The 109,242-nt window shown below is 45.3% G+C and overlaps 1 protein-coding gene across 1 annotated transcript; it reads right to left on the bottom strand.

Moving 5' to 3' along the window:
- Window positions 1–15,510: 15,510 nt before the first annotated feature.
- Window positions 15,511–108,618, bottom strand: LOC140719059 (GRB2-related adaptor protein 2-like). The gene is made up of 6 exons (XM_073033434.1): window positions 107,928–108,618; window positions 41,078–41,169; window positions 39,354–39,473; window positions 33,093–33,261; window positions 20,947–21,570; window positions 15,511–15,771 (listed from the first exon to the last, which is right to left on the bottom strand). The coding sequence occupies exons 1-6, from the start codon at window positions 108,003–108,005 to the stop codon at window positions 15,592–15,594; spliced, it is 1,263 nt and encodes a 420-aa protein (XP_072889535.1). The 5' UTR covers window positions 108,006–108,618; the 3' UTR covers window positions 15,511–15,591.
- Window positions 108,619–109,242: the final 624 nt, after the last annotated feature.

Below are 109,242 nucleotides of genomic sequence, written 5' to 3' on the forward strand. Positions count from 1 at the left end.
CCAACACACCACTACAAAGAAGAGGGCGCTCTCCACAACTGACCTATAGAACATCTTCAGCATCTCACTACAGACAATGAAAGACGCCAACCTTCTAAGGAAGTACAGTCGACTCTGTGCCTTCCTGCACAAGGCATCTGTGTTGGCAGTCCAGTCTAGCTTCTCATCTAACTGTACTCCCAGATACTTGTAGGTCTTAACCTGCTCCACACATTCTCCATTAATGATCACTGGCTCCATATGAGGCCTAGATCTCCTAAAGTCCACCACCATCTCCTTGGTCTTGGTGATATTGAGACGCAGGTAGTTTGAGTTGCACCATATCACAAAGTCCTGTATCAGTTTCCTATACTCCTCCTCCTGTCCATTCCTGACACACCCCACTATGGCCGTGTCATTTGCGAACTTCTGCACATGGCAGGACTCCGAGTTATATTGGAAGTCTGATGTGTACAGGGTGAACAGGACCGGAGAGAGTACGGTTCCCTGCGTATCATGAACGTTTAGCAGGTTGTCAGCATCAGGTCGTATCTACTGTACGTTCAGTGGCTATAAAATTAGTTACCTTCTGTACCCAATAAAGTGGCCACTGAGTGCATGTTCATGCTGCTGTAGCCCATCCAATTCAAGGTTCGATGTGTTGTGTGTTCAGAGATGCTCACTGGATGTTTTTTCTTTCTCGCCCAACTCTCTGTAAGCTCTAGAAACCACTGTGTGTGGAAATCCCAGAAGATCAGCAGTTTCTGAAATACTCAGACCACCCCATCTGGCACCAACAATCATTTTACGACCAATGTCACTCAGATCCCTTTTAGTGTGAACAACAACTGAACCTGTTGACCATGTCTGTGTGCTTTTATGCATTGAGTTGCTGCCACATGATTGGCTGAAAAGATAATGGCATTAACGAGCAGGTGTACCCAATAAAATGGACATTGTGTCTATACATTTATAATGGCGATGAGAAAGGCAAATATTGCATTCCATTCCACTACTCTGTACTTCCCTGCGTCTCAGCATCTAATTCTCGCTCACACATCCCTGTCATCACCCTTTTCAATTCTTTCTGTCATTAACCTATGCAGTGGCCAGTTAACCATCAGAAGCCTGAAGGGACACACTCAGTGATTCAGAAACAGCTTCTTCCCCTCTGCTATCCAATTCCTAAATGGACATTGAAGCTTTGGACACGACCTCACTTTTTTTAATATACAGTATTTCTGCTTTTGCACATTTTAAAAAATCTATTCAATATATGTAATTGATTTACTTGTTTGCTTATTATTATTATGTTTTATTTTATTTATTATTTTTTCCTCTCTCTTTCTGATAGATTATGTATTGCATTGATCTGCTGCTGCTAAGTTAACAAATTTCACGCCACATGCCAGTGATATTGTGGACCTCCGTTAGTCTTGATAGACCATGGATTTGTGCCTTGGAAAGTTTCCAGGGTGCAAGCCTGGGCAAGGTTTTTTTTAAATGTAAGACCGGCAGCTGCCCAGGCTGCGTCTCCCCTCTCCACGCCACCGATGTTGTCCAAGGGAAGGGCACTAGGACCCATACAGCTTGGCACCGGTGTCGTCGCAGAGCAATGTGTTGTTGAGTGCCTTGCTCAAGGACACACACGCGGCCTCAGCCAAGGCTCGAGCTAGCGACCTTCAGATCACTAGACGAACGCCTTAACCACTTGGCCACGTACCAACACACCGGTGATAATAAACCTGATTCTGAATCTGATTCTAACCTTCCAGCACATCCTTGTGATATGGAAGAAGAGCCGAGCACCCACATGATGACAGGAAGTGTGTACATGCTCTGCACAGAGGTATAGACTCACAAGGGGTGCAGGTAAGATGAATGCATGTCGTTTTTTTAATCAAAATAAACTTAATATATAATTAAAAAAAAACATTTACAAGAGTAAGCCTTGCAATGCTTTTTCATTGACAGTATTTTTCCCAGGGAAAAGGAATCAAAAACTAGAGGGCATACATTTAAGAATACAATTTAGAAGGGACACGATCGGCAACTTCGTCACACAGAGGGTGGTGCGTAGATGGAATGAGCTGCCAGAGGTAGTGAGTGAGGCTGGTACAAGACAATAACAACATTCAAAGGACACCTGAAGAGGTAGATAGATGGAAAAGATTTTCAAGATTAAAATTGCTTTATCACAAGTACATCAGAACATACTGTTTAATGCATCGTTTGCGCTAACAACCAACACACCCAAGTGTGTGCTGGATGCAGGGCATGAGAGTCGCCACGTATTCCAGCACCAACACAGCGTGCCCAAAATCCTCGGCGGAACAACACAGGAACAGAACAACAACAGCAAAGCAAGCACTCGTTCCTCCCTCCAATCCGTTCACGTACACAGTCCTCTGACCCCAAACGAACAAGCATCAATCAAAGAATATAACACACAAGATTACTCAGATATTACTAAAATATCAAATTACACAACAGCATCAGCTTTCGGACTTCTGATTTGACATTCGGACCTCAATCCACAACATTGACCTCAGGACCCACCGATACTGAACACTAGGCCTCAATTTCCGAACTCTCAATTGGCAGGGCTCTGTACTCTAGGCCTCGAACTCCGGCCTCTCCGATTTGTGAACCCAGGAGTCATGAGACCTCGTTCCTCCTGCCCGCTTGGAAAAAAGGTTCAGAGGGATATGCACCAAACGTGGGCAAGTAGGTCTAGCTTAGATGGGCACCTACGTCAGCCTGAATGTGTTAGGCCAAAGAGCCTGTTTTCATGTTCTGTATCTCTATGGCTCAGGATTGAATCCGGATCCCTGGAGGTTTAAACAGCCATTTTCAGTTAATGGCTGGCTTGAGTTGTTCTCTGATCTTGGCAATTTACTTATAATTTACCATACGAGGAGACATCATCAATGTGCTGTTAATTGTGGTGTGTCCTATATGTACTTATTAATCGTCGGTACGGAAGCTCGATTGTGAAGTGGGGAGGAAATCTCGTCACTGATTCTACTTAAGAGCCAATGCAGACATCCCACCTCTCCCGGAAGTTCCGGGAGTCTCCCGCATATTGATAGCAGCTCCCTGACACCTGCAAATTATATACAATATCCCAGAAATTGATTTTTTTGAGAGGGAGAGGGAGAGGAATAGCAAGAGGGAGCATTCTGATTGGTCTCTCTTCGTGCTAAGTAGACCTATCAGTTTTCTCTGTGGGCGGGCTTTACAGTTGACCTCAAAACTAATGACAGTGTTGCTCACTGCACTGTTTGCAACAGTGACTTTTCTATCACCCATGGTGGGTTAAATGACTGTAAAAGACATGTTGAGGTGAGTTTAACAGATGTCATTCAATCATTAGCATAGCTAACATTATTTAAACTAGCTGGCTAGCTGCTAAGGAGCTACTCTATTGATGTCCTACGTGATGAGGCCAAACTCCCTGTAGACTTGCTTAAAGTTGTAATAGAATAAAAAATGACTCAATTATAATATAATATAAGTACATATTTTAATGTCACATTTTCTGCGTATACCCAACTTGGTTTACAGAGTAGACAAAATCACTAAACAAAGTATTACATACACCCTTGGAGGTCGACTGGGGGGTGGGGGGGGGTGGGGGTACTACCTCCCTGAAATGAATTTTTGCAGGGTGGGACGTCTGCCAATGTGGGCAAAATTCCAGAACACATCACATGAAGTTCGCCGGGCAACCAATCAGTGATGAGATCTCCTCTCTGCATCACTGACAACCAATCAGCCGATCGATAAGTATAAAAAGCCCATGCATTTGGAGGTCACACCACAATCAACAGCGCACTGCCACATCCTCTCATGGTGATGAAACGTCTGCAAACAAATTGCCAAGATCGAAGAACAACTCAAGCCAACCAATCAGACACATGAACTACACATTTCTGGCGAGAGCAGCGCCCTCTCCTTAACCACCAGAAACAGTCACTGTCCAAAGCAAATAGGAGCTGTATATCAGAGACACGAGAGACTGCAGATGCTGGAATCTGAAGCAACAGGCAAGAAGCTGGAGGAATTCAGTAGCGTCTGTGGGGGAAGAGCAATTGTTCAAACCCTGCAAACATACACTCAGTGATCGATCACTTTATTAGGTACACCTCTACACCAGCTTGTTAATGCAAATCCTTAAAAGCAAGCAGACAAGGTCAAGAGGTTCTGTTGTTCAGACCAAATATCAGTGAGACAAAAGAAATGCAACCTAAGTTGCTTTGACTGTGGAATGATTGTTGGTGCCAGATGGGGTGGTTTGAGTATTTCAGAAACTGCTGATCACACACAACAGTCTCTAGAGTTTACAGAGAATGGTGTGAATAACACATCCACTGTCTGGCAATTCTATGGGCAAAAATGCCTTGTTAATGGGAGAGGTCAGAGGAGAATGGCCAGACTGGTTCAAGCTGACCGGAAGGTGACAGTAAATCAAATAACCACATGTTACAACAGTAGTGTGCAGAAGAACATCTCTGAACGCACAACAAATCAAACCTTGAAAGGGGCCAGCTCCAGCAGCATTGGACCGCTCCCCTGTGGCCATTTTATTAGGTTCACTCCTGCACCTAGTAAGTGGTTACTGAGTGTAGGATTTCAACCTGAACCGTTGACCATTGCTTTCCCTCACCTGCTGAGTAACTGCAGCTAACTGCTGCTTCGTCTGCAGAGTATTATTGATTTCCTTTTGACCAGAGCTTGATGTGGATCAGTGGGAAGGCTGTGGGACACTGCGCTTGATGTCTTCGTCGGATAGTCACGGCCGTTTATAATGGTGCAGATGTTACTGTGAGTCACTGTAGAGTCACAGTTTTCACCAGAGGCTTTGTGTGCAGAATCGCATTCAGGGAAATGCGTTAATCATCCATAATCTCAGGGGAATTTTTAATTCATGTCAACAATAGCACAAAAATTTACACTGGGAAGTCCTGCGGCTGGAATGATGAAACACTTGCTAAAGTATTAATCCACAGTACAATGTAAGTGGGTCGGAATGGATAACGTGGGCCAAAGGGCCTGTTTCTATACCACACAAGAGTGTAGAGCAGGTGATCAAAAGGTTTTTGGAATGCCTTAAAGGAGCAAAGAGAGAGACGGTGAGAAGTTGGAAGGGAATTGTAGGGTCAAGTGTCTCTAGATTCTGCTTTCCTCCCACATTCCGAAAGATGTATGGGTTGGGGTTAGTAAGTTACGGGCATGATATGTTGGTGCCTGAAACATGGTGACACTGCTGGCTGCCCCTAGCACATCCTTAGGTTCTGCTGGTTGCTGACGCAAACGGTTCAGTTCGCTATATCTTTCAATGTTTCCAAGTACACATGGCTAAGAATTTTTTTCTTTATGCAACACACACAAAATGCTGGTGGAACACAGCAGGCCAGGCAGCATCTGCAGGGAGAAGCGCTGTCGACGTTTCGGGCCGAAACCCTTCGTCAGGACTAACTGAAAGGAAAGGTAGTAAGAGATTAGAAAGTAGGAGGGGGAGGGGGAAATGCAAAATGATAGGAGGAGACAGGAGGGGGAGAGGTGAAGCTGAGAGCCAGAAAGGTGATTGGCAAAAGGGATACACAGCTGGAGAAGGGAAAGGATCATAGGATGGGAGGCCTAGGGAGAAAGAAAGGGGGAGGGGAGCACCAGAGGGAGATGGAGAACAGGCAAGGAGTGATGGGCAGAAAGAGAGAAAAAAAAGGAGGGGGGAAAAATACTAAATATATCAGGGATGGGATAAGAAGTGTGGCTTCATCTTGACAGTAGAGGCACTCAGGTTGGAGGAACAACACGTTATATACCGGCTGGGTAGCCTCCAACCTGATGGTATGAGCATTGACTTCTCCAACTTCCGTTAATGCCCCTCCTCCCCTTCTTACCCCATTCCTGATATATTTAGTTTTTCTCCCCCCTCCTTTTTTTTCTCTTTCTGCCTATCACTCCGCCTGTTCTCCATCTCCCTCTGGTGCTCCCCTCCCCCTTTCTTTCTCCCTAGGCCTCCCGTCCCATGATGCTTTCCCTTCTCCAGCTCTGTATCCCTTTGCCAATCACCTTTCCGGCTCTCAGCTTCACCCCACCCCCTCTGGTCTTCTCCTATCATTTTGCATTTTCCTCTCCCCCACTACTTTCAAATCTCTTACTATCTTTCCTTTCAGTTAGTCCTGACGAAGGGTCTCGGCCCGAAACGTCGACAGTGCTTCTCCCTGTAGATGCTGCCTGGCCTGCTGCGTTCCACCAGCATTTTGTGTGTGTTGCTTGAATTTCCAGCATCTGCAGATTTCCTCATGTTTGATTTTTTTCTTTATATTAGGTTTGAGCTTGGTTCAGATCAGTCATGTTTGGATCAAACTAATTTGTCCACAATGAGTCAATCGGGTTGGCATATTGGGTCTGTTTTGGATTCACTGCATTGGATTCATGCTTGGATTGGCATATTGGTTAGGGTTGGATTGGCATATTGGTTAGATTTGGATTGGCACATTGGTTAGATTTGGATTGGCATATTGGTTAGATTTGGATTGGCACATTGGTTAGGGTTGGATTGGCACATTGGTTAGATTTGGATTGGCACATTGGTTAGGGTTGGATTGGCATATTGGTTAGATTTGGATTGGCACATTGGTTAGATTTGGATTGGCACATTGGTTAGGGTTGGATTGGCATATTGGTTTGATTTGGATTGGCATATTGGTTAGATTTGGATTGGCACATTGGTTAGGGTTGGATTGGCATATTGGTTAGATTTGGATTGGCACATTGGTTAGATTTGGATTGGCATATTGGTTAGATTTGGATTGGCACATTGGTTAGATTTGGATTGGCACATTGGTTAGATTTGGATTGGCACGTTGGTTAGATTTGGATTGGCACGTTGGTTAGATTTGGATCGTCCACATCGGGTCAGGGTTGGACTGTCCACATCGGGTCAGAGTTGGACAGTCCACATCGGGTCAGGTTTGGATTGTCCACATCGGGTCAGGGTTGGATCATCCACATCGGGTCAGGGTTGGATTGTCCACATTGGGTCAGGTTTGGATTGTCCACATTGGGTCAGGTTTGGATTGTCCACATCGGGTCAGGTTTGGACTGTCCACATCGGGTCAGGTTTGGATTGTCCACATCGGGTCAGGTTTGGATTGTCCACATCGGGTCAGGTTTGGACTGTCCACATCGGGTCAGGTTTGGACTGTCCACATCGGGTCAGGTTTGGACTGTCCACATCGGGTCAGGTTTGGACTGTCCACATCGGGTCAGGTTTGGATTGTCCACATCGGGTCAGGTTTGGATCGTCCACATCGGGTCAGGGTTGGATTGTCCACATCGGGTCAGGGTTGGACAGTCCACATCGGGTCAGGTTTGGATTGTCCACATCGGGTCAGGTTTGGATCGTCCACATCGGGTCAGGTTTGGACTGTCCACATCGGGTCAGGTTTGGATTGTCCACATCGGGTCAGGGTTGGACAGTCCACATCGGGTCAGGTTTGGATTGTCCACATCGGGTCAGGTTTGGACAGTCCACATCGGGTCAGGGATGGACAGTCCACATCGGGTCAGGTTTGGATTGTCCACATCGGGTCAGGTTTGGACAGTCCACATCGGGTCAGGGATGGACTGTCCACATCGGGTCAGGTTTGGATTGTCCACATCGGGTCAGGTTTGGACAGTCCACATCGGGTCAGGGATGGACTGTCCACATCGGGTCAGGGATGGACTGTCCACATCGGGTCAGGTTTGGACAGTCCACATCGGGTCAGGGATGGACTGTCCACATTGGGTCAGGGATGGACTGTCCACATCGGGTCAGGTTTGGACTGTCCACATTGGGTCAGGGTTGGACCGTCCACATCGGGTCAGGGTTGGATCGTCCACATCGGGTCGGGTTGGATCGTCCACATCGGGTCAGGGTTGGATCGTCCACATCGGGTCAGGTTTGGACCGTCCACATCGGGTCAGGTTTGGACCGTCCACATCGGGTCAGGTTTGGATCGTCCACATCGGGTCAGGGATGGACTGTCCACATCGGGTCAGGTTTGGATTGTCCACATCGGGTCAGGTTTGGATTGTCCACATCGGGTCAGGGTTGGATCATCCACATCGGGTCAGGTTTGGATCGTCCACATCGGGTCAGGGTTGGATCGTCCACATCGGGTCAGGGTTGGATTGTCCACATCGGGTCAGGTTTGGACTGTCCACATCGGGTCAGGTTTGGATTGTCCACATCGGGTCAGGGTTGGATCATCCACATCGGGTCAGGGTTGGACAGTCCACATCGAGTCAGGTTTGGATTAACCATCTGTTGCCGATGAGAGAAGATTACATAAGTTTGTAACCCAATGAGCCTTTGAGCCAAGTTAAAAGAATGTTTAAACTTCAAACACGTTGCTGATTCAGTAGTTATGCAGAGACCGGAATGGGGAATGTGTGAATTTCCCCTTAACAGGAAAACTGATTATCTTCTAGAAACCCGTTTTTTAATTTTTAGACTTTTTGTAAACAATTCAGATTCTCTGACTGTTGCGCTGTGGTCATGAACTCTCATTTTCCTTGAGTCATAGAACACTACAGCATGTAAACAAGCCCTTTGGCCCATCTAGTCCATACCAAAATATTATTTCAATCAACCTGCTCCTGGACCATAGCTCCAGTACCCCCGCCCTTCATGTTTCTATCCAAATTCCTCTTAAAAGTTGAAATCAATGCTGACATCTACCCATGACCTATTGTTCACTTGCAGATTGCAGTCAGTTCAGATTGACAACATCTCCCCCACAATCTCCATTAGCACAGCTACTCCACAAGGCTGTGTGCTTAGCCCCCCCTGCTCTACTCACTTGACACAGCCCCAAAGCCATGTTCAAGTTTGCTGATGACACCATTGTTATTGGCCAAATACAAGGTGGCCTCGAATCAGCGTATATGAGGGAGATCGAAAATCTGGCTGAGTGGTGCCACAACAACAAACTCTCACTCGATGCTAGCAAAACCAAGGAGCTGAGTATTGAATTCAGAATGAGGAAACTGTGGATTCGTGAGACAATCCTCATCAGGGGATCAAAGGAGGAGAAGATCAGCAACTTTAAATTCCTTTGGTGTTATCATTTCAGAGGAGCTGTGCTGGGACCACCACTTCAGTGCCTCTACTTTCTTAGAAGTTTGCGAAGATTCGGCATGATATTGAATACTTTGATAAACTTCTATGGATGTGTGGTGGAGAATATACTAACTGGTTGCATCATGGCCTGGCACGAAAACACCAATACCCTTGAATGGAAAAGCCTACAAGAAGTAATGGATACAGCCCAGCCCTTCACAGGTAAAGCCCCTGCTTCCATGGAGCACATCTACATGGTGCGCTGTCACAGTGAAGTAGCATCCATCATCAGGCATCCCTACTACACAAGTCATTCTCTCTTCTCACTGCAGCGGAGCCTTAGGAATCACACCACCAGATTCAGGAACAGTTACTACCGCTCAGCTATTAGGCTCTTGAATCAAAGGAGATAATTTTATTCAACATCACTGAAGTGTTCCCACAACCTATGGAGTCACTTTCGAGGACTTGCTATTTGTTGTTTATTTATTTGTTTTTTTCCTTTGCGTTTACGCGGTTTGTTTGTTTTTTCTTGTGCGTTTGTTGTTTGTGTGTCCTGCTGGGCATGGTCTTCCATTGATTCTGTTACGGTTCTTGAACACTGTGTATGCCCGCAAGGAAATCAGGGTGGTAGATGGTGACATACAGTGTAGGTACTTTGATAATAAATTTATTTTGAACTTTGAAGTCTCACCCAAACCTGCTGTTAATCTATGCAGTCAACATCACGGAGGGGCTCCTTGGGAGAGACACAGTTAACTCACAAGCCAAAGCTTGATTATCCAATTCCTAAGGTTGCATTGGGGATAAATGTATGGAAAATGGAGCTTATACTAGATATTGAACTGGTGGACCATTCGGTTCGATGGACAGTTTCTGTGATCTATCACTGCAGTAAACACATCAGTAACAGTAACCGTGAAACCCACTCTGGTTCGCTGACGTCTTGAGGACAGGAAGTCCCTACTTGGTCTGACCCAAAAGCACACCAGAGGTTCCCAACCTGGGGTCCACAAACCCCTCAGTTAGTGGTAGGGGGTCCACGGCTGAAAGGTTGGGAACCCCTGCACTAGAACGTGGCTGACTCAGAAAATGACCCAGTAACACACTCAGCTCAGAGGCAACTGAGGATTGGAGACCTCGTGAACCCTCTTGAAGACAAAAAGAGAACACAGAATCCGGAAGCTGGAACAAAATGAACTGCGGGTAGAACACTATGCATTCGGCCAAAGGAGTAGGTTGACATTTTGGGTCGAGATCAAGTCTAAGAGGGAAGAGGAAAGTTTGCTAGTACTCGCTGTTCTGCCCACCAAGTTCTCCCCATGTTCTGTTTTATTTTGGATCGTATTCATAGGCTCACGTAGCTGTATCCATCATCAAGAATCCCCACAATCTGGGTTTTCCCCTCTCCTCACTGCTACCAGGACGGAGGAGGTACAGCAGCCTGAAATCCCCACCACCACCACCACCAGATCCACAAGCAGCGACTTCCTTACAACCATCCGGTTCTCAAACTGAACTGCACAACTTTAACCCCATCTTGGCTACAGAACACAATAGGCCGCCTTTTGGCCTGTCATGGACTTGTCCTAGATAGTGCCTTAGTTCTGGTTTGCACCCAGGTCTTGCTTTCGCACAGTTTATTTCTCACTGTGTGGTATAATCTTGTGTATGATTTATACCGCGTTCTGTCTATATCTGTGTTCGAAGTTCAAAAAGTTCTAAGTAAGTTTGTTATGAAAATCAGCATATACTACCATAAGATCATAGACCATAAGACATAGGAGCAGAATTAGGCCATTCAGTCCATCGAGTCTGCTCTACCATTCCATCATGGATGATTTATTATCCCTCTAAACCCCATTCTCCTGTCTTCTCCCCTTAATCTTTTATTCCCCTACTAATCAAGAATCTATCAGCCTCCATTTTAAATATATCTAGTAATGTGCCCTTAGGCATCTGTTGCCATGAATTCCACAGATTCACCACCTTCTGACTAAAGAAATTCCTCTTCACCTCTGTTCTAAGGGAACATCCTTCTATTCTGAGGCTGAGCCTTCTGGCCTTAGACTTCCCCACTAGAGGAAACATCCTCTCCACATCCACTCTATCTAGGCCTTTCAATATTCAATAGGTTTCAATGAGATCTCCCCTCAGTCTTCTAAACTCCAGTGAGTACAGGCCCAGTGCCTCCTAATGCTTCTCATGCATTAACCCTTTTGTTCCCAGGATTATTCTGGTGACCTTGTCCAATGCCAGCACATCCTTTCTTAGATAAGTGTCCAACACTGCTTACAATACTTCAAGTGCAGTCTGACCAATGCCTCAGTATTATATCCTTGCTTTTGTATTCTAATCCTCTTGAAATAAATGCTAACATTGCATTTGCCTTCCTTACCAAAGGTTCAAAGGTCAAATTTAATGTCAAAGGAATGTATACAATAGACATCTCGAAATGCTTTTCCTTCGCAAACATCCACGAAAACAGAGAAGTGCCCCAAAGAATGAACGATAGTTAAACGTGAGAACCCCAAAGTCCCCCCCCAGCTCCCCCCTCCCGGGCGTAAGTGGCAGCGAGCAGCAATCCCCCCCCTCGGCCCACCAGCAAAAACAATGTGCATCAGTACCATCACCGAGCCCAAACATGTGCTAAGCAATAGCAAAGACACAGACCAAGGTTACCCATCCGAAATTCGACAACCCACAGGTTCTCTCTCTCCCTGGCAAGGGAGAGGGAGGCATCCGCCATTTTCACTGCGAGCAGGAGACTTAGCAACAACCCGCTGGTTTACGATGTTAAAAATCGTCGCTTTTATCGAGCTCTGTGTCCAAAGATCGCAAAGACCTTGGGTCTTCAGACCCACAGCGAAAGATTTTTCCGGCCTCCCTGATGACACACAAGTCTCCTGCCGTGACACTGACCCTCGATCCACCCGTGTCCTACCACTGAATCAATCTGCAAGTTAACCTTTAGGGAATCCTGCACTACCTTGAGATTCAACAGTAGAACAGAGAAATACAATAGAATCAATGAAAAACTGCACATAAACAAATCTGATGACCAATATGCAAAAGAAGACAAACTACAAATAAAAATAAATGATTAATATTAAGAACATGAATGTAAAGCCTTGAAAGCCCCTTATGGTTATGTAATCCATTCAGAGTTGAGATGAATGAAGTTATCCATGTCCGTTCAGGAGCCTGATGGTTGTAGGTTAATAACTGTTCTGGTGGTGTGGGATCTAAGGCTCAGGTACCTCCTTCTCGATGGCAGCAGTAAGAAGAGATGGGAGTCCTTGATGGTGGATGCTGCTTTCTCGCGATATTGCTCCTTGCAGATGTGCTAAATGGTGTGGGTAGCTTTGACTGTGTCTGACTGGGCTGTGTTGACCACCGAACGTGCCTTTGATGCTGCAGATAGGGAGGGTTTCATTGTACCTATCATCTCACCATACTCACTCACATGACAATAACCTCAACTTGACTTGGCCTGAGGCTTGTTAGCAAATCCAGCCTTTATCTCCCATCCCATTGCCTGAAGTCCCAGGCAACTTTGTATACCAACATCTTTGGAATCAACCCTCTTCACCACCGTTTCCACGCAGTATCGTTTTTAGAATATCGAGCCATTTGCATTATTGAGAAATCTATCTTCGATATTAATCAGCTGGCATTATAGCGTGTTTCACTTGAGATAAGCCTTTTAGATTACTTCTGGCAGATAAGAGCTCAAACCGCCATCTGAGATCTCAGAATAATTCAAAGGTAATTCGCGGTTCTCTCAGCAAGGGGAGAGGTTGCAGAAGTGAAAGTGCCAAAGGCTACAGTTCACTGGGATACCAGTGAGAAGGATGCAGGAAGGAGAGGGAAGAGAATCCATTGTTCTCCTTGGGAGAACAGTGTGTCGACATAGATAGATAGATAGATAGATAGATAGATAGATAGATAGATAGATAGATAGATACTTTATTCATCCCCATGGGGAAATTCAACTTTTTTCCAATGTCCCATACACTTGTTGTAGCAAAACTAATTACATACAATACTTAACTCAGTAAAAAAAAAAATATGATATGCATCTAAATCACTATCTCAAAAAGCATTAATAATAGCTTTTAAAAAGTTCTTAAGTCCTGGCGGTTGAATTGTAAAGCCTAATGGCATTGGGGAGTATTGACCTCTTCATCCTGTCTGAGGAGCATTGCATCGATAGTAACCTGTCGCTGAAACTGCTTCTCTGTCTCTGGATGGTGCTATGTAGAGGATGTTCAGAGTTTTCCATAATTGACCGATGCAAGATGGAGAGCGATCGGACTGGCTGATCGCAGCCTGGTACGGCGCGAATGCGCAGGATTGGATGGCCCTGCAGAGGGTTGTAGATTCCGCCGTCTCCATCCTGCCCACCATCGAGGAGTGCCCAAGAGGACGGCATCCATCACTAAAAACCCTAACCATTTAGGGCATGCCCTCTTCGCGTTATGACCACCACAGAGGAAGTAAGGAGTCTTAAAACTGGCACGCAATTAATCAGAAACAGTTCTTTCCTCTCTTCCATCATCACTCTCAACGGTCCATGAACACCGCCTCGTTATTCCTCCTTTCTGCGTTCGTTTTTTTTTTTGCAGACATTGTACTTTCATGTTCTTGCACTGTACTTCTGCTGCAAAGCAACATATTTGTCCCACTATACGTTTGAGAGCACATGGACTATTTCCTTCCAAACCCTCCCCATTTAGCTTTTGAATTACTTGGGTAGTGGGAACACTTGTGGTCAGGTTCCTTGGGCCTCCCCGGAATGGAGATGAATGCGGGACGTTTGTCAAAAGCGAACAGCTTGTTCCTGCATGTGAGGTGGAGTAACTCATTTGTAAAGGCCTACTTTACAGAAATAACTGCAGCACAGTTGGTAGAGCTGCTGCCTCTCAGCTCCAGTGAACTGGGTTCAATCCTGAGCTCCGGTGCTATCTGTGTGGAGTTTTCACGTTCTCTCTGCTTGGGCCTCCTCTGGGTGCTTCAGTTTCCTTCCATATGTTGATTTATTTAGAGATCCCTCCCACATAGTCCTCCATTATCCTACATCCATGTGCCTATCAGAGAGTTCCTTAAATGCCTCTAACATATCTGCGTCTACCACTACCCCAGGCGGTGCATTCCATGTAATCAACACTCTCTGTGTAAAAACCTTACCTCAGACATCCCCCCATACTTTCCTTCACTTGTCTTAATGATATGACCCCTCATAGTAGGCAGTTCTACTCTGGGAAGATGTCTCTGGCTATGCATCTTATCATCTTGTACATCTCTATTGAATCACCTCTCGTCCTCCCTCGCTCCAAAGAGAAAAACCCTAGCTCACTCAACCTATCCTCATAAAATAGGTTCTCTAATCTGGACAGCATTCTGGTAAATCCCCTCTGCACCCTCTCTAAAGCTTCCACATCCTTCCTATAATGAGGTGACCTGAACTGAACACAATATTCCAAGTGTGGTTTCACCAGGGTTTTAATTGAGCTACATTACCTTGTGCCTCTTGGAACTCAATCCCTTGAGTAGTGATGGCCAACACACCATACACCTTCTTAACAACTCTAATAACCTGTGAAGCAATTTTGAGGGATATTCCTGAAATAATCCCATTTTTATTCTGCCCCGATTCCCATCAAATCCCCCCTCAGGTTATACCACTCACTTACACGCTACAGTGGCCAATTAACCCACATATCACCAGGAGGTGGGGGCAAACCAGAGTGCCCGAATGAAACCCAGATGATCTCACAAGGAGAACGTGCTAACTCCACACTGACAGCACCCAAAAGTCAAGCTTGATGTTGGGTGACCCAGCTTGGGTCTCTGGCATTCTAGAGTTCAAGTCTCTGGAGTGAGTCTCTCAAAGTCTAGCCCTACACCCCGGTTGTGAGAGGGTGGCAACGGGCAAGGCCAGCCAGCAGGGCTCTTGTGAAGTTGTACAGGCCAACTCCCTGTGCCGTGGATACAATGGATTACAGAAACATTGATGAACTTTAACCATACCATTAACTTCAGAGGGTGATGGAGGTGGGAGGTCATTGATGACCTATGCTCCACTGGAAGCTAAGGGCCCAAGTAAAGCAAGTAATTCACTGGAGTGGGTCTTGAACCCAAGATGTCCTAACTCAGAGGCAATCAACTTGATCCACCAGTAGTTCGCTCTATACTTTTGGAGGTCAAAAACTCTTAGCAAAGTTTCCTCAAAATATCTGGCTGAATCCATCATAATCTTTTTCAAAGAGTGATAGAATAAACCCACATGTGTGGGATTGATCTGCCTTAGTTAAGGATTCCCAACTTTTAAAAATTGGGAATTAGGGAAATTGCCAACACCAACACGTTATATCACTCAAAGACATCATACACCATAACACCGTACAAAGTTCATTAAAGCGTAAATATTTTATTGACTGCTGTCTAGATGGAGGGAGAAGGAAAGGATAATTTTCCAGAGTAGTGGGATGTCACCGGTTGATTGACGACACATAATTACTCGGGAACAAGCCAATCTGCCCCCATAAACTCCCCTTCCACCATGAGGGGTCTGAGGTGTCCAGAACCTCGATGATGTCACCGCACTTGAACTCCAGCTCATCATCAGCCTCAGCTGTGAAATCGAACATGGCTCGAACACGCCTGGTTTTCTGCAGAGAAGAAGCATAGAGTGAGAGTCTGTCTCAAGGGCCCATCATACAGCATCTCCTCCTCCCATATGCACTTATTAATCCATAGCTGTGCTCTATTCTCCAATGTCTTGATATTAGTAATTGATTTTTAAATTTAGATTTAATATTCTTCTCTTCATGGTTTAGCCATCTTCTCATCTCCCCACACCTCTGTCACCTTCCCTAGCCTATAAAATTCCTCAGATTTCCAATTCCAGCCTCTTGGACTTTCCCAGTCTTAATCACTCCACCTTTGGAAGTTATGCTTTCAGTTCCCTCCTTAAATCTTTCCCTCACCCCCTCTCTATCTCACTTCTTTTTGAATGCTCTTTAAACTAGCGCTACTATGGACTTAACTTTGATTATATCTTTGTTTTTGTTTTGCATGTATGCTTTTTTCACGTTTTGGCACAATTTGCAGTATAATGTATGTAAAATTTAGAGTGTTGTCTGAACCTACCTGCTTGTAATGCTGCTGAAAGCAAGTTTATCATTCAAGTTTAATTATCATTCAACCATACATGAATGCCCATGAATAGAGCCAAATGAAACAGCGTTACTCGAGAACCAAGGTACAAAACACAGTAGTAACAGACGATCACAGCACAAGACACATATAAGATATCAGTAAAATACATTCACACATGAAATAAAATGATAGTCCAAGGCCCTGAGTCCATGAATGTTGCAGCAGTCTGCACTCAAACGCAATATGGCTTGTCTTCTGCCGAGCAAACACTGGGGGGCAGCACCGACTCCAGCTTGGACGCTGTGTCATACCGCCTCTGGTAGAGCACGCCAATGTCCGACAGGGTCTTGTGACCAGCAGCAGCACAATCCGCACCAAGTCCAGCTCTTTCAGTTTCTCTGCCAACGAGCAACTCGCTGATGGAGTAGACCTGCAGTACTTTAAGTTCTTAATGTCCAGCAGGGTCTTGCGATTATAAAAAGCACGTTTATAAAAGACAATAACACCTCTGGTTGACCCTATAGAAGCCACTGCGATCGAACACACTGCAATCTTACTGGAAATGTCGTGTACTTCAATGTAACTGTGCACACGACAATGAATTTGACCAGACTTGATATCTTTATCAACGTAACCTTCACTAAAGCTTCGCTCTTTGGCTTTATTGTAAAACATTTGTGTTAAATGGATTGCAAAGTCTTACTGTATTGAAGTTGCTTGTTTTTGTAAATGGGATGAGGTGTACTTAATTCGTAATGCGATCGGAGAATGGAACAAGAATGACTTCTTCCTTTAGTCACCAAAAACTCTCGCAAGTTTCCATAGCTGTTCCGTGGAGAGCGTTCTGACCAGTTACATCATCGTCCGCTATGAAGGCTCCAGTGCACAGGATCGCAAGAGGCCGCAGAGGGCCATGGACTCAACCAGTTCCATCACAGACACACCCCTCCACACTACTGAAGACAGCTTCAAGAGGTGGTCCCTCAAGAAGTCAGCATCTGTTATTAAGGATCCTTACCAAATTCTCTTCTCATTACTGCCATCAGGGAGGAGGTACAGGAGCCTGAAGGCCCACACTCTATTTTTCAGAAACAGCTTCTTCCCCTCCATAATCAGATTTCTGAACAGTTCATGAATCCATAAACACAACCTCATTATTTCCTTTCTTTTGCACTATCTATTCATTTAGTAATTTTAATGTACTTGCGTTGTATTGCTGCCGTCAAACAACAAATGTCACGTCATATAAGTCAGTGATAATTATTCCGATTCCTGTCTGTTTGTTGGTGGACTACTTTGACCACCCATGAACCTCCTTGACTTGTCGCTCGCCCTAAAGCTTATGTCATTGGACTTTACTGAAGAAGGAGGCCACTCGGCCCATAGTGCTTGCACTGACTCTTTGAAAGATCTCAATGGTTGTCTCACCGACCCGCCACATATCAACTTCCGCCAATATCTCTTCAGATCTCTTTTGGAAGTTCATAGTCTTTCCCCTCATATCCTCTCCACAGATCTCTGCGTGAGAGGAAGTTCCCCCATATCATCATTAGTTCTTGACGCATCTAAATCACGTACTTGGGGCTTCTTTACTGGCGGGAAGGATGTGTGTAGGTGCACTGTACTGGTTACAGTATCTAGTCAATTCTAGAAAAATTAGCAGATGTGTTTGAGTATGAATGAACTGTCATTACATCTGTTGTGGACCCATCATTACAATCTATTATATTGCACCACCATCCCCAGTGGGATAATGGGAGAGGCAGAGTGTGGAAGGATGCAAGATCTGAGGGAGAAGATATATTGGTGTTGCCGTGTTATCATAATATGTCTAGAGAAACGGTGAAAATCTTTTCTTTGCATGCTAAAAATGGCACCAGAGCTCTTTGTGAACCTGGCCGACTTCCTCCGGTTCGTCCATGAAGCAGTTTAATCTCTTCTCTTTTAATGTATTCTTTTCTTTTTCCGGGTGGTTGGGGTCCTGTCGGAGTCCATGATCTCCAGCTGCACTCAAGCTGTGTTTTTTCACAGAGGTGGGTTCCCGCACTTGGAGCTTGCCAAGCGGCCGAGCGTTTTCAACGTCTCCAGGCGCGGCCTGGAAGACGCGCACCTTCACGGTGCAGCCCTGTGGGCGACCCGATTCCTCGCCAGGGTCGCTGATTGAAGTGTCGCGGGAGATGGAAACACTGAGATGCTGCCGTCGAAAGGAGGCGCTCGAATAAGTGATGCTGCTGATTGTGACATCGAAACAGTGAGCCCTCATCTATCTCTGCCTTGCTAGTGAGAGAGAGCCCGTCTGAAATGTCGAAGTGTTGGGTGGACTGTAGCTTTAGATGGACTCTAGATCATAGTGCTGGGGGTGGGGGGCTTTGCATGCATGGTGGTTGGGGGGGAGAGGCCTTTGCTGCTGCTTGTGAGTGGGAGAGGGAGGGCGTCTTTGGAGTTATAACATTTTCCTGTCACTCATTCATTGGGGTTTTTATTCTGTTTCATGGATGTCTGCAAAGAGTAAGAATTGTATATTCAGGTCTCTGATACGAAATTGAACCATTGAGCCATTGAGCACAGACAAATCATGCCCTCCATGAGAACACTGCGATTGTAAATAAGAAAACAGATACCGAATAAAGTGTTACATTTACAGGGAAACTATAACGGGGGTTAGGGTGTGGGTGGCACGATAGCATAGTGGTTAGCGCAACGCTTTACAGTACCAGCGACCAGGGTTAATTTCCCGCTGCTGCCTGTAAGGAGTTTGTATGTTCTCCCTGTGACTGCGTGGGTTTCCTCCGGGTGCTCTGGTTTCCTCCCACAGTCCAAAGACGTACCGTTTGGTAGGTTATTGTAACTTGTTATTGTGATTAGGAAATCAGGGGAATACAGGGCGGCATGGCTCAAAGGGACAGGAGGGCCTATTCCGCGATGTATCTCAATATAAATATAGACAAATAAATAAACAAACAAACAAACAAACAAATGGATGAATCAATCAATAAATAGATGGTTGGATGGATGGACAGATAGAAAAAGACTTTCAGGATGTATATTGTATACATTTCTCTGACATTAAATGTACCTATTGACCTATTGATAAATTAAATAAATAAATAGATAAACCATTTCTGTTCTCTAAAGCCCTGATATTTAGGTGGCAGTTTTAGCTTGATGGTCATCGAATTATCGGCACCCAGTTGCCCACCATTGAGAACAGCTACCGTAAATGCTGCCTGGGCAGGGTGAAAAGCATTATCAAGGATGCATCTCTCCCTAACCGTGGACTTTTCACTCTCCTCCCATCCGGTAGGCACTACAGGAGCCTCCGCTCCCGCACCAGCAGGCTCAGGAAGAGCTTCTTCCCTGAGGCTGTGACCCTGCTGAACCTCACATCACAAGCGCTAAGCAGTATTGCACCCATATTGGACTGTCTCAGTACTTCTATATTTGTGTGCTCTAGCACTTACTTTTTATTCGCAGTCATTTTGTAATTAACACTATTCTTTTGCACTTCTGGTTAGATGCTAATTACATTTCATTGGCTTTGTATCTGTACTCGGCACAATGACAATAAAGTTGAATCTAATCTAATCTCTCTCAAGAAGATGGAGAGTTCAAATGCTTTCCTGAGTAAACAGTCTTTGCTGATTCTCCAGTGTGGTACTGAGGGAGCGCTGCACTATTCCTTTCATATCAGAGTTACACCTGACCTGATGTGTGCTCATTAATGTACCAGATCATTGAAGATCAGAAGGATTGGTGCTGTTGCACTGGACAATATGTTGCCCCTCTGTCCACATTTCTCAAGAAAATCATCCAGCTACCATCAAAATTGCATTTTGTGAGAGGTTGCTGTGCTTAAGAAGCAGAGGCAGAAGTCTGCCCTTTAGTCCCTCGCGTTTGCCCCTTTTACCTCAGCGGCCCTTTCCTGCACCAACCCCAAATGTCTAAATTTTCTACCATGTTTACTCTGTCACAACAGTGACCAAATTCCAAAAAGTTGACAGTGTGGTGAAGAAGGTATATGATGTATTGGCCCTTGTTATTCAAGGGATTAAGTTCAAGAGCCGCCAGGTAATGTTGCAGCTCAGTGAAACCCTGATTAGCCTCTGGAGTATTGTCTTCATTTCTGGTCGTCTCATTATAGGAGGATGGGATGTGGATGCTTTAGAGAGGGTGCAGAGGAGACTTACTGGGATGATGCATGTCTTAGAAGGAAAGGTTGAGCGAATTAGGGTCTTCTTCTTTGGAGCAAAGGAGGATGAGAGACGATTTGATGGAGGCTTATAAAATGATAGCTGATAGAGTGGACTGCCACCCCCTTTCCAAGAGCGTAACTGGTTATTATGAGGGGGCATAATTTTAAGGTGATTGGTGGATAGCATAGAGGGTGGATGCCAGAGATGTTTGTTTTTTAACACAGAGATAGGGGCATGGAACACACTGCCAGGGGTGGTAGCAGAAGCAGATACATTAAGGAGATTTAAGACGCTCGTAGAGTGGCACGAGGATGATGGAACAATGGAGTGCCAAAGGTTAAAAGGCCAATGCGGAGGGGCCTGTACTGAGCTGAGCTTCTCTACATACTATGTTCAAAGTCCTAAGTCAGACCTGAGGCACCCTGGCCAAACATAAATACAATCTATCTCTTTGCTCCTCTACTGCTCAATGTGTTTTTGACTCGGACTTACCGGCAAGGGAGGGCAGTCACTGGGCTTCCTGGTTACCACTGGGCTCTCTTGGAAGGGAGGCTGTGGGCTACAGGACTGCCTGAACCGTGGAACTCCTTCACTCAACGACGGCTGCGGGTTGCAGCCTCTGCGGATGGAGGGCTCGCTAAAGTGCGCTCCGCGGCCCAGGGAGGTCGCCGGCCGGGGCTCCGGCACGCGGGAGCTAGGCATGCGGGAATTTGGTATTCGGGAATCGTGCCGGGGTTCCGGCAGCCGGGGTGCCGACATTCGTGATTCCATCATTGGGAAATCTGGCATTCCGGAATCCATCATTCGGGAGCTCATCATTCGGGAGCCTGGCATTCGGTGCTCTGGCATCCGGGGCTCTGGCATCCGGGGCTCTGGCATCCGCGGCTCTGGCATTCGATGCTCTGGCATTCGGGGCTCTGGCATCCGGGGCTCGGGCATCCGGTGCTCAGGCATCCGCGGCTCTAGCATCCGGGGCTCGGGCATCCGGTGCTCGGGCATCCGCGGCTCTGGCATCCGGGGCTCGGGCATCCGCGGCTCTGGCATCCGGGGCTCGGGCATCCGCGGCTCTGACATGCGCGCTCCCATCATCCGTGCATCAGGGTAGCTGCCAAAACCCTGGCAAATAAAAAAAAGTCTTAAAATCCATTCCGCTTTATATTATCTAAACGTACGTCAGAAATGATGGAAAATCTTATGCACAATTCCAGCCTCTCATCCTTCCCTGAGTACCAATTCCCTCAGTACTCACTCTCCCCTGACAGTGAGGCACTCCCTCAGTACTGTCTCTCTGACAGTGTGGCATTCTTTCAGTACTGTCCCTCTGACAGTGTGACACTCCCTCAGTACTGTCCCTCTGACAATGCATCACTCCCTCAGTACTGTCCCTCTGACAATGCATCACTCCCTCAGTACTGTCCCTCTGACAGTGTGACACTCCCTCAGTACCGTCCCTCTGACAGTGAGACACTCCCTCAGTACTGTCCCTCTGACGGTGAGACACTCACTCAGTACTGTCCCTCTGACAGTGTGATACTCCCTCAGTACTGTCCCTCCGACAGTGAGACACTCACTCAGTACTGTCCCTCTGACTGTGAGACACTCTCTCAGTACTGTCTCTCCGACAGTGAGGCACTCCCTCAGTACTGTCCCTCTGACGGTGTGACACTCCCTCAGTACTGTCCCTCTGACAGTGAGACACTCCCTCAGTACTGTCCCTCTGACAGTGAGGCACTCCCTCAGTACTGTCCCTCTGACAGTGACACTCCCTCAGTACTGTCTCTCCGACAGTGAGGCACTCCCTCAGTACTGTCCCTCTGACAGTGTGACACTCCCTCAGTACTGTCCCTCTGACAGTGAGACACTCCCTCAGTACTGTCCCTCTGACGGTGTGACACTCCCTCAGTACTGTCCCTCTGACGGTGTGGCACTCCCTCAGTACTGTCCCTCTGACAGTGAGACACTCCCTCAGTACTGTCTCTCCGACAGTGTGGCATTCCTTCAGTTGTGTCCCTCTGACAGTGAGACACTCTCTCAGTGAGACGGCATTCCAGAGTCTCCACCCAGGATTTGCATGACTAACGGTAGTGAAAACCAAGAGCAGGGTGCTGGCACAATGAAGGAAGCCTAATTGAGAAGATGGCCAAGGACAGACAGAGATGGATGATCTTCATTGTTGCCCTAAACGCCAGCTGGCGTAACAGGCAGTAACTAACTAACTAACTTCACCAAAGAGGAGCAGAGCTGAAGGAGCATTGTTCCTTGCTTCGCTGTGGAAGGGACTAATCTATTATACAGAAAGCACTATAAAGCTATTGGAGATTTGGTACCATTAAACCAAATACCTTGCTTCCTTTTCAGGTCGATGTAAAATCTTCCACGGCACTCTTTCAGCTTGGAAGAACTCCCCACCCACTCTCTGTCCACCTGGGGGAGGTGTTGAGGAGGGAGATGGGTTTCCTGTTCCTGCTCTTCACCATTACTACAAGGCAGCACACCAAGCGGCATGGTTTGAAGTGAGAGCAATGTACTGTTTTCATCCCAAGTGCCTACTGATCTACATTGGTTCCCATTCAGAGTCATAGAGCCACTACAGCACAGAAACAGGTCCTTATATTGGTTCCCATTCAGAGTCATAGAGCCACTACAGCACAGAAACAGGTCCTTTGGCCCATCTAGTCCATGCTGGACTATCATCTGACTAGTCCCACCAACCTGCATCTGGACCACAGCCTGCCATACCACTCCCATTCATGTACTCAACCAAACTTCTCCTAAACGTTGAAATCCAGTCTGCATCCTCCACTTCCACTGACAGCTCGTTTGACTCTCTCACCACCCTCTGAGTGAAGAACGCCCCTCTCATGTCCCTCTTAAACATTTCACCTTTCACCCTTAATGGAAGGAGGTACAGAAGCCTGAAGGCACACACTCAGCAATTCAGCCACGGGTCTGCCTGTCTACCACCCGATTCCTAAATAGAAATTGAACCCATGGACACTACCTCACTACTTTTTTATTATTTCTGTGTTTGCACTATTTTTAATTCAACTATTTGATATATGTATATGTATATATTGACCATAGTTCATCTTATTTTTTCTATATTTATCATGTATTGCAATGTACCACTGTTACCAAATTTCACAACATATGGCGATGATATTAAACCTAGTCCTGACCTATAACTTTTAATTCCAGTCTCATCCAACCTCGGTGCAAATAGCCTGCTTTCATTTGCCCTATCTACACCCCTCATGGGTTTGCATACTTTTATCAAGTCTCCCCTCATTCTCCTACGCTCCAGGGAATAAAGTCCTAACCTTTTCAAACTTTCCCTGTAACTCAGGTCCTCAAGTCACAGAGTCACAGAATCCCGGCAACATCCTTGTAACTGTTCTCTGTACTCTTTCAATCTTATTAGCATCTTTCCAGTAGGTAACCATATAACCATATAACAATTACAGCACGGAAACAGGCCATCTCAGCTCTTCTAGTCCGTGCCAAACGCTTACTCTCACCTAGTCCCACCAACCTGCACTCAGCCCATAACCCTCCATTCCTTTCCTGTCCATATACCTATCCAATTTTACTTTAAATGACAATACCGCACCTGCCTCTACCACTTCTACTGGAAGCTCGTTCCACACAGCTACCACTCTCTGAGTAAAGAAATTCCCCCTCGTGTTACCCCTAAACTTTTGCCCCCTAACTCTCAACTCATGTCCTCTTGTTTGAATCTCCCCTACTCTCAATGGACTAAGCCTATCCACGTCAACTCTATCTATCCCCCTCATAATTTTAAATACCTCTATCAAGTCCCCCCTCAACCTTCTATGCTCCAAAGAATAAAGACCTAACTTGTTCAACCTTTCTCTGTAACTTAGGTGCTGAAATCCAGGTAACATTCTAGTAAATCTTCTCTGTACTCTCTCTATTTTGTTGACATCTTTCCTGTAATTGGGTGACCAGAACTGGACACAATACTCCAAATTCGGCCTTACCCAATGCCTTGTACAATTTTAACATACATCCCAACTCCTGTACTCAATGCTCTGATTTATAAAGGCCAGTATACCAAAAGCTTTCTTCACCACCCTATCTACATGAGATTCCACCTTCAGGGAACTATCCACCATTATTCCTAGATCACTGTGTTCTACTGCATTCTTCAATGCCCTACCATTTACCATGTATGTCCTATTTTGATTATTCCTACCAAAATGTAGCACCTCACACTTATCAGCATTCAACTCCATCTACCATCTTTCAGCCCACTCTTCTAACTGGCCTAAATCTCTCTGCAAGCTTTGAAAACCTACTTCATTATCCACAACGCCACCTATCTTAGTATCATCTGCATACTTACTAATCCAATTTACCACCCCATCATCCAGATCTTTAATGTATATGACTAACAACATTGGACCCAGTACAGATCCCTGAGGCACACCACTAGTCACCGGCCTCCAACCTGACAAACAGTTATCCACCACTACTCTCTGGCATCTCTCATCCAGCCACTGTTGAATCCATTTTACTACTTCAATATTAATACCTAGGTAGGTATTAATATTGAAGGTAGGTGACCAAAACTGTACACAATACTCCAAACTGGGCCTCAATAATGTCTTACACAACTTCAATATAACATCTCAAATCCTGTACTCAATATTTTGATTTATGAAGACCAATGTGCCATAAGCTCTCTTTATGATGATACCACTTTCAAAGGATCATAAATTCCCAGATCTCTCTATTCTACCATGGTCCTCAGTGGCCTACCGTTCACCATGTAAATCCTACCCTGGTTTGTCCTCCCAAGGAGCAACACGTCACACTTGTGTGCATTGAAATCAGTCCAACACATGTTGGAGGAACTCAGCAGACCAGGCAGCATCTATTGAAAAGGGTATAGTCAACATTTCGGGCTGAGATCCTTTATCAGGATGGGGCTTTTCCAAAGATGCTGCCTGGCCTGCTGAGTTCCTCCAGCATTTTGTGTGTGTTGCTTGGATTTCCAGCATCTTCAGATTTTCTCTTGTTTTAAATTGCATCTGCCATTTTTTTCAGCCCATTTTTCCTGCTGGTTCAGATCCTACTGCAAGCTTTGATAGTCTTCCTTGCTGCCCACTACACCTCAATCTTGGAATCGTCGAAAAATTTTCTGTTCCAGTTGACTACGTTATCATCCAGATCATTGATATAGTTGACAAGCAATGTTGGACCCAGCACCATTTCCTGTGGCAAACCACTAGTTACAGGCCTCCAGTCAGAGAAGCAACCATCAACTGCCACTCCCCAGCTTCACCCATGAAGCCAGTGTCTAATCCAATTTATTACCTCATCTTGAATGCCAAGTGACTGAACCTTCTTGACCAAGCTCCCATGCAGGACTTTGTCAAAGGCCTTGCTAAAATCCATGTAGACAACATCCACTGCCTTGCCTGGTAACTCCTTGAATGATGATGATATCCAAGTTGCATGCCATCTTGGACAATGTCTCCTATCCACTCCATAATGTACTGGTTAGGCACAGGAGTATGTTCAGCCAGAGACTCATTCCACCGAGATGCAACACTGAGCGTCATAGGAAGTCATTCCTGCCTGTGGCCATCAAACTTTACAAATCCTCCCTCGGAGTGTCAGACACCCTGAGCCAATAGGCTGGTCCTGGACTTATTTCCACTTGGCATGATTAACTTATTATTTAATTATTTATGGTTTTATATTGCTATATTTCTACACTATTCTTGGTTGGCGCGGCTGGAACAAATCCCAATTTCCCTCGGGATCAATAAAGTATGTCTATCTGTCTATCTGTTTCCTTGAAAAACTCTATAAAACTGGGTAGACATGACTTGCCATACACAACACTATGTTGACTATCCCAAATCAGTCCATGTCTATCCAAATATTTCTATATCTAGTCCCTTGGAATATCTTCCAATAGCACCCACTGCTAGTGTTAGGCTCACTGACCTATAGTTTCCCAGCTATTTCTTAGAGCCTTTTTTTTAAACAAGGGAACCACATTAACTATCCCCCAATCCTCCAGCATCTCACCTGCTGCTAAGGCCATTGCAATTTCTATACTAGCCTCCCACAATATCCGAAGTTACACCTTGTCAGGCCCTGGAGATTTATCCACCCTAATTTGGCTCAAGACAGCAAACACCTCCTACTCTGTAAACGGTAAATGGTCCATGACTTTGCTGCTGTTTGCCTCACTTCTGTAGACTCTGTGTCCATCTCCTGAGTGAATACAGATGCAAAAAAATCCATTTAAGATCGCCAACACCTCTTTTGGTTCCCTGCATAGACAATCTTCAAGAGGACCAATTCTGTACCTTGCTATCCTTTTGCTCTTAATATCTCCTTCACTTTCTCTGCTACAGCAACCTCATGCCTTCTTTTAGCCCTCTGATGCACTATCAATAACTCCAAAAGACTGGAAGTAGAGTAAATACTGAAAGGCTTTTACTAGCAGCAAAACGGACCATGTCCATGCTGGATGACTGTGGGAGGAGCAGTGCCACAATCGCCTTTATCCAGGGGTCTGTGGGAGAAGCCACAGGAGCAGTCAGCAGAGGGGCGTGTCCAGACAGATATACATGGTTTACCACATCCTCCAGGTTTTCTTGTTAGGAATTCATAGAACAGTACTGCATAGTACAAGGTCTTCAGCCCGCAATGTTGTGCCAGCCCTTTAATCTACTCTTAGATTAATCTAACTCTTCCCTCCCATTTAGTCCTCCATTTTTCTTGCATCCGTGTGCCTATCTGAGAGTCTCTTAGATGTCCCTAATGTATCTGCCTCCATCGCTATCTCTGGCAGAGTGTTCCACACACCTACACCCTGTTTAAAAAACTTACCTCTTACACCTGCCCTATACTTTTCTCTGAACACTTTAAAGTTAAATCCTCCTTGTGCAGTACTTTGCAGAAGTCTTATGTACACATATATAGCCAGGGTGCCTAAGATGTTTGCACAGGACTGTAGTAATTATATGTAAGCTCTGTACTGCTGCCACAAAAAAAACCCAACAAATTTCATGACATATGTGAGTGATGATAAACCTGACTCTGATATGGGTCTTTGTTGTGGACTGAGAGTAGGAAAGGGGCAGGGAGAGGGGAAGCATGGTTGGGAGAAGGGAAAGAGAGTGACAAGCACCAGGGAGACACTCTGTAATAATCAATAAACCAATTGTTTGAAATCAAATGACCTTGCCTGGTGTCTCAGGGCTGGGTGTGTCTACACCCTTGCCACCCCCTGCCCCTGGTACTCCTCTGCCACCTGTCCCACGCCCTTCCCACGGCACCATTCCCAACATCCTCTGCTTCCACCAGATTTACAAACTCACTCTCCGCTCCATGTTGACAAATACAGTACAGGCACCCTAGCTATAGATATGTGCCTAAGACTTTTGCACAGGACTGTATTTTCACCTTGGGAAAAAGTCTCTGGCTATTCATTCAGTCTATGTCTCTTATCATCTTATACACCTTTACTGAGTCACCTCTCATCCTCCCTCTCTCCAAAGAGAGAAGCCCTAGCTTGTTCAATCAATCCATCCCTTTTCTAAAAGATTTGGCTCACACGACTGTTTATTTTCCTCCATAGATGCTGCCTTACCTGCTGAGTTCCTTCAGCATTTTGTGTAAGTTGCTAAGTTAACTGGCTGCCGGTATTTGCCTCTACCGTGTGGTTGAGTGGTAGAGTCTAGGGGGCGGTGACAGGAACATAGGGTGATGATGGCTCTTGGGTCACCATGGTAACGAATCAGTTAGCACAACCCCACTTCTACACCAGAAACCCGTGTTCAATTCTGCTATTGTCTGTAAGTTTCCGCAGGGTGCTCCAATTTCCTCCCACATTCCAAAGACGTGCCGGTCAGTAGGTTAATTGGTCAGATGGGAGCAGGGGCTCGTTGGGCCGGGAAGTAAAACATAGAACAGTAAAACACAGAAACAGGCCTTTTGGCCCACAGTGTTGCACTGAACAAATTAAATTAGCAAAATAATATAATAAAATTAACTAAGATAGGGTGGGATTTGCTGTTTTGTAACACCAAAGAGGGCGGCATGGTAGCGTAGAGGTTAGCACGACGCTTTACCAGCGACCCACGTTCAATTCCCGCTGCTGCCTCTAAGGAATTTGTACTGTGACCACATGGGTTTCCTCCCACAATCCAAAGAGGTACCGGATGGTTGGCTAAATGTTCATTGTAAATTGTCCTGCGATTCGGTTAGGATTAAATTGGGGATGTGCTGGGTGGCATAGCTCGAAGGGCCGGAAAAGCCTACTTACTGTGCTCTGAATCTCGACAAATGAATAAAGTTAATTGAAAGGGAAACAAGAGAACTGAAAATGTAGGTCTAACTCTGTTAAGAGAGGCGCACACGTATTCTACAGGGGTTGTATTGAGAGCATCCTGAGCAGCTGCATCTCTGCCTGGTTCGGAAATTGCACCATCTGGGATCGCAAGACCCTGCAGCGGATAGTGAGGTCAGCTGGGAAGATCATTGGGGTCTCTCTTCCCGCCATCACGGACATTTACACTACACGCTGCACCCGCAAAGGAAACAACATTATGAAGGACCCCATGCAACCCTCATACAATCTCTTCTCCCTCCTGCCGTCTGGGAAAAGGCTCCGAAGCATTCGGACTCTCATGGCCAGACTATGTAACAGTTTCTTCCCCCAAGCTATCAGACTCCTCAATACCCGAAGCCTGGACTGACACCTTACTGCCCTATTGTCCTGTTATTATTTATTGTAATGCCTGCACTGTTTTTGTGCACTTTATGTAGTCCTGTGTAGGTCTGTAGTCTAGTGAAGCTTTCTCTGTGTTGTTTTTTTTACATAGTTCAGTCTAGTTTTTGTACTGTGTCATGTAACACCATGGTCCTGAAAAACCTGACTTGACTTGATGTGATAGCGTCATGATGTATGTAATTCATAATGGATGATTGAAACAATCAAGAAAGCTTAATTAAACTATGTATTTACAATATTACTCATCATCATCATCATCTTGATGTGGGAGATCATGTTCTCATGATCATGATTGTTCTTGGCAAATTTTTCCACAGCAGTGGTTTGCCATCGCCTTCTTCAGGGCAGTGTATTTACAAGATGGGTGACCCCAGCCGTCATCAATACTCTTCAGAGATTGTCTGCCTGGTGTCGGTGGTCGCATATCCAGGACTTGTGATATGCACCGGCTGCTCATACGACCGTCCACCACCTGCTCCCATGGCTTCACATGACCCTGAATAGGAGGGGGGGAGGCTAAGCAGGTGTCAATTCTTGCCTAAAGGTGACCTGTAGGCTAGAGGAAGGAAGGAGCACCATTGGTAGAAACGCATCTCCACCCCACCACCCACAGTATAACTCATATACGACTCAAGTATCAAACACACAGCAGGATTAGAGTAATGATGGTCAGTGAGAACCCAGTCCACAAAGGAGATGTTCTGTATCTCTCTGTGACTCTAATGTCCACCCGCTTTCTGCCTCACACTGGACCTTCCCAGCCCACTGCCTCCCCTCGCCTCCCTCTTCCCCCCCCCCCCCCACCTGCACCCAGACTCAGAGGTTCAAGATTCATTCCTTGGCTTCATCTGTGGTCTTGCCCAACCCTGATAGCCCGGAGACAGGGCATGCAAATTGTTCCCAGAAACCAACAAAGGCTTTTACTTTGAACTAGTTTGAATGTGTCAGAGTGAAATTACACCAGTTCCATGTCTTCATGACCGGATTTGCATGTAGTCCAAAACAGAACCTCCTTCTTTACAAACCAGTTTCCCAAACACCTCTCTTCCTGACAAGATTTACTCTTTTGGGTACAGGATTTAGAACAGTGTAGACTCTCCAGCCCGCCATGTTGCACCGAACTTTTAGCCTTCTCTAGGATCAATCTCTCACCCGGACGAAAAATGTTCACGAAGGAGATCTCTCTGCATGACCCTTGTGTGATTTGAGGGGTACTGTGCAGGGGAGATTCTCCAATGTGCAATAGTGTCAGCAAATTTTTAATGTCAACCACAGTGGGAACAAGGATATTTGGTTTAACACCACAAAGGGAACTCGTCCAACACTGCAGCATCCGCTCTGCAGTACAGCACTTCTGACCCTGTGACACTTCCTCAGCACTGTCCCTCTGACAGTGAGACACTCCCTCAGTACTGTCCCTCTGACAGTGTGACACTCCCTCAGTACTGTCCCTCTGACAGTGAGACACTCCCTCAGTACTGTCCCTCTGACGGTGAGACACTTCCTCAGCACTGTCCCTCTGACAGTGAGACACTCCCTCAGTACTGTCCCTCTGACGGTGAGACACTCCCTCAGTACTGTCCCTCTGATGGTGTGACACTCCCTCAGTACCGTCCCTCTGACAGTGAGACACTCCCTCAGTACCGTCCCTCTGACAGTGAGACACTCCCTCAGTACTGTCCCTCTGACAGTGTGACACTCGTTCAGTACTGTCCCTCTGACAGTGAGACACTCCCTCAGTACTGTCCCTCTGATGGTACAGCACTCCCTCAGAACTGTCCCTCTGACAGTGAGACACTCCCTCAGTACTGTCCCTCTGACAGTGAGACACTCCCTCAGTACTGTCCCTCTGATGGTGTGACACTCCCTCAGTACCGTCCCTCTGACAGTGAGACACTCCCTCAGTACTGTCCATCTGACAGTGTGACACTCGTTCAGTACTGTCCCTCTGACAGTGAGACACTCCCTCAGTACTGTCCCTCTGACGGTGAGACACTCCCTCAGTACTGTCCCTCTGATGGTGTGACACTCCCTCAGTACCGTCCCTCTGACAGTGAGACACTCCCTCAGTACCGTCCCTCTGACAGTGAGACACTCCCTCAGTACTGTCCCTCTGACAGTGTGACACTCGTTCAGTACTGTCCCTCTGACAGTGAGACACTCCCTCAGTACTGTCCCTCTGATGGTACAGCACTCCCTCAGAACTGTCCCTCTGACAGTGAGACACTCCCTCAGTACTGTCCCTCTGACAGTGAGACACTCCCTCAGTACTGTCCCTCTGATGGTGTGACACTCCCTCAGTACCGTCCCTCTGACAGTGAGACACTCCCTCAGTACTGTCCATCTGACAGTGTGACACTCGTTCAGTACTGTCCCTCTGACAGTGAGACACTCCCTCAGTACTGTCCCTCTGACAGTGTGACACTCGTTCAGTACTGTCCCTCTGACAGTGAGACACTCCCTCAGTACTGTCCCTCTGACAGTGTGACACTCGTTCAGTACTGTCCCTCTGACAGTGAGACACTCCCTCAGTACTGTCCCTCTGATGGTACAGCACTCCCTCAGAACTGTCCCTCTGACAGTGAGACACTCCCTCAGTACTGTCCCTCTGACGGTACAGCACTCCCTCAGTACCGTCCCTCTGACAGTGAGGCACTCCCTCAGTACTGTCCCTCTAATAATGGCACTCCCTCAGTACTGTCCCTCTGACAATGAGACACTCTCTCAGTACTGTCCCTCTGACAATGAGACACTCCCTCAGTACTGTCCCTCTGACGGTACAGCACTCCCTCAGAACTGTCCCTCTGACAATGAGACACTCTCTCAGTACTGTCCCTCTGACAATGAGACACTCCCTCAGTACTGTCCCTCTGACAGTGTGACACTCCCTCAGTACTGTCCCTCTGACAGTGTAGCACTCCCTCGGTACTGTCCCTCTGACAGTGTGACACTCCCTCGGTACTGTCCCTCTGACAGTGAGACACTCCCTCGGTACTGTCCGTCTGACCGTGGGGCACTTCCTCAGTACTGTCCCTCTGACGGTACAGCACTCCCTCAGTACTGTCCCTCTGACGATACAGCACTCCCTCAGAACTGTCCCTCTGACAGTGAGACACTCCCTCAGTACTGTCCCTCTGACAGTGTGACACTCTCTCAGTACTGTCCCTCTGACAGTGAGACACTCCCTCAGTACTGTCCCTCTGACAGTGTGATACTCCCTCAGTACTGTCCCTCTGACAGTGTAGCACTCCCTCAGTACTGTCCCTCTGACAGTGTGACACTCTCTCAGTACTGTCCCTCTGACAGTGAGACACTCCCTCGGTACTGTCCCTCTGACAGTGTGACACTCTCTCAGTACTGTCCCTCTGACAGTGTGACACTCCCTCGGTACTGTCCGTCTAACCGTGGGGCACTCTCTCAGTACTGTCCCTCTGACAGTGTGACACTCTCTCAGTACTGTCCCTCTGACAGTGTAACACTCCCTCAGTACTGTCCCTCTGACAGTGAGACACTCCCTCAGTACTGTCCCTCTGACAGAGTGGCACTCCTTCAGTACTGTCCCCCTGACAGTGAGACACTCCCTCAGTACTGTCCCTCTGACAGTGAGACACTCCCTCAGTACTGTCCCTCTGACAGTGTGGCACTCCCTCAGTACTGTCCCTCTGACAGTGAGACACTACCTCAGTACTGTCCCTCTGACAGTGAGACACTCCCTCAGTACTGTCCCTCTGACAGAGTGGCATTCCCTCAGTACTGGACAGAAATGGCAGGTGAATTTATCCATCCAAGACAGGGAAGTGCATCTTGAACCTTACAGCCTCAGAAATGTGAACTTGGACTGCCGCATTCCGAGTCTTACCTTCATTTCCTTTTTATCATCCTTCAGGCAGATTTGTGTTGTTTTGGAGATTGAACTGACTTTATAATATTCCACCAGCTTATTCAGGGACTCGAATTTCTCTGACCACAGGTAATAGTGACCTTTGCCGTCACGCAGGACCTTAAAATGTTGGACGTCATCGTGGTGCCTGTAAAAAGCATCCATTTTATAACTGAGGATCTGTTAGCAATGTAATTATAATTCCAGAACCCTGAAGCAACCCAAGTTAGAGCAGCAATGTCTGGTAAAGGCACAAGATAAGGTTTAGATATGTTCTGAAGGAATTTGGGATTATTTTTGAGTAAAATACTCAATGGTACAATCTTTTGCAATGGTGTAAAAACTCCGTCTCTTTTTTTGCCATGGATTCTGGTTTGGTTACTGATGTCCAAGCTCTAGGCCTCAAGCCGCCAGGAGTGAAGCGTCAGAGCTAGTGTGCCCCGCCAGGGCAATGTGGCACGGCCTCCAGGCTGGGGTCGGTGTTGGCCCCCACCCCCCAACTGTTCGCTCGGCAGAAAGACAAGATCTAGATTTCTGCGGCATTGACGGACTTTTTATTGTACGGCTGTCTGTATCTTTCTGATACCTTTATGTGCTTTGTGCTGTGTGTGACTGTTGGTACTGTGTTTTGCACCTTGACCCCGGAGTAATGCTGTCTCGTTTAACTGCATTCATGAGTATTCATGTATGGTTGAATGACAATTAAACTTTAATTGAATTGAATTGATTCCATTTAAGTACGCCTGAGTGCGACACCCCCACGTTACTAAGAGATCCAAGCACCATGTGTCAACCAACACACACAAAATGCTGGTGGAACGCAGCAGGCCAGGCAGCATCTATAGGAAGAAGCACTGTCGACGTTTCGGGCCGAGACCCTTCCACAGGACTAACTGAAAGGAAAGATAGTAAGAGATTTGAAAGTGGGACGGGGGTGGGGGTGGAATCCGAAATGATAGGAGAAGACGGGAGGGGGAGGGGTGAAGCTAAGAGCTGGAAAGGTGATTGGCAAAAGGGATACAGAGCTGGAGAAGGGAGAGGATCATGGGACAGGAGGCCTCAGGAGAAAGAAAGGGGGAGGGGAGCACCACAGGGAGATGGAGAACAGGCAAAGAGTGATTGTGAGAGGGACAGAGGGAGAAAAATAAGGAGGGGGAAATAAATAAATAAGGGATGGGGTAAGAAGGGGAGGAGGGGCATTAACTGAAGTTAGAGAAATCAATATTCATGCCACGAACATTTCATGTTCCTGCTGAAGGGTCTCGGCCCGAAACGTCGACAGTGCTTCTCCCTATAGATGCTGCCTGGCCTGCTGCATTCCACCAGCATTTTTTGTCTGTTGCTTGAATTTCCAGCATCTGTAGATTTCCTCGTGTGACCACGTGTCAAGGCTGTCAAAGGACAAAGGGAACCCATTCATCTTATAGTATTTGTTCAATTATTCAACAAGGTCATGGAATCCACAGTTAATTCCACTTGCCCACCTTGATTCCATAATGCTTCCTTGCATGAAGTGTCTATCTCTCGTGCAAATACCAAGCACAGAGATGATTAGGTTGCGAGAAATGGCCAGGACGCAAGGAATTCCCAAATTCCCAAATCATTGCGTCTTGCATATTTATCTCAACCAAGTCATCTCCTCACTTGGCAAGTCGACCTGGCTCATGTTCCAATGCTCAGATTTATTGTGGGAAACTATTACATCATGATACATTGCCTTTTACTTTATTCAATTATTTTTTTGAGATACAGCGTGGAATAGGCCCTTCTGGCAATCCCCCAATTTAACCCTCGCCTAATCACGGGACAATTTACAATGACCAATTCACCTACCAACCGGCACGTCTTTGGAGGAAATCCACTTGGAGAACGTACAAACTTCTTACAGGCAGTGGCGGGAATTGAACTCGGGTTGCGTGTATGGTAAAGCTTTGTGCTAACCACTACATTACTGTGCCACTTTAGAATGAAGTGTTTAGCTTTCCAAATCTGTTCAATTTTACAACAATAGTGCAGACGGAGGCCAATCAACTCTCAGGAGTACAATCGCATTAGTCCAATTTCACTTCCTATTTTCCTGGCTCATGGCCATCAACTCCCCTTCCCCTCTTTTGCCGGTTGTTTACAGGATCCTGTTAACCCTGTCAGCTCGTGCTTAGAAAGTGGGAGGAAACCAGATCACCCAGGAGAAACTCACACGGTCACGGAGAGGACACACTAATTCCCCACAGAGAGCAAGCTCAGGGCTGGTTTTCTGGGGGTGTGAGGCAACGGCAGTATCTCCTGCACCACCGTCCAATTCCAGTGTTTAATCTCATTCCCATTTTCCTGAGACTCTCAAACAACATTGTCTTCATCATGCTGGTGAAAATCTCAGTTTTTGCGCTCCTCACTCGCATCTTGGTTATTCTGCAAATTTGTTTTAGGTGTTGCTGTTGTTGTGTTCGATATTGAGGGATAGTACAGAGCACACCATGATTCCCGCATGCAGGATATTCTACTTAACTTTTATTGATAACGTTGCACAATGAACTCTACCCATGTGGGAGCAGCTAACTGAATGGTATAGTAATAACACTGTTAACTACCACAACAGTCAATGCAATGCCATTGCTGAATCTAATTGATTACATTCTTGCTTAGAGTCCATTGATCCAACCAACAATCTATCCATTTATCTATCTGTTGAGCTATCAATCAATTAGTTATCACCCACTGATGCATTCAGTCAATCCTTCTCTCTGTCCATTCATCAAACAACCAATTGGTTAATTGGTCTGATCACCAATTTCATTGCATCTTATAATAAACCCTGCATGCAGCACAAATCAGACCCCAATTCTAATATTAATACCCAACGCAGATTGGGGAACTGCCTTGATCAGCACCTTTGCCCTATCTGCCTCAAAAGCTGGGTTCCCCTGGTGACCATCCATTTCAATTTGACTTCCCATTCCCATTCCAACATGTCTTCCACTACTGCCATGGTTGATAAAGGGCACACTCAGGTTGGAAGAGCAACATCACGGTAGCCTCCAATTTGATGGCATTAACATTGATTTCTTTAACTTATGATAATTTCTTTACATTCCTCCCTTCTCCCTGTTTCCATTCCCCATTCTGGTTGCCCTCTCACCCCTTCTCGTCTCCTCAACTGCCCATTGCCTTCCTCAGGTTCTCCACCTCCTTAACTTTCTCTTACCTCTAAACTTTCGCTGCCCTCTCCTGTTAGATTCCTTCATCTTCAGCCCTTCCGCCTCCCAGATTCTTACTTCATGCCCTCCCTTCTTCCCCCACTCACCATCTTCACCTTCAACTGTCATCTGCCATCTTGTACTCCTCCCCCTCTCACCACCTTTTTATTCTGGTTTTTGCCCCTTTCTCACCAGTCCCAATGAAGTGTCCCAGCTGAAAACGACCATGTTTATTCCCCTCCAGCATTTTGACAGCTTCTAAGAAGCGGCAAAGAGGCCTCACTGGTTCTTAGAAGCTGCCTGACCTGCTGAATTCTTCCAGCGTTTTGTGTTGTTCAAGATTTCCAGCAACTGTAGAAACTCTTGTGTCTAATCTTAGTTCTGATCTTTGTCTCTGAGTGATTCATCTGAGTTCCTGATTACCATGTGAAGAAGTGGGATGAGTTCAGAATCTTTGCCAACATAATTTAGACCTGTTTACTTGACTTGCATTCCTTATGAGTGCAGATGTCAGGCTGGGATAGAACACGTGCTGTGGGACGAATGGCTTGTTTTCTGTTCTATATTATTCTACAACAGCCCATCGGTAAGATACAGGAGCTGAATTTGGCCATCATGGCCGATTTAATATCCCTCTCAGCCTCATTCTCCCCTTCGATGCCGTTACTAATCAAGAACCTATCAACCGGGGACATCACGTGATGACGTAGGATCGAGACGCAGGGACCCAGCTCTCCCGTAAAAAGTTAATAAATTAATGTTTAAATGAAGAAAAGTTAGTCAATACTCTCTAAAAGTTGCTTATAAACGACTCCGGACTGTGTCAAGCTATGCCTCAAGGAAAGAAGATGAAGAAAACTAATACCGGGAAGACTACGCAAGTTGGAACAAGAGCGAGGCCCACGTCTACCGAGGAGCCGCGATCTCAGGTACATTGTATCGCCGGTGATACTGAACAGGAGATGGTGGCAACGCTTGCCACTTCCAAAGGAAAAAACCATCGTGAACTGCGCAAACGCGAAGGATGGAGCATGCGCAAACAGGAACAAAAAGAACTACAAAGCCCAGCTACCACTGCAACTGAAAGTGATAGTGAATCGGAGGGAGAATCAAATCTCTCGGAAGGATCAGCTGAAGGAGGTAAAAGTCCTTCTAGAAATATAGAAAAGACTTTGAGGCAAATAATGCGTAAATTAGACACATTAAAAGTAATTAAAAATAACCAAAAAAAACTCGAAAAAAAAATGACCAATATGGAGACTATGCTTGATAAAATGACAAAGAGACAGGAAAAAATGGAAAAAAGAATTACGAACTTGGAAACTACAACGGAAGACATGTTTGAAAGAATGGACAAAATGGAAAAGGGAAATACTGCTTGGACATCAGAAAGAAAACAATTTATGGAAAAAATTGATAAGCTTGAAAATCTCAGTAGACGAAATAATATTAAAATTGTTGGACTTAAAGAAGATATAGAAGGAGAAGATCCAATAAATTTTTTTCAAAAATGGATCCCTAAAAAATTGAAAATGGAAAGAGAAACTCCAATTGAGATTGAATGGGCGCATAGATCTTTAAGGTCAAGACCTCGAGCTGACCAAAACCCACGATCAATTTTGATAAAATGCTTACGATACCAAGACAAAGAAAAGATCCTGAAGGCCGCTGCCCAAAGTGCCAAAAATAGAAACGGGCCACTGATGATAGCAGGGAAACCAATTCTTTTTTATCCTGATATAAGTTACAACCTGTTGAAGAGAAGGAAGGAATTTAACCCAGCGAAAAAAGCCTTATGGGAAAAGGGTTATAAATTTACAATGCGTCATTCAGCAACACTGATAATTTTTTTGGAGGACAGAAAATTTTTTTTTTCCGACTATCGAAAAGCGGAGGAGTTTGTACAAGAACTTCCATCTATTCGCTAACTACACATAGAGGCTTCCAAACGTAATGGATTAAAGATGTAGATAGACCCAAGGAACAGAAGTGATGGACATTTATGGATATTACAGAAGAGAAAAGCAAAATTTTAGAAATACTAAATGAGAATAGTATTTTTTTTTCTCTTCTTATACATATACTTTTTTATGTTGCGGGGGAGCTGGGAGGCTGTGGATCGGTTACTGCGGGATTCACGTGTGTAATCATGGCGGTTGCCATGACCCGTACAGCAGAGGGGGGTAATGTTGTGTCTTTTTTCCACAACATTAGTAGGGGGGTATTTTTTTTTTTTCCTTTATATTTTAATTTTTTTCTATCTTTTTGCCTGGATGAATGGTGGGGACACACATAGCAACATGGAGACTTTTATAAAGATTTCCCAGGATACCACGAAAGTGGAAAGATTAGGTATTATTATAGATTGAAAAGAAAAAGAACTTTAACATATATTTTAAAAAAAATGAGAACTCCGTGGAGCATGTGGGGATCTTCCAACATCCAGGCATTTCCTTTTTTTTCTCTTTCTTATTTTCTTAATAGGGATGTTAGGGGGGAGGGGTTAAGGGGAGGGGGCTGGGTAACACTTTTTTTTTCATGCACATTTATTCTGTAACAATTTGAAAACAATAAAAAAAGTTTATAAAAAAAAAAAAAAAAAAAAAAAAAAAAAAAAAAAAAAAAAAAAAAAAAAAAAAAAAGAACCTATCAACCTCCACTTTAAATATGCCCAGTGACTCGGCCCCCACAGCTGTCTGTAGCAATGAATTTTACAGCTTCATCACCCTCTAGCTAAAGAAATTCCTCCTTATCTCTGTTCTAAAGGGAACGTCCTTCAATTCTGAGGCTGTGCCCACTGGTCCTAAATTCCTCCATGGCAGGAAACATCCTCTCCACATCCACTCTATCTAGGCCTTTCAATGTTTAATAGTTTTCAATAAGATCGCCTCTCTTTCTTCTAAACTCCAGTGAGTACAGGCCCAAAGGCATTGAATGCTCTCAATATGTTATCTGTTTAATTCCCAGGATCATTCTCATGAAAGCTGAGAGCAAGTAGACAATGCCCTTCACTAGGGAGAGTTTGTACTCCAAGTGTGCTACATACCTGACTGAGATCGAGAAATCTTTCTTGGAACTCTGGCTGGCTCTGATGAGGAAGGCTCCCAAATCTTGTTCCAAAAGAATGTTCTCAGCTTCGCTTCGGCCAATCCCAGCATGGAACCAGCTGTTAGAGAAAATAAATTAATATTAAGATGGCTTAATGAGTTAAGGTGAAAGAAGTCCTCATCTGGGGTGACTGGGGTTCCTTTCAGCCACTGTTATCCAACAGTTTTGTCAACCAGTGACTCTGAAGTCTCAGCTGACCATTATCATCATCATTATGTACCGTGTTGTATGACATCATCATTACATGCCGTGTCATATGACCTGGGCGATCATGGTCTACCCATGACCATGATTGTTCTTGGCAAATTTTTCTACAGAAGCAGTTTGCCATTGCCTCCTTCTCGGTGGTGTCTTTACAAGTTGGGTGACCCTAGCCATTATCAACACTTTTCAGAGATTGTCTGCCTGTGGCGGTGGTCACATAACCAGGACTTGTGATATGCACCAGCTGCTCATACGACCATCCACCACCTGCTCCCATGGCTTCACATGACCATGATAGGCGGTCGGGTGGGGGTGGTAAGCAGGGGTGACCAAAGGTGACCTGCAGGCTAGCAGAGGGAAGGAGCTCCTTGCACCTCCTATGGTAGAGACGTATCTCCACCCCACAACTCAGATGGTAGATGAAAATTACTGGATTGTACTACACCAAAGGGGGCTCTTTGGCATTTTATAACTGTTGGTTCTTTGAATATCTTCCATTTGTGATAATCCTTTACTCATTCCTTACAGTCACATAATTTTAACTATTTTCATGTATGCCATCAAACAAGACAATATTTCTCCAAACCAGGGTGTAAAGTACAGCAGTACACATAACACGCACAATAACTTATCAAAGCAAGGAAAAATTCTACAGATGAGTTACGCATAAATAAACAAAGTAAATCGCATAAATTAAATATTGTCAGGTACAGAACAGATTAATCAGTGACACTTCAAATGCAATTCACCAGGGAGTTCAGAAGCCTAATGGCCTGAGGGAAGAAACTGTTTCCCACCCTGACCGTTCTTGTTTTTATGTATCAGAGTCTCCTGCCTGATGGTAGAAAATCAAAGAGGATGCTGGATGGATGGGTGGGATCCTTAATAATACGAAGGGCCCTGCATTTGCAACGGTCCTGATAAATGTCCTTGATGGATGGTGGGGAGACTCCTATGATCCTCTCGCCCATTCTCACAGTCCGGTCTGATGCTTGACTGTTCCCGTACTAGATGGAAATGCAACTTGTCAGGACGTTCTCATGCAGTTAACATGGGAGGGGGGGAAGCCTCACTTGCTTCAATCCCCTGAGGACGTGGAAGCACTGCTGTGCCTTCTTGTCCAGGGGGGTGATATTGAGGGACCAGGTGTGAGGTTTTCCGTGATGAGAACTCCCAGGAGCTTGACTCATTTAACTCTCTCTATGGTGGTACCATGTATTTGCCAAGTATTTGCCATGTATCTGCACCTCCCTGAAGTCCACAATGATCTCCTCGGTCTTCTCCACGTTCAGGCTTAGGTTGCTGTTCTCACACCAGTCCACCAGCTGCTTCACTTCCTCTCTGTACGCTGACTTACCATTGTCCATTTAAGCCCATTTGGTGAAGAAGAGTGTTGACTTGGAGCTGGGGCGTGCAACCTGCTCTGCAAAGGAGATATGCTGTACCGCCAACACTCACCTGGGTAAATCGATTTCAATGTAGTTCTTCGGCACAAAACCCTCACGTCCATGAAGTTCAGCCTTATACCAGTCATCCTCGGTGCTCAGGACCTAGAGGACAAAGTGTACAAATTAAGATGGAAAGGCCCTAGGGAGGACAGTAGACTCCCACTGGAGTAAGACGAGGATGAATCAGGAATAGTTTGACACCCCCCCCCCCCCAGACCTAGTTTTCCATTCATTAAGACTGTGGCTGCCCAGACTGCAACCTCACCTCCCCCTCCGTAACCTTTCCTCTTCCTGTTGGAAACACTTAAAGGTTCTGCTTCCACCACGCAGAGAGGTCCAGTGACTCATGACCGTCTGGGGGCCGGGACGGCATTCTGGTGAGGAAGTGGTCACCAACACAACTGTACTGATAAAAACATAGAATATTATGGGCTCTTTGGCCCACAGTGTTTTGCTGATGTTTTAAACTACTCTGGTAACTTCCCTCTTACATAATCCTCCATTTTTCTATCCTCCATGTGCCTATCTAAGAGTCTCTTAAATGCCCCTAGTTCATTTGCTTCTACCACCATCCCCCCCACCCCCATATCAGCCATTTGTGCCCTGGGGAAAATTCTCTGGCTGTCCACTCGATTTATGCCTCTTATCATCCTGAACACCTCTATCAAGTCAACTCACATCTTCCAAAGAGAAAAGTCCTAGTTTGCTCAGCTATCTTCCAAAGACCTACCCCCTAATCCAGGCAGCATGCTAGTAAATCTCCTCTACACCCTCTCTAGAACTTCCACCTCCTTATTCCAATGAGGCAACCAGAACTGAACACGATATTCCAACAGTGGTGTCTAAATATCCACAAGATATTTTCCTCCCTTTGTGCGTGGGTCCTGTAATTCTTCTTACAGAGGGTGGCACATCTCTACCCAGAGGGCAATGGAGCCTGGAAAAATTGAGGGCATTTAAAGAGGAACCAGACAGATTTTCTGTTTGGAAGGTCAAGAGATTCATAAGGAAGTAACACAGAGGAGATGGGACCTGGAGCAGATCAGCCATGATCATATTGAATGGTGGGATAGGATTGAGGGGCCAAATAGCCTTCTTCTGCTCCTTTCTAATCTACTATATTCATATGAATTAGCAGTAGGTTCCGGCCATTCAGCCGCTCAAACCAGTCCTGCTATTGAGTAAGATCATGGGCGATCTGATTTTTACCTTTGCTCTGCTTTCTCTTTCCTTGCTAGTTGAGAATCGGTCTACCGTTGACCCAGCTTCACTATCTTTGGCAGAAGAGAGTTTTATCAAACCTCAGATAAAATTCTGTCTCTTAAAAATGGCAGGTCCTTTATTTTTAAACAGTGACATGCCCTGGCTGTAGATTCTTCCACAAGAGGAAACCTCCTCCACACTCAACACTCGTGCTGTCCAGGGCTCCCAGAATCAATGCCCTAACCAGGGGCCACCAGTCGTTTAGAAGACGACGTGGTTAAGCATCCCAAGATATTTCTCAGGGGCAGATTCAGAATTGACAGGCAATATTGGAATTGGTTAAATATTGTCACATATACCGAGATACAGTGAAAAGCTTTTGTTGACAAGATACCAGCCAGATCTTCCCATAATTTGCTTATTTACTTATCTAGCTATTTATCAATTGATCGACCTACCTATCTATCTATACATTTATTTGTTTATTGAGATATAGTACAGAATAGATTCTTCTGGCCTTTTGAGCCATGCTCCCCCAATTTAATCCAAATTTAAACCATAATCATGGGACAATTTACAATGACCATTTAAACTACCAACTGGTACGTCCTTGGACTGTGGAGAAAACTGGAGCACTGGGAGGAAACCCATACGGTCACAGGAAGAACGTACAAACTCCTTATGGGACAGCGGCGGGAATTGAACGCCGGTCCGCTGTACCATGAAGTGTTGTGCTAACCGCTACACTAGCATGGTACATTGAGATAGTCAAAAGAAAAGCAGAATACAGATTATAGTTTAGCAGTTGCAAAGAGAGTTCTGAGCAGGTAAACGAACAAAGTGCAAGGTCCATGACGAGGTAGATCGGGAGATTAAGAGTTCATCTGCAGTTTATTTACTGGTCTTATAACAGCTTCATAGAAATTATCTGGTGGTATGTCTACACAAGCTTTTGCATCCTCTGCCTGATGGGAGTGTCAGGATCACTCGCAAACTCAAATGCAGAGATCCCGGGGACTTTGGCGTTTCAAACAAAACAGAATAGTTATTGCAGAGATTACCTGGAAAACTAACAAGAACTCAGGCAAACTACAACAAATCTTGAAGCAATGAAATCACTCATGATACCATGTTTCACCAGGCAAGGATCCATAACGCCTGAGCAAAGGGAGGTAGGCAAGCCCACCTGAAATACACCTGGGGCACGTAGGAATTCAGTGCCAATCAGACGGCCTCGGTGTCCAGACAAGGAAAAAACCCTCAATGACAACAACTACAATTCAAGACATTGAAAAATCCCATGCTAAATTAATTACTCTGCATTGAATAAAGGTGATAAACAGAAATCCCCATGATCTCAAACGAGACACCTGCAACGCAAAGTGAAAACCCCGAGCGAGCCCAAAAGCAAACTATTAGACATAAAAGGTAAGCAATCCAAGGATTCTGCACACCCATGAGGTTACACCAAGAAAATACAGTCCACATACTCACTGAAAAAATATTTTTTTAAACGACCCCTGTTTGTGTCAGGGAGAGGGAAGAAGAGAGAAGGTCCAGGGTAGGGAGGGTCCTTGGCTGCTGAGCCGATGCATTGGGAAGTGTCGTAGTCAAGAGAGGGAAGGCCGGTTTGCCAGATTGGATAGTGTGCTCACAACTCTCTGCATCTTTTTTGCTGACTTGAGCAGAGCAGTTGCTACCTCAGACTGTGATGCACGCGCAGAGGATGTCCTCTATGATGCATTAATAAAAATAGGTTAGAGTCGTTGGAGTAATGCTAAGTTTCCTTAGGTTTCTGAGGAAGGACAGGCTCTGCTGAGTTCTTTAGCTGTGGTGTCTATGTGTTGGACCAGGACAAATTGTGAGTGATAGAATCAGAACCACGATTTATCATCACTGACAAATGTTATGAATGAAAGTTTTGGGCACACACACACACACACATATATATATATTTGTTGTTCAGTCGAGTCTGACTCTTTGTGACTCCATGGACCATAGGGTCCGTAGGGTTTTCATGGCAAGTTACGGGAGTAGATTGCCAGGCCTTTCCTCCGCACAGATACTGCTGCTGCCCAGGTTGGGACCCGCCTGGGTTTGAACTCAGGACCTTCTGCCTCGAAGTCCAGTGCTGATGCTACTACACCACCAGCCGGCCCAATAGGTAGGATGCCTAAGACTTTTTCGCAGTATTATATTTGTCAACGTGGAGTGGAGAGCGAGTTTGTAAACCTGGCGGGAGCAAAGAACGTTGAGATTGGCGAGGATGGAGCACCACAGTAGAGGTGTGGGACCTGTGGCAGAGAAGGATGCCAGGGGCAGGGGGTGACACGGACACAGCCCTGTGACTCCAGGCAAGATCATTTGATTCCAAACAATTGGTTTATTGATCATTACAGAATGTCTCTCTGATGTTTCCGCTCCCTCCCCTCCCCTCCCCTCTCCCTGCCCCCTTCCCACTCTCAGTCCACAATAGAGACCCATAGTGGAGTCAGGTTTATCGTCACTCACATAGGTAATGAAATTTGTTTTTCCTTCGTGGCAGCAGTACAGTGCAATAAATAAAATTACTTCAGTACTGTTCACAAGTAAGTGTGTGTGTGTGTGTGTGTGTGTGTGTGTGTGTGTGTGTGTGTGTGTGTGTGTGTGTGTGTGTGTGTGTGTGTGTGTGTGTGTGTGTGTGTGTGTGTGTGTGTGAGAGAGAGACTGTGAGTAGAGCTAAAGGACAGCAAAGCTAATGAGGTACTGCTTATGGGTTCAATGTCCATTCAGAAATCAGATGCTAGGGTGAAGAAGCTGTTCCCAAATCACTGAGTGAGTGCCTTCAGGCTTCTGTACCTCCTTCCTGATGGTAGCAATGAGAAGAGGGTATGACATTTATCCAAGTGATCCGAAAATCTGGTGAAGCTTAAGGGGCAAAGAATTGTGTGGTGGTACAAGACAAGTTGAAGAGCTCAAACTAAGAGCTTTGGAAACCACTGTCTTTAGATACTTTTTATATGGTGAATTAATGTAAGACTAAAGTTGTATTTTAATCATTTGTATTTTCTAACAAACTCGTACTTTCCACCATATGTGGAGGTTCATCCCCATTCACAGGCAGAAAACTAACAGTTTATCTCCTGATGAAGGGTTTCGGCCCAAAACATCGTCACTACCTCCTCCCATAGATGCTGTCTCCGGCCTCCTGAGTTCTGCCAGCGTTTTGTGTTTTTATTTTTTGGCTTATCACCTTCCTCATTTTTCATTGGCTAAGTATTAGCACATTACCCACATGATGTAATTGTGCAACAGTTGATTGGTTTAGTTTATCTACAGAATTTTTCTTATCTCAACTATAAAAGTGATGGATTTTTCAGAGGCGCCAATTTTGGTCTGCTGTTCTTCCACCTCTTAGCTTCATTTCTCAGCTCGTTACTTAGTTTACCTAGTTCTTGTATTTTAAAATAAATGATCATTAGGAATTTAAGACTGTTCGTCATTCCTGGCTCCCAGTAAACCTTAAGGATCAGAAAATAAAAAGAAATTAAACAGAGCCAACTGTGGCCTGAATGGCCTTTTATGCCATCCCAGAAAGATTCTATAAATTCCCAAGGCGTGTTTGCCTTGTGCTTGGCTCTTGAACACGCCACCATGAGAAAATTCGTCTACTGCAGCTTCAGACTGCAGAGCCTTGCTTGGTTTCCTCACAGTGCACCTGTGTTAGCTCAAAGAGCAAGGCCAACGTCAGCTCTGCACATCAAAACCCTTTGATTTCTTTCTCTACTTCCTGACACCATCTGATAGCAAAGCAACTGACAGAACACTCCTTTTTATCACATCTCTCATCTCTGACAACCAGTGCACAACTGATAGTACCGCGTTTTAAACGATTCTCCCCCCGGCAACACTTATTCCACAACTGCGATCAACGCGTTTCTTTTCAGTTATCCTAAGGCAGAAGCGATGATGGCACTGACAGGATCTGAACAGAAATTTTCCTTACAAGCAGTTAGAGACAGCGTCTAAGCAAAGGCCTTGCCCACGTCCAAAAAATAAACGAAAAAAAGAAATTTCCACAGCCCTCGTAGTAAAGGACCGGAGTTCAGTTCTGATGAAGATGTAATGTTGAGGTTATATAGGACCCTGGTCAGACCTCACTTGGAGTACTATGCTCAATTCTGGTTGCCTCACTACAGGAAGGACGTGGAAACCATAGAAAAGGTGCAGAGGAGATTTACAAAGATGTTGCCTGAATGGGGAGCATGCCTTATGAGAATAGGTTGAGTGAACTCGGCCTTTTCTCCCTGGAGCGACGGAGGATAAGAGGTGACCTGATAGAGGGTGTATAAGATGATGAGAGGCATTGATCGTGTGGATAGTCAGAGGCTTTTCCCCAGGGCTGAAATGGCTAAGACGAGAGGGCATAGTTTTAAGGTGCTTGGAAGTAGGTACAGAGGAGATGTCAGGGGTAAGTTTTTTACACAGAGAATGGTGAGTACGTGGAATGGGCTGCTGGCGGCGGTGATGGAGTCAGAAAGGATAGGGTCTTTCAAGAGATTCCTGGATGGATACATGGAGCTTAGAAAAATAGAGGACTATGGGTAAGCCTAGGTAGTTCTAAGGACATGTTCGGCACAGCTTTGTGGGCTGAAGGGCCTGTATTGTGCTGCAGGTTTTCTATGTTTCTTGTGAATCAAAATCAGGTTTTATATCACCGGCATTTGTCATGAAATTTGTTGACTTTGCAGCAGCAGTATATATAATATATATATATAAATTAAATAGTTAAATCAAATAAGGTGCAAAAATGGAGATAAGAAAGTAGAGAGGCAGTGTTCATGGGTTCGATGTCCATTCAGAAATCAGCTGGCAGAGGGGAAGAAGCTGTTCCTGAATTGTTGAGTGTGTGCCTCCAGGTTCCGGTACCTCCTTCCTGATGGTGGCAATGAGAAGAGGACATGGCCTGGGAGATGGAGGTCCTTAATGAAGGATGCCTCCTTTTTGAGGCATAGCTCCTTGAAGATGTCCTGGATGTTGGGGAGGCTAGGGCCCATGGTGGAGCAGTTTACAATTTTCTGCAACTTATTTTGATTCTATGCAGTCACCTCACACCCTCACCCAACCCCACAGCAGCCAGTTAGAATGCTCTCCATTCAAGCATTGACTCTTGTGTGTAACAAGTGGGTCACTATAACAGCATTGTCAGGAATTATTTTGCCCGGACTGGAATTATAGTCATGGTGTCAGCGAGCATAGAAACAAATACTTCAGTTCATATTAACTATCAATCGCCCATTTACACATGATGAAGGACGTCGACTGTCCATTTCCCTCCATAGATGCTGCCTCACCAGAGTCTCTCCAGCATTTTGAATGCTGTTGTCTTTATCTGTAGCGCCTTCAGAGTTTCTTGTAACTCCCGTTTTGTCCTCCCCACATTCCATAGTTCATACCACAGACCTATTGAGCACCAACTGCATTTACAATGGCCATCCTGGGCCCGACTTATCAATGCAGCTGCAGAGAAGACATGACAGCAGCTATATTTCATCAGGCGTTTGAAGAGATCTGGCATGTCACCAAAGACCCTGGCAAATTTCTACGGATGGACTGTGCGGAGCATTCTAACGGGCTGCATCACCATTCGGTACGGGGGGGGGGGGGGGGCGGTCTCTGCACTGAATCTAAGCAAGCTGCAGAGAGTTGTAAACTCAGTCGGCTCCATCATGAGTACCAGCCTCCGTAGTATCCAGGACATCTTCAAGGAGCGGTGCCTCAGGAAGGCAGCGTCCATCATTAAGGCCCCCTATCACTCAGGACGTGCCCTGTTCTCATTGTTACCATCAGGAAGGAGGTACAGAAGCCCAAAAGCACACACTCAACGATTCAGGAACAACTTCTTCCCCTCTGCCATCCGATTTCTGAATGGACTTTCAACTCATGAACACTACCTCACTACTTCCTCATCTTTATTTTGCACTACTTATTTAATTTAACTATTACCGGTATATATATTTACTGTAATTCACAGTTTTCTCTATTATTATTGTATTGCATTGTACTGCTGCCTCAAAGACAACAAATTTCACGACATATACCAGTGAAATTAAACCCGATTCTGATTTGGAATAGTGTCTTCTACTTTGGTCCAAAAACTGAATGAGAAATTTCTCTTGAACACACCAGGAGTTCTATCCCATTTTGCCCCTTGTCATGTCTGTAATGAATAGCTGAAGTTCATTAATACTCTGACTTTTTTTGCACTTCTTATTTTTATATATATATAATTCTGTGTATTCACAATTTTTATTATTATGTATCGCAATGTACTGCTGCTGCAAAACAACAAATTTCAAGACAGATACTGATGATATTAAATATGATTCTGATTCTGATTAAAAAAAACTAAAGATGTGCTGAGGGTTCCCTTCAAGTATCGCCACACATTCCAGCACCAACACAGCATGCCCACAATGCTCAGTTTAGCCATTCCCCTCTCCACAGATGCTGCCTAACCTGTTGAGTGTTTCTGCCATTTTATGTTCTTGTGCCTGGATGGAATGCTTGCCTCAACTGAATAATTTCCTGCTGCCTGGATGAGTGCTACAGCAGCGGCTGCTCCAGAGGCTCGGTTGCAGCGCAATACATGCGCCCGCCTGGCATCCAATACACTCCCATAGAGGTTCATTCCAGCTCCACGTGTGGTGTGTACCATTCATAAAATCTTACCTGCAGAGATCTACTCCCACAGACCCCTCCCAAATCCTCAACCTGTATCACCTAGACCCCCAAGAGGACCACAACCTTGTCGTAAGGTTTGGAGGCTTGTGTGCCTCAATGACCCAGAGAGCTATGCTGGCTGGAGTCAGAACTTTATGCTGAAGATCTTGGTAAGGTCACTCACAGAGAGGACAGACTAAGGGTGGTCCACCAGTCCACCAGGATCAGGGCTTCAGCTCAGGGCTAACAACCCTGTCTGGTAAAACAAAATTGTTACGGAAACAGCAGTGAAGGATCCCTCTACATCTGAGTGTGACGGTATTCCTGAGCCTCCTCCTGGAATTTGCTTGACTGACAATGATGACCGAGAGGAAGCTACTGACACGATGAAGGAAGCCCTGAACCGCGCCAGAGATGGAGGACCTTCATTGCTGCCCTAAATGCCAGCGGCGTTACGGGCTGTAAGTAAATATCACCTAGAACAGGGGTTTCCAGCCTTTTTTATGTAATGAACCAACTCCATTAAGCAAGGGGTCCGTGGACCCCAGGTTGAGAATCCCTGCTCTGGAAGAACACAGTAGAGGCACCATCTATACGCCCTCCTCCAAATCACACAGCCCCTTGACTGGGATATTAATCTCCATTCCTTCATTGCTCTGTCGCTTGGATCTTGCCATTTTTGCCAAGGAAACACTTTCACCCACGGGCTTTGGCGGAACATGGAGTTGGCACAATACCGCCTCCATGTGGGCAGTTGTGGGGGGGGGTGGTGAACTACATATACCTGTCTGGACACGCCCCCCCCCTGCTGACTGTTCCTGTGGCTCCTCCCACAGACCCCTGTATAAAGGTGATTGGAAGCACTGCTCCTCCCTCAGTCTCCAGGATGTTGTGTGATGGTCTCTTGCTGCTGACAGTGCTTTCTTCCAGATAATAAAAGCCTATCTCACCTCACATCTCCGAGAGTTATTGATGGTGCATCAGGGTGCTATTAAATGCAGGCTCGCTCACATCCAGTAGATGAACAAAACTTTAGGGACCGCCTTAATAAGGAGCTGGTGTCTGATGCTGCGACGATGAGGCTACGATCAAGGGCTGACTGGTAAACACAGGCAGAGGTGTGATTATATTTCTGACTAAACACAAGGTTAAGAGGGTGCAGTTGGTAGAGCTGCTGCCTCACCGTGGCAGGAAACTGGTTTCAATTCTAACCTCAGATGTCTGCACCTCCTCCATGAATTTATAAGTCATTACAAGACCATAAGATATAGGAGCAGAATTAGGCCATTTTGGCCCATCGAGTCTGCTCCACCATTTCATCAAGGCTGATCTGTTTTTCCCTCTCAGCCCCAGTCTCCTGCTTTCTGCCCGTATCCCTTCATGCCCTGACCAATCAAGAATCTATCAAGAAGAAGAGAAATATATCCAGTGACTTGGCCTCCACAGCCGCCTGTGGCAACAAATTCCACAGATTCACCACTTTCTGGCTAAAGAAATTCCTCCTCATCTCAGTTCTAAAAGGACACCCTCCTACTCTGAGGCTGTGCTCTCTGATCTTCGAAACCCACCCCCCCAACACAGAAAATATCCTCCCCACATCCACTCTATCGAGGCCTTTCAACATTTGATAGGTTTCAACGAGGTCACACTCCATTCTTCTGAATTCCAGCGAGTACAGGCCCAGAGCCATCAAATGCTCCTCATATGACAAGCCTTTCAATCCCAGAATAATTTCTGTGAACCCTCTCCAATGTCAATACATCCTTTCTTAGATAAGGGGCCAAAACTGCTCACGATACTCCGAGTGAGGCCTCACCCGGGCTTTATAAAACCTCAACATTACATCCTTGCTTTTATGTTCTATAAATGGGTTTCCTTTGGAAGCTTGAGTTTCCTCCCACATCCCAAGGATGTGCCGCTTGAAATTTTAATTGATCAATGTAAATTGCCCCCAGTGTGTGGATGAGGGGCAGAATTGTGGGGAGGGATGGATCTGATGAGACCTTGGGGAATAATAAAAATGTGATTAATGTTGGATTAGTGTAATGGGTATTTGCTATTGGGTATGGACTCGATGGGCTGAAGGGCCTCTTTCCTTTTTGCACTTCTCCAGGCTTTTTGGCACAGTAGTGCTGTGGTTGTCATAGCACCAGCAAACTGGTTCAATTCTGCCCCTGTTTGTAAGGAGTTTGTATGTTCTCCCCCTGACCATGTAGGTTTCCTCTGGGTGCTCTGGTTTCCTCCCACAGTCCAAAGATGTATAGGTTATGGCTAGGAGGTTGTGGGTGAGATCTGTTGGCACTGGAGGCTGGGCAATGCTTGTGGGCTACCACCAGCACATCCTTGACCGGGTTGGTCATTGAAGCAAACTGTATGTTTTGCTCTCCGTGTGACAAAATGAAGCTCGTCTTTAAAATCTTTATTTGCCCTGGGTAATGGATGTGGAGGGGCTTAGCTTACAACCAAGGAAAAGCTGAAGGATTAAAAAAACAGTAGGTTGCCGGAAATACTCAGCAGGTCAGTCAGCATCTGGAGAGAGAGAGAGAGAGAGAGAGAGAGAGGGAATGATTCAAAAACCCTTGTCAGAACTAAGAGAAAGAGGGAAAAGACAAGCCTTAGTTGTCGGGAGCAGAAAAGGCTGAGGAGGAGGCAGAGAGCAAAAGAAGAGCCTCCATTGGAAGATGTAGAGAGAAGGTGGGTGGGGCTGGAAATTACAGGGTATAACTTGAACTAGGAATTCAGGGCAAGAAAGACAACCATGTGATGGCCAGAGGCCATGTGATCTGAGAGCAGGAAGTTCTCAAATCTGCTTCTGCCGGGTATAAGCGTTTCCACGAGAAGTATCTGAGCCAGTTTGAGGGCCAACTGCCCTTTTGCCATCAGCTTAAACTGGGCGCTGTTGTCAATCGTCCTGTGGTTAGTTTAGGGTTAAATCAGAGGTTGTCAAGGGTTGCTAGGCGGGACAGCTCGCAGGGCCGGAAGGGCCTGCTCAGCACTGTACCACTAAATTAATTAATTAATTAATTCTCCCTGAACTCAATCTATCAGCATTCACGCGGTGACAGATTTTTGGAAACCATCCCAACCTCAGTTCAGGATGTCCTGTATCATCGTGCAAGCTGTTTTCTCACATTCTCACAGAAACTGTTTTAAAATAGAAAACCATTCTCATTCGTTCTTTGTATTAAATTAAGCTAATCTGCAGGATTCTTCCTATAGCTTTATAAACTGGCCAACTACAGCCGATTTATTCCCCTTCTGATATACTTCCACTGTTGGCCGTGAGTTTACTGAATGAAATTCCCTCCAAACTTGGGCTTCCCCTCCCCTTCTCTTCCACTCACTCGTTCTTTCAAACACACCCAGAGCAGGAACTAAAACAAGCGAGATGCAGAGATAATTTCATTCTACACTGTGCTGTCAGACATTCCTAGTTAAGGTTGGATATAGAGTAAATCTCCCTTCTCACTGTCCCAACAAACACTCGCAGGACAGGGCCAGTACGGGTTAGACACAGAGTAAATCTCCCTTCTCACTGTCCCAACAAACACTCCCAGGACAGGGCCAGTATGGGTTAGATACAGAGTAAATCTCCCTTCTCAATGAACCAACAAACACTCACAGGACAGGGCCAGTATAGGTTAGACACGGAGTAAATCTCCCTTCTCACCTTCCCAACAAACACTCCCAGGACAGGGCCAGTACAGGTTAGACACAGAGTAAAGCTCCCTTCTCACTGTCCCAACAAGCACTCGCAGGACAGGGCCAGTACAGGTTAGATATAGGGTAAAGCTCCCTTCTCACTGTCCCAACAAGCACTCGCAGGACAGGGCCAGTACAGGTTAGATATAGCGTAAAGCTCCCACTATATTCTCCCAGCTAGTGGCATGCAGGACTGGTTATGTAGATGGACCTTTCCTCACTCAGTTACAAACATTTCTATGGTCTGATCACACCAGACAGCAGTAAATGATTCTTTTATAGTTCCATTAAGCCACATGGTTTTAGAATATTAGATACCGAAACAAGAAGATAACATTTGAACTTTTAGCTCAACAAAATGTTCCCAACCTCATCCCCAAAACCATTCTTTTTCTGATTTTTCTATATTTGGCTACTTCTAAGTTACTTTTTTTTTGGTGAGGAAACTCAAGCTCTTAAGAGTGGCACAGTGGGGTAGCAGTTAATGCGATGCTTTACAGTGCCAGAGATTGGAAGATTGGGGTTCAATTCCCACCCCTGCCTGTAAGGAGTTTTGTACGTTCTCCCCGTGACCGTGTGGGTTTCCTCCAGGTGCTCCGGGTTCCTCCCACAGTCCAAAGACGGGTTAGTAAAGGTCAGGAAGTCATGGGCATGCTGCGTTGGCACTAGAAGCACAGTAACACTTGTGGGCTTCTCGGATTGTGTTGGCCGTAGATACATCTCACTGTATGTTTCAGTGTACATGTGACGAATAAAGTTAATTTTTGACTCTTTAAATACTGAAAGCTGCTAAACGCAATGCTAAAATAGAGTTTTGGAAGTGGATATTCTACAAGGATATCAATGCATTCATTCTTTAAGAATGTTATAGCTTGGGGTGGTAAAGGGGGCAAGCTCTCACTATCTATTAAATGCTCCCAATGGTGTGAGTCTCAAATAGCCTCTGACAACCAAGTCCAGCTCCTAGCCCTGGCCTTAATAATAACCTTACAATGGGTTAAAGTTCAAACATGAAAATAAAAGATAAAAGTATGTCGGTAAAAACCAAGGTTAAATAAACAGGTTTTGAGCAGCCGTATAAAAGTGTCACTGAGTCTGCAGCCCTGAAAGTTTTAGGTATTGAATTCCACAGTTTAGGAGCAAAGTTCAAAAAAGTTGACCTGCCAATTATCTTTTGAAGGAGGTAGTTTAATTTAAGAGACCAGTAGAAGAGGACCAGTCTGTGTTTGTGAGAGACTCTGTATGTGAACGTGTGTGTGTATCCTTCCTCCTTTAAAAATAATGTGTCATTTTTAAATGTCTGGTGAATTAATTTATCAATGTTATAATTGAGAAGACGTGCACACGCACACACACAGAAAAAGGTGTGATGACCATGGGTAGGTGTTAGGTGTTGGGGAACGTGGTGGAGACAGAAAGTAGGATGGATCAGGTAGGCTTGGCTAAAAGGATTTCATCTCCTCTTTTTGACATTTTTTTCTTAACAACATTGTCAGAATGAAACATCGACTGTTTACTCTTTTCCATAGACGCTGTCTGGCCTGCTAAGTTTTTCCAGCAGTTTGCGTTTACTGCAAAGGAAAGAAACAGGTCTGATCACGAGATGTGAAATTATTTTTTGAATGCTGTGCCAAACCAAAGGACATAAGTTCAGGATAAGGCTTACGAGGGGACCTGCAGAAGAATTTTATCACTTAGAGGGTTGTTGGATTCTGGAGCGCACTACCTGAGGTAGAATCAGGCACTTTCCCGATACTTAAGAGGAAACTGGACCAACACTTCATTTGCCAACGCACAGAAGGCAACATGGTTTCCAGGGGATAGAATGGACTCAACAGGGCTGAAGGGCATCATTCCGTTACTCTGTGGTGCTGTGCACGTGGCAGAGCCTCTTGCAGCTCTGTCAATAAAAGACCGTGTGCACTCTTCAGGAACTGAGGAAGATGGCAAAAGGGAACGACGCCACTGAAAGCAACGCCCTGCGGACAGTTCGCGAAACTACTTCTTCTCCTTTCAAATAGGATTCTGCTTCTGTAGGAACCTGTGATTTACGTTTTGATGGCGTGTTTTCGGGCTGAAGGAGTGATCCGGCGCTTTGCGGCCTCTGAGGGAGCTCACTAAGGTTTCGAGAGGACCGTGCAGCCTGGCAGCCTGGAGACGGTGGGCAAGCCCATGATCGAACTCCCTTTCTCGCTGATTAAAGCATCGAACGAGATTGAAGTCGGCCAGCGGGTGTTCAGCACCATCTGCCAGTCTCTTACTCTCAGTTGCTGCTGCCTGAGGAAGGTGCCTGCGTATGACTGGTCTTTCTCTCTCTCCCTTTTGCTTCGTGCTGCTGGAGTGTTGGGTCTTTGGCATGGTTTAATTGGCAATGGTTTGTGGATTAAACTTCGTAGTTCACGTTATGATGTACTTTTTATTCCTAGTTACTCCTTTTTTATTGCTGTTTTGTGCGATTTTGATCGGAGCTGCCTGCAATCAACAAACAACACAGCGCTAAATTAAACTGAACATCCCTGGACTGTTTCAATGACTCTGCGGCTGGATGTTCTATATTCTGGGGGTTTTTTTGCTCAGTTTTCGCTTTTCCACATTTTGTTCAATGTTTTCCTTGAATGGGTTCCATGTGTTTTTTTTGTTTTCGTGGCTGTCTGCGGAAAGACGAATCTCAGGGTTGTACTCTGCATGCATACTTTGAATCATTAAATCCTCAAGTCTTTGAATTCCTGCCTTTCTCACCCTCCCCTTAACTCTCTTAGCTCACCAAACCAGACGTTGCTTCCTTCCGCATCTTCTCTGTTCCCTTCAGACTCTGGTCACACTACACGCTGTAACTCTTTTCCTGCCGGCCCCATCACCAAAGTTCAGTTTAAAGTAAATTCACTATCAGAGTACACATATTTTGCCGCAAGATTTGTAGGCATTTCATAGAATTTATGAAAATCTATAAATAACAGAGATTGATAAACAACCAAGAAGCAAAAGAAGACATGAAGAGGAAACTTCAACCTTAACTCTTCTCTCTCTGTGAGAAAGAGAGAGTATGAGAGAATGTGTGTGTGTGTGTGAGAGAGAGAGAGAGAGAGAGAGAGGATGGAGAGAGGGAGAAGGAGAGAGAGAGTGGGAGGGAGAGAGAGGGAGAGGGAGAGAGAGGGAGGGAAAGAGAGAGAGATGGAGAGAGGGAGAGAGAGAGGGAGATGGAGAGAGAGAGAGAGAGGGAGAGGAAGAGAGAGAGTGGGAGGGAGAGAGAGGGAGATGGAGAGAGGGAGAGAGAGAGAAAATGTGTGTTTGAGTTTGTGTGTTTCTGTGTGTATCTTTGTGTGTGTGAGTGAGTAATTGTGAATGTGTGTGTGTGAAAGAGAGTGTATGTGTATGTTTGTGAGTCAGTGTGTGTGTGTGTGTGTGTGAGAGAGAGAGAGAGAGAGAGGAAAGATGGCAAAGAGAAAATGACAGAGTAAGAGAGTGAGTGAGAGAAATAGATAGAGGGTGAGAGAGAGAGGGGGGAGAGCAAGGGGGCAGGGTGGGGTTAAGTACTTTCTGTCCTGTTCAAAGAAGAGGTAATACACACACACACACACACACACACACACACACACACACACACACACACACACACACACACACACACACACACACACACACACACACACACACACACACACACACACACACACACACACACACACACACACACACACACACACCTTGGTATCTTGGAGAAGATCTAAAACCAGACACGCATAGCTCTAGAGCGAGCATAAGCACAAGGAAGTCTGCAGATGCCGGGAATCCAGAGTAACACACACAAAATGCCGGAGGAACCCAGCAGTCCAGGCAGTGAATAAACAGTTAATGTTTCAGGCCGAGACCCTTCTTCAGGCTGTCTGGTGCAGCTCTCCCCTGCACTGCAGAACCAGGTCAGTCTGCCCTTTGTATTTGTAAGGAAGCTGTACCACTCACAGTAGTGAACCCACTGTTCAAAGCGGCCGTGCCAAGGTTACTATGTTGTCAGGAATCACCTGCAATGAGTAGAGTGGGTGACTTGTTAGTTGATAGCTAATTCCCAAACTCGAATTAGTAATGCATGTGATAGTTCAGATTTCTTTTAGGGAAAAAACTTTGATCATGGGCACTAACTCCGTAGTATCCGGAACCTCAGAAAGGCAGTGTCCATCATTACGGGCCCCCATCACCCCCTACATGCCTTCTTCCCCTTGCTACCATCAGGAAGGAGGTACACACTGAAAGCACACACTCAGCAATTCAGGAGCAGCTTCTTCCGCTCCGCCACCCGATTCCTGAATGGACAATGACCCCATGAACACTGCCTCACCACTTCTTTATTTCTGTTTTTGCACTATTTATTTTTGTTAACTATTTTATACATTCAGTATATACTTAATGTAATTTACAGATTTCTTCTCTCTATTATCCTGTATTGCACTGTACTGCTGACGCTAAGTTAACAAATTTCACAACACCTGCCAGTGATATCAAACCTGATTCTGATTCTGATTCTGACATACAACAGAAGGAAGAGGAGTCCAGCTCAGGGCTAACAACCCCGACTGGTCAAACAAAATTGTTACGGGGACAGCAATGGAGAGTCCTTCTACATCTGAGTGTGACGGTATTCCTGAGTCTCCACCTGGGACTTGCATGACTGACAGTAGTGAAAACCGAGAGGAAGCTACTGACACGATGAAGGAAGCCCTGAACACCGCCAGAGATGGAGGACTTTCATTGCTGCCCACGAGCAGCGTTAACGGGAAGTATGTAATCATTGGAAGGATTGTGCCAAAAATCCTCATGTTGACTAATGGTTGCTAGGGAAGGAAATTTACGATGTTAATCTGTCTGATTTATTTTAATTTTAGTTTTATCGTAGAGATACAGCAATAATGGATTTTCTGGTCCTTTTGACTGCATGACTCAGTAACCCATTGATTTAACCCTGGCCTAATCATGGGAGAGTTAACAATGACAAATTAACCTATGAACTGGTACGTCTTTGGGAGGAAACCAGAGCGCCTGGAGGAAACCCACGCGCTCACAGGAAGGAACATATGAGCTTGATCACGGAGAATGCTGGAACTGAACTCCGAACTCCAACAACCCAAGCTGTAATAGTGTTGCTCTAACTGTTACACCACTGTGGCACTTGAGGTACCAATAATGTGGTCTTCTGTGTCAATCACAGTCTGACCGAACTTGTGAACGTTTACATACACAAACATCACCGGGAACAGTGAACTGGGAACCAAGGTGCTCTGCTTCAGAGGAACTGTGCACCCCTTAAGGTCCTAATGAAGGGTCTCAGCCCGAAACGTCGACTGTTTACTCTTTTCCATAGATGCCGCCCGGCCCGCTGAGTTCCTCCAGCATTTTGTGGGTGTTGCTCGGATTTCCAGCATCTGCAGATTTTCTCTTGCTTGAGATTGGAGCTCTTCTGGTGTTGTTCGTGACTCTGTATGGGGCAGCGGTGCGTTCAAACCCCACTCCACAGTTCGGATCTCACTTTGCGGGTTGTACTGTGGGTGCGCTGGAGTGCCAAGTGCACAGTCTTTCAGACGAGGCCTTTCGGTCTCTCTCAGGTAGATCTGAACGGTGTAATTTCAAACTAAGAACTGGGAAGTGCCCCTTGGCTTCCTGGGTACTGTTTATTCCCTAATCAACAAAACTGAGTACAAGTTAATGGATCCTTATCATGTTGCAGTTTCTGGGAGCTTGCTGCATACAACCTGTCTCCTGAGTTGCTGCATTTTAGAGTACGTTGAGTGGCCACTTTATTAGGTGCCTCTGTACATCGGCTTGTTAATGTAAATGTCTAATCAGCCAATGATGTGGCAGCAACTCAATGCATAAAAGCATGCAGACATGGTCAAGAGGCTCAGCTGCTGTTCAGACCAAACATCGGAATGGGGCGAGAAATGTGAGCCAAGTGACCTTAACCATGGTGCCAGACGGCGCGGGTTGAGTATCTCGGAAATTGCTGATCTCCTGGGATTTTCACGCACAGAGTTTACGGACAATGACGCAATAAACAAAAACAATCCAGTGAGCAGCAGTTCTGTGACTGAAAGTGCCTCGTTAATGAGAGACATCGGTGGAGAATGGCCAGACTGGTTCAAGCTGACAGGAAGGCGACAGCAACTCAAATAACCACACGTTACAACAGTGGTGTACAGAAGAGCATCTCTGAATGCACAACGCATCAAACCTTGAAGTGGATGGGCTACAACAGCAGAAGACCATGAACATACACTCAGTGGCCACTTTATTAGGTACAGGAGGTAACTAATAAAATGGTTACTTGAGTGTAAACAGTTGATTGATATAAAGCACAGACTAGCAGATCACGGAACCAGCCTCTTGGGTCTTACGATGTTGTGCTGAACTATTCACATTAGTCATCAGAGGCCCAACTAAATTAATGCAGAATGCAGGATTCCTTCCATTCCTTGTACCTGCATGTGTCTACCTAAAATCCACTCGATTGTTTTCTGCTTCCACCATCACCATTCCAGACAATGCAGCCCACGTTCCCCACCACGCACTACGTAAGAAACCTGCCTGGCACATCTCCTTTGAATTTACCCTGCTCTCACCTTAAATGCTGTTACGTTTTGCAACTTCAAAACGTCTAACTAGTTCAAAGTAACTCACAGGAGTCCAAAAACACGGGTCTCGTTTATTCTTTACTTTTTGCGAGGCATGCACATATCGTGTGGTAGCATGATGACGTAGGCATTTAAAGTGTTTTTACATATAACCTGTAATTAATTATCTAAACAAACAAGAATGCTTGATTAAACAATATATTTCAAATAGCATTGAAATATTAAGAGCACAATAAATGCATGCCCTCTGCTGTTAGACCTTTCAACTCTAAAACTAGAGGGCATGCAATTATAAGCACAAGAGATTCTGCAGACGCTGGAAATCCAGAGTAACACACGCAAAGTTCTGGAGGAACTCAGCAGGTCAGGCAGCATCTATGGAGAGTATTAAAGAGCTGACGTTTCAAGCCAAGACCCTTCATCAGTTGAGTGGCTCGCGCCCGAAAATTCGACTGTTAATTCCTCTCCATACATGCTGCCAGGCAGTAGTTACCTCTTCATTCAGTCATAATGTTATGGACTGATTTGCTTTCCCACTGACTTGGCTGAGTAGCCAGCTTTCCTGTGTCCAATGGACCTTACAGGTCAGCCAGTTCGGTGCAGGCCAGGTCAAGGGTAGCAACATAGACTTTGGGAGTGAAGTGTCCTGACCGAAGAGGCCTTGGCGTGCCAAGATGGGAGCCCGAGGGTCCCTCAGTTGCAGTGGTCTGCGGTTAAACACCAGCAAAAGGAAGGGGGAGGAGCTCACGAAAGGTGGAGCGGGAAGTTAGCTTGCAAGTTTGAGGTTTGCTGGGTTTAGCAGAAGCTGCAAAAATTTGCAAGGCTTTGCAGTTCAGACTGTGGCAACTGCCTCCCATACCCTCCCCCCGAAGCAAAACTCGCCGACTACGTTCTGACTTTTCTCCAGCACTTTGTGTGCGTTGCTCTAGATTTCCTGCAGAATCTCTCATCTTGGTGACTTCGTACAGCTGTAAGTCTTGTCTGTAATATGGCAAGTTCGGTTTTGCTCAGACCTCTGATCTCAGTCTCAGGGGACGTCCTCTCCCACCGAATGTGAAAATGAAATTCCAAACAGGAATTTGTCATGCACACTGTTGACATAGCAATCCAGTGGTGAAAATAACTGCAACGCCAAAACGTCATTATTGACCGTAAATGCTGCCAGCCGCATAGTGGTTAGCACAACACTTTACAGTTCCAACAACCCAGGTTCAATTCCTGCCGCTGCCTGTAAGGAGTTTGTACGTTCTCCCCGTGACCGCGTGGGTTTCCTCCAGATGCTCCGGTTTCCTCCCATAGTCCAAAGAATATTGGTTGGTAGGTTAATTGTGTAAATTGCCCTGAGATTAAGCTAGGATTAAGTCGGGGGTTTTTGGGCAATGAGGCTCAAAGGGCTGGAAGGGCCCATTCCACGCTGTATCTCAATAAATAATTAATATGATGAAAGGCGCTACTGAAATAAATAATGAAATGAAACAGAGGGAGTAAAGAATAAAGAAAATACTACCAATACTCAGCACGTCAGGCAGCTCTGTGGAAGGGAAAGAGAGCCTGTTTTTCTCTCTCCACAGATGGTGCCATTTACTCACAGTGCTCTCTGCTTTATTTCAGATTTCCAGCATCTGCAGGTTTACTATATATATATATCAGTACGGGTTCAAGAGGACCACAACCTTGTTGCTTGGAGGATTGCGTGCCTCAATGACCTGGAGAGCTACGTTGGCTGGAGTCAGGACTTTATGCTTTGGCTCTTGGTGGGGTCACCCATGCCAAACAGGTCAAAGGGTAAAGGCCAGACTAACAGTGGTTCTGGTATTCAGCTCAGGCCTAACAACCCTGACTGGTAAAACAAAATTGTTATGGAAACAGCAACGAAGAATCCTTCTACATCTGAGTGTGGCTTCATTCCTGAGTCTCCACCCAGGTCTTGCATGACTGACAGTCATGAAAACTGAGAGGAAGCTGCTGACGCGATGAAGGAAGCCCCGAACACAGCCAGAGATGGAGGACCTTCATTGCTGCCCTAAACACCAGTGGCGTATAGGCAGGAAATAATTAACTCCAGGTCCTGGTGATAAGAGGCTTTTCAGCCCACTCTTCTTGCTAGCATCTGTTGATCTGCACCCAAACAACATCCCATCTTCCTTCCACAACCCTTTACCACTTCAGGCTGGAGCACTGGTAGCAGCTTTCTCCAACTCCAAGCACCTTACAGCCAGTTGAGTACCTTTCAGTCACAAACAAGAGAAAATCTGCAGATGCTGGAAATGCGAGCAACACACACAAAACGCTGGAGGAACTCAGCAGGCCGGGCAGCAAAGTACAGTTGACTTCTTGAGCCAAGGACTCAGGAGCCCTGATGAAGTATATTGGCCCGAAACGTCGACTGTACTCTTACCGATCGATGCTGCCAGGCCTGCTGAGTTCCGCCAGCATTTTGGGCGTGTTGAGTACATTTCACAGTGTGACCTCAGCCTCAATGTCAGGAAGTACAGTTCCCACAACATGCAGATGAGGAGAATGTGCTCATAGTGCTGTTGAAGTCGCAAAAGTGACATTGGTGGGTTTGTGCAGCACATGGTTAACTGTAGAGATGGGGTTAGATCTTCACAGTTAGGTGACAGCGAATGAACCAAACACAGTTTTTAATTTTTATAAACACAGTCTTTCTCTTGCGTTTACAGTTTTTCAATATTCGGCCTCTGTCGGGACCCTGCAGAAAGCAAGACTACCTGCTTCAGAGGAAGGGTGTGGTGGGGAGTAACTCACTGGAGAAACCGTATCTGAGGCTGGTTCATATTTGGTACCGCACACAAGATGCTGGGAGGTGATACGTTATTCACCCTGTGAAAAACATTATAAAGTGTGGCCAAGAACACGTAAATGTGTGTGCTGTACTCACACACTGCATCCTTGAGGGAGTGCCGCACTGTCAGAGGGTCAGTACTGAGGGAGTGCCTCACTGTCAGAGGGACGGTACTGAGGGAGTGCCTCACTGTCAGAGGGTCAGTACTGAGCGAGTGCCTCACCGTCAGAGGGACAGTACTGAGGGAATGTCTCACTGTCAGAGGAACAGTACTGAGGGAGTGCCTCACTGTCAGAGGGTCAGTACTGAGGGACTGCTTCACTGTCAGAGGGACAGTACTGAGGGAGTGTCACTCTGTCAGAGGGACAGTACTGAGGGAGTGGCTCACTGTCAGAGGGACAGTACTGAGGGAGTGTCTCACCGTCAGAGGGACAGTACTGAGTGAGTGCCTCACTGTCAGAGGGACAGTACTGAGGGAGTGCCTCACTGTCAGAGGGACAGTACTGAGGGAGTGCTACACTGTCAGAGGGACAGTACTGAGGGAGTGTCTCACTGTCAGAGGGACAGTACTGAGGGAGTGCCTCACCGTCAGATGGACAGTACTGAGTGAGTGTCACACTGTCAGAGGGACAGTACTGAGGGAGTGTCTCACCGTCAGATGGACAGTACTGAGGGAGTGTCTCACCATCAGAGGGACAGTACTGAGGGAGTGTCTCACTGTCAGAGGGACAGTACTGAGGGAGTGCTACACTGTCAGAGGGACAGTACTGAGGGAGTGTCACACTGTCAAAGGGACAGTACTGAGGGAGTGTCACACCCTCAGAGGGACAGTACTGAGGGAGTGTCTCACCATCAGAGGGACAGTACTGAGGGAGTGTCTCACTGTCAGAGGGACAGTACTGAGGGAGTGCTACACTGTCAGAGGGACAGTACTGAGGGAGTGTCTCACCATCAGAGGGACAGTACTGAGGGAGTGTCTCACTGTCAGAGGGACAGTACTGAGGGAGTGTCACACTGTCAGAATACACTGTCTGAGCTTATTCAACAAAATGTTACATGGATGCATATAAGCTTGTAAGGAGACGGATCAAATGCCTGATTCAAAGGATGAGGGTGTGGTGGAGAGGTCTTTGGGATGTCCTTCCAGAGTCTGCAGGATGAAGCACTGAGATCTCTGGGTGTGACAGAGATGGAGGATATAACAGAAACAGGGATGAGCAGAACAAGCGATGGAGCCACAAGAGAGAGCAGATACCGGAATCTGGAACAACAAGCATCCTGCAGGAGGAACTCAGTGGAGCAAGCAGCATCTGCAGGAGGAAAGGGATTGCCAAGGTTTAGCGTCGAAACCCTGCATCACTGCGCTAAAATAGGTGTTTTTTTTAGTTCCTATTCTGTTCTCCCTTGCGTTAGATCTTCGTTTATTTTCTAAACCGTAGTATTCTTCTGGGAGTCAAAACTGGCGAGCAGCCTTATTTCCAAGATTCCAGTTTATTTTAGAGTACAAATGTACAAATACTGAGCAAAGTAAATAAAGAGCTGAGAAACGATGCTAAGAGGGGAACTAATGCTAAGGGGTGTAAGAAAAAGAATAACGATGGTTCCTCTGAAAAATCCCTCACTTTGTGTAGATAAGAGAAATTCCTCAGATAGGAATGGGCTACAAAATTGATCAAATTACGTCATGTGGGTAATGCGCTAATACTTAGTCAATGAAGAATGAGAAAGGCGATTAACCGTTAGTTTAGCTGCTATAACGCTTTCTGCCAGTGTGTGAAAAATACATGAACATGTTAAAAAGTACAAATCTCATAAAAGGTATTAATAAAAAAATCGGTGGTTTCCCACACATGTGTGTAATTTACATTTTTCTTGTGATTGCTTTGTACCCGTGACGCTGCTACAATGGTCTTGTGCAAATGACAATAAACTCAGTTTTGACTCTGAGAAGGCAAGAAATGGATTTGACAAGAAGAGAACAAAATTATTCAGAATCTGGCCACTGTAGTGGACGCAAGGGTGAATGGACATCGGTGACACAGGGCAGCGCAGTAGTGTAGTGGTTAGCACAACGCTATACAGTGCCAGCGACCCGGGGTTCAATTCCCACTTCTGCCTGTAAGGAGATTGTCTGTTCTACCCCCCCCCCTCCCCCAGCACCCTTGGGGTTCCTCAAGTTCTCCAGTCAAAGATGCACAGGTTATTGTAAATTGCTCTGCGATTAAATTGGGGAAATTCTGGGTGGCATGGCTCAAAGGGCCAGAAGGCCTACCCCAAATAAACAGTGTGTGGACAGGAGATTGTGAGCTTAAACATTCCTTGCATGTACCATAAGAACTCTCATATCCCTCAAACAGCCTGTGTGTCGCAGTCTGCGTGTGCACAGATTCAACTTCCCGCCACTGTGCAGATTACACCCATTGCAGAGTACGTTTCCTGGTGAGAAACCTTCACCTATATCAGCTCTGCACTTTGCAATGGCTCTGCAATGCTAAAATGACCTGAAACATTAACTGTTTCTTTTTCCCACAAACTGGTAAATTGGTTTATCAGGTCGAGTTTATGTGTCAGATACAGAAGTATATAAGGTGCGATGGAAAACGTACTTGTAGCAGCATGACAGACACTTAGCATCTTGTAACAAAAATTCACAAGGAAAACATAAAATATATATAGATAAGACACAATTTTTACAAAAAGCTCATTTAGAATAAAGAAATGAAGTCCATTTTTGAGCAAGGTGATCAAGATGAATTTTAGTGTTGCTATAGTGGGTGGTATATTAGCAGCATGATGGTTTATTCCCCTCCATAGATGCTGCCTGACTTGTTGAGTTCCTCTAGCATTTCGTGTAAGTTGATACATTAATAATGAACGACACAGCACTAGATTAAACTGAACTGAGCTGAACTACATATGCCTGGCCTCTTTCGATTTTGTGTTTTACATTCTGTGCTTTCCACTCGGTTTCTTTTTCGCCTTTTGCGTGATTTGTTGTTTTTTTTTGCATGTGGAGGTTGATGATTTTTTTTTGAACGGGTTCCATGGTTTTATTTGTTTCCGTGGTTGTCTGTGGGGAAGGCGATTCTCAGGGTTGTAAATTGCATACGCTCTTTGGTAATAAATGTACTTCGAATCTTTAATACAAGTGAGTGGATTTCATGTTGTACATGTGTTTCACAACACTCAATTGTGTTTCTTTGTACCTACTGTGAATGCCCACAAGAAAGCAAATCTTAGGGTAATATATGGTGACATATATTCATAAATTATTATACATAAATAAAAATAAATAGATATATAGATGGATGGATAGATAAATAGATAGATGAATAGATAGATGGATAGATGGATGGATAGATATATGTATATAAATAAATGATAAAAAGATTCATTATGAATAAATAATAAATAAGTATTATTTCATAATAAATTTACTTTGAACTTTGAACATGTGTTCTATGCGGAAGCCATTAACTCCAAACATTGTGGGTAAGAGACACAGCCAGCTTTTTTACCACTTAGAGCAAATGGGTAAAGCATTATTGCCTTTGGCACAGCAAATGGGAAACAATGGCTATCGAACAACAGAATTGGTTGGACAACTGGGCAATGGGGAGACACGTTGGAAATAGTCATGGACCGAATCAGGCTCTGGGGGTGAGAGTGGGGCAATGGGAAACAGTACTACAGGAAAAAAGTGGGATGGTGGGATTAGTTTGGGGTTGGAGAGGGAATATGGTTAACTTGGGTTTAACATGCAACATGGAGAAGATTTTGGAGCAGTGGATCAGTATAAGATCCATAAGGGACAATGAAAAGCTATTAAGATAATGGAATTAATTCAAGATCAGCATGGGCCGACCAGGAGAGAGTGAGGCAGAGGAGACTTGCTTGGAAATGGTAGAACGTGCCGAGAAAGTGAGTGGGTGGGCTTCATCTGGGGCTGCTCCTTCAGAGTGGTTACAGACGCAGAGAGCTGAGCAGCCTCTCCTTGGTTTGCAAGATGTGATGTTTCGTTGCAAGAGGTGAAACAGTGAATGAAACACAGTTAGTTTCTACGGGAGTTTGCAGAACTTGTTAAATAGGCCAAGCTTAGCAGGTCACTGGCATAAGGCAGTGTGAATGGGAACATTCTCACCGCCACCCCACAGTGCTGTTCTCTGTAACTATGTTACAGCAGTATAAAATATTTATCATTTTTTAATCACTAGAAGAAAATATTTTGAATAAATAAGTCCTAAATAATTGGACGACCTTTACAAACACAGATATATGGCACAGTGAGCCTGTAATTAGCGTTAGTACAGCACTCTCACTACAAAGAGCAGAGATTTCTAGGATCAAAGGAAGTTACACAGGTCAGAAGAAGTGAGACCAGAGAGGGGTTTCAAAATCGCACTGCCTAACTGAGGCCCACTTTGGGTCAGTGAGGGAAGGGGCGATGGGTGAATGGTATCAGGACATGAGGAGAGTCACCCAACAAGATATGTCAGAGCAACAAAAGGGGGTGGAATAAAAAACACACCAACGAAGAATGATGAACTACATGTCAGAGAAATAAGTGAATTTAAGGTGTGTTGGAAAAGACAGAGGCAGGGTTTAGGAAGGGATCTCAGAAACTGAGGTTTCAGGTGGTTGAAGGTCTAGTTCCCATTAGTGGGATGATTAAACTTTGGACTGAAAGAGCGGATGTTTCCAGGATCAAATGAAGTTACAGAGATCAGAAGGAGCAATGCCAGAGTGGGGTTTCAAAAGCACCCTACCTAACTAAGGCCCACTTTGGGTCAGTGAGGGAAGGGGCATTGGGTGTGTAGTGTCTGCTGGTTTGGACACGGGGAGCAGAGTTTTGGATGACTTCCAGCTTTATGGATGGTTGAACAGAGGAACAGACAGGAGTAGTCAAGGTAACAAAAACATGGACTCCAGCAGCAGGGATCCTGGAGATGGACAACCATGCAGGTGGTAGTAGGCCATCATGATGCCTGAAATTTTATTTCTTTTTATCAAACCAGTTCCAGAGGGATGGCGTTAAAGAATATTGCTAGATGAGAAAGTTGTGGGTGAAGAAATTGGTCCAAATGGGCTGAAGCCCATCAAAAAATAGACGCTTCATGGCTCTATCTCTAGCATAGCAACACAACACTATTGCAGTTTCCTCCAAATCCCAAAGATGTATGAGTTAGTAGGTTAATTGGTCAATGGGGTTAATTGGGTGGTGTGGTCCAGAAGAGCCTGTTAACGTGCTCTATCTCTAAATAACAATTAAATAGCCATACAGATAGATAGATAAACAAGTAGATAGATAGATAAATAAACAGATAGATAGATAAATAAATGAATGGATGAACGAATAGATAGCAGGCATTTTTAGCTGGTTAGTGTATATCATGTAAGTATATTATGTCAAGAGATCAGAACGTGGGATGGCCCACAGGTTCCATTTCAGATACCTCAGTACGTGGGATTGTCCACACGTTCCATTTCAGATACCTCAGTATGTGGGATTGACCACACGTTCCATTTCAGATACCTCAGTACGTGGGATTGTCCACACGTTCCATTTCAGATACCTCAGTACGTGGGATTGTCCACACGTTCCATTTCAGATACCTCAGTATGTGGGATTGACCACACGTTCCATTTCAGATACCTCAGTACGTGGGATTGTCCACACGTTCCATTTCAGATACCTCAGTACGTGGGATTGTCCACACGTTCCATTTCAGATCCCTCAGGATATGGGATGGCCCACACATTCCATTTCAGATCCCTCAGGACGTGGGATGGTCCACACGTTCCATTTCAGATCCCTCAGGACGTGGGATGGTCCACACATTCCATTTCAGATCCCTCAGGACGTGGGATGGTCCACACGTTCCATTTCAGATACCTCAGTATGTGGGATTGTCCACACGTTCCATTTCAGATACCTCAGTATGTGGGATTGACCACACGTTCCATTTCAGATACCTCAGTACGTGGGATTGTCCACACGTTCCATTTCAGATACCTCAGTACGTGGGATTGTCCACACGTTCCATTTCAGATCCCTCAGGATATGGGATGGCCCACACATTCCATTTCAGATCCCTCAGGACGTGGGATGGTCCACACATTCCATTTCAGATCCCTCAGGACGTGGGATGGTCCACACATTCCATTTCAGATCCCTCAGGACGTGGGATGGTCCACACATTTCATTTCAGATCCCTCAGGATGTGGGATGGTCCACACATTTCATTTCAGATCCCTCAGGACGTGGGATGGTCCACACGTTCCATTTCAGATCCCTCAGGACGTGGGATGGTCCACAGGTTCCATTTCAGATACCTCAGGATATGGGATGGTCCACACATTCCATTTCAGATCCCTCAGGACGTGGGATGGTCCACACATTTCATTTCAGATCCCTCAGGATCTGATGTGGTCTACATGCTCCACTTTACATCAGTGGTGCTGAAGCTGAGCTTCATGTTTCTGGGAGAAGACATCATTTACAGCCTGCTCAGGTCCAAACACATTGACACCACAGCCAGGAAAATGCACCAACGCCTTGACATGTTCAGGAAGCTAAAGAAATTCAGCATGTTCCTGTTAACTCTCGCCAATTTTTATATAAAGCTTCACAGCCTGGTGTGGCACAGCCTCTGCCTGGGACCACAATAAACTGCAGAGATACGTCTCAACATATTACAAGATCCAATCTCCCCTCCACGGACTTTATCTACATCTCTCACTCACTGAAGCAACTAACATAAAGAAAGACCCCTCCCACTCCAGGCATTTTCTCTTCTCACTCCTCCCAACAGGCAGAAGAGAGCGAAGACTGTAACAAAGTACCACCAGGCTCAAGGACAGCCTCTACCCCGCTGTTATAAAACTTGTCAAAGCCAAAGAAAATTATATCACCAAAGTAGATACCTGTCACCATATACAACCCTGAGATTCATCTTCTTGTGGGCATACTCCACAAATCTATAGAATAGTAACTATATCAGGATCAATGAAAGATCAACCAGAGTGAAGAAGACAACAAACTGTGTAAATGCAAATATAAATAAATAGCAATAAATAATGAGTACACGAGATAATTAAATAAAGTGTCCTTAAAGTGAGATCATTGGTTGTGGGAACATCTCAATGGATGGGCAAGTGAGTGAAGCTATCCCCCTTTTGTTCAAGAGCCTGATGGTTGAGGGGTAGTAACTGTTCTTGAACCTGGTGGCAGCAGCAAGGGTCTTTTTGACAGGTACCAAGAGCTTAGAAAAATAGAGGGCTATGTGCAGTAGGGAAATTCTAGGCAGTTTCTAGAGTAGGTTACATGGTCGGCACAACATTGTGGGCCAAAGGGCCCGTAATGTGCTGTAGATTTCAATATTCTAAGAGAGCATTGCCTGGGTGTGGGGTTGCCTGATGATGAATGCTGCTTTTCTGTGACAGCATCTCATGTAGATGTGCTCAATGGTTGGGAGGGCTTTACCCGTGATGTACTGGGCTGAATCCACTACCTTTTTTAGGATTTTTCGTTCAAAGGCATTGGTGTTTCCATACCAGGCCGTGATGCAGCCAGTTAATATACTCTCCACTGCACATCTATTATATAGGCATCCGTTAGTCTCGTGAGACCATGGATTTGCGCCTTGGAAGGTTTCCAGGGCGCAGGCCTGGCCAGGGTTATATGGGAGACCGGCAGTTGCCCAAGCAGCAAGCCTTCCCCTCTCCACGCCACCGATGTTGTCCAAGGGAAGGGCACTAGGACCCAAGCAGCTTGGCACCGGTGTCATCGCAGAGCAATGTGTTGTTAAGTGCCTTGCTCAAGGACACAACACGCTGCCTCAGCTGAGGCTCGAACCAGTGACCTTCAGATCACTAGACCGATGCCTTATCCACTAGGCCACGCGCCAACATGACACATCTATTACTGTCTCCAATAAAGGTACAATATTTACACGTCTATTAAATGGTCTCATAGCATACTAAGATAGACTCTTGAACTTGGAGTCTACCTCATCATGATCTTGTATCTCTTTGGCTACCTGAACTACACTTTCTCAATAAGTGTAACACTTCATTCAGTATTCCATTCTGGCCTTTCCTTTGTACCAGGGGTTCCCAACTTGGAATCCATGGACCCCTCAGTTAATGGCAGGGTTCCATGGCATAAGAAAAGGATGGGAACTTTGGCCTGCAATAACCTGATTACTGTCTGGTTGACGTGCAAATTTGAATTTTTCACCATGCCTCGGTTTATCGGGTGGTATGACTTTTGATATATTGTGGCACTTGACACTGCTGTAACAGCTTATTGTTTTCAATAAAGGTTTTTTTTTTGGCTAATAGTTAATCTCCGCTGTTTGCAAGAGCCTGCATACTCAGCCCTACCACTGAATTAGGGATGGCTCCGCCAGGAGGTGCAGGGTGGTTACCCAGTCTAAAAGGGTAAGAAATGGTGTCCTCCAAGAAGAGGAGCAATGGCAGTGGGTAGTGCCCCCGACATCTATATTGGCACAAGGGGATTCTGTAGATGTTGGAAATCCAAAGCAATCCAGACTCAGCAGGTCAGGCGGCACCCATGGAGAGGAATAAACGGTCGACATTTCAGGCCAAGACCCTTCATCAGGACTGGGAGCAGAGGCCAGAATAAGAGTAGGAGTACAAGCTGGCAGGTGATAGGTGAGACCAGGAAATGGGGAAGGTGGCTGGATGGTTTAGGAGGGATGATGTAGGAGGCTGGGAGGGGATAAGGGGAAGAGGTAAAGGAGTGAAAAAGGGTCCCTCCATGAGCTGAAATATCGAGTGTTTATTCCCCTCCATAGATACTGTCCAATACTCACTTTTGAGGACCCTAGGGTTTGATGTTAAATGTTTTGTGTGTTATTTCTTCACTTTGTGCCGTCAGCACGATTCGTTCTTTTTCTTCGCGTGGGGGTTTTCTTTAAACAGGTTCTATGGAGTTTCTTTGTTTTGTGGCTGTCTGCAAGAAGACGAATTTAAGGGTGCATGTGTACTTCGACTCATTGAAATCCCAGACAAGGAGAGAGATAAAGGACCCAAGAGAAGGCGATTTAGAGCCAAAGAGATGTGAAACATCAGTGACTTCTTTCACTCCTAGCAAGGTCTCTCTCAGAACGTTCTAATCTGCCACCATCACAGTTTTCTGAGAACTACTGGGCTGGAACACAGAATCAGGGAGCAGAGGAAATGGTTGATGAGGAAGTGATTAGACAGGACGCTCTGGCAAAGAGATACCATTTTCAGACCTTTACTGATAAGGTATTGTGGAATCACTGAGTGTGCAGGCTGCAGATCAGGGAAAGTCGAGTAGAACTACTTGAGATGGCGGAGGTCTGGTGCAGATTAACAATGGGAGTGAAGACGGCGCCTTGAGATGTGAGATACAGTACTATAGAGACTCATATCAGAATCAGGTTTATCATCACTCACATACAAAGTCTTAGGCACATATACAGACCCAGGGTGCCGAAGACATTTGCACAGGACTGTAGTAATATATGTGAGTGATGATAAACCTGATTCTGATATGGGTCTCTGTTGTGGACTGAGAGTGGAGAGGGAAGAGAGCTGGTATGAAGAGGAGAAGGGGAGGTGTGAGACAATGGGTCAGTGGGCGATCGGTGGACCAAAGGATGATGGACAGTCGGAGACAGCAGTGGAGGATTGGTGCTAGGAGGCAGAGGAAGATGAAGGCAGACAAAAATCTCAGATGGACCAACAGAAGGCAGTGGGGGGAGAGTGAAGTTAGGAATGGGAAGGTTGAAAGGCCACAACCAAGGAGAAGGCCCTCCATTGGTTGGGTGGCGACCATGGATGGTGCGGTCCCAACTGCCTACATGATACGCAAGCCAGGGCAGCCAATATGGAGAGCAAGCTGCTGCCCATGCAGCAGGCTCCCTCTCTCCATGCAGCTGATGAATCCAGTGGAGCGGCAGAGACCGGTACAGTTTGGCACCAGCAGCGTCGCAGGAGTTGCCAGTTAGCGTTGAGCTCAACGTAGGACTACCATAGGGACTCCATCTCCAGATTTTTTCCTCAGGGTTTACTCCTGAAGCCTGCCCCATGAGTGGGTACGGCCACAAGGCAGTGTAGTTTTGAGGTCAGAGTTTTCCTTCTCCAAGATGAGTCGCCAACCACGGCTGGTGGGCCCCATCAGCTCAGAAGCAACTGGCTTTAAGGCGCCGGTAACCCGCCTTTTTCCCCTTCTCCTGACAGTAGAAACAATTGCTTTGCAGCTAATCCACACACAGAGGTCAGGAGATCTGAGATCAGAGTTTTGCTTCTCTAAGATGAGGGGACAAGTCCCATGTGCCTGAGCCAAAAAGGAGTAGAGTAATAACTACAGAGCTTCTTGATTGAGAACTAGAAGATGTTCATTACTCTCAGATAGGTCAGCATGTGGTTCCAAATTACCATCCCTCTTTCCCTCAAGACAGAGGAAGACAGTGTTAGACATTCCAAGTGTTGGATAGCCAGGAGATCCAGAGATTATACTTTGGGGAGCATTGACCCTGCGCAATCAGGCAAGGTGGAGTAGTGCCGAGACGTATACAACAGTCACAAGCGGACTTTGCAGACACTTGCGATAAATGGGACTCTTCACCTCACAATATACCTCATTAAGATTTGCACTGCATTGATTACCTGCACTGCACTTTCTCTGTAGGTGCTACACTTTATTCAGCATTGCTGTTGTTATTTTGCCTCGTTCTACTTCAATGCACTGTGTAATAATCCGGTGCTCTATGATCAATCCGTCAGTGAACAGGTGACACAATGGCGCCACGGTTATCACCACGCTCTACAGAGCGAGCTGTAAGGTCAGGGTTCAATTCCCGTTGCTGTCCGTAAGGAGTTTGTACATATTCCCCAGAATGCTCTGTTTTCCTCCCACAATCCAAAGATGTACAGTTACAGCTAGAACATAGAACATGCATTACAGCACAGTACAGACCCTTTGGCCCACGATGTTGTGCTGACCTTGTAAACTACTCTACGATCAATCCAGCCCTTCCCTCCTACTTAACCCTCCATTTTTCTACTGTCCACGTGTCTCTCTATGAGCTTCTTAAATGCCCTTAATGTAACTTCCTTACTGAGTTCTGGGAGTGCTATATTGGCACCGAAAGTGTGGTGACACTTGCGGTCACTAGTCAGCACAATCCTTGCAGATCTGATTTGACACAAACAATGCATGTCACTCTTACATTTTGAAATACATGCAACAAGTAAAGGCAAGCTTATCTTAAAAGTCAGACAAACTTCTCACTGTATCTCGGTACATGTGACAATGATAAGTCAAAGTCAAATTGTCAAAGTATGTATACATCACCATCACTGTTCCCTTTAATTTGTAATGGCCAGTGAGCGCAAAATTCCTGTGCTGTGAAATTTTTTTGCCTAGTGACAACAACATGTGCACATTTATTGTTTAAGTGGAAGTTAACCTGAAGCTATTCTGAGGATAATAAGCCATTCCGTACTTTTACGCTTCACGCCCTTTGCGTCTTTGGAGTTCGACATAGTGAATCATTGATTTCTTCAGTAAAAACAGTATAAATAAGCCAATTCTAAACTCTGCAGACAAATCATGGCAAAATGTGATTGTGTACAATCGTGAAATATACTTAACCCAACGAGGTAGAGGGTGACAACCTTTAGTTTAAATTCCTTTGTGCGCTAAAAGCAAAGGATGTGTGCGTACACAGCTTAGAGGGAACGTTGGGCACCAAGTACTACATTGAGATTCATCTTCTTGCAGGTATTTACAGGGAAATAAAGAACTCTAATAAAATTTATGGAAAAACTATGCATAATCAAAAACTGACAACCAATTTGCAAAAACGGACTAATCATGAAAATAATAAATAGATAAATAATTCTAAAAGCATTGGTTGCAAAGTCCTTGAATGGTGAAGCTGTGGGTCGGAGTAGTGGTGAATGAAGTTTATCCATGCTAGTTCAGGTCTCTGATGGTTTGTAGAATAATAACTGTCCCTAAACCTGGAGGTGTGGACCTAAGGCTCCTGTACCTCCTGCCCAATGGTAGTAGAGAGAGTGTTGGCACGTGGCCAAGTGGTTAAGGCATCGGTCTAGTGACCTGAAGGTCACTAGTTCGAGCCTTGGCTGAGGCTGCGTGTTGTGTCCTTGAGCAAGGCACTTAACCACACATTGCTCTGCGACAACACCGGTGCCAAGCTGCTTGGGTCCTAGTGCCCTTCCCTTGGACAACATCGGTGGCGTGGAGAGGGGAGACTTGCAGCTTGGGCAACTGCCGGTCTCCCATACAACCTTGCCCAGGCTTGGGCCCTGGAAACTTTCCAAGGCACAAATCCATGGACCATCGAGACTAACGGAGGCCAACAGCAGTGAGAAGGAAGCATGGCCTAGCCAGCAGGGGTCCTTGAGGGTGGTTGCTCCTTTCTCCAATTCCAATTCCAATTTCAGCAACATACTTATGGAAACTGGAGGGAGAAAGTACGACTTGAGGCGGGAGTGCAGCAAGTAATGACCACGAATGGGTGGGTAATCCGGTATGGGGAGTGCTATACAGCAGTAATATAGGGGGAGTTTGATGAGGCCTGTAAAGGTTGTGCTAGGAAGAGAGTCCCAGGGTTGAAGGAGAGACCTCCCTAGAAGACAGCAGTCAACTCTAAGCATGAACTTGCTGGGTGTGAGGTGAGTAAGGATGGTAGCTCCATACAAAGGAATGGGGGATGTGGGTTTGTAATGTGGTTAAGAACCCTCAGCAAGATTAAACTGTCCCTGAGATGGAGCATGCATCCGGGCCACGCGCTCTTCCCACTGCTGCGATCAGTCAGGAGGTCCAGAAGCCTGAAGACCCACACCTCGAGATTCAACAACAGCTTCTTACCCACTACTGTCATGTTCAAGAAACTTAAATATTTTTGCTTTTGCCACCACCACTAACCCTGGCAGCACATTTCACGCACCAGCCATACTCTGTGTTAAAAAAAAACTTGACCCACATAAGATATCGGAGCAGAATTAGGCCATTCAGCCCATCAAGTCTGCTCTGCCATTCCATCATGGCTGATCCCGGATCCCACTCAACCCCATATACCTGCCTTCTTGCCATATCCTTTGATGCCCTGACCCATCAGGAAACGATCAATTTCCACTTTAAATATACCCACGGACTTGGCCTCCACCACAGTCTGTGGCAGAGCATTCCACAGATTCACTACTGTCTGGCTAAAACAAATTCCTCCTAACCTCTGTTCTAAAGGGTCATCCCTCAATTTTGAGGCTGTGCCCTCTAGTTCTGGATACCCCCACCACAGGAAACATCCTCTCCACGTAACTCCTTTGAATTTACCCCCCCCCCCCCATACCTTAAACGTATGCCCTCTGGTAGTAGATAGATAGATAGATAGATAGATAGATACTTTATTCATCCCCATGGGGAAATTCAACTTTTTTCTAATGTCCCATACACTTGTTGTAGCAAAACTGATTACATACAATACTTAACTCAGTTAAAAAAAAATATGATATGCATCTAAATCACTATCTCAAAAAGCATTAATAATAGCTTTTAAAAAGTTCTTAAGTCCTGGCGGTAGAATTGTAAAGCCTAATGGCATTGGGGAGTATTGACCTCTTCATCCTGTCTGAGTAGACATTTTGACTCTGTGAAAAAGATATCAGTTGTCTAATCTATGTACGCCTGTCATCATGTTATAAACTTCTAGGAGGACTTCCCTGAGCTTCCACTGTCCCAGAGAAAACAGCCCTTGGGGTTGGGGAAAGATCATGAACAGACCCAGTGTTTGGCGTCTCAATACAATGTGATTATTCACAACCCTCAAAGGCATGCAGTTCAGAGCAAAGGAGGCTGTAGTCTAAACTGACTGAGAGAACCAGTTCACGGGAGTTTCAGAACAAGGCGAGAGACAAACGGCTCGGCACAGCGTCAACCAAGGATCCCATTAGGAAAGGCAGAACCGGGCAATTCTGGGGAAGAGCTCGGCGTCTCCAAGAGCTGCCTACTGAGCGAATGAAGGAGAGTGTGAGGTAACAAAGACAGAAGAAGTAAGCCAGTCAGAAAGACAAGAGTTTCAGGTGGAAGCCTTGATCAGAACTGAGAAACAAAAGTAGCAACTTAGTCAAAGTAAAAGAGAAGGTGGGGGAGAGCGAAGGGTGGAACACTCTGATGGAGTGAAATGGAACAGCCATTAAATGGCCCTTCGAAACTCGCTTGTGTGATGAATGGCAAGAGCTGCAAAGTTTGGTGACGTTATTCAGTCTCTGTACTGGAAATTAATACAAAGTTCAAAGTAAAATTTATCATCAGGGTGCACACATATCACCACATACAACCCTGAGGGTCTTTTTCCTGCGGGCATACTTAGCAAATCTATAGAACAGTAACTGTAAACAGGATCGATGGACAATAAACTGTGCATATGCAAATATAAATCAACAGCAGTAAACAACGAGCGTGAAATAACAACATAAAGTCCTTAAAGTGAGACCATTGGTTGTGGGAATACCAGAGGTAGAATGGGTGTATCTTTCATCTTTGGTTCAAGAGCCTAACAGTTGAGGGGTAGTAACTGTTCTTGATCCCGGTGCTGCGAGTCCTGAGACACTTGTACCTTCTATCTGATGGCAGCAATGAGAAAGGAGCACGGCCTGGGTGGTGAGGATCTTTGATGATAGACGATGCTTTTCTATGGCAACGTTTCATGTAGATGTGCTCGATGGTTGGGAGGGCTTCATTCTTGATGTGCTGGGCCGAATCCACTACCTTTTGTAGGATTTTCCACTCAAAGGCATTGGTGTTCCCATACCAATGCCTTTGAGTGGAAAATCCTACAAAAGGATTTCCACCACACATCTATAGAAGTTTGCCAAGGTTGAGCAGCCAAGGAAATACCAATAAAAGAAGAAGGCAAGTAACACTATGTTACGATGCACACCCGACTGTACCAGCTTCTGGGATTAAGATACTCCATCTCTCCGGAATATGGATAGCATTTTAAAGACTCAGCCTGCCCCGCTAGTAAGTGGCCATCTTTTGGTGCCGGGATTTGAATATTTAAAGAGCTCCTGAACTGAGGTTTGGTGCTCAATCGTCAGCTCAACTTGGATTCTTGTCTAGCATCTAGTTTAGAACCCTGTCCTCGTTTCAGTCTCGTATTGTGTCTCAATTCTAGTCTCGGGTCCTAACAATCCTCACCTAGACCTCTCGTCACACATTAAGTTCGAATAGTAAATTGGTAGTACTGAAGAAGTCAATTTTTTCTTCATTTCCACAGATGCTGCCTAGCCTGATGAGTTCCTCCAGCATTTTGTCTGTGTTGCAATTGGAAACCTAGTTTACTTTTGTCACATATGCTGACGTACTGTGAAAAATATTTTGCACGCCACTCATGCAGACCATTTGAAATAATACAAGGGAAAATCAATAACAGAATATTGGCAAACTTCTTTAGATGTGTAGTGGAAAGTGTGCTGACTGGCTACATCACAGCGTTGTATGGGAACACTAATGCCTTTGAGCGGAAAATCCTACAAACGGTAGTGGATTCGGCCTGTTATATCTGGGGTAAAACCCTCCCAAACATTGAGCACATCTACTTGATACTTTGCTGTAGAAAAGCAGCATTCATCATCAAAGCTCCTCACCACCCAGGCCATGCTCTTTTCTCACTGCTGCCATCAGGTAGAAGGTACAGGTGCCTCAGGATTTGCACCACCAGGTTCAAGAACAGTTACTGCCCCTCGACCATCAGGCTCTTGAACAAAAGGGGATAACTACACTCATACTACTCCTGGTGTCCCCACGACCAATGGTCTCACTTTAAGGTCTCTTTATCTTGATATTTCATGCTGTCGTTATTTATTGCTATTTATTTATATTTGCATTTCCACAGTTTGGTCCATTGATCCTGTTTCAGTTACTATTCTATAGATTTGCTAAGTGAAAAAGAAACGCAGGGTTGTATGTGGCGACATGTCTGTGCTCTGATAATACATTTTAATTTGAACTTTGAATATGGATAGTTTGAATGAGACGGGTCTTTTCTCTTTGGAGCGAAGAAGGATGAGATGACTTGATAGAGATGTACAAGATGGTAAGAAGCCTAGATGGAGCGGACAGACAGAGACTTTTTCCCAGGGCGGAAGTGGCAGATACGGGGGGCGGGGGGCATAATATTAAGGTGATTGGAGGAAAGTATAGAGGAGAACGTCAGAGGTAAGTTTCCAACACAGAGAGCGGTGGGTGCGCGGAATGTGCTGCCTGAGGTGGTGGTAGAGGCAGATGCATTAAGAACATTTCAGAGGCTCATGGATGATATAAAAATGGAGAGCTATGGGGGAGGGACGGGTTGATCGATCTCGGAGTTGGCAGAACATTGTAGGCAGAGGGGCCTGTACTGTGTTGTACTGCTCTATGTTCCCCTCCGTGGATGCTACCTGACCTGTTGAGTTCCTCCAGCATTTTCCATTTGTTACTCTGGACTTGCATCCTCTGCACGATCTTTTTTTGTGTATGTTTACATCTTCCATATCCCTTTTAGATATCCCTTCCAAGCTCTTCATAAGCAATCAAATGTGGTCATTGTAGGAAACAGGAAGGTAGAACACGTTATCTAGAGTCGGAGAATTTAATACTGGGTCCTCAGGCTGCAGCCAAAACTGAGGTTTTATTTTTCCAATTTATGTTGGACCTCATTGTCACAGCACAAGAGGCCTCAGGCTGAGAGTGTGGAACTGGAGTGGGATGGTCAATTAAAAATCACAGGCAACAAGAAGTTCAGGGAGTTCCGAACTAACAACTGTGGGGAGGCTGTGGACATCAGCTCTTGAGGAAAGGGTGCTGGAATATTGTGAGTTTGTGTGTGGAAACAGGACTGGCCTCGGCTGCAATGCTTCCCGTTGCCCAATAGCTCGAAAACATAAACAAACATCATAGATGATAGGTTCTTGATTAGTAATGGGGAGAAGGCAGGAGAATGAGGTTGAGGAGGAGAATAAATTAGCCATGATGGAAAGGCAGAGGAAACCCGATGGGCCAAATGGCCCAATTCTTTCCTGTGCCTTATTGTCTTGTGTCTCCTTAGCCAGTCACAAAATGACAAATTTGGTTTATTTCTCCAATAACTTCTGACTCAGGGGAAAGGAAATTGGAAGAAAGCTGTGCAACAAAAGCTGTTAAATATAATCTGACCTATAATCCTCACAAAACAATGTGATTATAGAATAGGACCAGAGTTATAAGCAAAGCAGTAAACCTAAAATTCTGCAGATGCTGAATATCTGAAATAAAAACAGAAACTCTGAGAATTACACACACAAAATGATGGAGGAACTCAGCAGGTCAGGCAGCATATATGAAAAGGAATAAAGAGTCAATGGCCCATCGAGACTGGAAAGGAAGGTGAAAAGGCCAGAATTAAGAAGGTGCAGGGTGGGGGGGAGGGGAAGAAGAACAAACTGGCAGGTGATAGGTGAAACCAGGTGAGGGGGAAGGTATGTGGGTGGGGGGTGTAGAATGAACTGAGAAGCTGGGAGGTGATAGGTGGGAAGGGTAAAAGGCTGAAGAAGAAGGAATCTGATAGGAGACAAGAGTGAGCCATGGCAGAATGGGAAGGAGGAGGTGCAATGGAGAGAGGTGATAGGCAGGTGAGGAGAAGAGAAGGGATAAGAGGGGAGTCAGAGTGGGGAAGGGAAAATGAGAGAAGGGGCAGGGGGAAGGAGAAATTACTAAGAGGGTAGAGAGATCTATGTTCATGCATATCAGATTGGAGACTTTTAGAACAGAGATGAGGAGGAATTTCTTTAGCCAGAGGGTGGTGAATCTGTGGAATTCAGTGCCACAGATGGCTGTGGAGGCCAGGTCAATGGGTATATTTGAAGCTGAGGCAGGAGAACGGGGTTGAGAGGGACTATAAATCAGCCATGATGGAATGGTGGAGCAGAGTCAATGGGCCAAATGGCCCGACTGTGCTCCCGTGTCTTATAGTCTTACAGTCTAACAATAATAGTCCATGAACCACTCACAACAGCACCCACTAACAATGAACTCGAACGGAAGTCCATAGGTTAAAGGTGAAAGGTGAGTTGTTCAGGGGTAACATGAGGGAGAACTTCTTCACTTGGAGGGTGGAGAGAGTGTGGAGCAAGCTGCCAGCGGAGGTGATGGGTGCAAGTTTGATTTCAACATTTAAGAGGAAGTTGGTCAAGAATACAGGTGGGAGGCTTGTAGAGGGCTATGGCCCTGGTGCAGATTGATGGGACAAGGCAGAATAATAGTTTGGCATGGTCTAGATGGGCCAAAGGGTCTGTTTCTGTGCTGTAGCTCTGACTCTAAACACAGAGCTTCGCTGTGCCAGAGCAACCTCTGGCCTGCTGTTTTTTTGAAGACGAAGACCTCAAACGCAGCTGAAAACTAACGGGCAGCGGTGCAGTTAGCGTAACACAGTACAGCGCCAGCTGTAAGATCGGGGTTTAGTTCCTGCCGCTGTCTGTAAGGAGTCTGCACATTCCCTGTGACCTTCTGGGTTTGCCCCGGGCGCCCCGGTTTCCTCCCATGTTCCAATTGCGAGCTAGGGTTAATAGGTCAAGGTTGGCGCAGGAAGCATGACCCCAGCATATCCTTGATGCAAACTTCAATGTGTGTTCTAATGTTTCCATGAATACGCAACAAATGACGTCAATCAACACCCACAAAATGCTGGAGGAACTCAGCAGGCCAGGCAGCATCTATGGCACAGAATATGGACGACGTTCCGGGCCGAGACCCTTCACCAGGACTGAAGGAATAAAAGATGAGTCAGAGTTAGGAAGTGGGAGAGGGGAGAAAGAACCACCAGGTGAAAGGTGAGAACGGGAGTGGGGGGGGGGGGGTAGGGTGTGCTAAAGAGCTGGGAAGCTGACTGGTGAAAGAGATAGAGGACTGGAGAAGGGGGAAACTGATAGGAGGGGGCAGATGGCCATTAGAAAGAAAAGGGGGAGGAGCACTGGAGGGAGGTGATGGGCAGATAAGGAGATAAGGTGGGAGAAGGGAAAGGGAATGGGGAATGGAGAAGGGGAGGTTGAACCAGAAGTTTGAGAAATCCTTTTCCGCTCTCACCTTATCTCCCGACCTCCCCATCACCTCCCTCTGATGCTCCTCCGCATTTTATTTCTTCCATGGCCTTCTGTCCTCTCCTATCAGATTCCCCCTTCTCCACCCCGTGTCTCTTTCACCAATCAGCTTCCCAGACCTTCATTTCATCGCTCCCTCCCTTCCCAGTTTCACCTTTCACCTTGTGGCTCTTCCTCCACCCCCCCCCCACCTAACTCTGACTCCTCATCTTATTTTCTCCAGTCCTGATGAAGGGTCTCATCCCAAAACATCGACTGTTTACTCTTTTCCATAGATGCGGCCTGGCCTGCTGAGTTCCTCCAGCGTTGTGTGTGTGTTGATTGGATTTCCAGCATCTGCAGACTTTCTCTTGTTTGAAATAAAGCTAACTTTTATTTTTAAAACAAGCAACACACAGAAAACTTTAGAGGAACTCAGAAGGCCAGCCAGCATCTACAGAAAAAAGTATGGTTGACGTTTTGGGCTGAAACCCTTCTTCAGGAGGGTCTCTTTATAGTTTCCTTTCTTCTGGGATTTGGACTATGTATGGAAGACATCTCAAGGATGCTACTTTTGACAAATTCATCCAAATCTACTAGAAGAATAAATTTCAAGGAAAAAGTTAAATGTGATTCCTCCTTGGTATATGCTAAAATAGAATGGGAGGTCAGTAAGACAAAGTTGTAAGCTTGGAGATGAATTGTTTTGGAAAGTACAGAGAAAGTTCACATCATTAATGTTTTGAGGACGTTAAGGGAAAGTTAAGAGAGAAGGTTAAGTCTACAGCTGTAACAATGGAAGATGAAGAAAAATATGATTTTTCACAGGAAGGTGACATTGTTGCACAAGTGCAGATACCAAATACATGGAAAAGTAACAGTGTAAGGCTTTCTGCAGGGTATAAAAGGGGCCCCTTCTAGGTCCAAGAGGGTAGAGTTTTGTCCTAGGCTGGTTGACGGCTGGTGGCCTGTGCTAATACAGGGAACAGTACATTGGGAGAGTCAAGTTTATGTCGTCAGTGTTGAAGTTAAACTGATGGATAGAAAGAGAGAGTTAGAGAGAGTGAGAGAGAGAGTTAGAGAGTGAGAGTGAGGAAGGTAGAGAGAGAGAGAGAGAGAGAGAGAGAGAGAGAGAGAGAGAGAGAGAGAGAGAGACTGCGTGAAAGTCTGCCGCCATTCCACAGATCAGCTCAGTTAGAGGATGATATCTCAATCAGAGAGTGGTGAGTCTATGGAAATTATTGCCACGGGTGGCCATGGAGGCCAAGTTTTTACATATATTTAAGGCAAAAGTTGATAGATTCTTGATTGGTCAGGGCATGAAGGGATGTGGGGAGAAGGGCAGGAGATTGGGGCTGAGAGGGAAAATGGATCAGCCATGATGAAATGGTGGAGCAGACTCGATGGGCCAAATGGCCTATTTCTGCTCCTATATCTTAAGGTCTTGGGATAAGTATTATTTTGATTTCTGTACTGCTACTACTGTAGAGATTTTTCTTTCTGTATTACATTTACACTAGCTCTAATGAAGTATTTTCTTGTGGCCTTGAGCATATGTGATGTCTCCTTTGTTCGTGAATACCCTGAGCTGAACTGGGAAAGAACACACAACAAAATTTAAAATAATTTTCATTTACAAGAACTCAGTGTCCTCTCTCTCTCTTAGGCTGTGGTCCTAGTTACACCCAGCTGACTGTGTCAGGAAGGCAACTTTGCTTTCGCTGCTGAACCACACATTCGACATCAAGCTCCGTCACAGGGAAGGGTTACCATGAGGGAAAGGTTCAGGATGTGACCAAAGCCTCCTTGAGGAAATTCAGCATCTTCACTGATTGCTGGGGATCGCTGGCCCGTGGCTGGACAGAGTGAAGACAGAGGATTTGGAACTTCGCGTTCAAATGTTGTTCTGGACCAGGGGTTTAGGTTTTAACGGCGGAGGTCCTCGCTTGTCATATCGAACATCTCGCAAGAATGGAGGGTCAGCTTCTCTTACTCTCCCTACCCGGACCAAATTAGTACAGATAGACGGTCCAGCGCCTTCTGTAAGGAGTTTGTACGTTCTCCCCGTGACCACATGGGTTTCCTCCAGCTGCTCCAGTTTCCTCCCACAGTCTGAAGGTTAATTAGTCCTTGTAAATTGCCCTGTGATTGGATTAGGGTTGATTTGGGGTTTGCAGGGCAATAAGGCTCCGTGGCCCAGATGGGTCTGTTCTACACTGCATCTCTAAGTAGATAAATAAACAAACAAGTAAATAAATAAATGGGTAGGTAGATAGATAAATAAAATAATAGCTCGGTAGCTGATGTTTCTTCTCCCGTGGATACAGCCTGACCTGCTGAGTATTTCCAGCATTTTGAATCCCATTTTAGAGTTTCAGCACTTTCCCTTTCCCCATGTCCTTTAACACCATCGCTGAACAAATCCCTTTCACAGCACAACGTGGACACAGGCCCTTCGCACAGCCACGCCCATGTCAACAACTGCGCAATCAATTTCACATCTGGAGTTAATGACACACCCAACACCAATTACCATTTACGGAAGAGAGACATTCACCAGTTAGTTTGTGGAGAGATAGTTCATAAATTGGTTCCTTAACCCTTGCATACTGTTCATATTCTATACCTTCACAGTATGGTTTGGCTCAATTTTGACCCGGCCCAAGAATCCCCTCATAACAAGTGTCTATACCAAATTCTGAACCACAGATCTATTTATAATGTATAAATAGCCTATCTAACATTAATAAATGGGTGATTAATCCTTAATTAATGTTTCAGAGACCTAAAATCCATTTTAATGGATACGGGTCAAATTTGACCCGGAACAGCCTCAATGTACAAAAATTTGTAGCACCTGTACAAAAGTATAAAATTTTTAAATATTTTCATTTTTGCACATTTTGGGTCATTTTAGGAAAAGTCATCAAATTTCAGCTAAAAAAATGGCATTTAGGGTGTTTTTACTGCTGTGAAATGTCAAAACGGGTCAAATTTGACCCGAACAGTATGTAAGGGTTAAGGTAGTTATAGTTGGGTGAGGTAACGTGGACAAGCTCCCACTACTGATTTAATGCTCCCAATGGTGTGTGTCTCAAATAGCCTCTGACAACCAAGTCCAGCTCCTGGCCTTCACCTATGGCTTAGCTACTAGACCTGGCAGAACCGTTTCTACTGACAGGAGAAGGGGGCAGAGGCAGGTTACTGGCATCTTAAAACCAGTAGCTTCTCATCAGCCATGGTTGGCGGCTCATCTAGGAGAATGAAAACTCCGATCTTATACCTCCTGTTTCGATATGCACTGGCGACATCGGAACCCAAGGGCGGAGATGGTGACCGGAATTTATTCATAATAATTCCAATAGAATATCAGTAGCTCAGCCAAGTGACACCGTAAGACATAACATTCTCAAATCTAGGACCCCGCAAGTAGCTCCAATAGGGCATCCACTTACATAGTACAAGTGACACAGAATCCCCGAGTCTATCAAGATAAACTTAACAACAGAAAGCATCAGGAGACTCCATTACAAAGAGCAAGTCGCTCAGGGAAAAAAAAAACACAAGGAACTTTAAATGATTAGTGACTCTCATTAAACAACAATTAACCAATTAGGGTGCTTTTAAAAACCTCAGAGCCCAACACTCTCCAGCACCCCCACAGGCCTGGAGTGCTCATTACACCTCCACTGACTTGCAGCTATCCCCACTCACGGGGAAGCCCTCGGCAGTAAACCCCAAGGGAAAAAATCCAGAGCTGAAGGCCTTAAGGCAGCCCTATGTTGAGCTCAATGCTGACTGGTGCCAAACTGTAACGGTCTCTGCCGTTCCTTTGGATTCATCAGCTGTGTGGAGAGGGGAGTCTCCCACGTGCTCTCCATATCGTACTGCCTTGGCTTGTGTATCACGTAGACAGCCAGGACACAACGTCCATGGTCGGGGATGCCCAATGGAGGGCCTCACATTTCCTAAGCTCTTTTCTGGAAGCGCTGACGCAAATTCTGAGATCGCGTCTCTGTTCTGAGTCGCCCCAGATGTTCCTGTGGGGTGAAGAAGCGCTAGAATATGATGCAGGGAGTTATCTTCTGGCAGCCTGAGAGAATATTCGTCAATTGACAGCTTGAAGTTCAAACCAAACCGCAGATGCTGAAAATCCGAAACAAAAACGGAAAGTGATGGGGTCGACTCAGCAGGTCAGGAAGGATCTGTGGAGAGGGAAAGTCAAAGATTTGGGTCTATGACCCAATCCCCTCCCCCCATCCTTCAGAGAGGGTCAAGATAGGAAGAGATGTATATAAGCTAATTTTAATTAAGGGTAGGAAGGAGAGCTGGCCACCAGGCTGTTGACAAAATTCATTCTGACAAAATTCCCAGATGCTGGAGGGTCACAAAAAGAAAGCAAATTCCAGGAATAATTTACCACAGTGAGTGAAAGTGCAGCTCGAGCTGAGTGGATTTGTCAAGTCACAGATGTTGCCAGGCTGTTGTGGTTGACCACAGTTCTTCCCAATCCCAGCGCTGAGTACGTTTCAGACGAAGCACTCGTGCACACTAAAATAAGCTCCACGTCTTGCAGATGTGGCGCTTTGTGAGTGCTAGAATGGAGATTAAAAGTTTAGTGCTAAAACAGAAAAAAAACCTCATATTGCCTGAGAAAACAGGCAGGGCTTTCATTCCAAGGAACTAGTAATTAGGGTTTTAGTTTAGCAGGCTCATGAGTATCGATTTCTCCTTCCAGTTGAAAAAAATTCCCTTCCCTTCCCCTCTTCATCTATTCCTTACTCTGACCTCTTAACTCTTCTCAGATGTCTATCTTCTCCCCCTGGAGCCCCTCCTCCTTCCCTTTCTCCTATGTTCCACGCTCCTCTCCTATCAGATTCCTTCCCACACACCTGGCTTCGCCTATCACCTTCGAGATAGATTCTATCTCCGCCTCCCCCCACATTTTAATTTCAGTGTTTTCCCCGTTCCTTTCTATGGCCGAAAAAGGGTTTCGGCCCGAAACATTGAATATTTTTTAAATTTCCCACGGACGCTGCCTGACTTGCTGAGTTCCTCTGGCATTTTGTGTATGTGTGTTGGTTAGGGCTTTAATTCTATGTCACATCTGTATGATAGCAGAACAAACAGTGCTGCACTCCCTCAGTACTATCCCTCTGACAGTGAGACACTCCCTCAGTACTGTCCCTCTGACAGTGTGGCACTCCCTCAGTACTGTACCTCTGACAGTGTGATACTCCCTCAGTACTGTCCCTTTGATAGTGTGGCACCCCTCCCCCAGATCTGCCACTGAGAGTGCTGAGCGCCCCTGACAGATGTACCGCCATCTGTATTTTATTCCAGTTCCCGTCACTTAGCACCCAGTGCTCACTGACCTCTCTCAGAATCTGGATCAGATTAACTATCACTGCCAGTGTCCATGGGTTCAGTGACCATTCAGAAACCTCACGTCAGAGGGGAAGAATCCCTTCCTAAAAAGCTTCGTGTTCCCATTCCTCCTTCCTCATGGTGGTAAAGAGAAGGGGGCATCTCCTGAGTAGTGGGTGTGTCCTGAATGCTAGATGCAGGTTTCCTGGGGCATCGACTTTGAAGATGTCCTGGATGGTGGGAAGGCTAGAGCCCCCGATGAACACCCCTCGTGTAACTTTTTCAGATTCCTTGCACTGGAGCCTCCATACCAAGCGGTGATATAGCCAGTCAGGATGCTGTCCATGGCCCATCTCTGGAAATTTGCTGGAGTCGTTGGTGACATATCAAATCTCCTCAAACTCCTCATGAAATAGAAGCACTGTTGTGTCCTCTTTGTAATTGTAACCACACGCTGGGCCTAGGATAGACGTGGTCATCTCTAGAGTGTTAATTTCAGCCTCGTTTTCTAAACTCTTCATGATTTTGCCTCTCCCTATCTCCCTAATCTCTGAGGTCTCTGTGACCCTCCTTGATGGTCCTTTCCACAGGAGGCCTTTCATGTGCAGGGCCTAAAAGCTCTGAAATTTTCCTCCTACATCTCCCTGCCCCTCTCTCTCTCTCCTTCTCCTTAGAGTTATAGAGCACCACAGAACAGATACAGGCCCTTCGGCCCATCTAATCTATGCTGAAGTATTATTCTGCTTTGTCCTATGGATCTATACCTGGACCATAGCCACCTATACCCATCTTCCGCCGTGCACTTGTCCATATTTCCCTTAAACGTTGCCCACATCCACCACTTCCTCTGGCAGCTCATTCCACAATCAACCACCCTCTGAGCGAAGAAGTTATTTATTTATTTTTAAAATTCTTACATCCAAGGGAGTGAAAATCTTGCTGTCGTATCTCCGTCGCAATGTACCAGAAATAAGGAAGGGAGGTGCGGGGGGATATTGCCCATACACTGAGATTGCATACATAATTGTTTCGCATACGTGTACGTACGTTCAGATACGATGTACAGATCAACGTGTATCTGATGGCCTGGTGAAAGGAGCCGTCCCGGAGCCTGTTGGTCCTGGCCTTAGCGCTGCCGGCCAGTACCGTTTGCCAGACAGTAGCAGCTGAAACAGTTTGTGCCTGGGGTAGCTCGAGTCATTAATGATCCTCCGGGCCCTTTTTCAGCATCTGCTGCTGTAAATGTCCTGAAAAGAGGAGAGTTCTAATCTACAGATGTGCCCGGCTGTCCACACCACCCTCTGCAGTGCCCTGCAATTGAGGGTAGTACAGTTCCCGTACCAGGCGATGACACAGTCAGTAGATCCCCCTCAGGTTCCCTTTAAATATTTCACCTTTCACCTTCAACCAATGACCTCTAGTTCTATTCTCACCCAAGAATGCTCGCATTCACCCTGTCTATACCCCTCATAATTTTGCATACCTCGATCAAATCTCCCCTCATTCTCCCTGCGCTCCAGGGAATAAAGTCCTAATCTATTCAACCTTTCCCTATAACACGGTTCCTCAAGTCCCGGCAACTTCTTTGTGAATTTTCTATATCAGTGCACACAATTCTCATGGAAATTAACAGGGGGAAACGCGCAGTTTATGACTTTGCTGAATGGGCCAATGAGGAAAAGGCTCAAGCCATGGATCGTGAACCTTAAGGTACAAAATATGGGCTTCCGTCCAAAATGCTGGCAATTCCTATCCTCTGACAGATACTGTTCAACCCACTGAGATCCTCCAGGGGATTATTTGTTGCTCCAGATTCCAAAGTTTGCAGTCTCTTATGCCTCAGAGTATGGAAGACAGAGATAAGGGAAGGGTTGCTTCATCTAGTGCAGGGGTCCATGGAACTCTCGGTTAACGATAAGGGGGTACATGGCATAAAAGCAGTTGGGAAACCCTGATCTAATGGGTAACTTGTCTGAGGAATTTTCCATCCAAGAAGGCTCAGCCCAAACTGAGAGTGATAGGCTTTTCAGTATTTAGGAACTTCAGGGATATGGGGTTATTGTATAAAAGAGTGCAAAGGTAAATAAGCAGCAGGATCTCGTTGAGGGGCAGTGCAGCTACGAGGGGCTGAATGGCCTACTGTTGCTTTTGTTCCGGAAACACTCCTTTTGGTCACCCTGCCTCCCTCCGAGGAGCAAATCACCGAGCAGCAACCTGCCTGTACAGTGCTAGAACACATCTAATTTTGCAGTAAAAGGGCAAGGCATAGTCGTCAGCTTTCATTGCGCCGATGAGTTCCACACTGGGCAGACCACATGAGAAGCGTGCCGCGTCTGTAAGGAAGTGACACAACCGTTGACATACAAGGTTCGTCGTGGGCACCAACCTCCTCAACCACCAAGGACACCTTCAAAAGGCCGTGTCTCAAAAAAAAAACAACACCCAGGACATGTCCTTTTCTCGTTGCTACCATCAGCGAGGAGCTTCAGGAGCCTGAAGACAGACACTCAGTCCCTGAGGAACAGCTTTTCCCCATCCACCATTAGATTTCAGAACGGACATCAAACCCGTGAACACGACCTCACTTTTATTTTGCCTTCTTTTTGCCTTACACATATAATTTGTACAGTATACATAAATATATTCATATTTATTACTTACATTATTTATTATATCAACGTATTTATTTGTTTACTGAGATGCTGCACAGAATAGAGCCTTCCGGCCCTTCAACCCTCATCACCCAGCAATCCCCTGATTTAACCCTGGCCTAATCACAGGACAATTTACAATGACCAATTAACCTACCAATAGGTGTATCTTTGGACTGTGGGAGGAAACCCACGCGATCACAGGGAGAACTTACAGACTCTTTACAGGCAGTGGCGGGAATTGAACCTGGTTCAACAGTACTGTAAAGCATCATGCTAACCACTACACTACTGTGCCACCCCATTATTACTTATCTGAGGCGCTGCATTTTGAACTGTATTTTATTAACTTAGTTGTGGTAATATTTTGTTTCGTGTGCTGTGTGTGATATGTGTTTTGCGGGTATACTGTGGTCCGGAGGAACGTTGTTTCATTTGGTTGTACGTATGTACTGTTAGAAGATAATAAACTTGGACTTGAAGGCATAAGGGGGATGTCCGAGGTAAGTTTTTACACAGAGAGTGGTGGGTGTGCAGAATGCCCTGCCAGGGGTGGTGGTAGAGGCAGATACATTCGGGGCATTTAAGAAACTCTTAGATAGGACCATGGATGATAGAAAAGTGGAGGACTATGTCGGAGGGAAGAGTTAGATTGATCTTAATAAAGGGTCGGTGTAACAAGATGGGCTGAAGGGCCTGTACTGTGCTGTAATGTTCTATGTTCGATTACTGGTTTAACCCCTCGCACGGATTGTGTCAGCCAATTCCTCATGAGTATGCCCTATCAGTCTGCTCCTCTCAGCCCTGTCTCGTAGGGAACTGATGTCTCAGAAACAGGCCTCTCTGCTCTCTCCTCATCTGCCCCCCCCACCCCCCAACACCATGTCGCTCGATTCCTTCCCCCCTCAGCTTCCCTTAAATTCATCTCGGCAGAGCAAGCTTCGCATTCTCGCTCCTCTCTTTGTGAAGAAGTTCCGCCTGAGCAGAAATGTTCCCAATCAATTCTCAGCTATTGGAGTGTCTGTACTGTTTCAGGACACAGGTGACCTTTCCCCAGACTAGTATCCACAATATTCATAATAACAGTTAAGGCTTGGTTGCCAGACAAGAATGAATGGATTTTTTCCAGACAGTGATCAGGGAGATGCTGAAGGAACCAATATTTGGGATATAATATTCATCAATGCTCTGGACATGGGAATTGATGTAAGTTGCTAATGACATTAAATTATTTACGTACAGAGTGGATAGCTTCACCTTCTCCTTTACACCTGAACCAAAGGGGATAGCTTCACTTGTTTCATTATTGAAATGTTCCCACAACCTATGGACTCACTTTCAAGGACTCTTCATCTCTTGTTCTCAATATTTTTTGCTTATTTATTATTAATTCATTCTTTTTATATTTGCACAGTTTGTTGTCTTTTGCACACTGGCTGAATGCCAAAATTGGCGTGGTCTTCCATTAATTCTATTATGGATATTGTTCTGTAAATGATTCATTAAGTATGCCTGCAAGTAAACAAATCTCAGGGTTGTATATGGTGACGTATATGTACTTCGGTAATAAACTTATCGAAATTGAAATTTCAAATTTGAAATTTGAACACTTGTGTACTGGAAATGACGTTAAACAATCTTAAATCTCGAATTTTGAATCTGGAATCTTATCTCAGATCTGAACTGATTCTACAATTTATGAACCCACTTTCAAGAATTCTATAGCTCGTGTTCTCGGTATTATTTATTGACTTGTTTACTTGTGTAAGGGGGTTCTTCTTTATGTTACTGGGTGTGTTAATCAAAATAGCTTCTTTGTTAAGTTAAAAGTAAGAATGCTTCTTTGTTATGGTATCTGGTGACAGAGTGCAGCTTATTTGGGTTATAATTACCGATAACGAGAATTGTATTCCTTTGTTAACCAATTGGGATGGATGTTATTTTTTCTTGTGGGTCTGTGAGCTGTGGTTTCACGGATTTTTGGGAGCTGGAGAGGAGATTGCGAGGAAGGCGGACGGTGCTGGATGCGCTCTGGTCGACCACCGAGGTTGGTCCCAGGCGGCAGGTCGTGGAGGTCGGAGAAGATCAAATAGTGGACCAAAGACTTCAATTGTTGAGCTCCAACGATTGTGCACTAATTGACTGAACCCTGATAAGTTCTGGCGCCTTTTCTTTCCTTTCTTTTCTTTCATATATATATATATTGTATCGCTATTAATCACTTAATTCTAGGAAGATTTATAAAGTGTATTCTGTAAACGTACATGGTGTGCGGTTTGATATTGTGTGTGCGAGTTTGTATTAGTGTGCATTTCACAGCATCCATGTATACGGGAGGCGCGATTTGGCGGGTGGACAAATTTTTCCCTAGACATACACCAGCTGATCATGTGAGCATTACACTGGTTTATTATCCAGCTATTTATTTATCATTTATCATTATTTATTTGCACATTTGTCTTCTTTTGCACTTTGGTTGTTTGTCAGTCTTTGTGCGGAGTTTTTCATTGATTCTATTTGTTTTACCGTGAACGAATCTCAAGGTAGTATATGGTGATATTATAGGTATTTTGATAATAAATTTATTTTGACCTTTGAGCTTTAAGCAGAAACTTCAGGGCAATTTAGACAACCTGAGCAAATGGGCAAATACATGGCAGATGCAGTTTAATGTGGATAAATGTGTAATTATACACTATAGTAAGGAAGTAGAGTATTATTCAAATAGATCAAGAAACATTGACGTACAAACTTAAATGGGTCTCCTTTTATGCCTGTAAACTTACATGTGCAACCAAAAGTTAAGAAGGCAAATGGTATATTGGCTTTAGTTGCAAGATGTTTTGAGTACAGGGGCAGTTATACAAGTCCTTAATGCATTGACACCTAGACTATGATACAAAGTTCTTCTCACATAAGAAAAGACATGCTTGCCACAGAACAGTGCAACAAAGGTTCACCAGACTGACCCATGAGATGACAACACTGGCGTGTGAGGGGAGATTGGGTTATCAAGACCTGCATTCACTGGAGTTTAGAAGAATGAGAGAGCTCATTGAGATGTTTAAAAGTTGGATAGGGTCTGACAAAATGGATGCAGGGAAGATGTTTTCCCTGGCTGAGTGTGAAACCAGAGCGTAGAGTTCTGTTCAGTTGGGCAATGTAAGCGTTTAGTTGGGATGTCCACTTTCCCTGTTAAGGGCATGCACACAAGGGTGGTCAGGGCGAATGCTGGGTAAGGAAATGGCTGCCTAGTGTGCTAAATGTGAAGGGAGAAAGTAAAGTGGTTAAAGTGAAAGAAAATCTTGTCTTAGTTGTTTGAATGTTATCACAGAAATGGAGACACAGTCTCAGGATACAGGGGATAGTAGTTAGGACTGAGCTGAGGAGAAAACTGTGCGTGGTGAAGCTGTGGACTGTCTACCACAGAAGGCCATGGAGACAAAGTCAATGATTCCACTTAAGAAGATAGATTTAGAAGCTCAAAAGGCACCAAGCGGAGTGGGAGCAATCAGGAAGATGGTATTGAAATAGACGATCAGCTTCGTACTGAACAGGGTTGAACAAACATTTCCCGCTATTTTTCTATGCTTCTGGGGGGGAAAAAAGCTCATGGGATCTTTCTGTGCACAAATTGGCTGCTGCTTCTTTCTAAATCTACAAATTTGTAGATTCGTGGTATGGGTCGAATCGGGGCTGGCTGGCCTGAGAGTGAGGAACGACCCAAGATTTGGACAACTTAAAGATTGAAAAGTGCATTGGGCCGTGCCGGGTCTATGAAAAGGGAGGCCAAAGTTCTTCATGTGGGCTAAGGTAGCGCAGTCTGGGTCTCACTTGGGACTCTCCCGCCTCATGGTTTGCACAGTCATGTTACTCTGCAAAGATACTTCATCAATAGGCATTTCTATATTGACAAAGCGGGGGGGATGTGAATGTCAGTAATGTAGAACTGTCAAAGCCACCAAGAGCTTTCAGTTCACAACTGACATCTCTAGCCAGCTCATTCTTTTTTGACATTACTAACAAGATCTTGCCATTTAAAAGAAAGTTGCTCAAAACTAGAAAATCAGCAACATCTTCAGATGGAGCTGTCAGATCATCATGATGCAAGCTCTGTCACACTGTATCTCCCATCCACTATCACATCTGACAGCGTGTACAGTTCAGTCACAAAATGCTGGAGGAACTCAGCAGGTCAGGCAGCATCTATGGAGAGGAATAAACAGTCAACATTTCAGCCTGAGAATCTTCAATAGATCATTAGTTCTGATGAAGGTTCTCAGTCTGGGACCATAAGACCATAAGATATAGGAGCAGAATTAGGCCATTTGGCCCATCGAGTCTGATCCCCCATTTCATCATGGCTGATCCATTTTCCATCTCAGTCCCAATCTCCTGTCTGCTTCCTGTATCCTTTCATGGCTCCGATTTATCAGATACCTATCAACCTCTGCCTAAAATATACCCAATGACTTGGCCTCCACAGCCACCCGTGGCAACGAATTCTAGATTCACCGCTCTCTGGCTATAGAAATTCCTCCTTATTTCCATTCTAAAAGGACGCCCCTCTATTCTGAGGCTATGTCCTCTGGTCTTAGACTCTCCCACCATAGGATACATTCTCTCCATATCCACTCTTTCGAAGCCTTTCAACATTCGATAGGTTTCAATGAGGTCACCCCTCACTAAATGAGGAAACGTTGGCTGTTTATTCCTCGCCTTAGATGCTGCCTGACCTGCTGAGTTCCTCCTGCATTTTGCATGTGTTACTCTGGATTTCCAGCACCGGCAGAATCTCTTGTGCGTACAGTTTAGCATCAACTTCACAAATTTCAGATGGTGCTGGAGTTATCATAACTGGCTAGGCAGCCAGTTGAAAACAGGCAGTAAAACTAGTACTGAGGGCAAATGGAAGTCAAACATGACCAACAAAGTAATGAAACTGTGGAGCGGTTCTTTTAGCCGCGTTCCCTGATATTTTACAGAGGGAGGAAACATATGGATGACGGAGGCAGAAATTCTCACAGACTGGGTGCTCAAGGGTTGAATGAAACGGGCAGCAAATTCCCACTCAGCGTTGGACTGAGTGCAGTGTTACAACAGGCCTGAAACTGATGACAATGGGCTTCTACAGAGCAAGAGAATGAGGGGAGATCTTGTAGAGGTATATAAAATTATGAGGGGTATAGGCAGGGTGAATGCGAGCAGGCTTTTTCCCCTCAGGTTGGGTTCCAAAGAAGTGTGTCGATGTTGCCTGACCTGTTGAGTTACTCCAGCATTCTCTGTGAGTTACTTCGAATGCCACACACCCCCCCACTTTGATTATTTAGTCTTAATGCAATGCTAAATACTGTTTTATTTTTCAGAATTTTCTTTGAATAGAGAAGATTTATTCATCTATGGGAGGCAACTGGGGCAGCAAAAAGTCTATCGAAGGAACTGTCCAATCGGAATGGTCGGGTATGGGTCAGATCGGGGCTGGCCTGAGAATGAGGAACGACCCAAGATTTGGACAATTTAAGTGCTGGTTCGGATGGAAAAGGTCAGCGTGTTGCGGCCGGAGGCCAGGGACAGGCCGGTTCAGTCCGCTACTGTGCGAGGTTTGCTCGCCTCTGCGCTGAACTGAGGCTGCGACCACCAACCCACAAGCTATCAGATCGCGTCTGTGGGCCAACTTCCCTGAACTGCAGTTCTGAATGTTATTTGCTTGCTTTTATTATTTGCTCACTTTGTTTTTTCTCTCTCTCTGCACACTGACTTTTTGATGGTCTTTCTTTAAAATGGGTTCAATGAGGGCTTTTTGTTTCATGGCTGCCTGTAAGGAGCTGAATCTCAAGGTTGTACACAGTATACATACATAGATAATAAACATACTTTGAACTCAGCAGGTGGTGTGGGGGGGGGATTTGTTGACATTTTGGGTCAAAACTCCGCATAAGGAGGCAAATGGAGCTAGCTCCTGTAGACAATTTGTTTGCCCCGGTAAGTTGGGCCAAAGTTTCTATGATGAGTAGCTCTATGATTCTAAGCCCCCACATCCCAACTCCCCCCAACACGTTTCCAAACCACATCCACTCCTAATGAGGGGTCTTGGCCCAAAGCATTGACTGTTTATTCCCCTCCAATAGATGCTACCTGACCTGCTGAGTTCCTCCAGCATTTTGTGTGTGATGCTGTAGTGGACTGGAGGCGCTCACCTAACTGGACACAAACTGAGAGAGGGGTCTTCTCAGAGGTTTGAATTAGCCACACCCATGAGAGTGCAAATGAATCCAGTCCCCGGTTCCAGCTAGTCTCCGAATGTAGACTTTGGTATCTGGTGTTGTTGGTTTTACAGGCAAGGAAGACCTTGCCCATTTGTGGGATTTTAATTTGTCAAGTTCTTGTATAAGGTTTAGGATTCAAGATCCAAAGATTCAAAGCACATTTATTATCAAAGAATGTATAAATTATACACCTTGAAATTTGTCTGCTTACAGGCAGCCACAAAGCAAGAAGCTCGAGTAACCCAATGAAAAAAAAGACCAAAAACTACAGCACAGAGAAAGAGAGAAAAACACACACACACACACACACACACACACACACACACACACACACACACACACACACACACACACACACACACACACACACACACACACACACACACACACACACACACACACACACACACACACACACACACCCTCCCCCCAACAGCATTCCGAACCAGACTGAGCCCAGATCTGCTCCCAGAATAGGCCCAAACCAAGCCTCAGCCTCCAGTCTTCTCACCAGTGGGGCAGAAACGCATCAGCCGGATCAGTTCACAGCCTTGATGCCATGGAGAAAGGAATGAACATTTGCTGGAGAGTGAGCAAAATCAGCCCGGCCCTCGGGCTTCCAATCTATCTGAGCTGTTGTTTGAATCGTCCAAGCACTGGAGAGTGCCACGTTCCAGGACCTGGATCCAGGCACCCCAGTATGCTCGGGCTACCCTGCCCGCAGCCATTCTCGATCTCACCAAATCAGCTCAGCGCCTGGAGCGATCCAGTCTTGCGCCCAGGTTAGGCAGACAGGAACTGAAACTGTTCCGCATCGACTCCTCTCCTAATCACTCACTCCATCTCTGAATATGAACTCAGTCTGCGTCTGCAGCTCGAACACGTTGCGCCTCACAATGTCCCAGCCTGGCTAATCCCCCAAACCAGCCTCTCCTCCGTCTGCCTCCTCACTGTCTACGGCAATAGCTCACCACAATTTTCTTCATAAAAGATGTTATAAGTAACGTTTTTAGTCAAATCTCTTGCCTTATGATTTACCAGTAAGCTGTAGGAGTTAGCCCTTGGAATCTGCTCCACTGTTTATCAGCACCTTTGCTAACTTCTTCCTTGGTACTAAACCTCTGCACTATCTTCATATCCCTCCATCCCTTAATGCCCATAAACCATACCCCCCCCCCACCTCTGTTTTGAACCAGGTGACTAATTTAACCTCCGTAGCCCTGCTTGGTAAAGAACGCCAAAGATTCACCCCTGTCTATCTGAAGAAATTTCTTCTTATCTCAGTGCGAAAAGGCCTTACCCCTTAATGCCAGAATTACACAAGAAGGGAACAGTCCCTTTCACCACACTGTTTGCGTGCCAACCATCCAACGTCTATGCACGTCAATGCTGTATTTTTTTGTCCCACGCTCCCCTCAAAGTGGGTGTCACGGTAGCGTAGTGATTAGCACAACGGTATTACAGCTCGGGGCACCGGAGTTTGGAGTTCAATTCTGGCGCCACTTTGTAAGGGGTTTGTATGACCTCTCCGAGCAAGTGTGGCTTTCCACCGAGTGATTAGACTTGTATTAAATAGGTGGGCTACTGAGCAGTGAGGGCCTGTTCCACACTGTATTTCTAAATAGATAGACAGACAGATAAATAGACAGATAGATAGATAGATAGATAGATAGATAGATAGATAGACAGATAGATAGATAAATATATAGATAGATAGACAGATAAATAGATAGATAGATAGATAGATAGGCAGATAAATAGATAGATAAATAGATAGACAGATAAATAGATAGATAGATAAATAGATAGATAGATAGATAGACAGATAGATAGATAGATAGATAGATAGATAGACAGATAAATAGACAGATAGATAGATAGACAGATAGATAGACAGATAGACAGATAGATAGATAGATAGATAGATAGATAGATAGATAGATAGATAGACAGACAGACAGATAAATAGATAGATAGATAGACATAGATAAATAGATAGATAGATAGATAGACAGACAGGTAAATAGATAGATATAGATAAATAGATAGATAGATAGATAGATAGATAGATAGATAGATAGATAGATAGATAGATAGATAGACAGATAGATGCATAGATGGATGGATAGATAGATAGGTAAATAGATTGATGGATAGATAGATAGATAGATGGATGGATGGATGATAAATAGATGGATAGATGGGTAGATGGATAAGTAAATAAATAGATAAATAGATAGGTGGATAGATGGATAGATAGATGGATACATAGTAGATAGATAGATAAATAAGTAGATAGATAGATAGATAGATAAGTAGATAGATAGATAGATAAAAATCTACTACCTGCCTATAAACTGGGGCAATTTACAGCGGCTAATTAACCTATCAAGTTACAGCAAGAAGCTCCTCACGGGAGGTGTGGTTAGATCCCCGAGCTGTAATACCATCGTGCCACCTGAGTATGAGACCCCCCCCCCCACTCCATGGAGACACAAGAGATTGCAGAGGCTGGAACCTCCAGCAGTGACCTGCGAGTTGAGAACAGATGCAGGGTTTTGACCTGAACTGTCGACAGTTCCTATCCTCCCGCAGACGCTTCTCAGCCGCTGAGTTCCTCCAGCAGATTGTTTGTTGCCCCAGTTCAAGCCCAGAAGAAACATCCTCCCTTCCCTCTAAAAATGTCATAATTTTCAATACGATTACTATCTATTCTCCTGAACTATTTATTTATTTATCTGTTTATCTGTTTAGTTAGTTATTTATTTGTTGATTGATTGATCGAGATACAGCCTGAAATAGTCCCTTCAATCCTCACCACCCAGCAACCAGCTAATCTAACCCTAGCCTAACCACAGGACAATTTACAACGACTATGTCTTTTGACTGTGGGAGGAAACCAGAGCACCCAGAGGAAACCCATGCGGTCACAGGGAGAACATACAAACTCCTTACAGGCAGCAGCGAGAATTGAACCCAGTTTGCCAGTGCCTCTAACCTCTACACTACTGTGCCAACTCTAGAAACTACAAACCTTGAATGCCTAATCTTTTCTCATCTTCTATCAAAAGTAAAGGAAATATTATGACTTGACTTCTCTAGCACATTGGGCACCCCTTACAGCTTCTCCAACGTTTTATAACATTTAAAGTGCATTTTGTTTTGCTGTGTTGGAAATACAGTGGCCATTTGTGCACAGCAAGATCCCACAACCTGCACTGTATCAAGATCAGTTCTTTGCGGAACAAATATTGACTTCGAGCGTGGGGAGGAAGCCACTTCTATATTCACTGGTGAGACCATACAGAGCCCTGGTGAAAGCCTGCAATATCGAATTCCATCCTCAAGTTTTGGGGGAGTTTCTTCAACCTGCAAAGTTCTGCCAGAGCTAACGGTTTGGCCCTCAGATCTCTGCCTCCTCGGTTGCAGCATGTGACGAGTCTCTGGCGCTGTGAAACGAGCCGCTCTCAGATACTCACAGACTCACTGATGTGACAAACCGATTAAGCTTTCAACTTGTGGCGCTGGCAGTGGGTGTGCAGTTCCTCTGTTTGCTCGTACCTGTGATCTTTCTCATCCTTGCTGCGGCCCTAAGGCTGCCGGATTACATGGCCCTCATTTAAGCCCCCATCCATGCCTTTTGGTACAAGTGACACTCACACCCCAGTCCTGGGTCATTCGACCATAACATAGACACAAATTTAAAAAGAACTGTTCAGACGAATATAAAGATGAAAGTTAATTAAGAGTAAAATAAAAACATAAAAATGCTGGAAACACTCAGCAAGTCAGGCAGCATCTAAGGAGAAAGAAGCAAAGTTAACATTCCAAGTTGAATGGCAAATGTTCATCCAACTTAGAACAGGTGTTGACCTTGCTTCTCTCTCCACAGATGTGACTAAGTGTTCCCAATGTTTTCTGATTTTATTTCAGATTTTCAGCATCTGCAAAATTTTTTTGGTTTTTCAGTCCCCGTTCAGGAAAAGAAAATCGAAACACAAATTCTTTATCCTTCCAAAGATGTTGACTGACCGACTGAGTATTTCTAGCATTTTCTGTTTTGTTCCGGGCACCTAAGCACCATCTCTACAAATTACCGCTAGAGTTTGATAGATCCTTTAGCCACATGACAGGAGCTCAGATTTAAAACGCAGAATTTTGTGTTCCATTCCTTTCATGATGATGATCCTGCGATCACTTCCAGCTCTTCAATCCCACAAGCACTCTGCGCTCCTCCATTTCTGGCCTTTTGGTTAACTATTTTAATCCCACCGGCGGTAGTTTGGCCTGGTTTCATCATTCTTTATCCCTCTCTGGCATCTCTTTAAAACATACCCCTTTGATTGAGCTTTTGATACCCCTTTGATTGAGCCTACATAAATTTCCAGTGAAAATTAATGGACAATGGGGAATCGATCCTCCAAATCCATATCATTGCCCTCTAGAAGTTAGGGCCTTCCCCAAGTTAGAGCAAAGTTGGAGGCCAGTCTCCAGGAGGACCACAATCTTATCGCGGTTTGGAGGCTTGCTTGTCTCAATGACCCTGAGAGCTATCTCGGCTGGAGTCACAGCTTCATGATTTGGCTTTTGGCGGGGTTACCCATGCCAAACAGGTTACAGGGTAGAGACCAGACGAAGAGTGGTCCACTGGTTCTCCAACACACACAAAATGCTGGAGAAACTCAGCAGGCCAGGCAGCATCTATGGAAACGAGTAAACAGTCGACGTTTTGGGCTGAGACCCTTCGGCAGGACTGGTTTGTTGCTCGGATGTCCAGCATCTGCAGAATTTCTCTTCTTTGACACCAGCCCTCCAGGTTCGGGGGTTCAGCTCAGGGCTAACAACCCCGACTGGTAAAACAACACTGTTACGGAAACAGCAATGGAGAATCCTTCTCCATCTGAGTGTGACGGTATTCCTGAGCCTCCACCCAGGGCCTACGTGACTGACAGTAGTGAAAACCGAGAGGAAGCTACTGACAAGATGAAGGAATCTCTGAACACCGCCAGAGATGGAGAACCATAATTGCTGTGCTGAATGCCAGCAGTATAATGGGCAAAAGGGAGAATCAGAGGGCCAAAGTAAGGATCAAGATCGGGAGTCAAAGTCAAAGAAACCAGAAGGAAATTTGGATTTCTTAAATTATTTCATAGAATATTTGCTTACCTTCTTTTTGTAGTTCCCTCGAGCTGTGAGTTTAGCAAAGCCATTTCAAAGGGCAGTTAAGAGATAGTTATTGCTATGGTCAGGAACCACACAGAGCCCAGACCCAGTGAAAACAATAGCGTCTGGGTCCTTGAGGGACATTAGTGAATAAACTCTTTCTTTTCAATCACAATTCACAAGTTTCATGATCATCTGCTGCATATTTTCTTATTTCCATGTCTATTGAACTAAACTTAAATTGTTGGATTTTGAACTTTGAGGTGTTGGATCACTAGTTGGACCAAATCTTTCCCAGTTTTGGTGAAGGGAACATGAACTGTTTCTCCTTCCACAGATGTTGACTGACCTGCAGCACTTCCAACGTTTTCCATTTGTTCCGGGCACCCGAGCACCGGCTCTACAAATTACCGCGAGAGATGGTGAATCCTTTAGCCTCCTGACGTGCGACCCGAGCTCAGATTTATAACACGGCATTTTGTCTTCCATTCACTTCATGGTGTTGCTCCTGCAATCTCCTCCAGATCTTCAACCCCACAAACTACTGCATGCCGTTTTGGGCCCCCTATCTTAGAAGGGATGTACTGATGTTGGAGAGAGATCAGAGAAGATTTACGAGGATGATTCCTAGAAAGAGCGTTTGTCAGCTCTTGGACTGTATTCATTAGAGTATAGAAGAATGAAAGGGGATTTAATAGAAACATTTCGAATGTTGAAAGGGTTGGACAGAGTAGATGTGGAAAGGCTGTTTCCCTTGTTGGGTGAGTTCAGGACAAGTGGCCACAGTCTTAGAATTAGAGGGTACCCATTTAAAACAGAGTTGAGGAGAAATTTTTTTAACCAGAGGGTCGTGGATTTACGGAATTCATTGCCACATGCAGCTGTGGAGGCCTGATCACTGAGGGTATTTAAGGAGGAGATTGATAGGTATCTAATTAGTCAGGGTATCAAGGGATATGGGGGAAAAGCCAGAAATTGGAACTAGATGGGAGAATAGTTTAGCTCACGGCAGAGCAGACTCGATGGGCCGAATGGCATACTTCTGCTCCTTTGTCTTGTGATCTTGTGATCTTGTGAACTCTGCACTAGCCACATAAAAAAACTTATATTTCTGCTGCACACATAAAGATTCTTTCTGCCATCTAATGTTTATACAGTAATTGAGAAGTTTCATGGTCAGTTTTGCTGACATTAGCTTTTTTTTAAATCCCAAATTAGTTTAACCTACTAATGTTTTTGACTCTTAACTGCTTCCCTAGGGCAAGGGATGAACAATAAATGCTGGCATTCATAATAACATCCACACTCTTTGAAGCTAAAGCTCCTGTGATGTTTTGCTTGGCCGCAAAGTGCCATGTTAGCAATAGTTGTTGGTGAATTTGGTGAATTTGTCTTCAACAGAATCCTGCCTACATCTCTGGTTAGGATTGGCTGAGAATGGGCTTGTGGTTCTAAACTTCTCCACACTAAGCACGGGAAATATCCAATGCTTAGCTCCACGTGGATCTAGTCAGAGCTCTGCATAAACTGTGAAAGGGCCTTAGGATCCTCTTGAGGTCTTCAAATGTCCTTGAGGTCCCCAAATGTCCATGAGATCTTCCTAAGGTCCCCAAATGTCCTTGAGATCTTCCTGAGGTCCCTAAATGTCCTTGAGATCTTCCTGAGGTCCCCAAATGTCCTTGGTGTCCTGCTGAGGTCCTCAAACATCCTTCAGATCCTCTTGAGGTTCCCAAATGTCCTTAAGCTCTTCCTGATGTAACTGTATGACCACAGATGAAGACACTGCAAGTGCATAGTGATCCCCACCCTGGCCCTGAGTCCGCTTTTTTGAACATACTGCAGGATAGTTCGACGACTATTACAGAATCAATCACGCTGACGTACCCTTGCCACAAGGTGAGCCGTGATGTCGCTGCACTGATTCCCGTATATTTGTCCAAAATCATTATCGCTACAGCTTAACAACACCATGACCACTTTGATCACTCTGCACTAAATGGACTTGGTTCTTTTTTTTTGTTTTAATTGTGTTCTTTCTTGTAAAACTTGTGTATAATGTATGTTCAATTAATGACTTTTTTCTTGTGAATGCCATCTCTGTGATGCTCTGACGTTCCTGCAAGTTTATCCATGCACCTGTTCAGACATGTTCTTGTGCCTATGACAATAAACTTGACTTTGACTTTGAATTTTATCTGCATGGCGACAACTCAGAGAGCTCCTTCGGAACCCCGTTCACCCATCCCCATACAATACTCCTGTCCCAGATCACTAGGGATCTACTTAAAAATGTACTAGCAGGACCACGGCCGGCAGAGATAGCCCATGGTCCATCGATATACATAGGAGGATGCTTCAGCCCAGAAAGGAAGGGGGCAGCGTAGGGAGAGTGGAATTAAGCAAGAGACTAGAAAGAGGATTAAAGACTGGCGTCAAACATGACTAACAGTCCTTTAAATCTGGATTATTGTTACTAAGAACACTAGCCCAAATCAAGGCAAAACCAAACAGTACAAAGTCTCACCTGTAATTAAAAATCAAAGAAGAAAGAGGAAAGTTATTTTATTCTTTTATAGGATGTGAACTTTGCTGACTCACAAATGATTTTTTTATTCCATCCAACGTGCCCATGACTGTCCCACTGAGAGTAAAGTTAAGGATCAATGATATTGCTATGCTATCGACACCGTACTATCGAGAAGCAGATTCCTCTCCCTGTAATGAACTGGGTGGATTATTATGACAATCCATGGCAACCATTACTGAGACTAACTTTATCTTATTGGATCTTTAAAATTGTTATCTTAATTTAACAACTTCAGTTTCACAGCTATGGCCAGATGCTTAATTCAGTAATAAACCTCCACACCCTAACTTACTCATAGAGCACAAAACATAGAACATTACAGCACAGTACAGGCCCTTCAGCCCACGATGTTGTCCCGATGGTTTTCAGAATCAGATTTAATATCACCGGCATTTGTTGTGAAATTTGTTGTCTTTGCAGCAGCTGTACAATGCAAGGCATACGAATAGGGGGAAAAAGCTGTGAAATATGTGTGTGTATATATATATATATATATATATTATATGGTTCGATTAAATAAGTAGCACAAAAATAGAAATAAAAAAGTAGTGAGGTAATGTTCATGGGTTCAATGTCCTTTCAGAAATTGGATGGCAGAGGGGAAGAAGCTGTTCCTGAACCTATTTGAAGATCAATCTAACCTTTCCCTCCGACATATCCCTCCATTTTTCTCTCAGTGTGCTTATCTAAGAGTTTCTTAAATGCCCCTAATATATGAGCTTCGACCACCACCCCTAACAAGGCGTCCCACATACCCACCACTCTCTGTGTAAAGAACTCCGACATTCGTTGACGCACCTTGAACTTAGGCCACAAGAGAAGCTGCCTGAGATCACCTGCAGTGAATCCAGTAACCGGGGGGACACACAGGGCCGCAGGTCAAAGAGGGAGAAGGATGGCAGTGGACCTTGAGTTGGTCTTCCACCCACCCCACCCAAAGGTGCCACTGGGAATGCAGCCATTTAATCACTTAGATTCCAGCTACATTAGACTCAGGTAACGGTGTTGGATCTTAAGTACAGTACAGATAGTGAGAACAACCTGCACTAACATCGCATTTTCCTCAACAGGTTATTGTTGAACCATATGTAGGCACTCAGCCAGGTGAGAAGATACTGGGACAAGTGACAGAGGGAAAGGAGAGAGGGAAACACAAAGCACTCCAGGCCCCGAGCAGCTTTTAGGGTACTGCCACTAGATGCAGAGAGACTAAACTTGCAGGATTGCAGAGCCGGCAGAGATCTTGGAGGATTGTAGGGCTAGAGGTAGGGTGAGTGGAAGCAGAGATCTTGGAGGATTGTAGGGCTAGAGGTAGGGTGAGTGGAAGCAGAGATATTGGAGGATTGTAGGGCTGGAGGTAGGGTGAGTGGAAGCAGAGATATTGGAGGATTGTAGGGCTGGAGGCAGGGTGAGTGGAAGCAGAGATATTGGAGGATTGTAGGGCTAGAGGTAAGGTGAGTGGAAGCAGAGATATTGGAGGATTGTAGGGCTGGAGGTAGGGGTGAGTGGAAGGTTGTTGCTTAATGAGAAGCCAGTGACAGTCAAAGTGCTCGGGGTTATTAAGTGTGAAGACCCAAACTCAACGCTTAGGGAAAGCTTCTTCCCCTCTGCCATCAGATTTTTTGAACGATCTATGTATGAACGCATGAACACTACCTCACTATACCTCTGTTGCACTATTTATTTAATTTTTGTAACCTATAGTAATGTTTTTGTCTTGCACAGTACTGCTGCTACATAACAGCAAATTTCACAACGTACTTGCATCAGTGACAGTAAAACCTTCTCGGACGGCATCTGCGGAAGAGAATAAAGATTCGACATTTCGGGCAAAGACTTTTCATCAGGAAGGGTCTCGGCTCGAAGGGTTGACCCTTTATTCTTATCCATAGGTGCTGTCAGACCCACTGAGTTCTTCCAGCATTCCGTACACGTTGCTCCGGATTTCCAGCACCCACAGAGTCTCCCGTGATTCTGATTCTGACTTGGGGGCGAGCTTGGGCTCAGGCTGCAGTTCGTTGGTTAGCCTCGTATATGTGAGAAGCAGACGAGGGGGCTGGCTGGTAGTGTGGAGAGGAGACAAGGGAAACTGACTGGTAGGGAGTTGTAACTACATAACACAGAGAGTAACAAGGGCACACAGAAATGCTTCTGACGCCGATGAACAAAGACGGGTGCCACTGGGCCAACCAACATTTTCAAAGTTCAAGTTAAATGTATTTTTGAAGTATATATGTATGTCGCCATATACAACCCTGAGATTCATTTTCTTGCGGGCAAACTTAATAGAATAATAACGAAAATAGAATCAACGAAAGACTGCACCAACTTGGGTGTTCAAGCACTGTGCAAAAGACAACAAGCTGTGAAATGTAAAAAGATTGAAATAATAATATAAATGAATGATTGAGCAATAAATATCAAGAAAGGAGATGAAAAGTCCTTGAAAGTGAGTCCATAGGTTGTGGGAACATTTCAGTGATGGAACAAGTGAAGCTGAGTGCAGTTATCCCCTCTGGTTCAAGAGCCTGATAGCTGAGGGGCAATAACTGTTCCTGAACCTGGTGATGCGAGTCCCGAGGCTCCTGCCCCTTCTTCCCGATGGCAGCAGTGAGAAGAGAGCACGACCAGTGTGGTGGGGTCCCCTATGATGGATGTTGCTTTTCTACGACAACGCTCCGTGCGGTTGTGCTCAACGGTGGGGAGGGCTTTACCTGGGATGGACTGGGCCACATCCACTACCTTTTGTAGGATTTTCCATTTCCATTTCGGGGCATTAGTGTTTCCATTCCAGGCTGCGATGTCAATATATTCTCTGCTACGCATCCATAGAAGTTAGTCAAAGTTTTAGATGTCACGTCGGATCTTTGCAAACTCCTAAGGAAGTAGAGGCGCTGCCGTGCTTTCTTCGTAATTGCACTTACATACTGGGCCCGGTTTTGAATTAATTTAAAAACTAAACAGAAACTGCAGTTACTGGAAATCTAAACTAAAAGCAAAATAAGCCAGCAAAACTCAACAAGTCAGTCAGCGTCTACGGGAGAGAAACAGTCGATGTTTTTGGACTTTCCAAAACATCCGACCAGTTCTGATAAACAGTTGCTGGCTGTTTCTCTTTAATAGATGTTGCCTGAGCTTTTCCTGAATTTAATATTTGTATGTCTTAGTTCTAAATGATTCAATATTTTGCTTCCAATTTTCAAAGAGAAGGAAGATTAACCCTTAGTTATAAATCCCAATTATAAAATAACAATAAATAAAAGAGTTCAAGGGAAGTTATCTAGTAACTGAACAATAGAAGTGTGTGAAATATTCCTGTCTCACATAGATCACACCTGACCTTCCCCATGCCTAGTACCGGCAAGGTGTTGCGATCAGTTCCAACTCTCATTCAGCTGTCCTTAATAAATGGGATCTCGGCACGAACCATGGAGTAAAAGTTCTCTCAAGGTTAATTTTAAGTCTCTTTAACCCAGGGCTCTCTGATGCAGAATCTGAGTTACACCCCAGAAGAAAGAAATGGAGTGAAATAGAGTCATACAGTCAAAGAACGCTACAGCACAGAAGCTGAGGAAGGGTCTCGGCCCTGAAACGTCAACTGTTTATTCTATTCCATAGACGCTGCCTGACCTGCTGAGTTCCTCCAGCATTTTGTATGTGTTGTTTTGGATTTCCAGCACCTGCAGACTTTCTTGTGTTAGCACAGAAACAGGATCTTTGGCCCATCTAGTCCATGCCGAACTATTAGTCTGCCTAGTCCCATCTATCTGCATCCAGACCATAGTCTCCATTTACCTCCCGTCCGCGTGCGTAACCAAAATAGAGTCATTTTGGATAGAGTCTACCTCAAAATAGAGTACCTATCCAAAATGGTGCCTTAAAAACCAGTTGTCCTCCAATTTTCCAAACACGAGAAAATTTGCAGGTCAGGAGCTTGAAGACGGGTTTCGGCCTGAACGTCGACAGTTTACTCTTTTCCATAGATGCTGCCTGGCCTGCTGAGCTCCTCCAGCATTTTGTGTGTGTGTGTGTGGCTTTGTCCTCCAGTTTTGGCTGGTGCTACTCCCCCCCCCCACCCCACTTTTAAACACTGGAGCCCCAAAACTCTAGAATTCGACCCTTAAAACTCCCATTCTCTCTCTCCCTCCCTCCCTATAGTCTACCTCAGTGATAAAAGTGTAAGAAAAAAAGTAACGAATGTTAGAAAAATAGCAGGTCAGGTGGCATCTGTCAGTTTTAATGGAAGATAATTGAAGTATAAACCCTGTTTCCACAGTTGTTCTGTGGCTAGTGTCCCCTGGCCAAGCCTTCGATCATCCGTCCTATTGTCTGCCTCTCACATGGTGAAAATTTTTCTGTCATTATATTAGAGTAGGAGATATATCATGGTAGATGCTGACTGTAAGTCATTCAGTTAAAGATTCATTAACTCAAACATACTCTTTAAATCCTTTGAGCTTTCAACACAAGATAGTTGCTCATGATATTTCAACAGCCTACGGGCTAAACACAGTTTCTTAACGTAGATCAGAGTTACTCGCAGATCTACCAAAGCCCTTGTTCTACAGTCTCCTGTCATGTTACCTCAGGTTGGAGATTAAGATTTTTTTTTTGGATTTCAACAAAGTTACGTAACATTAGGCAGGATAGTGCCAACGTGAGTAAAGACCGGCTTACCTTAAGGACGTCGTTCTTTCTGAAACTCAGCTCGTCTTCTCCGGCACCGCTGAACTCATACTTGGCAATCGCCTCCATTCAAGACACCCTCGGAAGAGCCTCTCTGATCTCAAGTAAACCTAAAGGCTCCAAACATTAAACGAGGAGGAGGGTCTTTTGACAGACCAGCTCCCGGAGGGGCGGTTAGTAACGTGTATTAGTACAGCAAGAGGGTCAGAGGGGAAGTGGTGGTGTGGGTGGGTTGGGGGGGGGGGGGGTAGAGGAAGGACAGAGAAGGGGGGCAGCAAAAGAAACTACTCAAAAGATCTCAATCTTGCCTCTGCCGAAGGTTCCAGATGGTTTCTTTGCATACCTAAGTGCTCCCAAACCACAAGACAGTGGGTATAGACTGAAAGAGTAAGACTGCTGCAATTCGTCGAAAGATGATACAGAGAGAAAGAAAACTGTGCTTGATATCTTCCTGTGTTTCAGGAAAACCGCAATCGAAATGCTGAGTGTCAGCGCAGGGGACAAGTCACAGCAACGTTCGCTGGCCCCACTTAACACAAATCACGAGCCTCCAAGCCTCTAATGTACAATCCCAGCCAAGGCAGAGTGGATATACAGTAGGGCAGGCTGTCCCTTGTTAATCAGCACAGTTTCCGTCCGCTGTCAAGAGCACTGATACTCGGAAATCTGCGTCCCTTCTCAAAGCCGGTTTTCTTTGTAGTAGAAGGCTGTGTTTTCAGTGCATTCTGTTTCCTGTCACATGCGACAATGCATACTGTGGTGTATCACTGATTGCAAGCTCGTGTGTGTGGGTGGACTGGGGAAGCTGGGGTCAGCGTCCTTGGATCCAGAGGAGGTTGCAAAGGGGATCTGACGGAGGGAACTCTAATTATGCAGGGTAATGGACGAAGAAGAGGCTGCCGACTTTGATAGAAGGGTTCAGAACCAGGGACATACAGTCAGGATGAATGGGCCTGGAATGAAATTACAGGGGTAGTGGTGGAACAGTGCAATGACACAGCACCGACACATCAGTCCAGCTCTGATCCTGACCCATGGGTGAGTATGCGTGGAACTGCCCCCTAGTGGCCGTGAGGCACTCCTCACATCACCTCGTTATGACCTTCGCACCTTATTGTCTACCTGCACTTCCTCTGCAACTGGCCAATGGTTCCATTGCATATCAGAGAATGTATACAACCTGACATTCTTACTCTCCACAGACAGCCACAAAACAGAAGATTGACCCCAAAGAATGAATGACAGACAAACGTTAGAACCCACAGACACCCCTCCCCCTCACATGCACAAGCAGCAGCAAAGCATC

Source organism: Hemitrygon akajei, chromosome 31 (genome assembly GCF_048418815.1).
Source record: "Hemitrygon akajei chromosome 31, sHemAka1.3, whole genome shotgun sequence".
NCBI classification, from domain to species: domain Eukaryota; kingdom Metazoa; phylum Chordata; class Chondrichthyes; order Myliobatiformes; family Dasyatidae; genus Hemitrygon; species Hemitrygon akajei.

Excerpts from the sequence above, each read along its gene's own strand:
- LOC140719059 (XM_073033434.1), bottom strand. The coding sequence starts at position 108,005 with ATGGAGGCGATTGCCAAGTATGAGTTCAGCGGTGCCGGAGAAGACGAG. Across the intron at positions 33,262-39,353 it reads GATTTCTCGATCTCAGTCAG|GCACCACGATGACGTCCAAC; the intron begins GTATGTAGCACA and ends TGCTTTTTACAG. Across the intron at positions 21,571-33,092 it reads ATGATAAAAAGGAAATGAAG|GGTTTTGGCAGCTACCCTGA; the intron begins GTAAGACTCGGA and ends TTTATTTGCCAG.